The sequence below is a fragment of the Carassius carassius genome, chromosome 32 (assembly GCF_963082965.1).
Source record: "Carassius carassius chromosome 32, fCarCar2.1, whole genome shotgun sequence".
In the NCBI taxonomy this organism is placed as follows: domain Eukaryota; kingdom Metazoa; phylum Chordata; class Actinopteri; order Cypriniformes; family Cyprinidae; genus Carassius; species Carassius carassius.
The window spans coordinates 13,617,079-13,761,257 of record NC_081786.1 but is presented as its reverse complement, the minus strand read 5'-3'; the positions used below and the strand labels follow the sequence as shown (position 1 = coordinate 13,761,257).

The window sequence follows — 144,179 nt, the reverse complement described above, 5'->3', positions numbered from 1 at the left end:
ACATGCAATAGCGAGGGGGGCGTTGATACAGTTCACTATGCAGTGATGTTAGCCAATCATAACAGCGGCCAATTCCTGACAAACCTTGAAGGACAAGCCCCTTAAAAACAGGTCTTTTTAGATAGAAGGTAAGCATGAGGGTTAAAAATAATACTTTTTCCACATTTATTAGTTCGTTTTTTTTTTTGTGCAGTATCATAAGTAAACTGTTTTTAAGAATATTATTTTTACAAAATATTATTAACAAGATATAAATCTGCATGAGATGAACACAAACAGCAGCTAATTAAAATCTTTTATTATTATTATTATTATTTTACATTGAGTGGTTCATCTTATGTAGGCCACCATGTTGCGATCACATGACCAATGACTCATATTTTTGGTGACTTGCCTGTTATTTAACACTTTTGTACAATGAATGATAGCTGGCTTATACAAATGGCACTGTTAATAGAAATCTTTTTTGCGCCTGAATGAGTATACTGTACATCCACACCACTGGGTGTCACTATATATTTATAAAGATATGTCAGAAACAGTAAGAAAAGTATGCTGCTCCAAATGCATCCTTTTGCACTGAAGCCCAAAAGTTCTGAGTGCATCTTTAAAAAAAAAAATAGCATCCTCTCTCTCATACACAAGACAAAATTATTACGAATGAAGCCTCATAATACATTCATTTTCATTAGTTAAACCCCAAAGTAGAGTTAAATCGGAAAAAGTGGCGTTGAAACCACAGTTGTAAATAGCGGTAGCCAGTAGGCCACACGACTCTCCTGGACTGACTCCGCAGGTCTGCAGGTGCACAGCGAGATGGAAAGACATACAGATCACAGGCAGAGAATCTATTTTTTTACCCCTGACCTTGAAAAACATCCGGTGACAAAATACTGGTCTGACATCTTGTAGATGGAAAACTTAGAGGTGAGTGTGTGACCGCACTCAGTGTGAGGTTTTGAGAAGGCATCATGCTGTTTACATACACTCACATGGTATCTCTGTTGTGGTGGGCGCACTAAAGTTTCCATTCCGATGAAAGCATCATTTCCTGGGCAACGACTCTTCTGACCACGTGATCCATTACGTCTGATTGACTAAGAGTTGATTTTTTTGTGTTGTACACCTGTAGCGTTTTCTGGAAGAGTCTTGAGGAGATATGATACAAGCACACATCAGCAAAGTTTTTTTGCTTGCTGATCAGTTTTGAACATCGAACCTTTAATGTATTTGTGTTTGTTTGTGAACATGTGCTTATGTCTGCTTTCTTAACCCCTGCATGATAACTGAATAAGTATGAGCGGTACAGCGCCAATAGTGTGGTAAGCCACAGACAGAAATAGCTGATGTACTTTTTTGGTGTACTCTGGCCTGGGTCTCACCTGTGGGAGAGAGAGCAGGAGGTGGAGGGGCTTTTAAAGATGAAGGAAGGTGACACTTTACATGAAAAGTACCTATTGCACAACTTAATTATAGTGAACTGAAACTAGAACCGTGAAAAATATTTCTGTTACTTGAGATAAAATAAACATTAACAGAAATATAGTCAATGTAAAAATACAAAATGTCTGATGTAAATAAAATAAAAATTAATATATGAAGACATTTAACGAATAAAAACAAATAGTAAGAATGACAAATATACAGCAAAATTAATAAAACTTTAAATAAAATTATTATCCCAATATTAAAATAACACTGTTGCACATCCTTCATCATACATAAACCCTATAATATCTAGAATTTAAAGTAAATAGTCCTATTTTGAAAAAGTTGCATTCACTGAAATTTTGAATTACACAAGTACAATAAAATGTCAAGTAAAACATTGAACTTTATGTTACATTTCGAAGAAGAAAGACTGAAATAGTATTTTCTCATTAAACATGCACCAATAATTTATTTAGAATTTCAAAATCTATACTGAGCATGTAGGCATAAGTAATGGCTGTTTATTTTGCACCATGCTAAAATATTGTTTTCAATTAGAAAAAAGGATGTTTATTTGTTTTTAATATATAGATTTTATGCTCAAATCTGACATGCATGAGAGACACACATGGGAAAGTACACCTGTTAGATTGCTATTACCTCTCTAAAAATATAAGTGTTGCAAATTTGAACAACATCATACATAAAGTAAAGTAAAGTAAAGCATCATGTCAAGTGAGCTTTAAGACCCCAGAAAGATTGCTGAAAACACAGATGATCAGTGGTCAATCTGTGGGTTTTTAGTGACAGATCCTTCAGTCTTCTCCCCCAGTTTTAAAGATTTCTTGCATCTTTAATCCAGAGTCAATATTACATCAATATGTCTGTGTTCAAGTTGTTCATATCTGTCATCTGAAGACGTTCTTCTGAAGGTCTCCAGATACTGATCCCCACAAGGGAACGTGAGCGAGTGCTGCACCCTCTCCTGCTGGCATAGTGGCATCATTCTAAAACTGGTATTAGGCATTTCCTGCTGGGTTCGTTGGCGGGTGGAAGTGTGTGAATGTGTGTGTGTGTGTGTGTGTGTGTTAGAGTAGATAGCACCTGGCTTGCGCAGCTGCGGGTCTCCTAGTAGGGGGGAGCAGGAGGAGGGGAATGAGGTCCTGCACTGTCACAAACTGTGTGTGTGTTGCATCTGCGCATTTCTATATCAGTTGCCAAGGGCTGAGTTAATCTAAATAAAACTAAAGAATCCAACATGCAAAATGTTTTTTGCATCCAGGAAACTTGCTATGTTGCTCTTGACCTTGTTTAGTTAGTTTTCCTGGTTTAGCTCGTTCGCCCCTGCTGGTAGATGCTTGAACTACACACTCTGCAACCAAAAAGCATCTTTCTCTGTTGACAGCCATTCACAAACAGCTGTGTGTAAATGTTTCATATGATATCAAAAATGTCTTATAATTAGTATTTGGTGTTCTCTTAAAGGGATAGTTCCCTGATAGTACCCTCCATCTTGTTCTAAATCAGTAAGAATAGTTTTTCTGTGTCTGTTGGACACATAAGAAGGTATTTTGAAGAAAGTGGGTTAACGGGTAACCATTGACTTCCATTATACAAAACAGAAATACTATGGCTATCTTCAGCGTTTTTTATTTTTATTTTGTGTCCAACAGAAGAAAGAAACATAGTGTATAGGCTGTGCAACATTACTGAGATGAATGGGAATTCTAACAGATAGTTTTCTCCAGCTGTTTGGTTGGTTCCTCTTTAGGACAGAAAAGCCGTTATTTCATCACCAGAGAGTTTGCTAAGTTGTGCACATCTCTAAGGCATTTCCCAAGTGTACTAGGTGGGGATTTAAACGGTTTCTGGTTTGTAGATCCATGTTAGACACTATAAACAGCATGGACAGGGAAAGTGATTTGTTGACTGTTTTGAGTTGAATGCTGGCATGAAGTCACATGAGAACATCTATTTGTTCCCTCACTGTAAAAGTCTGTAGGAGTGCAAAAACCTTGACTGGGAAACTCCACATCTGTTCAATGTCCTTGACTTAGAATGTCTCCCATTAAGAGCCTTGAGCTTTTTACGTTACTCTGAGTGTCTTTCATAGCTGTTTATTTTTGCTTTATCTTCACTCTTATTATTTATAAACTGATTTTAATCATAAAATCTTAGCACCTTTGAATTCCATAAATAATGTTCTAGTGACATGTTTGTTGATACGTCGGCCTGTGTTGATTCGTAATCTGTGTGATTGATAGTTTAACATCACTGCATGTGTGGGACTGCAGATGAAATCCACTAGTGTCCTGTAGGGGGCACTTTGGATCTTGGAAAAGTTCTTTGGAATGCTGTGGAGAGCAGAGAACATGCTTTTTTGTGTGGTATGTGAAAACCAATCAGGATTAAAATATTCTGAAGGATTTGCTGAGTTTATTTAAACTGTTTGTGGAAGGTAAGAACTCCGGTTTTTACTAATATATCTTGCAAGCGGGCAATCAGTTAAGCAGGAAAATCCAAGTGATTCATTATTTGTCATAAATAATTTGGCAAACAGAGATCTCAAAGAGTGTTTCCAAGTGGAAATGACTTTTCAGAGTGATAGCATATCAAATAGTGCTCATTGTCAGGATGGTGCTGTCCTGTTAACTGTCTTCTGTACAGTTTCTGTTTTACAGCTCAGAGGAGCAGCTACAAAAATCCATCAGGGGCAGGTCACTTGGCAGGTTAAAGGTTAGAGGTTGGGTTTGACGGGTAGGGTAAAGAGGTCACACATACATCACGATTGTGTCCTCAGGATATTCTGAAACCTGTGATGGACCTAGCGTGTAAAATGAGCTTACACAAAAACAGAACAACCAGTTAAAGATTAAGACCACTGTGTAAACTATGGGGAATCAGCAATGCTTCCAGTCAAGACACATCTGCAATAACTTTCACAATGCCTCTCAAGAGGTAAACAGTGATTTAGCAATCAGCTTTTGTATCACTTTATCACTCTTTGCAAAAGATGTTGACCCTGGAACATGTCTTACTTGGCAAAATTACTGCAACCTTTTACAAATGGTTTTATTGATGAGAAAACATTAATGGAATTTTTCATTTCATAATTTTTCAAATATCATGGGAACGTTACCTGTTCTTGGAGAGTATACTAAAACAAGTAGTAAGTAGTAACATTTAAAAAATGTTATACAAACATCCAACTAAATGTTTCAGAAAAAAAAAGTCCTGAAAAAAAAGTATAATGATGTATAAATAACATTTTTGTGCTAACGTTTCAAGAACTTTAATAAAGACCAAAAGAACTTTGAACAGTATTTATTAACATAACAGGCAGAAGGTTTGTTTATAACTTTGAGAGCATCTTTTTAAAACTTTAGAAGTTGTTTTGCACTGTTTAAAATCAGCATAGAAAACTACAACCAATAGAGAAAACATGCATTTGTGTAATTAAGCTTTGGACTCAGTCGTCATAATTATTAGCCCAAGACTGCGCAATGCTTAAACCAATCTTCTATTTATGTTGTCTAAAATATCATAGAAGTGGAGAAAGAACTGTGGGCTTATGTGTGAAACACTCAAGCGTTTTTATTGCTAGGCAGTGACTTTTGTAAATTACTGAAAATTAGATTTGGGAGCTTTACTCGCTGTCAAGACTCTTAGTAGATTTACCAATTTTGAACAGAAACACTGATTAATTTGTTGTCTAAAAAAAGTAGCGTAGCGTGTCAGACAAACAAGATAAGGTCTCATCTGACCTAACGAACGACCTGATGGGAGGAGAGAGGGAGGGACAGTTCCTGGACACAAGCGCTGTTTAAGATAAATTGACATTTTAAGAGTTCAAATTCTAGCTTAGTTCAGTGGAGGACAACCTGTCTGTGTGACTGATATAACTTTTAAACTTAAAGGCTTTCTGAAACATTTTTAAACGTTCATGCAAAACCTTCAAGACTTCAAGCCAACATTGAGAATTTGTCATGAACTTTATCACTAGTAGCAGGTTAAATTTGTTTCTTCAGAGAGAAGGAAATGTTGAAATTGAGATGGACTGTATTCCATCCTGAGATTTCGGACAGACACAAGTCTGTTTGAGTTCTCATGGCTGGGTCCGGTATCCCCTCCCACTCCTTCCTTATCAGTAATAAATGCAGAAATCCAACACCTCACAACTCACCAAACACCGTTTGTGACTTAGGTCCAATCATCCATGCCCAAGGGCCAATTTCACGGTGGGCGATCACAACAACCAAATGTCTCCAGTCGTCCTCTGTTGTCTTTGATGGGCAGATGAAGTGAGAAATTAAGGAAGGAAGGACTGTGGGATTACAGTGATTGTTGTGCTATTTTGATTCAGAGAAAGTTAGTGTATACGTGAGTCAATGATTTCTGACCTTTTGTTGAGTCATTGTCAAAAGAACAAACTAAATGTGTCAAGCTCATGTGCCAGTGTATATAGCTTAAAGCATGTACACTTAACCTCAAATTTTTACATCATTTGGCTTATATAAAAAGCACATGTGCTCACGAATGTTTTGAAAACCAGAAAAGGGCACCTACGATAAAGATTATGATAAATGGGATGCAACACCCCTATGGCTACAGTCTGTCTGCTGTTACATCTGGATGTCCCATCAGAAACAGAGAGGGGGAAACGTTCAGTCAAACAAACACTACAAGTCTCATTCTTCTCTCTCACTCACATATCTTGTGAAATAATACAACAAATTCTGTTCATTAACATGAACAAGCACACAGAGGCAGCCGTGGTAGTTTTGGTCCTGGCAGCTCACTTAGTGCAGATAAAACACATGAAAAAAGATTTAGTAATCTTTAATGTGTTAAACACATTAGTCTAATGGTACAGCACTCATTTAGCATGCAGGGAACTCGGGTTCAAATCCAGTGCTAATATAAACCAAAAATAAAACTGAACTTGGCAGCAAGTGATCACAATGCATTTTCCTTGTATGGAAAAAGGCAGCCTGGATTATTTGGTATTTGAATTTATTTTGTGTTCTATTCATTCTCAGTTCAAAAAACAAACAGTATATAGATGATACTTGGATCTGATTGACCAAGTTTAGACTTTAAAGAACGCCAACATCAAATGATCTTGACACATGTTGTAGATCTTATTGTGAACATTTAATATGTGGATATGTTTAGTTTACAAAAAGAGGTGAAAATGAGAACATATGCAGGATGTTATGCAATCATTTAGTCCGCTTTTCCTCACACATTTGAGTGCAGCACACTCAAAATTCAATCAACAACTGTACATAAAAACCAAATCCTCATCCTATTATTTCTTTTTCGATAATCTGTTGCACACATATGTTCATCCCAATATGGAAAAAGAAGAAATCTTCCTTCTGATTTATCACAACTTTAAACTGATGGGCCATGCGACCCCCTCAAATGTCTTGAAATGGCAATATATATATATGATATTGATATGATATTGATAGTATAGAAAAAAAAGTTAAAACGTAAAACATATTGACAAATATATTTTCACACTGAATGGGCTGCTTCTGCCTTCACAATCTTTTATATAGTTACATTTTAGAGCTATTTTTTCTCATTTTGTTCCACTTGTAGTGTGCATAATCACAAAAATGCAGGTAAAAGTCAAAGAACTTTATACTAACCCTGTATAGGAACATATTTGCTTGCATGTGTGCAAGTGTGCGTGTGTGGTGTGACTTTTGGGTAATGCAGTCGCCTGTAGAGCAAGGATGGAAAATCTTAGAGAGACTAAACTTGCAGCTGAGGTTAAAAGAAGTGTGAGTGTGTGCAGATGAGTGTGTTATTAATGCCCTGGGTGCTGCAGTGAGAGCAGATACTGGTTAGCTGCTGTGGTTGCGCTCTTGCAGTGGCAGGAAACAACCCAACCTGTGATCTTTGCAGACTCTAATGGAAAATTCACTCAAACAGAAAAAAAAGATGTGTGTACGTTTGTCTGCATCTGTGACAGAGAATGAGAACATATGCTGCTGTCGCCTAAAAATAAAGGTGTTATTCATTTATTTCTTTGATTATAAAGGATGCTGCTGTCTAGTGCCACTAAACCCCATAAATAACGCTACACAACTTGCAGTTTTGCTTTATTTAAAGGGTCTTGTGATGTTTATATCTGCTTTTAGGGTTCATAGAACTTTGCATTTCATAATCATAGCAATTAGCAGGCAGAAAGAGATCATATATTCAATGGTAATGCATTTATGCAAAACTATGTGCACACACCTGACCTCTGCATTTGTCTTATGTATTTATTTATTCTGATTTAAATTATAATATTTTGTTTTTTTGGGCGTTACCGTGCCTGGGAAGGGTGGAAGATAAGCACGCGTGTGTATGTGTGTGTGAAGTGTGTCTTTAATATGACATCTCCAACAGCTGTGTATAATCTCCCAATACACTCGCTCACACTCTTTTCCTATTCCATCTTCTGCACAATGGAACAAAAGAGCAGGAACTGCCACTCTCTCCCCACCGTCCAATCAAAGCCGTCATTATTTCTCGGCGGAACACTCCCTCAGGAAGTGCCATCTCCAAAACACGCCAGCTGTGCTGCTGTGCTTATTATGGGGCATTGTGAAAGACAGAGACACAGTAATACCACAACATACCGTATCTGGGCTATTGTGCATATATGCCGCATTAAGGTCCCCTGCTGCGCGCAAGTGCTGCTCTATGGTTCCATCGAGAGCAACGCACACGACTCTGAGACAACATCTTGCACCGCTTATGACTTCAGCTCAAATTACGGCACAAAGCCTGGGCCAGGTGATGGATAACATCTTCCAGATGTTAGTTGGATGTCATTTAGAGGTTACGGTAATACAGAAGCTGCAACGAGGCATAAAAATCACAAATCATATGATGGCATCTTATGGGGTGAAAATGGGTCTTATGGTCTTATTCTCTGTCTTTAACCTTAAACAATTTTCTTCTACCACCCACTTTCCCAGAGACTACAGCTGAGTCCCTTACATCTATAACCAACAACTCCTGGGCAGGTGCTGCTGGAGTATGGCATATTCAGTAGATGACCATTCTCACACACGCTGGTGCCGAACTCCATAAAAGTCTGAAATAGATGACTGTTCTCATGCGCTGTATTGTGAATAGTCCTTAAAGACTTTGATGCTTGATTGTGTTTAACTGTTTCAATCATGTCTCTGCAATATCCACCATCTTGTGATGACATTTCTGCAAAACAATATAACGTTGTTTCTTGCACATTTAGATACTGTTTAAGTGAGTGCCACTTAAAGTCTGTTCAGTTTTATCTGACATAGATAGACGTGTCACAATAGTTCATAAATAAAATGTGAAGTTAATGGTGCTAAAAGGTTAATGCTCTTTTGTGGTTTATAAGAACATTTGTGACCATGGACCACAAAACCAGTTTTAAGTGTCAATTTTTCGAAATTGAGATTTATGATCTGGAATCTGAGGGTGCAAAAAAAATAAATCTAGATACTGAGAAAATCGCCTTGAAAACTGTCCAAATGAATTCTAAGAAATGCATATTACTAATCAAAAATTTATATTTGTTAGCGTTAACCAAAGCAAACACAAACTAAAGACACTGGCTAAAGCAACAATGCTTATCTTGCTTCTACAAGAGCTTTTTTATCAGATGATCTACCAAGCATATTTTACTACATTAGAAAATCCATACAAATGAAGGTGGTCATGTGATTCAAATGTCAAAAAATCATGCATTAGAAGTATGTGTAGTGATGTTGCCACTCAGGATTGTTCGCTTGTTTGTTGTCTTGGAAAACAAGCAAACAGAAAAGCATCTGATCATATCCTTCATAACGCGGTCGATTTACATCTCATACAGTATGTAAACACTTGTGTTACCAAGGCAACGACTGATAAGCTCTGTTATCAGCCCCACAGTGGAAAATGAAACCATACTGGCTGGGCTGGCACAGAATACAACTGTTAAACAATGAGAATGGTTAGGCCTGACTGTGGAAAATGTTTACGACCATAATGCAATTCCAAATGCATTGCATCAAACTCAAAATAACATCAAACTCAAAAATAAAATAATAATAGGGATGTTCTTATTATCATGGGGAGATATCAACTTCCACAGCACTTCCATGGAGTAGGCATAACAGCCAACTTTAAAGGTATATTTCACCCCAAAATAAATTAATTACTCACCCTTATGTCGTGACAAACCCCTAAGTCCTTCGTTTATCTTTGGAACACAAATTTAGGTATTTTTCATGAGATCTGAGAGCTTTCTAAACCCTGCATAGACAGCAATGCAACTGACACATTCAATGCACAGAAAGGTAGTAAATACATCATTACAATAGTTTTTTCATTGTGGTACTGCTGTGAACGCATGGCAAAGACTGACATGGAAGAGAAAAAAATTATGAATAAAGTCATATTTTTCATAGTTTTCTCTACACAAGTTTTTTCGTGTCAGTTACATTGTGGTCTATGCAGGGTCAGAAAGATTTCATAATCAATATCTTAATTTGTGTTCCAAAGATGAGTTAACGGCTAACAGGTAAGGAACGGCATGAGGGTGAGTAATTAATGACAGAATTTTCATGTTTGGGTGAACTGTCCCTTTAATCATTTGTGCCTTAATCACATTATATTCTTGACATCATTGAATTTTCTGCCAAAGTTGTACAACAGTCGATACATTTTTGTGGATACCATAGAAATGAATAGGAAATACAATAAACACAAAAGTCAATATTTCTCTTAAAAAGCTATTTTTGCTTCTACCTATGTAGAGCCTTCTAAATCGGTTGCAGTTGACCATAGACTAGTTTTTGTTATAGAGCTTGAGACTTTTTTCTAAACTAATGGACAGATAATTTAGTCTCATATTTTAGCTATGTAAAGTCTTCACAATCACAGCGTTCCCTGCTTATCATCTCTGTCTGTCTCTCCATTATTGCTGATGTTCATTCCTTGGTAGACGTCTGAGAGCTGATAATTAACTCGATCCGTTGACACAGGTGTGCATCTCTGTGGTTATTTAACACCCATTACAAACAACACACACTCAATCCTGCAAGTAAACCTGCCTCTTTATCACACAAACCAAATCCACACAGCCAAACATATGATCACATTTACACCTTCTCATGTCCCAAAACACTCATAATCTCCAATCTAAAACTCATAGTGTAAATGGTTGTTTGTTTATTTAAAGTGTTTCACACTGAGACATAGTGGGACAGTTTGTTTACTGGAGTCATTTCTCACTGTGAATCTTATCTTAATTACTCTGTGCTTCTCACTATATGGCCTCTTCGCAAGTCAAAGGTCATCAGCTCTCTATCTCAAGTACCCCCCCCCCCCAACCCACACACACACACACCAGACAGGGAATGGCTAAACTGATGTAAGCTTAGCTTTAGCACAACCCCCATAATCTCGTTCGGTCAACCTGACATTAGCTAGAACATGACTATATCAAGGCCTGATGACCTCTTGAGCTTTACTGTTGTTTCTGCACTAGCTGCTCTATTGTCTTGCAATTATTAGCTAATTAATGCAATGACCTTGAATAATTATAGAATTTATCTAATGTTGTTTTATGTAAAGCGTTTTATCATACTAAATCAATGGTTTGAAGGTTAAAACTCAGCAGCTTTGTGGATTTGCTGAGAAAGAATTTGAGAGGTTTTGTGTACAGATCTAATAATTTTTTAATGTGTAACTCTAAATATATTTATTTTAGACCATTTTTTTTTTTTGCATGAAATATTCTTGCTTTCTGTTTTTATTTTTTGAGGGCTTGTTCTAATCATTTTTTTTTTTTCAATCATTCTTGCACATTAATGTAGTTTATATTTGATATACACTACCATTTAAAGGTTTGGTGTCATAAGGATTTCTTTTTTATTGTTATTTTTTTTAAAGAAAGAAAGAATATCTTTCATTAAACAATAACACATTAAATTGACCAGAAGTGTCAGTAAAGATATTTATGTAGTAAAAAAAATCCCATTCATCAACAAATCCTTACAAAATGAATCAAACATTTTAGGCAATAAATCTGTTTTCAACATCAATAATAATAAGAAATATTTCTTGAGCATCAACTCAACAGATTGGAATGATTTCTGAAAGATAATGTGACATAAATGACATTTTAAAATATATATTTAAGAAGAAATAGATTTTGAATTCTAATAACATTTCACAATACTATTTACTTACTTATTTTATTAATATTTAAAAAAATCCCTTATGCTTGACATGATGAGTCCATTTTTATCCTTTAAATACTATTCCTTTAAATATGTTTTGTATGTATTACTGTAAATGCAAAATCATGTTTTTCACAAAGCAAAGCCCCTCTTAGCTTTTTTACAGACTGTAATGTAAAGTCGAACGTCATATGAACCTAAAGTGTGTCATTGTGTCTGTTTGGATCGGAGATATGTGTGTAGTGGGACAGGAAGCAAATGGTGACATCTCAGAAGATAAGAGGTTAGTTATTTCTGATTAGTTGAATGTCTATACGCATTGAGTCTTGAAATCAGGTCAGTTATTGTGTGTGTGTGTGTGTGTGTGTGTGTGTGTGTGTGTGTGTGTGTGTGTGTGTGTGTGTGTGTGTGTGTAGCATCTTGAGGAAGGATAAGAAGGGGCAGTGACCTGGATAGGAACAGCAAAAGGAGGGGAGACCATGTGTCAAGAAGTCAGCTGTTTGTTTCTCAGTGGCTCTTTCACATCATCTGTTCATAGAAAGATCTCAAATGAACATGTGAATGTGTACATATATGTGTGTGTACACATACTTTGAAGTTGAAAGACCAAAAACTGTCTGTGATGTCAAAGCATCATTGACCCAGAAAGAAATGTGTGCACACTGGCTCTAATTTACATTCACTCAGTAAAAATGTCTGTATGGACAAGAGCCTGGGTTTATCTCCCTGAGCTCTGTCTTACTGTCTCTTACAATGTCTTGCCCTCTTTTATCCTTCTTTCATCCCTTCTCTTTTTCCCTTGTTCCTGTCATCTAAATCCAACTCCTGTCTCAGTCTGTTTTTATAGTCTGTGCATATGCTGTATAATACTCATGCGTTTGACCCCAGGATAAGTTCCTACTGTGTAGCCTACTTACCCTTCGATCAATGCAAACAAAACCAGTTATGTAATTTAAGCACAAACCTCTGGCACTGGATTTATGGCTCGAAAACTGCCAATGATGTGTTTCTGTTTCTCTTCAAAAGATCTCCATCAAAACTTTTAGATGCAAACTGATCTGGTCTGGCTGCCGTTATTTATTTTTAGTAGATTTAACTAGATTGCTACACATAGATATCCGTACTATATTTACAGTCATGTAGCATGGGTATATTTGTAGCAATAGCCAATAATACATTGTGGATAACAAAAATATATATTTGTATTGTATGCCATTAAGTAAAGATCATGTTCCATGAAGATATTTTGTAAATTTTATTACCGCAAATATATCAAAACTTTATTTTTAATCCGTAATATGCATTTCTAATGACATTTGGACAACTTTAAAGGCGATTTTCTCCATATTTTGCTTTTTTGCACCCTCAGATTCCAGATTTTCAAATGGTTGTATCTCGGACAAATATTTTCCTATCATAACAAACCATACATCAATTGAAAGCTTGTTTAGAAGGTATTGTATAAATATATATATTTATATATATAAATATATAAATATAACTAATTTTGCCTACCCTTATGACTAGTTATGTGGTCCAGGGTCACATAGCCTATTCTTAAACCTTTTTGATCATTTATTTTAGATTTGGCTAATGTCAAACAAAATCTGTTCATTATCATTTCGTTTTGTCACCCTTCTTGCTGTTTTAGACACATCACTCAAAAAAGTTGCTACTCCTTTCTCTGTGGAGAATATTCTGGCGGGTTTCTCGGCGATCCCTTATTGCAAATAGAGAGGCTTTGTCGACAAAGAGGGAACAAACGCCTTGAAAGATTTTCTTCGGGAGTGATGAGGGCGGGAGGGGGTGGGGGGTCGCGCTAATTATGCACGGCGATTGTTGATGGCTTGATTGTGTGCGTCCAGCTGCACAGAGGCGCGGGGGCGAGCAGAGGGCGGGGACGCGGAGCAGGGCAGACTCACTGACGCCAGTCACCACATTCTCCCATGCGCTCAAAAACAGGCTCGATTGTGCCGGCCCTGGTCCACAGACACCGCAGTCACACTGAACTAAACCGAAAGAGAAGAAAATACGCCTCACGTGTCCCCTGTGTTGAATCCATCAGTACTAGCACTTAAAGTAGTTTTCATGTTGTGATCAAACGTCACGTCAGGTCAGTTCACGAGGTATGTGGTGCGTCACGTGATTAGGGAATAATAAGGACGTATTCATTCTAGTTTAATGTGCTTTATTGGCATAATATAGCCTAACTGCAAATTTGCATTGCAAATAGCATTGCAAAATGCGTACATTGAAGTAAAATAATAAGAAATGCCAATGGATTAAACAGTTATTATGAACAAATAAAATTGTGGTGTGAAATTAAATACAATGATATTTCAATGAATAAAAATAGAATGTAACAACCAGCTTATTAAGACAGCAATATCACACTCCTAATCATACAATATCAGTACATCCATGAAACAAAATGTTTTCAAATGTGCCACTGTTTTATAGCTTACATTATACATTTTAGATTTTAAAAAATTGTCAGTTGGTTCATATAATGAGCCATGAAAACAGTTCCAAAAGAAGCCTTTGCAGAAAGTTAGTATGGAACAGTGTATGTGAGTGAATCAGAGATATGCATTACTAAAGTAACATTAATTAAACTAATTATTAATTTAATTAGATAAACATTATGTTAAGCTAATAGTTATAATAAGCCAAATTGCAGGTAGACATTGAAAGGGACACATAGGCCTACTCAAGGCCTATAACTGTCCTTCATGTTAGGCAATGAGATACTTTAGGGCCAACTTATTATTGACTTGGTATAACATAGGCCTAATGTTTGAGACAATACAGTGGCTTCTCAACCAAACATTTAGGGAGTTGCTTGGTTTCAGCAGAGATGATGAAATATTTCCATGATCTGTTTTCAAACATGTTTTGTTTTTTTGGTGATCCTTTCACTTCTCACACCCATGTTCTTCTTGTTTTTATTTATTATTGCTATTTTCGAACCCAACTGGATACCTGCAGAGACCTTCTTCCCATGCTGTTGATCTTTGTAAGAAAGGAAAGGGCTGAATTTCTTGCAGTCGTACAACAAGGCGAACATCAAATATATGGGTGGTTTCTATGCACCCTAAGTAAGTAGCACGGCCTGCAAAGAAGTGCATTCATTCGGTTGCATGCACATAAAATAAAAGGTGTGAACAGACCAGTCTCTAAAAATTCTAATAGGCAGGTTAAACACCATGTTTAATTTTTAACAAATGTAATTATGCTGTGAGAAACAGAATGACAGTTGGTTTAAAGTGCTGTAATGTTATTAGGCCTACATTTGCATTAAGTCATTCAAGTGCAACTTCTAACCTTTTAGGCTACAACCTGAACCCACTAAACCTCCCCTCGGTTTCTTACAGCCTCTTTTTTTTATTCATGAAAAATGTTATATTGTGTCTTCTTTGACTAAAGTGAACTCAATTTAACACCAGTTTGAACATGACAAAATATAGCCTAGCCATTCAAGCAAAACAGGAATGTGTTTTATTTGAGAACTATTATACTATTGCAGTCTGAGAAAACGGAGCTGGTTTTGTATTAGTTTAACTAATCTAGCCAAACTGAAGAGCTTTACATGCGGTAAAACTCTTCACTGAATGTAAGTCCAGGTGTGCGCAAATAAATTGTGTGGGCAAGTCTACGTCTTGCGCGAGAGGTTGGGTTGGTTCTTATAGTTTGATTGACAGCTGTTCTGACCAATCAGAGCGGCTTCACGGCCAAGACTAGTCTTTTGCAGATGGGGTGCGCGCTGGAGCGCGTGAATGGATGACGTCGGGAGCCCGGCGCCAGGCTGTCTGGGACTCGCGCGTTAGATCAACACAGCTGGAGCGGGACAGGACACACAGCTGGCCCGCCAGCGCATTCCTTCACAAAAACAGCACTGTGAGAAAAGAGGGGACACATCTTGATGTAAACTATAAATGTGCTGGGTTAAAACTGGAACGAGAGTCAGGCTATAGTTTGATTGTAACTTGCGAAGCTTCCTCTTCATATAAAAAAATAGTCATGGGAGACAGCTATAGTTATGATCTATTTATAGATAACGAGTAACACTTTTAGAATGCAAGAAAACCGCGCGCACAGTGGTTTGTACAGAAGTTCCTGAGTTGGTTATTAATATTTCTGTGATCGTGAGAATATTAGGAGATGTTTTATTGAAAAAATATCTATTTTTATCCCTCTTGGCATGAGAATAGAGAGGGGTATCAACGTTTCAAGCTTGATTCATTACTTGAGAAAAAAAGTAGGCCTATTGAGCTGGTTAGCCTACTGCATGTTGTGACTTAGGCACTTTGATTTTCCTTACATTTTAGGGGTTTAGTTTTAACAAGCAATTAATTATAATAGCCTATTTACATTTTAGAGGGTTGCTTTTTTCTTTGTGGGCCTTAAAAATGTTGGCTATAGCCTAGATATGTAGGTTATGTGTATGCAATAGTCTCCTAAAGGAATTAATTCCCGACGCCAGTTTGTCTGCAGGTCACGGGAGTAGCAGATTTATGGAATTTATCCATATCATGTGTTAGCTGAGATAGAATAATTAAATTAGAATAATTACTCCCGCTTTTTCCTCTACAAATGTTACAAATCAAAAGTGTTCAATTTTAAATAGATATGGTTAGCGCCGCCTAAATCACAAGTTTATTAAAATAGAATTCTGAAAATAATTCCTAATTACTAGGAATGTTTGCATAGCCTACAATACTGCCAAAGAATCAGTATAGCCTACATAAAATAAAAATAAGACATAGGCTAATAAGAATAAAACGTATCTTAGGGGATAAAACGTGTGAACTTTAAGCAGAGTTTATATTTAATCTACTGCACAAGATGGCCCAGCTCCGTTTAGGTTCACTGACCCCAAATCTTCACTCAAATCCACCACAGAAAAAAAATATCTCTCACTCACTCACTCACTCTCTCTCTCTATCTCTCTCTCTCTCTCTCTCTCTAGTATTCTGACAGCTCTTCCTCATTCCACCATTCTGACTGACATCTCAACGTTTCCAATCACGAGTTATCTATTTGCATAGGGTGGGGCCTATACGCTTATAATCCTTTTACTATTGGCTAAGCAACACATGAGGGTTTGTTTATTTTTGGAGAGGGCGGTTCTACATGAAGCAACGCTTGAAAAGCGGTCGCCTGCTTTCTCGTGCTTCCATCGTTCAATGAGCAAGAGACGTGGAGAGGAACAAACATTGGATATCTATCAAGCTGGAGAGCTAGTTCGTCTCACTTCCCAGACTTCTTCCGCCATCTCTACAGTTGGATTCTCCTAGCAAGTCCGAAGTCAGATCCAGAATGAAGGCGATCAGTCCCGTTCGCTCTGTCAGAAACTGCTATGAAGCTGTGTGCTGCATCTCAGAGCAGAGTCTCGTTATCAGCCGCTGCAAGAGTCCCATTGAGGAGCTGTCCGATATGAATGACTGTTACTCTAAACTCAAAGAGCTGGTGCCCAGCATCCCTCAGAACAAGTCCGTGAGCCAAGTTGAGATTCTTCAGCATGTAATAGATTACATCTTCGATTTACAGATTGCACTGGAAAACGAGACGGACACGCAAAACACGCCTGACATGTTCATGTCAATGAAGGTGAGCGCAACGTTATTTGTTGTCTTAATTCGCCTACTATAATTTATGCGGTAGTCTATATTAATCAATATACAGTTCAGTTGAAAAAAAATAATAAAAATCAAACGTTGTATGTATTTCCCCCCTTTAGAACTCAGAGATGAGTCGTAATTTCTCCAAAGAGGATGAAGCTATGTGCCATTAGGACAGAGGAATGACAACGTTCAATGGTACGTGACTGTTTCTTTATTTTAAACGATTATATTTGTAGATAAGTCCAATTTTGTTAGGTGTTAATCTACACTCCTTTATTAAACTTGAAAAATAACAGTTCTTCAGTCCTCATAGGTTCAGCAAAGAACACTCTTGTAGCTAATCAAGAACCATTCCTGATCTGAAGAACCTACAGAATGAAACATCAAGAACAATTATATGATTCTTTTGAGATTAAACATGGTCTTTGTTTCATTATAGGTTCTTCAGGCCAGCATATTGGTTTTAAGATCTTTTTTGAGCTGATGGTTTTTCCAAAAACAAGAATAAAGGTTCTTTGTGGACCCTAAAAAGTGTTCCCTATGATATTAAGCTGGAAAATGTTTTAAAAGGAATCTTTATTTTAAAAAGCAAGGAAAGCAGTTAGAGTTTTACGTACGACAAGATTACGTATTAAAGTCTGCCCATTGTCCTAATTTTTTTGGTCATTGTGCCAATCAGCAAACAAGCTTGGATTCTCCTATCAGCTCTAGCAAATTAAAGTTTTCCATTTGGTGCCAGACTGTCTGCAGTCCGTCTGAATCCACAGTGTGTGTGTGTGTGTGTGTGCTCTGAGTTAACTTTTCTCCCTCTCATCTATGCTGCAGGTGCGGGATAGAAACTTTTCTCCTCCACTTATGGAAGAAAAGAGAGTGAAGGGGTGAGCTGGGTGAAGGAGTGAGGCTCTATTCAGAGTGTGGGAAAGCAATCTGCACCCCTCTCGGGCTGTCTATTCTTTGGTCACTGGACACTTGAACAAACCAAAGCCGAGGAGTTTTTAAGATCACAAAAAAGAAAAGCCCTCCGATTTTTTTCCCTTAATCATTCCTGTTTTTTGTGGCAACAATCAAGCATTGTATATTTTGTGCTGGCTACATTCCTGACTATTTGGACTAACTAATATCTCTTTACACACCCTTCCTTCCCAGCCAGTCTTGGAGAATACACCCCCTCCCCTTTTTTTTGAAAACATTTCCACATTTCAGCATGGCTGCAGTTTGGTCTCCGTGAGCTTCTCGATCACTGGGATGATGTACATATTGTGCTTGAGGGGAGTTTTTGTGTTATAGGGTGGGAAGGGCCTTGGGCAGTGGGAATACAGACGTGGATTAGAATTTGAACTCTATAATATAGAGTGGATTCATGTATATGTTTGTGGGGATTGTCTATTTCTACAGACTGTCAGATCAACGAGTTTCATAAACTCCTTTAAAAGATTTTTTTTGTTGCTTTGTACTCTTTTTCACAAGAAAATAAATCATACGAAAACAGAAATATGTGGTTCAGTATCATTTCTTAAAGAACTCAATGCAGACTTTTTGCCACCTTTAAATCATCAAATGTGTCTTCTGGATATATACTGAAAATAAAATGTGCTTTCTGTTTAAAAAATAAGGGAAAGGTGATTGCATTCACTCCATCTCCCCCATAACTGTTTGTGTGATTAATATATTATTGATATGAAACATCATTCCTAACATAGGCACTTTCAAGACATTTGATAAAAAAAATGCTGCTTATGAAAGGCTATGTGTAAGTAAATACTGGTTAAAAAAGTAAAAGTACAGTACATCTGCCAAAAATATTTCCAGATTGAGTCATCTTGGACTTTTTTGTGTTTAGCATATGATCTGTTACAGGCCTACACAACAATGTCTAAGTGTGAGTCACTTTATTTAAATAGCACATCTGTCCTATGAGTATCTGTAGTCTCAATCAAAAAAGACCGTTGCCCACAGAACTAGAGTTTAGTGCAAAAGTGGGCTGTGGTCAAACTCTGATAAGCGCAAGCACTCATCTCATCTGGACTCTAAAGGAGGGATTATGGTTTTAAGAGGCTGACCGTGTCCACACACTTAAGGTTTAAGATTTGGGTGTTGAGTAATGTGAAGTGCCCTGAAGGACTTCTTCAAACATAATAGGTATTATAGCGACACCCAGTGTTCAAAGTAATAAACACATACACGTTACCGTTTAAACCACAGATAATCAACAGGCGCCATCGTGTGGCTTGTATATGTAAATAAATAGTTCATTGAACACATGTCTACGTTTTGTGGCAACCCCAATCATAAAGGATGACACGGTAGGCCTATATCGGTTAAACTTCTACATTTAATCTAAATTGTATCTTTATTATAATTGACTCAAATCTGAATATTTCGAACTAGCTATTTGAAAACGAAATACAGCTGGAGAAATATATGCTTGCGTAATTCATCTTTTGACTCTAGTTAGGCTATAATCCTTTGTCACAACTTCTCAGCCTTATTTTAATGTTGAGTAAAATATTCAGTGATGTTTTCCTTTTTAATAATTCCTATTAAGAAAAATTTCTTAAATTACTGGATAAATTAAACAAAGTTAAACTCTACTTGTATTTTGGTAATGCAGTATTCTGTCATTCAGTGTTTTACTTTATTTAAAAAGCCTAAGTAAAATCTGACGATGGACAAAAGTAAACGATTCTTACACATTTTGTCATCCTTTCTTCACAAATGAAGAATAATTGTCTTAATTCAAAACAAAAATGCCAGAAATCCCGTGTATGTCTATGTCTCTACAGAAGAGGGCGGACAAGAGCACACCTTCTCGCAACGTTTCTGTGTACATTGCTAAAAGTAAAGCAAGGAGAAACTTAATTTGTCACTTTAAGAATATGTAATGTTTTGCAGCCATTTTAACAAAATTTTTAATTTGGAACTGAATTTTGAGATGCTCTTTCCGCCCTTTTTTCTTTTATATCATAAACGTCTATGTCATTTGTCAAATGATTGAAATGGTGAATAAACCCAAATAAAAATTCCAGCCTTAATAATTATGTAACCTTTAAAATCAATTACAAATGTAACAATAAATAAAAATGTCATTGCTCTGCAAGAATCATTAACTCAGACGGACAAAAACTCACATTATAGACTTGTCTTACAATTTGTTAGTCTAAAACATGTATTTATTTTCTCAAATAAACCTGCTTCATGTGTTAGATTAGACTACTAAGTCCAAAACTGCTTGCCACGGGGTGGATTTTAATGTGTGTACTGTGCTTTCATAAATGCCTTCTTTTTCTTTTCAAAGCACATATCTGACAGTGTTTGCAGAGGCACTAGACCCATAGCTAGATCTATTATACATCAAAAGTGATTCACTAAAAGTGATTCATTTTCTGCCTCCATATAGTATGTGGTGCATATTTCCCCCAAACCCTGGCTGATTTTAAACAATTTCATCTCTGTGGGCAACTGGATAATTATAATGATTTTGCTATGTGATAAGATGTTTCTAATCAAACAGTTGTGATATCTGCAAGATTTGAATCACCATCTTGTACTTGTTTTTTTTTTTTTTTTTTTTTTTTTGATGCTCCAGTGCAATACTTTATTTGGAAGTGTGTCTATACTAAACACTGTAAAGATATAATCAGGCAAATGGTTGCGTGGGAGAGTCTTAACAATCATCTGAAGCATGGTGGGGGTTCACTCTTTGTGCCAGATAATAAGATCCTTTCAAGTGTAAAGTTTTTTTCTGTGGGGTTGTTTAGGGCTTTAAAGCTCTTTATTTCTCCTTTAAGTCTCATTTGACATAGTCAGGCCATGCCAGAGTCAACTATTTTTCCATTTTGCTGTTGAAAAACATTGACATTTAAGACTAATCTATGACCATGATTAATTTGGAAACCATGGAAACACAATAGGCATGACGTAAAGTACTCTTTCTACTTTGTGATGTATTGTATCTGTGTAAATGCTTTGGTGATTGATTTGGTTTTATATGATATGAGTTCATTTGTGTGAAAAACGTCAGTTTTATTATGAAATATTCTTTTGTGAAATACATCTATATGCTAAATCTACATTTGACTAGGACACGTTTGATAACGCTGTTGTTGTAAAGTCTGAAAAATATATCGCCCTTGTTCACAACAGAGATTAAAAGGCGCTGTGTCTTTAAGAGGATGAACGCTAGGCACCAACTGTTACGTGTAAATATATTCAGAATCCGAACTAGCGCGTCGTGCCAGCAGCCAATCACGAAGCGCATCTGACCGCGGGAGATCCAAATTTCGCGGGACGTAATTTGGCGCTAAAATAGCGCTCCTCTGTTGATCTGATGTCAAAGCAGGGCTTCTCGACCGGAGAGGGATTACAGACACACAGGAACGTTTCTCACAATCGCCGGCTCTACACAAGAACTACAAGAGAAACATTTCCGAGCTTTGTTTACCTTTGAAAGGTACATTAATGAAACTGAATGACCGTGGTACCTTTATTACATCTTTAATTTATTTGCATTATATTGAGACGTAATAGCCTTTTTTGTGCCACTAACAAAGGACCCTAGGAGAGAGTTTACATTTTTTAAGTTTTAACGCATAATTTATCTACAACTTTAACAATATTTATTATACTAAAGTGCAGGTTCTCTATATCATTTGCAGTCTTTTAAGATATACATATTCATTTTGACGGTTGTTTCGTTCTACAGTAAATTGTAGACGCGATTTGCGTAATAAAAGAGTTTCTTTTGCGTGACTTTCGCGGGTTTTCGTGCATTTCGTGTGCAAAATGATGCGGATACCCAGAGGGATTTCTCCAGCTTCTGGAAGAGGCGCAGTATCTGGGCTCTCGTGCCCGCAGAAGAAAATGTTCTCCGCGGTGAGGACGGATTTTTTCAACACGGGACTCTCAAGCCCACCGATGAATTCGGTACCGGCTGGATACTTCACTCAAATCGGGAACACGACAGCTGCGGAGCAGAGACCCAACTGTTTGTACGCGACCCCCCACGGGCCGGAGCCTAAGCCGATGCGGACCTCTTCCGGACGGCTGCCGGTAAGCCTCTTTCCTTCTACCGCTTCTAAGCTATGTATGCGAATACTTGTTTCATGTCTTAGTACAATAATATGGCATTTATTACAACACTGCTACAGTCACATTATATATATCCACGTTGTACAGCAGGAAAGCTTCACGTTTCTGGCTTTGCCACAGGGTTTTATCTGTGCCATCATCTCTGATGTCCTGAAAATCTGTCAGTTCTTCATGAATGAATAAAACAGGCCGGTAATTGGAGAGCATGACCACAACACTTGCATGTATATTTCAGTCATGACATTAACACAGACAGGACCTTCAGGTGAAAGAGTGTGGCAAGCCAGCTGTTTCTTAAACTACTCATCCTTCTAGGCTCAATTATTAAACATTCAAAATAATACTCACTGTTTTGCTAATGTCAAGGACATAGACCATATTCAGGGTAGTGTCATTTAATTTTGCAATGGAATGAAAAGGAGTTTATGAGGGATAGAATTACAGTGTGTTCAAAGGCTTGTGCTGTTACAACATGCCACTTGATACATCTTTTCACAGCAGACTTTAGATAACACCAATAAACGGTTTAAAGTTGTGAGATTTGCTATTGTGTAGACTCAGACTTCAAGTCTAAAGGCGATCACACACCAGACGAAAAGCGCTGCGCCTCACAGCGCCACGTCTAGGACATCTCTAAGTATCGAACACCGGACGCACACATTCTATATGCACAAGCTTAATTGAGCTCATTTAACATAAAACTATGCAGATGGCGCTCTGTGCCGCGGCTGGAATTTGAACAGCATCCTGAGTCGTAGCTGGGTGCCACGGAAAGACGCCGAAATGGTGCCGCCGGTGTGCATACACTCATAGAAAACAATGTGTTCGAATTTTAACGACGTCGCATGACGTGACGTGGCACTGTGATTCTCGTCCGGTGTGCGACCCTCTTAACACTCACAGCCTCATTTCGAATATGGTAAATTCAATTTGGCGTCTATCCTAAAGTCTATGCGGTGGTTACTGTTAACAAATACTAGTATCAGATTAATAGTAAAACTGAATACTGGTTTGTTCCCAGTGGAAACATGACTTTACTGCGAGAAGGACTAGCAAAAAATTACTGGGACCAGTATCTAATGAACAGTTACTAGTGAAATAGAAAAAAACTTACTAATTTATAAAAAATAACAAGACTAATGACATCAAAATAAATAGTTGTACCTAGTTAGTTTTGAATGTTGAAATGGCTTGCCATAAGAATTATTTCAGGGGGGAGGTGGTTGAAGCTGATAGATGGGGGAAGGGTGCTTTACTGCTTCTGAACCGGACATTATATTATATGGGTCTGGCCTAATAGTAAAGTGGGGGAAGGGTCTTCGAAGGTAAATTCATCAAAATACAGAACATTTTTATATTTAACAATCTATAAAGGATGCTATGAATGAATGCTTTGCCTCCCATAAAGCCCCATGATTAAATGACCCAGGTTCATCAACAAACTGGTTATTCCTGTATTTGTATGTTTAAACTCCTGGATTCTACAGCTTTTAGTTTATGTAGCTGCAGTTGTAATAATCACTCCCCTTTTTCCTGTGCCATCTTACACCTGTCTCACAATTCGTCACAAGCTCAACCTCTCAAAAAGGTCAGAAGGTCAAAGTATCTGCTCCAGGAACTGCCTATGTCGAACTTCTCTGTGTGTTGCTTGCTGCCTCCAGCTGATAAACAAAAGTAATGATCACAGACTCATGCTGCAGAATATGGGGCAGGGCTGATAACAGACTGGGCGTCTGAATGGGGGTTTGATGCACATGCGTCCAACTCTAACATAGATTACAACAAAAGCCTACCTCAGAATGCTTTTCTGGGTTTCATACATCAATTGGTCAATTCAAAATGGTTAACAGATCAGATAAGGCCTTGTCATATTGCTTTCCCTGATTCCAAACTCTTTATTTTTTATCATATGTCATTTAGTCTGTAGTATTAAAATGTTTCAAACAACTTCTTTAATATCTTTTTTGGAAGAAAAAAAGTTTCAGATGAAACTTCCAGTTTCCCTTGTTCAGTTTTTCACACCAGTGTTCTAGTCACATCTCCTGCTCTGAAAACTTTTTTTTCTCTGTTCTTGTTGTCTGCCCCTTTTTCAGTTTGACATGAACGACACACCTAAAGTTCACGTTTTCCTTTACAGACCTTTGATCCATTACTCCTTAAAAACTAACCTTGTGAATTACATTCAATTAATTCTGCTGAAACGCTTAGTTCATGTTTCTTCAAAATGTCAAAGTCAATATGATATTCTAATTTCCAATTCAATGTGATATTATATTTTTTGCAATTACCTATAATTGTTATCAATGTTGCATGTTATTTCAAACAACCAAAAAGAAAGGCTTATGTTCATAATCATTAATGTAAAGGACTTTCCTTTTCTGCTGACATCATTCAACTTTCTTTATCCACCTTATTTTTCAATGCAGAAATACAGTGGTTTACATGTGAAAAACTTCCATTTAATTAGTCACTAGATAAAAACTAGAAGAATACAGTGCAGTAGATAGTTTGCTACAAACCAGCGATTTTGTGGTTAATGATAAATGTTTTCTGATTGTGATTAATCATTTGCTGACCTTCTGATTTGTTGCTTCAAAGGTAAATACTGACAGTTGAGGATATTTAATTCAGCTTAAGTTTTCTCAGATCATATTTTCTTAACATAGTTTTGGTTAATATGTTATCAAGTCCAAGTTTATTTATCAAATGCATGAGCATAACAATAGTTGCAGACTACATGCAGTAGTAATTGATGTCAGCATTGCTCTGGTAATCTCCAGTGAAGGAAAATAAAGACTAGAGCGCTGTACAACAGAGCCAAACTTTGAGGATTGAAAGGGTCATGGAGACTGCTAGGTCTGTGGTTCACTCCAAATCTCACGTGTCTGAGATCAAATGATCAACCACTAGTCTTTGATCACTATGTTGTAGAACACATGATTTGGCTTTGTTTCTAGAGACCCTGTTGACACGTCCCGCCCTCCAGCTCCCCCATCCCAGAGTCCCTCGAGTCATTTTACCTCATTTCATTCTCTTAATTTATCTGTTTCCCCCTGTGGGGCCACCAGTAACCAGGTGTTGCATAAACAAGGTGGGTGATGGGTCTCAAGCTGTTTAACTCTGATAGCTCTGCATGGACCCATCTGGCCAAGTTTTGCATAAGTATCATCCCCTTGTGCCCTTTTCATGTGTACTTCCCCATTTCTCTTTTACCTGTGGGTTCTTTTCATTTTGACACCTTGGAATATGTCAATGACACAGAATGGCCTTTCTCACTTTTACACATTGTGAGTGGGATGTATGTGTTCTTTCACATTTGGGAGGGGCACTGTTTGCAGGTCATTCTCTCACGTGTGTCTGTAGGCGTATAGAAACCTGTTCTTTCAAGGCAGATTTTGATTGTTAAAAAACACCTCAGATGATGATTACTTGAAAAGTTACACAATAACACGTATTAAGACCCTCATTCCCCACCCCCAGCTAGGAAATAAGCTCATAGTTATGCCATTAATGTGGGAGAAAACGGGGGAGGTGTGACTTCATGCACAGTACACTTCAAAGAATGAGCCTGTAAATATCTAAAAAGAAATGAAGCATATATTGGAAGTGCCATACCATTTGAAAAGTGCCTCATTTAGTAGGCAAAGCTTAGTAATTTGTCATCAGTTGAATTTAATCATGATACTTTTATAGTACACACTGTATAAAAACCATATGAAACCAATGGTTAAAAATCTTTCTTTTCAGCTTTCACAAGCAGTGTTTTGTGTGAAGACCCAACATTTTACTTCCTTTAAAGCTTTGTTTTCATTAGCACCAAATTACACTGCCGTTCAAATGTGTGAAAGTAGTTCATACTTTTATTCAAAATTAGTTTCTTGACATGTCTTGAAATGTTACTTGAGCACCAAATCGGCATATTAGAATAATCTCATGACGCTAAAGACTGGAGCAATGGCTGCTGAAAGTTTAGCTTTGCCATCACAGGCATTAATATTAAAATAGAAAACGTATTACATTGTAATATTTAACAAATTACAGTTTTTTGCTGTATTTTTTATCTAATGAATGTAGCCTTTATAAGCGTAAAAGACTAATAAAAAATATATATTTCCAACCCCCAATGTTTGAACAATATCGTAAATATACTGTCTATGAATAAATATTGAGTAGGGGTTTTATGATGAAACATCCTCTAGAAGTTATTGGAAATGATCAGGTGTTGTGTAACTCTTGTTGAAGTAGCTATTAGTGAAACATTGCTTGCTATATGAGCATTGTGCCATAGCAGTGTTGAGTATTTCATAGGGTTTCATCATGATCTCTAAAGTCACTTGATCAGGTCTCTTGACTCGCTTTTTATTCTAATGTGAGAAGGGAAATGTTGGACATCCTAAATGTCTTTTGTGGTTATTTAAGTCATATTTTATTAATAATGAGTGGGGTAGTCTTACAGCAAAAGCTGATATAAAGAACCAGTGTCTAATGCTTAGATTTTTACTAGGAAATCTAAAACTAAGAATTATTTATTTAGCAATCATCATAAAGTTTATTTATCCTAACCTGTTGCAAATATTGCCTGTAATGTGTACCGATATCATTGCACACTGTTACCATCGGTGATCGGTGTATGACATCAAAGTATCACGAGCGCGGTTCTAGAGCATATTCGAGCACACACTCTTACCTTCAAAAATAGGTGAAGCGGCATGGGGGGGGGGGGGGGGGGGGGTTCACCCGACCGCCCGATGCCAGCATATAAAGACAGCCTTATGACAATAGATTTACACTTCAAATTAGGTAGTCTGTCATCGATGACAGTAGCTCATCGGGGAAAAAAATGCTGCTGTCTGCCAGCTGCAATCACCAATAATACGTTGTTCCATGTTTAATTATAAGGCTATATTGCCCACCCCTAGCGCAGTGCGTGATCACCCCTTCAATGAACATCTCATGTAACTGCACAATCAGTGTTTCACTCGTGGAAAGATATGATTAAAATGGCTTGTAAACAAAATGTCAGGTAGCATTTAATTTATCTCAGGCTAGTCATCAAGTGTCCACAGCTTGTTATTCAACCAGAGAGATTAAGTTTAGAGAAGAGCATTACGTGAAATATTAAACTATTTAGCTACTCATTTTATTTTACTTTACCTGTTAGTGATGTCCTTAATCATTTAGTGTTTATTTAAAAAAAAAAATCTTTTATGAAACAAGTTATGACAGCCATTGTCTAAATGATTATTTCAACAACAAATAGAAATTGTATAATTTATGAGTTAATTTAAATACTTCACTAAATACAGATAACATGTTTGCATACATTTTTTATTTTTATTTGAGTGTTGATTATTATAGTTTGAAATAAATAGTCATTAAATTTAAGTTTGGGCTCTGTTTTTAATTGTAACCTTATAGTAATGTAAAATGGTTTCCTATTGATACAATGCTGAAATCAATTCAATTTTGCCTAAACATGGGTGTTTTTGCTAGCCACAGCTGTATGTGATGTTCGCTTACTCAATGGATTTGCATATTTTTAGGAAACTCCTAGGCCTGAAGCAGTTCCACCAGTTTCTGATATAAATCTGTTTATTAGCAAACTGGTACAAATAGTAGTAGTTTGGATTTCATTCGGTGAAGCTGCTCCCAGATCGGTGCTTTAGAAGTGAATGTTTCAGCTTCCACCCAATACTTTCTGAGCCAGCATTTCTCAGTTCTCATTTTCCACTGACACAGGAAATGGGCAGAACCAACTGCAAACTCTTACAGTCATGAGATTCTGCTGTTCAGAAAAAAAACGAACCACACAAAGGTCCCCTTCTCACACTCAGGTGGGCGTGTGTGTTCATCTTGAGCTGATCTGCTGTGCTAAAGCATGGTAACAGCTGATGCTAACACAGATTTGATGACAATTCAAAAAGGGAACCCACAAGACTCTACTTCAAACATCTAGTGGTGGCTCCAAAACAGCTCTTACTGAAAACATATTGTTATTTTTTTTTTTTTTACTTGTTGCCAAGGACCCTAAATTGTTTTCCTGTGAGGGGTAACCTTTTATAAAATATAATATAAATGCAGCTACACATTTTCATGTATAAAGATTGTTATACTATGCTATATAAAAATGAAAAAATAAATAAATAAATAACTTAATAGTGCTGTCAAACGATTAATCGCATTCAAAATAAAAGTTTATGTTGACATAACGCATGTGTACTGTGTATATTTGTTATGTACAGTACAGACCAAGTTTGGACACACCTTCTCATTCAAAGAGTTTTCTTTATTTTCATGACTATGAAAATTGTAGATTCACACTGAAGGCATCAAAACTATGAATTAACACATGTGGAATTATATACATATCAAAAAAGTGTGAAACAACTGAAAATATGTCATATTCTAGGTTCTTCAAAGTAGCCACCTTTTGCTTTGATTACTGCTTTGCACACTCTTGGCATTCTCTTGATGAGCTTCAAGAGGTAGTCACCTGAAATGGTCTTCCAACAGTCTTGAAGGAGTTCCCCGAGAGATGCTTAGCACTTGTTGGCCCTTTTGCCTTCAGTCTGCAGTCCAGCTCACCCCTAAACCATCTCGATTGGGTTCAGGTCCGGTGACTGTGGAGGCCAGGTCATCTGGCGCAGCACCCCATCACTCTTTCCAAATGTATGCTGTATGTGTGTATCTTTATTAGGGCTGGGACAACGCGTCGAGGTCATCGATGACGTCGACGCAAAAAATAAGTCGACGCAAAATATGCGCATCGATTCGTCAACCTGTTTTTATTTCTCTAAAAACGTTTGCAAAACATTTACCCTATGTGCTCTGAATATACGCGATGTCCGGATCAACATTCTGTCCAACGTTATATAACCAATCCAGGGGTTTTTCTGCATTGATTTTTTTTTTTTTGGCGGCTGTCAAAGCCTTATTTGATCGGTGAGTGATGTAGAATAGAATGACTGCGGCGCCTGACAGGGCGCGTACGAGAGAGAGCCCCGGCTGTGCGCGCGCACTCACAGTCTTCAAACAACACGAGCGCTTCTTGCTCTCTCTCTCCCTCGTGCATATTAATCAAAATCATTAAACACGATAGAAAAAGGGCAAAACACCCAAGTTTCACGCTCGCTCGCGCACTCACAGTCTTCAAACTACACGAGCGCTGTCTTGCTCTCTCTCTCTCTCTCTCTCTCTCTCTCTCCCTTCCTCCCTCCCTCCCTCGTGCATATTAACCAAAATCATTAGACACGATGGAAAAAGGGCGTAACGCCAAAGGTTCACCTGGAGCATTCTGAGATTTTTTTTTCTCCATGACAGGCTGCTGGCTCCCACTGTTAATTTAAATTTTTTGGAAAAGCACTCTCTGTATTAGCTTAAAGCCCTAAAGTTTACATTGGTTACTGTATTCTTTCAATTGCTCAAAAAGAGGAATTTTGGGTGAACTTTTTTATTAAATGCTAGGCATCAAGTTGTTGTTATTTTCATCTGAAAGAAGAACTTTTTTTCACTAAGCTAGGCCCTATGTGTTCAGTAAGCTTGTTTCAGTAAGCTATGTGTTTTCAAGGCTTCAATGTTTTATTGAATGCTATCTCTATACAAGTGCAAAGTAATGCATTCTTAGTAAGTCTTTTATTTTGTAATTTTAAGAGCAATAAACATATATTGCAATGTTAAGGAATTCATGTTTTTTTCATTCAGATATGTAAATCAACATGTATAAATTGTTAGTAGTCAATTAATGGGGAGATAATCGAAATCGAATCGGTCTGAAAAAAATTAATCGTTAGATTTATCGATGCATCGAAGAAATAATCGCTAGATTAATCATTTAAAAAATAACCATTTATCCCAGCCCTAATCTTTATATATACATAATAAATATACACAGTACACACCCATAAATTATGTAAGCAAACTTTTATTTTGAATGCGATTAATCGTGTGACAGCACTAGAACCTAATAAACTTTTTTTGTTTTTGTTGTTTTTGTACGTTGTTGCGAACATGTAGAAATTATAAAACAGTTTGAAATAATAATAATTTCTAATTTAAAAAGCAGAATGAAATGGTCATTGCTATATTCAGTAAATATTAACAGTTTTTCAGATTTTTTGTGACACACCCCACATACTTTTACATCAAGGTGTTTGCTTCCTTAATAAAGGTCTTGTGTAATATAAAACAAATGGGGGAGGCAAGGTGAAAAGTAAATTGAAAAGGTTGAAAAAAAGAACGGAAGGGGAAACCGAAAAAAAAAGAGATTATGCTCCTCTCCCCCAACCACCTGCTCAGTAGCTCCAGATGTCAGTGACAGGTGTAGATGTTGTTCAGGTCGGGAAATGCAGACGCTTGCGCACACAGGATAAGCGAACTGTTCACAGCAAATGCTCGCTGTCTGTTACAGGAGTATCCTGTCTTGAGTGAACTGCACTCCTGAATGCCATTGGAAAGCAAACAGGCAATGTGTGGGTGTAGATTTCTGTGTCAGTTGGCTTTTGAAACCTTTTTTTGTGGAGTTGGGTTGTTGAAACCGGCCCATCTGCCTGGTGTGGAATGCTAAAGATTTTAGAAATGTGTAAAGGTTCAGGTCATGCCATCCTTAATGGTAAAAAAAAGTTGAATTAATAGAGATAGTCATGTCAGGCTCAGAGATACTTTAAACCCTATAGCATTACTCTATCAGGTTCTCCGTTATTGCGTTTCAGTGTTTGTTAGACTTCTTTTGAATGTGATTTTAGATCCATTTTGTGGGGATTTAATCATAAATGGGTAGTGCTAAATATTTTGTGTGACCTGATCAATCAAGTCAAATGTAGTTGAAAATGTGGTCATTTCCCATTTACAGTGTAAACTGTAATGTGTCCTGAGGTGTTTAAGGCAGTGGGCTGCCTACTCGCCTGTCAATTAAATTTTCCTCCTTCAATAATTTAGGTTGTTTAAACCTTACACCTATCTTCTAATCTACTAGTATTAGTAGCAGTTGAGGTGACCCCCTCAAGGAAAAAAGGGCAAGAACTTGTTTTTCTTTTTTGGATTGAGACTGATTTAAAGTGGCAGTGTATTAGGGCAGTTGAGGAAAGAGGAGTAATTGTTCTTGAACAATGCATTTAAGAATACACTTTCACTCAAGTGTGTCTCACTGTCTGAGCTTTCCAAAACACTCTTTCCTGTCTGAGCAAATGTGAAAAACCATGCAACATTCATAGGAACAAAAGACACAATGCTAAATTGGAGCTATATAAATAGTCCAATAGTTTGCAGGCAATTGAAGGATAGCATAATTAACATTCTCTTGCTGTCTTTCTGTCCCAGGCCAAAAGAAGACTAGATCTAGAAGAGCCGATTTATCTCCCAGAATTCCGCACACCTAAAGGGAAAGGAAACTCTGCATGTGCAAGGGCACCAAGCCCCAAAAGTGAGTACAACACAATGATCTGCAGGAAATGTCAACACAATCACTGTTAGAGAAAATGGACCTTTTGTTAGTGAGAGGTGGAAGTTCATACCTGTTTTAGGGCATCTCATAATTGTTTAAAAAGCAAACACACCTGCCCAAGCCTCACTTACTCCTCTGGTAGGAACTGCAGCTGGTAACACTGGTAATACTATTATTAAAAGAATGCCTCTTTTGTATCTCTCTCTTTCCCTCTCTCTAGCTCCCAAGTCTCCAGGGGAGCGCACACGTTATGACACTTCCCTTGGCCTGCTGACTAAGAAATTTGTGGGCTTGCTGAGTGAATCAGCTGATGGGGTTCTGGATCTGAACTGGGCCACAGAAGTTCTGGAGGTTCAGAAGAGACGGATATATGACATCACAAATGTTTTAGAGGGTGTGCAACTCATCCGCAAGAAATCCAAAAACAACATCCAGTGGCTGTGAGTGTGTTAGATTGGATGTTCTGTAAACCAAAGTGCTAAATGCTCAATTTTGAGTCTACTCTGAAACGCATGACCTGAAGATGCTGTTGTAGTTCATTGTCAATACTCCTCTTCTTGTGTTTGACAACTTCCTGGGAGTCTTTTCCACTCATCAATCCAATTGAATAGAGCTTTTCTTTTACTGGAAGAACATTCTTACCTTTTAGGCCTCATGATATCAAAATGGGCATATTTTTATCTTTGTAATTGGAAAAAAACTTAGCAGCTATCATTTTAATTTTGTGAAATTTTTTTCAGCAATGATGTGTAAAGCCTGGAACACACCAAGCCGACGGTCGGCCGTCGGGCAGTTTTTGTGCGTCGACCGACTTAGTTTCCTCAGTGTGTTCCGCACCGTCGGCTGAAATTGGTCCTCGTCGGCTTTTCTTCTGCCGATTCGACATGTTGAATCGGCGTCGGGCCGTCGGTGAAAGAGGGAACTCTGATTGGCTGTTCAGCTTAGTGAACGAGTGAATAATAGCAAAACAGCGAGCAAAGTCAAAACGGTACAGATAGAGGCTGTTCTAATGATATGTCATCTTACCTGATTGTTCCTTGGCGAATATTTCAATATTAACACGAGAGGAGTGGAATAAAGAAAGTGTTTAGCAGGATTAACATTCAAAACAGTAAGCACGCGCTGCTTTGTTTACGGTTAGTATAACTTCAGCCGGCAGCGTCAGTTTCCCTTTTTGAATGACGTATATAGACGAATATATCTGCAGAAATAGACAGTTGTCTCATTTACACGCAGGCGCAGAACGTGCATTCTACCTAACAGTCGGCAGTAGTTCTCTCATGTGTTCAAGTGCAGCTTTTTACCCCGACGCGAGGCGACAACACAGTTGGCTTTCATCAGCGCTAGTTCGTCGGCATCGGCTTGGTGTGTTCCAGGCTTAAAATGGAACTAAATTGTGCAGTTGAACCAAATTTGTCAAATTTTACAGATGTTATTTCACATTAATGATGTTTTTTTTTTTTGGGGGGGGGGGGGTCACCATCTCTACAAAGATTTTAAATAGCACAATTGTTTTCAATACTGATAAATGTTTGTTGAGCACCAGATCAGCATATTAGAATGATTTCTGAAGAACCGTGTGATGCAGTATTAATATGTACACATACATGCTTACTATATGTAATTAATTATGATGTTAGTTTTAAGCAGTATGTTTTCTGTATCTTTTGTGCTTTAGTGTCAGTGGAGTGTTTGAGGGCTCATCCTCCAATTTAGAGAAGACCAGCGCTCTCAAGAAAGAGCTTTCTGAGCTGGACAGGCAGGAAAAATCTCTGGACGACCTCATTCTATCCAGCTCAACACGGCTACGTGAACTGACAGAGCACAAGGACAACCAAAGATATCCTTTTATTGTGTGAATGATTTGAGTGATTTGTCTCCTAGACTATTGTGAGCTTGTTCAGACATGCTGTTTTCAAACAACACTCACATGGCATAGGGATCCGTTTTGCAATTATCTTAATTGTCTTTCATTTTTAAATGCAGTAAAGTTACCATGTATGTGAACTGTCAGTAATTTTTACTCCGTTTTATTTTAGCTTAATGCAATCTTTTATCAACACTTGAATCTGGCTAAGTTTACTGAAAAAAGCAACCAAAAAATGTTTTGAAATTCGTGTTTTTGTAAATGAAAGATGATCAAAACATAGATGGAACAGATCACTTCCAACAAAACATCCAAAGCTTGCACAGTTCTATACCACTTAGATCAACATATTATTTGGTAACGTTATGTAGGTTTGATTTATATGCTGTTGAATGTGTGATGATTGCACTGTTTTACATATGCATCTGCTTACATATGCGATTGCTTGTTTCATTGCTTATCAGTGGCAGGGAAGAGTCATAAACCGTATTAAATGCAAAAGGAGTTTGTCCTTAACTGAAGCTCACATTAGGATATGTGACCTATCAGGACATTCGTACCATAAGCAGCTTGAAAGATCAGACTGTGATTGCTGTGAAAGCACCATCTGAAACCAAACTGGAAGTTCCAGAAGCATCTGAGGTCAGTATTTGTCTTAGTCCAAACATAACGTTACTGAAAAGATCTGCATAAAATCTGATGCTGCTCTTAGCTTGTTAATGCTGGCTGGTGTTGATCAAGTTTGTGAACCATGCTTATCCAAGCTGATCCACCAGCATTGCTTTTCTAGTGGAGCTTATTGACCAAAGAAATCTTGCTGGTCAATCTAGTTAGGAATCCATGTGGGACATACAATATATGTTGCTCTTTTCAGCTTTTTATATATCTGTAATAAAAGTTCTAACCCAAACTGACTGTAATGTTCAAATTAATCTCCTAAATCTTATAATACGATTTAAAATGTTTAGGAATTTTGTATTAAGTATGTGATTTAGCCTTTCATCATTCTTTGTTTCATTTGGTGTTCTGTAGATATTTAAAGCCACTTTGAAACTTTGTCTCTTTCATATTAGTAACGTAAAATATTCATTTATGAATCAATTGATATTAGACAAAATATGGTTCCCACTGTCTGCAGGTAAATTTCACATCTTCCTTCATTTTCATTAGGGCTCGCTGCAGATTTACTTGAAAAGCAAGAATGGCCCAATTGAGGTGTACTTGTGTCCTGAAGAATGTTTGGAGGATGCTAGTCCCATCAAGAACACCACACCCAGAAAAGATTACCCACAAACCCCCAGCGCCACCACACCCTCTGACTTCCCACCTGCCAAACCCCAGCCAGTCGAAGGTAAGACCGTTGCCATGAGCTTACTACTACTTAGCACTTTCAAAGTAAGCTGTTAGTTGAAGTCGCTAACAAAAGTTTACATTTGAAATGCTTCAGCTGAATAGGTGCTAGCGGTAACATTGTGTGCAAGAGAATAGAGAGCGGTTTGTCTAAGCATTTCATCTACCTATCTCTGCAACAAGCTTTTTCTTAGTTATGATTATCAAAATAATCTAATGACAGACTAAAAGTGTCTATTTCTTTGTACAGGTTTGCCTTTAAAGCCTCAGCCTTCGATGACTGGCACCAGCGGCAGCACCTCCCTGCTCGATGTGGAGGGGATTCTGGATCTTCCTCCCAGCCTTCTCCAGATCACTGAAGACCAGCTGCCTGGGATTGCATTCACATCCGATGCTTCTGGGCCCTTTGTTAACTTTTCTCCTCAGCTCAGCCACGACGACTACCTCTGGGGTCTGGAGGATGGAGAAGGAGTTTCTGACTTCTTTGACACATACGATCTGGGAGATCTGCTTAAAACATGAGGCATCCAGTGTGACGGAAGTGCGATTAATGGTGTGAGATTTCAATTGTAATTAATTTAATTCAGACACAGTTGAATTTTTAAAACACTCCTTCACATAATGACAGATTTAAGTTTGTATAAAATGCACTACTGAATTGGCTTAATCGGTTCTGTTCCTGATAAAGAGAGTAAATTTGGGATGGGACCATGTCTTAATATTTTAACTACTTATAGTGAATAGAATCTGACAATATTGTCAACAAGCGCCTTCTAGAGGAGATCCATGTGTTAGGTTTAGTACACTATGAAGCCATACTTTTTATTTCTGTCAGCCATATTACCTTAAGTAAGGCATTTTGCTTAGTTTAGATATTTTTGTCAAAACAAAAACTGATTTGTCATTATTATTTCAATTTTAAGTTATGATATGTTTTTGGTCATTATTACTTGAATATCGGTGATAAAATCAGGCCTAGGTATTTGCCTTTCATAGATATGAGATAGAACTTACTGTTTATTAGTAAATCTTCAATGAGATATATGGAACTCAGGTAATTTTTAAAGCTTTTCTAGAGCTTTAATTATTGTAGTACTGCCAAACATTGCCAGTAGAGGGCTATGTGACCATTTTTAGCAGTCGGCAAACAAAGGTGCTTTTAAAGATATGTAGAGAAGTGAATCGTTATAGAGTAAAGTTTTGAGAACGTGTTTGAAAGGCATCTTCATAACCAGACTTAACTGAACCAGAGATCTGAACCTCAAGCTCTTTCAGTCTAGACAGTAATAGGTGCTTATCTGTTCATTCTACCTTCATCTCTTAGTTTTAGACACTGCGAGGTAGTACCTTGATCTTGTAAAAGTGGCCTTTCCCACTGCACTGAGTTATGATTGTGTAGTACTACATGGGTCAAGAAACAAGGTTTTACCATTGATGTGTCTGTTTATGAGCAACCTCAGGGAATGTCCAGATTTGGCAGCTGTTTTTTATTTGTATTTTTTTATTCTATTTTACTTTTACATTTCCGAATAATTAATTCAAAGTGATAAATTAGTGAGGGATTTTCTTGTATGTTTAATCCATTTTTCCTGAAATTACAGTAGTGGAGTTCTCAGGGTTCACTACTCCACTCAGAGTAGTTTAGAGACTTTTAATGGCATCTGGAAGAAACCTTTGATACTGTTTGAACACTGAACTGCTGGGAATACAAAGTGAACTTTGTTTCCAGGGTGTTTTTTTTTTCCTATTTGGAGTTGGGATTCTTGCCCCACCTGAATGGTAGGTTTATAGCTGCAGAGGCAAAGCAGAATTTAACTGTTTTTGTCTGGTGTGTGTAGAAATACTCTTACTGAAAACACCCGTCTTAAATGTAGAGCACATATGGGTCTGGATACAATATGGAAAAGCTTGATTTTTACAACTAGTTTCCCACACCAAGTTCTGCAGTGAAAATAATTCTTTTGAAGCAAGCATTTCTCAGTCAGACTGAACAAAGACTTGAATTTAGCAGCATTCGGGAAACCTGATCTGGTTGATTCAGCATTTGTTTATGGGTTGGGGTGGTTTAAGAGCAGTTGTTAATCAGATTTAATAATTGATTAACTTGCCTTTTGAAATATGTACAAATGTTTTACTTGGGGTTTGCTTCATGCAACTGTCCCACATGCGGACAACTGTCCTGTCCTAACAAACTTGAAAAATGTGTGTCTGTATATGCATGAGTGTGCTGAAGTGTGAACTAATTTTTGGCAGTTTTGTGCATTTGATTGTAGTTTATAGTGTGTTTTATTTTTTTATTTTATTTTTATTTTTATTTTTTGGGGGGGATGTTTTTAAATAAGCATTATGATTATTATAATTTTTTTTTTAATTGTACAGAATAATAATTTTGTATTTATAGGTTTTGCATTTGAAGGAAATTGGTGATTGTCTCAGGATGTCATTTTTATAGACCGTCTGTTTAACAGGCAGCACTTAATATTTGATATTGTGGTGTTTAAATGAATAAAGCCCTGGTAATGCTCAAAGTCGTATTTTGTGTACAAAGCATTTTTTTGTTAAAAGTTACAATTTGTGCTTGTATTGTGTAAGCAGACTCCCACATGGATGTATGCAGGTGCAGTAACAATATTTTAGTTTAACTGTATTTTCATACTTGGAGTGAGCTGCAGGGTTTACCTGTACAATGAGGAAATACCATAGAGATGAGTCAGTGAAAATGACAGAAACATTGAGACTTGCACTAAACAGACGGCTAAATCTGACTGATAAACTGCTGCAGTCATTCTTCATTCCAAGTTGTCTGAAAATGTTGCTAACATATAGTTTTTGTCAACCAATGTGATCAAGATTGGTCATTTTTAAAATCCTTGGTTTGGTAGTGAATGTTTTTTTTATTTTTTTTTTATAAACACTACTTTTAAAGAGTTTAAATGCAATAAATTAAATTAAAGAAATTAATACTTTAATTCTTCAAAAAGGCTTTAAATTTGTACAGCGACAGTAAAGCACACTTTAAAAAAAAAGTTGTTCTTTTGAACTTTCAATTCAAAGAATCCTGCAAAAATGTATGACAGTTTCTACAAAAATAGCATTCAGCACTGAAAATAAATCTTTATTAAGCACCAAGTCAGCATATTAGAATTATTTCTGAAGGATCATGTGACACTGAAAACTGGAGTAATGACTGCTGTAAATTCAGGTTTTATTATTAAAGGAATATTGAATTCTAAAATATATTTAAAACAGTCCTTTTAAATCATATAATTTCAAAATATTACTGTTGCATTTTTGATCAAATTAATACTGCCTCGGTGAGCATGGAAGACTTTTTTTTCATATTAAAACATCTTAATGACTTTTAAAAGCTACTGATGGTGATTATTGTATTGTCACATTTAAAAAAAAAAAAAAAATTCTCCATTTTTTTTTTTATCTACATGCAGCGTAGTCTGTCGCTTAAGCACAGTTGAAGTCATTGAATCTGTGTTATAAAGGGTTGACAGTGAAATCTCCAGCAGTTTCATTCAGGCAGGTTCTGACCTGCTCTCTGCTTTTCTAATTCGCTTTAGATGCATCATGGGAGACAACACACACGCACACAGAGATTTCGACCTGAGACTATATTAACACAATTGATTTTTGCGCTTGCTTTTGTGCTTAAATTTTGACCTATTTTTGTGAAGCTTAAAAAAATCCCTAATATCTTAGCTTATCTAAAACAATTGATTTGAACTATCCCTAGTCAAAGAATAGTGTGTTGATAAGACAGATTTTATCACCCAAATGAAACATTTAAATCTAATTTACAATAAAACAGCTACAAATTTTTAACATGTCTAAACTTGTATTTGGCTCCACTTCTCACAGACATCGTAATATTGTGGTTCAAGATATAAGGAAGGACGTTTTAAAAACACAATAAATAGCACCACACAGATGAGTTTCTAGAGGAGGATTTTGAATTTCCTCAGACAGACTGTCACACCCTCATAGAAAACACATTTATAATCATGAAGTAACAACCGTTCACACCAGTCTGTCGTTAAAAACAAGACTTGCTTCTAAACTGGTTTATAAACACTCTGATGACTTCAAGGGAGGTGTCCTATGTCTTATTTTATGACTAGGTTGGGTTGTGATTCTTTGTAGGGAGTGTTATAGTTGTTTTCGTATCTTCATCACATTTCTGTTCCACTGTTTAGTCCCACTCTAGTTATGTATACAATCCCTCAGCCTTCCCTGTGAGATATATTTGCTGTCTTCTCTCTTTTGCAGTGTTTTACAGTAAACGTGGCCTCCCTGGGCTGACAAGACAGGATAAATTATTTTATTCCTGTTCTAGAGCCAACAGATCTTGGCAGTGTGGATGGGAGGGGTTGTCTGCTAGGAATCCTTCTAGTCTGAGCTGTAACCTTTCCTGGAACACGCCTCATTTTTTGTTCAGCAGCCACAGACTCCAGCCCCCATCCAGATCCAGCCCCCAAATGCATGCAATTGGCTGATGTCGAAGAAACATAACAATAGGGGAAGGACAAAAGCCAGTAAGTAGGAACATGCAGCACACTGTGGCCACAGCAGTCTTAAAATATGGTACTGGGGTGGAGAAGACAAGAAAAAAGAGGGATAAATGAAAGGCCAGTTCAAAGGCAAACTAGACTTCACACTCACACTTCCTTTCTCTTCTATATCACCCACTTTCCTTTTTCTCTTCCTTCAGAGTGACGTCCAACCAGTTTCAACATTTCTGCTCAGATCCTTTCAATAAAGCTGCCACACAAAGAGGGGCCACAGCCAGGGAGAGAAAGAGAGTATTGTTTGGCCACAAAACCACCATTACATCAACAATAACTCATGAAGCCAGTACAGAATATGAAGAGAATACTTTGTGTGAGGGAACGCATTGTGTTTGGGGAGGGGGTGTACTTTGGAGAAATTCAGGTCAACGAACCGAGTTAACTTCATTTATTTCGGTTTAGTCATCTTATGAATAGTCATGTTTAGTTTCTTGCATGTTTGAACCATGTTTGACCCAGAGGTAATTTTACAGTATAAATCATTGTTCATTGTATAAATCACTCCATTTTACATATGGAGACATAGATACATGTATTTAACTTTTTAAGTTTGACTTAGTCTTTAAGGAAAAAATAAGAGAGAAAGCCGGAAACAAATAAATAGTGCAGTAGATGTAACAAGCCTTATGACTCTTTAAACAGTCTGAATGTTCTTTTCATGCTTTTATTTCCAACTATGGCGAGAAAATGCTGTCCAAAACTGTCTAATTTATTTATTTAGGCTAATCAAATTATACACCATGCAATACTTGTGCATACCTAGGGATAAAGTCGGAACTGATACCTGTCCAGGACATTGCATCAATGTAACATTATACTGTATTGTTAAAGGATAAGGTAAGGTGTGCAGCTTTTGAAAGAACACATGGAGAACCGGCATACCTCTATGATATCTGCAGGGGAGGTGGATGAGACAATTCACAATATTTGTCTTATAAAAATTCTGTTATTCAGAACACTAGGATAGAAGCACAAAGCACTAAGAGTTTCCGTTGCACTAGTCTGCCTCAAATATAAAGGCTGCAAATGAAAAGGCACCAATTGTGTTAGTGAAGCAAACTGCTTGATATTTTTTTAATCAGGGGTGCGTTTCATTTAAACTTTATACTGATAAGCATGTTCATTCATGCACACGTAGTGCATTTAAGGAAATGGATTATCTGCATTGACACTTGAATAAGGAGAGGAAATGCATGCACAATCCTTTTCAATTGGCACCATTCTCCAATGCTCCACTGAAGGCCCGCATATGTGAACAATGCACTGATTTTTCATCCGTCTATACAACAAATTACAAATAGAAACAAAAGACAAAAATCATAAACAGAAATCATATTAACTTGCTTTATATTTGTTTTCAATTACTTGTTGCTCCCTTTGAACTTGACATTGATTTTATTGATATGTTGTTTTTCTAAACTAATTTAATTTATGGCAGATATTAGGAATATTGTAAGACACACTGACGTTTAAACAAAACCGTCTTCATATTGGCCTACCATATGAATAAGAAAGACAATATCGGCCTATTCAAATGGCTTTAAAAGAAGTGTTACAACAATTTAAAAAAAGTCTCCATGAGTCATTTCAAAAGGCCAAATATTTCACTTTCAAAGAACAAATGGATTCATGTTTCATTCTAAAAAGCAAAAAAATTAATCTGAAGACTTCCATTCTTTCTCCGCGCGCTCTATTCATTTCGTCAGTGAATACAAACATTCCCACGTGATGATGGAATGACTCCCTCCCCTCGCGCACAATCTGGACGCGGCACGCGCTATTGAAAGCTCGCGCGGCACAGAGAAAAGTAGACCAAGTGCGCAGAGACACTTTACCAACTCTTTCACACGGCAGAACACGGAGAAGACAGACACTTTCGCCTTTTGTCGCTGCTATGAAACAACTTTAAATTCCCCTGCTTTGGCAATCACGCTCACTTGTGGATTTAGAGGACTTTATGGAGATGCACTTTGATTGATCTTGAGGTGGTTGTTTTCACTATTGCTAGGATTTTAAGTTCCTCGGTTTGTACAACTGGAAACATGCCGGAGAAAATAAGTATCTCGGATTTCGTTTCTTTGGCGAATGAGGATCTATCGTCCTCGGGAAGCTCTGGATTTCAGTCTAAAATGAGCGACTGTCGCAGCACCGTGGCCGCGCTCGAAGAGGTAAGGGCGCGTGCAAGCGCGGTGTTTAAATGTGCGCAGGTGGACAATACACCACCTGAGTGAATCCTTCAATCTCTGACACAAGAAACATTTTCCTTTCCACTCGTCTCAAGACTTTTTACTATGAGCAGAACAGTATTATTTTGAATTCAGTCTAACTTAATGAAGATTTTGTGGCAGAGTTTATATTTACCCGTTTTATGTGTGCACTTACAGGGTAATAAAATGGTCCATCCTTTTAATTCTTAAATTGTTATCAGCCAGGGTGACATTTTGAATCTAATTTATCTGAAAATAAACTAAGAAAAGTTATCAAGGTTAGTTGAGAATGTCTATAGATAATGTAAATTACTCCTGTTTGTTACTCAGGGAGGACACCTGTGTGAACAACAGAACTGACCTTTTGCCATCTAGTAAACTGTTTCCAATGAATCTTTTTATAAGCAATAGTGGTTTGAATTGCCCATTGTACACTTTATGGGCTCATGTTATGGTTTAGAGTTAGAGGATGGCACAGGAGTCACAATAAGGAAGAGACATAAACTGTTTTCAAGTAGCCAAGTAAACTTGCTCGGGGCACTTGTATGTCGAGCAATTGTTGTCTTCAGTCTTGAACAGCAAGACTGGAATGACAGTGGCACAAACACAGGATCTCTTCACAGCTGCGTCATTTCATTGAAGAATAGTGTTAATATAGTCAATTTCAGAAAAGCAGGACTGATAACAGACTCTGTACTTTTTATGAGGTCTTATAAAACAAATGTGGGTCTTTCGCCAGTTCATCTATAGGCATTTGTGTGGAAATTAATGGAGAATAGAGAAACTCTGCCAGCAAGTGATAACGCTGGGCATGTTAGGACAGTGGAAGTCTTTCATTTGTTTCCGCCTATTCATGGGAAAAGGTTTATGGGTTATTCAGGAATTTCAGTGTTCTAGATTTGTGGTTCTCAACCAGAGGGCCGGGGTCCACTAGGGGGCCTCAACAAACTTTCAAGTGGGCCACAGGATGACCCAAAAGATTAGATTAGATTCAACTTTATTGTCATTATGCAGAGTACAAGTACAGAGCTAATGAAGTGCAGTATTTAAATGAATATTTTTTATTAATATACAAAAATAAGTAAAATTTAATCTAAATCAAAATGCTAAAAAAATACTTTCAATACTCACAGTTTCTAGTAATAAAAAGGTTTTAAAAAAGCAGCAGAAAATATCATACTGTATAATGGTTGTGTGGGAGAAAAGCTGCTCGGACATCCTGACATGACTCCCATTGTGTTTTACACAATAAAGTAAGTCAAACAAATTTGGAATGACACGAGGATGAGTAAACTTTTTATTGTGAATGAAAAAAATGGTTAAAAATGCCTTCAAGCAGCATTTGAGCAACACGAGTTATGGAACAAATACGTACGTTTTTGTGGAAATATTCTTTAGAATTAAGACAGAGATGGAAGTAACTTTAGTTTCCTTGAATGAGTCAGAGATGATTGTGTGGTAGTATTTTTTATCAGGATTCTAAATTTGCTGCTCAGTTCCTGATGTTGTGGATATGCAGTGTATGACCAGATTACTTGTGTAAATATATGAATTTGTGAGTGTGTTACAGTCTTTCAAAACTTCAAAGCAGACGGTTAAGTGTGTTTGATGCCCAGGGGCAACAGGTGTATATAACAGAGTGTGTTTTCATCAAGGTTAGTGTTTGAAGACTTGTTTGGGTTTGAGAGGCAAAGTTTATTTTATGTATCTATTTGCTGAGACTCATGGCAGATAGCTGGCAGCATGATGAATGTTCTGCAGGAAGAGGCCACGAAAATACAGTAACCCCAGGACAGATGAATTTGCAATGCAAACTTTTAATTATTATTGAATTAAAAAATTATGCTTTGTATGTTATGTTAGTATTTGTATGTGTGTGTGTGTGTGTGTGTTTTGTCATCATACATCACTTCACATCTGATGTAAGCACATACCCACTGCAGTCATACCTTGAGTCAGCAGGTTTGATTTGATTAATGCATTTATTTCTGTCCATCCTCACTCCCTTTGTGTGTAGTATAGATGACTCCCCCAGCTGCTAACAGGATCACGTATCCTAGTGTCGTCAGTTCACTGAGGCTTTAGTGACCAGTGTTTGAGAGGTTAGGAGGCAACTTTACTTGAAAACTTGAAAAATGAACTTTTTCATTTTGTGCTACACATGCTAAAGGTTATGTATTTATTGTTCCACTGATGCAGATATACAGATATGCAAGCTATCAAAGTAGATATGCTGAAGTTAAGTAAACATTATCTTTTTACATAAATGTATTATTTATTTTTATTTAGCAGTATTAATTAGGCACAGAAATAAGGATCATGTTTAGAGTTACAGCTTTTAACTTGAACACAAATTTACACAAAATAATGAAAAATATATGGCTGCAAAAATAGTGTTTCACAGGGTATTCAATGAGGCATTTTTGTTCAGACAGTAAGCCTACATTAAAGCTAATTATTTTAGTCTTATGAGCTTTTAAAAACTAATATGTAAAAATAAGGCCTCTACTTTGTTTAACATCCATCATGTGGGGTTTAAATCCCCCCAAAACCACTCTTTTGAAGTCTTGAATATAATGGCGATAAACCATTTTGAGAGAGCTTTTATCCTGAGACGACCACAAACACACTCAATAGACACTTTAAAGTGTGTTTATTATGTACTTGAAATCCATACCTTCTTTTTTTTCTGGCACTAGGTGTTTTTACATTGGAAATGCTTTTTGATGAAGTGGTTTATCTTCCATCTGTTTTAATGTTGAAAAAACGTTTGATAATAGATCTCATTTTTACAAATTTTTAGATTTATGTTAAGGAAATATTCTGATACCGGTGTAAACAAAAGGTCATGTGTGTGCCGTCTCTCTGTCTGTGTGTAAAAACATGAACCTGTCTGGTGTTTAGCGTGTGAGATTCTGAGTTATACCTCACTGGATCCCATAAGTCCATGAGTCTGGGATGTTGCCCAAAAAGCTACAGACAAAAAAATACATAAAACCGATGCAAAAAAAGTTAGTCTTGACACTGATTTATTAACATTGATCAGACTAAACAATCTCTGGCTGACAACAGCAGGCATACATCATTGTGATTTAAGGTCACTCACTCGAGGTGGTTTAAAACCCTTCATTGTGATATTCACATTCAGGTTTCATGTTTTCATTCTTAATCAACACTTTCTGACCAAAGAAGTTAAACAAACTAATGTGATTCAATCCTAATAGACCAAAACATTTAAACCACTGATATTTGAACTCAGGTTAGATTCCCACGGAGGTGTGTCTCTTTCTGTCTAGTGCACTAATTCTTTACTGTAAATGGTGTCACTAAGAGTTGTTGTTGTCTTTCGTAAGGCTTGATTCACCTGTGCTTCACAGCATACCTGTTCTGACATCATCACGGTGACCTGACGTGATAGAACTATTCTGATGTTTGTTCGGTAAAAACAGTCCAGTGTTGCCCCACATGTTTGTGCCAGTCATTACATGAAGTTGAAGAGTGTAGTTGGTGCTGATGCTAGTAATGAATTTCTATTCTAATGTTTTTCTTGTTTCTCTGCTGTCTTCTACCAGTCTCTAGAGCAGGACCAGATGTCTCTACAAAGGATGAAGAAAATTGTAAAAGCCATCCACAACTCTGGACTCAGTGAGTGCAGTCTTATTTTTTTGGAACTTCCTCTTGTTTGCTGAATTATCTAATCTAGTCAGTGCTTCTCAACCTTTTTAACTCCAAGACTATTCATTGTCCACTACAATATGTGAAAGTCCAACACTCCTAGTTTCTATAAATAAAATTTCAGGATTCCAGACTTTTTAGAGTTGAATATTCTTCAGGGATCTCACCTGTTTGAATGAAGATTATGAAGGATAATGAAGAATGTTTTTACGCACAGTTTCTACCAATGAAATATGTTAGAGCTTGGCATAACTAATGTATATTTGTATTTAAAAGGTTTTGTCACACCTTATTTTAAGGTCCAATTCTCACTATTAACAAACCATTAATTATGACTTTTGCCTCAGTAAAGTACTAGGGCCCTATAATTCACCCGGCACAAGTGTGTTTGCTAGTTTCAGTCCAGCGCCGTTCGCCGTTCGTTTTCCCGTCCAGTGCTATGTCGTTTAATTAGTAAATGCATTTGGTCATGGGCATGCTGGTCTAAAAAAGAGGTGTGTTCAGGTGCATTGCTGGCACAATGCTATTTTAAGGAGCTGAAAATAGACTGCGCCATAGACCAACTCAAACCTGGTCTAAACCTGGTCTGCGCCCGGGCGCCAACTGTTTTTCCGTCGTTAAAATAGCAAAAGTGGATTTGGACATGCTCTGAGTGCAACTGCGCCGTGCGCTTTACACTTTGCATTTAGATCGTTAAAACAGGGCCCATAATTTTTAATAGTAAGTAAGGTTGTTGTTAAGTGATGATTACAGTTCATCTATAGATGAACTGTAATCATTGTTATTACATTATATGTGCTATATATATTAATAAACAGCCAATTAGGTTAATAATAGGCCTGTTAATAAGCTAGTTAAAGCTAGTTAATAGTGAGAAATGGTCCCCATACTAAAGGGTTACAAAGATTTAATTGATTTACATTACTTTTTTTAGGTCTAGATGTCACACTTTTAAAATGACTCCCCAGTGGGATCACTGGTTCTTCAAATAAAAAAGTTTTTGAGCAAGTAAAAAAAAAACTTCGTGTAACTAGTCCAACTCTCTAACCATTAGGCCACAGCTGCCCCCTGATAGTGATAGTTAATGTGCCTAGCGTTTTCGACTCGTACATTTCATGTCACATCTTGATGTCACGTGTCTTTACGGGAACTTTACGGGTTGTGTGTGAACGCTCGCACATATTCCGGGTAATTACTGGCAGTGTGAAAAAATCTAGTGACCCAGGAATAATTGCCGGGACACGTTACCCATGTATTTTCCGGAATCGCAGTGTGAAAGGGGCTTTAGTATCACTCATTCAAACATCAGACTGTTACATAAGAGTCAGCTTGTGATGCCATAAAGATGCTTAATTAAATTATGGTAGTCATTAAAATGAAAAAGTAAGATTTGTGAAAAATGTCTTCCAAAAACACATTTCCTAAAAGAATTGCATTGAGGTCATTCTTACTTTTTCTGTCTCACTCTCTCTCTCTCACACAAATGAAGGATGACAGAAATTGGGGCCCAGACTTGCACTGACATCACAACCACTAATCTCTTAAAAACAGAGCAGATTGTGTGTTTTCCTGTTTTTTACACTGAGTGTAGAAAATAACAGCCACTGAAACTTTCTTCACTGTTTTAATGAACCTCAGTTCTTTTAATTACCTTTCGCTGTGTTAAACACACACAATTTCAGTGCCTTATTCTGTTCACCCTGCACAATGCACGTGGTCACTGGTTACACCTCTGTAAGCAGTTTTGCTGCATGTACGCTGAAACTTTATCACATGATCAAATTAATACTTTTTTTAGTACCATCAGCTTCTTTACCGAACTGAACTGTCAGGGGATATCTGTGTTTACATCTGCTCCTCCACTCTGAAATGAGAAATTGCCCCACAGACCTGGCCAATACACTATTTATAATGTTATGTTGTGCTTACAGAAGTCCTGACTGGAATGATCATGATTTCTGGGAAACATGTCTCAGTTCTGCCTGCTTCTCATTTCTGAGGGCGCATGCCCCATTTCTCAATTCTGTGAGTCACAGTTCAGTTAAACGCAAAAGAGACCCTGTGTTTTATCATCTCCCCCCTCGTCGTCACTCGCTCTCTCTTTCTTTTAACTGAAAACAGATGTCTCATTCCGGTAACACTACTATTGAGGGGCCTCAATTTCCTGCCACTGTGTGTTTGTGGTGGAGCTAAACTTGGTTTAGGATTGAGACCAAACCTGAACCTGATAAAATCACCACTCTTTCTGATTCACCCCATCCTTCTCACTGTGGTGGGCCATAGTTGTTTGTATGAAGTTGTGAAAGCTGTTTTGTAGTTCATATTAATGATTCAGAGCTAATGCAGTTATCAGTTCTGTGCAGTGTCAAGCAGGTTTATTAGCCTTTAGAGCTTTTACTCTGTTTTTCTGTTTACTCCTCCTGGTTAGAAACCAGTGTTTGAGTCCAGAGTCCATGATGATTTTTGGGTCAATATATATATATAGATGTCTATTTGTGGTTTTGTTAGTGAATTCAGTAGTCAATTTAGTCATTTTATTTTTATTTCTAATATGTTAGACCTCCCAAAGTTAACGAACTAATCGGTATCATTTAAACATATTTTTGGAATTTGCGTTGGTGGACTTTATTTATGATTAATTAATGGAGTCATGAAAATGAATGTTAGTTTTTTTTTTTTTTTTTCGAAAGTTATGTATGTATTTTCATCTGTCGAGCAATAATAACTCATCTTCAATGAGGGTTGAAAGAGTTTTATGAATGAGTTCACTTCAGGTATGATAGGGAACTCTATGAAGGTTATTTAGAGAGCTGTATATTACTTAGTCAAAATGCGTGTCTGTCTGTAATCTAACAGTGCCACAGTTCAAAACTGTGGACCGTGGACTAAATGTTGCTGAAGACATACAAACACAGATGTGGAAGACACTTTAAAGTGTTGATATAGGGGTCAGTTTTCTAAAAACCCAGGAACAGGATCTACTTCAAGGTTCGTTTGAGCTTTACGTATAGTCTCTGGAACAGATCACGGTCTCAAACGTGTCAAGAAATGAATTAACAATGGAAATTAAAACTGTGTGTCTGAAAGTGCTCACAGATGCCTGTTGAGAAAATAAAACTGTTTCCAGATCAGGGAAGGTAGGTCCTTAGAGTGCTTGGCACCTGCGAGTGAAATGCAGTATTGTTTGAGCTGGACTGACTCACTGGAAAAACACGGTTGATTGAAGTACACAGAAGAGGAAGTGTCAGCAAGACATTCGATTAACTAACTCCAGAAAAAAATTCCCCTATTTTTGTCTTTTTTTTTTTTTTACAGTGATGCTTAATTTGTTTAGCTGTTTGTCATGTCTTGGAAACCGGAACTCAACCCAAAACCAGATAATGCAAGTTTATTTATTAAGGAAGTGATCTTACATTTCCACAATCTTTAGAGTCTAGAACCTGATATCAATATGCTGACATTAGGATTTCTCCTGTTTGTTTAATGCCCTTTTGACACTACAAAGTAATTTATTGAGGTGAAATGGGATCAGGACACAATGCATGTGATGCACCCAAGTAGGATGTGTTCCTCGATGAAGACTTTTTTTGTTTTCTTTTTTTCCTGGAACAGTTTCCTGCCTTAACCCAACCCCTAGAATGAGAGGACAATGATTACTTGATTGAAATGTTGTTTATGAAAAGACAGGGAATTTCAATCCAGGAAAATGTGTAGATCATGTTTAGCTATAGCACTGTATGCTAATTCCAGGGATGTCCCTTGGAAAGTCCACTATGTGCTCCCACAAATACTTGTGATCATCATAAGTGGGGATGGTTTGGCTTTGCTTTGGCTCTTATCTAAGTGTACCAGTTTATTTTATAGCTGAGGAGCTGAAAGCTCTTAGATCTGTAGTGCAGTCTGAGCCTGTGGTGATTTTAGTTTTCTTGCCAGGAGCTCACTGTGCTTCAGCTGGTATCATTTTCACTGCATCACAAAATCCAGTTTTCCTCTATTCGTTTGATCATGCGGTGAGGTTTGCAAGGTCACGCGGTTTCAGAAGATTGATAAAGGTTATCATGTTTAAAAATTACAGCTTTGCAAAAAATGAGTGTTTTAAAGTAATCTATATCTATTTTCTTAATACTCTATTTTTTCCATTCCTGTTCAAGAGTTTGGTGGAAGATTTCGTTTTTTTTATAAATTTAATATTCAGCAAGGATGCATTCAATTGCTAAACTTATAGTAAAGACATTTTATAATGTTAGAAATATTTTATTTTCAAATAAATCCTTTTGAATTTTGAAGTATCCAATTCCTGCTGGATAAAATCAAGTCTCACCCTACATTTGTTTTCATTGAATACCCTGTTTCTCATGGAACTGTGTAACATTACAGGAGAAAAGTGGATTCCAAACACAGTTTTGTATTGATTTCTAGTTTCTGGTTATCTGCAGAAAGGTCTTTGCGGAAAGGTCATGGGATTGTCTTGTTTTTGATTGTGTGATGTTGTGTTTCCAGATCATGTGGAGAGTAAGGAACAGTACACAGAGGTTCTGGAGCATCTGGGGAACAGTCACCTGACGCAGGATAATAACGAGATCTCCACAGGCTTCCTGAACTTGGCTGTGTTCACGCGAGAGATCACTGCACTCTTCAAAAACCTGGTGAGCAGGACACCATTTTACTGACAGCTTAAAAAAAAGTTAAAAGTCAGTAGTGGAAATAAGAATTTTTGCTATCATTAAATTATATATCAACATAACATCTTGTATGTCAATGTTGGCTTTTAAAAAGCACACACTGGTTTACCCCAAAGTTAGCTTCCAGGTGCAGCATAAAGTTCAGTGAAGCGTAAATGTTAATTACCTGTATAATTCAAGGCCAACATGAATATTTTTCCACCATTGAGAGGAAACTATTCAAGTACTGTCTGCCTTGCCAGTATTATTATTCAAAGAGCACCTTTGGGTGTGTGCCTGTGTGGCTTGTCTTCTTGATATATTTCTGAATAAGAAACAGCAGACTTCCAGCTGTACAAAGTACACATGGGGCTGGGAGAGGTAGTTTTGTGTGTGTGTGTCAGCAGGGGTTCAACAGCTGCAGGCGAGGGCCCCTCAAACCAAAGCACCCAGAACCCTCCCACTGATAGTTTCTATGGTGATGCTAATTTATACCAGACCCAAGAGCATGAGTGGATAGCGTCTGACCACTGAGCTGTCAATCAAACGATCACCAGGGACAGGAACCACAGCTTAAAAAATACAACAGAATCTCTGCTAAGAAAATAAACTCCATTAGATTTAGCGTCCTTGTGTGGGGGCTAAACTTTCCCTCAGAGTAAAGCCCATTTTTCATATTCATGAAGACTTATATTTATAATATCCAAGGTTATAAATCAATATTCTGCACCATTACCAGCTGACTCCCATGATTACTTGTAATTTACACTCTTGTGTAGCACAATATGCATGAAATGTTTTGTATGAAAGTGTTTACTTGGGTTTGAGTATCTTTTTATTTGTATTATTTAGTGGTCAAGCAAGGTTTTTTTTTTTACCATTCAGTGCCTGTCTCTACACAGCACAGTGGCTGATATAATAATATATAATATAAGCAACACACTAATAAAAAACAATACTGTCATTACATTTAAAACTGCCATTTAAAGAGGAAATAAATCTGAAAGGCTGTCCTTTGTTTGAAATGATTCGGTCTGAATCTTCTTTCGTCCTGCTTTGGGTTTTTCCTTCCAAATTCTTTCCTAAGTATGATTTATACTTGCTCAGCGCTTTTATGCACTTGGCCGAGGAGAAATCCCAAACAGAGTTTTACCTCTTGCAATTTTATAATGCAGATTTATGGTTGCGAGCATTTATACATCCAGACTCGGCTCTGTTGAGAGGGTTATAAATGTGAGCACTCACTTTTAAAAGTGCGTTAGAGTTTATATTAACATTTGCATTATGATCTGGCTGACTTTCAGAGGTTGTTTTAAGTTTTTTTTTTTGGTTTGTCTCTGTTATATTATTTCTACATACCTGTTTGTTCTCGAGTGTGTGTCTGCCTGAATTTATGTGTTCTCTCTGATGGTTCTTTAGGTGCAAAACCTGAACAACATAATTTCTTTCCCTCTGGAGAACGTGCTAAAGACTGAGCTGAGAGACAGCAGGCTGGTGAGTGAGACAGACACCTGTGTCACATTGTCATCATACTAGACTAAAACGTCACATTAAACCCCAATTGAATTAATAATTGAAATCAATTAAAGAGTTGATAAAGCTAAGAAAGTAAAATGTATCCATTTAAAGAGTCAACAGTGTGTCATGTTGTTTTGTAACAGGATTTGACATCATGTAGCTTGTTTGGGTTATGTTTCAAATGTCAGAAACGCAATAACTGCACCACACCTTTCTTTGAGTTTAACCGGTATGATGAGTGGAGACATATTGCAGGGCTCTGAGATCAAGTTTTGATACACACCCTGATATTATTACTCGCACAATATCAGTTGTCCACACTGAGGTGTCCTTGGTTATTGCATCACGCTTTTAAGGCAACACAGTGTAAACTTTTTTAATGTGTGTTTGTCTGTGTATATAATGTATATGAACAAAATTCTTTATTCTTATATTGTTTTTTTCTTTCTCTCAGGAGCTGAAAAAACAGATGGAGAAAAGCTGGAAGGATTATGATGCTAAAATGTGAGTTTCAGAGTCAAATTGTTCTCCTGGTACACAACTTCCTATAATATTTAATATGAGACCACCACTTGGCTTGTCTAAAAGACAAAAGTCCACCAGCTAAACTAGTGTCTCATTGTGTTCTATTCTCTTTTTCTACATTAATTTTCACTTCGGCTTTTCAGAGGCAAGCTGGAGAAAGAAAGAAGAGAGAAACAGAAACAGCATGGGATGATTCGTTTGGACTCAACAGACACAGCCGAGGACATGGAGAGAGAAAGAAGGAACTTCCAGCTGCAGATGTGTGAGGTATAAGAGGCCGTATGAGGGCGGTCGGTTAACAGACTATGAAACGTGTGCAAAATGAACCTGACCAAGACCACATTGTGTGAGCTTCTCAATGAGAATAAGTGCAGTTAGTGCAGCTGTATGTGTGTGTCGTAGCAAGTCATTCCTGGGTTACCTCAGATTGTTAAACTCTCTGCAGTATTAAGCATATTCTTTGTAAATTCAATAAGTGTGTGACATTGTATGAAGTCACCTAAAACCAAAAGGCTTTGGGGTGTTTTTGAGAGAGGCACACTTGTTTGAGGCCACATTGTGTTCATGTGTGGTTATTGATGTCCTCACTCCACATGTCTGTGGCGATATTTCCAAGTTCCATATACAGTGTGCGTGACTGTTAGCAAGACTAGGGGAAATTTGGGCTATGCTGCTTGAACCCAGCTGAGGTAATAGAAAGAATAAGAAAAGAAGGAGTGAAGTGGAGAAATAATGAAAGAGAGGGGGATTTTCATGTCCTACAGTGCTCCTTTTCCCAACCACAGAGCTCCAGATGTCTCCACTTTTCTCTCTTTTATAGTGGAGACGTGTGTTATTTCTTCCAAACCTGACTGACCATGTGACCATCATTAACTTTGGAAAGTTCCTGTATCCATATATGCATAGAGTACATTTTCATTTATTTGAACAGATTGCTTGGATACAGAATGTTCAGATGTTTAAGCAGCATTTGATCCCCAGTGGCTCCTTTCACCTTTTTTAATCTACATAAAGTCATTTACTCATGCTTATGTATGCCAACTTTTCGAAAACTATATAATTTAGTTTCACCAGATAATGAAGTCTTTTTTTCCGTTCATAAAGCTTGATTACACTGGGAGAAAAGCTAAATAATCGGAGTCTGTTTGAATCATACACTACACAATTATTTGTGAAATCTGAAAGTCTGGTCTGGTTTTGGCAATAAGCATTAGCTCCTCCAGAATGCAAATCATTGTATAGAAATTATGTAGTGCATTTTACCCTTTAATTCATGTTTGTTGTGGATTCATCTGCTTTATCTTTGTGCTGAGTAACAATGTTGGAACACAACAGTGGGATTGACCTTTGACGAATGACTAAACTTTTTTTCTCTCTCTCTGGTTTGGTAGTATTTACTGAAGATTCAGGAGCTGAAAGTTCGTCAAGGTCCAGATCTATTGCAGAGCCTGATTAAGTACTATCAAGCCCAGCTTAAGTACGTATAAACCAAATTAAGATCCTCTAATTGTTTTTAGTACAAAACTATGCTTTTCACATTAGCCTACACTTTAGTCTGGGTTAAGGCCCCTTTAAGACTGGGTTCAGCATATGAGTCTCAAAAGAATCAGAATAAAGTAAGGTGAAGATTTAATCCTGCTAATAATTAAACAACTCTGTCTATATCGATTGAATCTCTGTGGATTTGTGGGTGTGTGTATAGATGTCACTGACATTTGAGATGGCTAAACACTGCGATTTTCTTTTTTTCTCAGTTTTTTCCAGGATGGACTGAAGGCTGCAGAGCATCTGGGTCCATTTGTGGAGAAGTTAGCAGCCTCTGTACATACGGTAATTAATTTGTCAATCGCAGTATCTTTATAGACATAATTACATACATATTGTAGTCTCCACACTTGACAAGGTGTGTTACATAAATAAAAATGTATTTTAATATATTCATACATTCCATACAGTTTTGCTGTGGATTGTAAAGGGCAACTGGATGGTTTGTTTTCTTAGATTTATTAGAGAGATGATAAGCAGACATAATGGCTTATCTTGTTGTTGTTGTTTTTTGTAATGCAGAAAGTCAGACCATCTCGCTTCTCATGTTAGTCATGAACTGGCGTAGTGTTAATATGATAAAGTAAGACTCTTCAAATTCCATTCGAGGAAGATTTATCATTTAACACTTTATCATTGATTTAACTTGTCTGGTCTGGCTGAAACAGTTAGTTTGAAAGACTCTGTTACATACCATACATTTCTTTCTACTGAATATAATGTAAATCTTTTTTGCACGCACATTAGCTTTGTTGAAAAAATCTAGTCAGCAGCCTCCCTTGACAGCATTTCATAGATGGCTTCAAAAAGTCTTATAGCATGTATCTTTTGAAGAGAAAGCAATCCCAAAATGCATTTCAACAAAATTAATGAAAGAATAAAATACTCAAGATGAAGCATGAGTACTGAAAAATATGAAAAAAAAACAGTTTAAAGGGTAAAGAAACCCCCCATTTCAGCACAGGTTAGTTCTCACCACGGTTTCAAAAAATGCTAAAAAAGTGGGCGTGGTGTGCAGCGGACCGGGGGAGGGGGAAGAAAGAGGGGAGACAGACAGCACACACAGCTTTGCGTTCAGAAAGTTTCATTTCGCTCCCATCGAGCTAAAAGCACAAATATATGCACAGCCATTTGTACTCTGCATCGAAAACATATGACACATTCAGTCATTTAGCAGATGCTTTTATTCTAAGCGACTCACAAATGAGACATATATATTATTCTGTGGCGTTTATATAAGCCTTCTGACAGGTTGTGTCACAGAGCTATAAAAACGGTTACACTCACCAAGTGAATGAATCGCGTTTGTGCCGAACTCTTATTACAAAGAAAAAACAAACACACTTCTGCAATCCATGAATGTTTCTCTGTTAATGTGTGCGATGTCATTTCACAGTCTGATGAGTCTTTCATAGCAAATGAACACATGCTGTTGTGAATAATTAAGCGAAGCGTCTTCTCATGGGATAAGCACGCAATCTCATGAATAATTGAATAGACACCGATGCGTCATCAATGTACTATAATCCATTGCCACATCAAAAATCGTGACGTCAACACAATGTAGATTCTAAATCCAGAAGATGAAAATAGAGCAAAAAAGCTTAAAATTAACCAATTTTCTCCAACAGTTAAAATTAGCGGATGCTAACATTGTCTTCTATGATGTGCAACACAAACACCTCTGCTAAAATCTTAGAATAAGTAGTCTGGGGTTTCATGACCCTTTAAAATGTTACATATGTGTTCTAGGAGATTTGAGTGAATGTCACAGAACAATAATAATGGTGTTCATTAAATGATTGTTCTTGTATTAAAGTTTGTCATTTAGTTGATATTATGAGGAGAAGGCAGGATAGGGCATGTGGAATTGGTGTTGAGTTGACCGTGTTTTATAACACAACTGGTTTGGGTAATGTTTCCAAAGTGACATTTCTCCTGTTTCAGCTTGCTCTCTTTCGATTATAACGCATCAGCATTCGGCACATAAATGCAAATTAAACTAAAAAATGAAACAACCACAATCTAGCTTTCCAAAAGGAATAATTTCCTTTTAAAAAGTGCTATGGAAACTGGTTGAAGAAATTGCTGGAATTTTGTACTGGGGGCCAAAGCCATAATATAAACTGAGTACTGCAGTTTGTCTGGCTGTGTTGGTTTGGTCCTGGGCTTGATTATGAAATCGAGGGATGTGTTCCAGTTTAAGCCTGTAAACTGCTAAGCAATCAAATCTATTTTTGTTTATGTGTGAAACTTATGTTAACTATTCACAAGACCAGTCACATTGTGTTTTCACAAAAACAAGCCCCATATCACTTTACTGTGATTGTTCACAGGTTCGTCATGAGCAGGATGAAGAAGTAAAGCAGCTATCTCAATTGCGTGACTCACTCAGAACACAACTACAGGTTGATGGCAAAGAGGTAATATCCAAAATAAACAACTCCCAGAATGCACAACTTCTAGCTCAAAGTAATGCATTTTCTTTATAAGATTAATAACTATATTTCAGCAAGTTTAGTGATGAAGATGATGATGATGACAATAATAATAATAATACATTTGGTTCTGTCTTCACAGGATTTTCTAAACAGGAAGAACTCTGGCCATGGATATAGCATCCACCAACCACAAGGCAATAAGAAATATGGCACAGAGAAATCTGGATTCCTTCTTAAGAAGAGCGATGGGTGAGTTAAACATTACTGTCTACTTCCCCAAGTTGAGAAGGTCACCAGTCCCCCCAAAACAACAACAGACCGTTTATTTATTATTACCTGGGCTTAATTCAAAGTTTTCCAGACATGATGCAGTATTCAGCTCCTGTTTGCTTTCAGTCACACGGGGTGAGTGTGTGTTTCTCAGGAAACACTCTCCACACTGCTCTCAGTGTATGTAATGATATATATGCCCCTCTTCTTAAACTGGAAGCAGAATAAATTAAGTGAGTTATAATAACCTGAGGGTCGTACACCACAGATAGTTAGCAGCATAAAGCATCAGTCTGAGCTTTGTGACTTCAGGCTGTGTGTGTGTGTGTGTGTGTGTGTGTGTATATGTGTGTCTGTCACAGAGTTCCTTTCACACAGATGTTTTCTATTAAATGTGGTTTAGTCTGTTACTGCACTAGAGTCTTGAAAATCTTAAAAATCTCTAAGGCCAACCTACAGCTCATTAAACACACACATGCCCATACAGACACAGGTTTTGGATCAGAATAAACATTTGTCAGTGCCTTTTTTGTTGTCAGTAAATTACTGATTGTAACTTCACCAGAGACATACTGAATCAGTACAGTTAACTATTGGCTACCAGTTATTTCTGCTTATCAAATCAACTACAGTATATAAATCTTGATGACAAGGACCCCTGAACATGATCTTTTTTATCCCTGTGAAAAAATAATAGTTAGAACATCATCTTTTTCTTTTGTTTTGCATTAACCCTGTAGTATGGAGGTATTATGCTAATACTGCTGAATGCTGAATGTGGATTGTTAGGGTTTTTCCATGATCTTTGTTTTTTTAGGATCAGAAAGGTTTGGCAGAAGAGGAAGTGTGGGGTAAAATATGGCTGTCTCACCATTTCACACAGCACGGTGAGATTTGAGAAAGACAAACACCTTCCAGTTACACATAATTTCATTATATTACAGCTTTTGAATCTTTTTTGCTGAAAGGAATTTAAGTACTTAATATTAAATTTTTGTTTACAAACCTTCTGTATAAAATCCTATGGCTGAATCACTATGCTGTAATCAGTACTCTTGCTTGTGTGATTGTTTAATTAACACAAATCGCAAACTGACATTGGTAATTACACACAATAACCGTTTCATGTTCTAGTCTCTAGAGTGAGTACTTGAGCTTCAGAGGCCTCCAATCAAATTTTCCCATGCTGTATGAGAATAAAAAAAGACTCATTGCTCATGTATTAGCGTTTTCCTTTAAAAACCACAGACTAAAGGCCAAAACACAACACAAATGTTTCATCTAGAATCATCCAATTTCACTGCTTTTGCTTGCACCTCCGTGTCCTCCAGCTGCAGTGTTTTAGCAACCATTAACTTTATGTAAGCTTTTGCTCACATTTTTAGCATTAATCCTGCACACAGCATAAATGCAAGTGAGATTTTTTTTTGCATTTGATTTAGTGAGTGACCACATATGTGATTAGAATGCACTTTAAGCATGTTATGACTCTTCTCTATCTCTCAGATCAACAGACCACCCGCAAAGCTCAACCTCCTGACCTGTCAGGTGCGGCCCAACCCTGAGGAAAAGAGAACGTTTGATTTAGTTACACGTATGTTGACCTCTGACCCTTTTTCATCTCTGCTGTGGCATGAATAAAAGGAATGGGAAACTAGCATGCTAATGATTGAATAGTGTGTGGTACACACTGTATACTGCCTACTAATCTTTAGAAATAAGTGAAACTGAAGGCAATGTACGTTATAAGCAGTAGTATGCTACACTGCTGTCACACAATTTTATATAAAGACTTTATAATTCAGTGCTGCTGGTTTAACTGACTGTATGTGATTCATTTACATAAAATCTGATGTGAAATACAGTATGTGAACCAGGTGAGCTGTTTTATGCATGTAGGTGCTCAGAAGTATGTGCATACGGTTGGGAGTAATAAGTATTTAGGTGTACGTGGATCATGAAATACAGATAACTTGAGTGGCTAGTCCTGACCTGTTTTATTTGTTGTTGTTGATTTCCTGTATGTTAGGATGTTTTTTACATATTTCCTTTGCATAGAGGCCCACCAAACGCACACTGCTAATCTCTTTTATCTATTTCTTTCTCTGTGCTTGCAGACAATCGCACATACCATTTCCAGGCTGAGGACGAGCAAGAATGCATGATGTAAGTGCAGAAATTTGTATGCTCACACACACCCGTATACATAGAAATCTTTATCATATACTGCAAAGCCGCATGTACAGACATGATGGAGAGAGCAGGTTCATCACCTGCTTCTAGAGTGGAGAGAGAATAAAAAGGAAAGAGTAAGATAAAGAAGGCATTGAAATGTTAAAGATGCAACGGATGTATTTGAAAGGTCACCTATTGATATGAATGCACGTCTTTGTTTTTGTAATCCCTTCATTTGTCTTCTTGCAGATGGGTTTCTGTCCTGCAGAACAGTAAGGAGGAGGCCTTGAACACGGCTCTCGGAGGAGATCAGCTTCAGTTTCAGGACAGTGGTCTGCAGGAGCTTGTCCGAGCTGTGATCTCAGGCCTGAGAAACCTGCCAGGCAATGAGGCCTGCTGTGACTGTGGAGCTCCAGGTCTCGAAAAGAGGATCCTTATGCATTTAAATACTGTTAGAGGCCGTTCATACAGAATGCATTTTTGCATTCCATGCATTTCCTTTTTATTTTAATGAAAATGTGCTAAACGGACATGTTTGACCACTGTCTTTTTATTTTTAAATGCAAAAATGCATTCTGAGTGAATGGCCTCAAAAACAGAACTCCTATGTGTTATGTTATTCTAAATCAAATTAAAATGATGATTAGAGAGAGACATTTAATTAAAGCCTTAAATAGATTTGAATGTGAATTTCTTACAACTATTTGGGTCAATTAAATATTTAAGCAATGCATAACATTGTCTTATACCAAGACTTATTGTATTATATTTATGAGCTTCTAAAAAACACTTTATTGGTCAGTAAAAGATGTTTAAAGAGTGGCAAAGAAATGTTTGAATGATGTGTGTTGTGCTCTTTAGAACCCACTTGGCTTTCCACTAACCTGGGTATTCTCACCTGTATCGAGTGTTCAGGAATCCATCGTGAGCTTGGAGTACATCACTCACGAATTCAGTCTCTCACTCTTGACGTGCTGAGCACATCTGAGCTCCTGGTAAACACACACACACACACACACACACACACACACACACACACACGTGTGATGTCATAAAATGTAAAAAGATAATTCAGCTCCGTTCATTATACAGTCCATATGTTTTTTTGTGTGTGGTACATATCACATTTATCTTGAACTTTTTACCCATAATCCTCTGGGACTGAGTCAGCATTTACTCACATGTGTCTCTCTCATATCTGTACATGTTTATATGAACTTTTTACCTCTAACAGTAAAGCAGTGCAAGTGCTCCTGCACACATGAGTGTTATTTATTAGTTCGTTACTTGTCAGTTAGATTACAGATAAATTACCTAACGTAAAGCTGGATCCACATGTTCAGTGTTTTACTGCAAACATCTGTTTATCAGTTGGGTTTTTGTTCACAGTTGGCAGTGAGCATTGGAAATGCCAAGTTTAATGACATCATGGAAATGAATATGCTCAGTGATGCAGTCAAGCCCCTTCCAAAAAGTGACATGTGAGTCCTATTGTGCAGTCTTTTTTTTTTGCTTTTAGCTCAGACTTTTTACCTCATTTTGGATTTTATTTGCACATCTCAGGACAGCGAGGAAGGAGTACATTGTAGCAAAATATGCAGAGCGACGCTACGTCCTCCCAAAAGAACACTCTGAAGCCTGTCACGTGTATGACACTGTGAAGAGCAAAGATCTCACGTCACTGCTACAGCTCTATGCAGAGGGAGAGGACCTGTCTAAACCAGTGGCCACACCTGAAGGACAAGTGAGATCCTCAGTCCAAGCATATACACAAACACCACAACCACAATGATGAGAACAAAAACATCAAGGCTTATAAACATGCTGTCTCTCATGCTTTAGACATGTTTAGAGCTTTCAAAGGGATCAATCCATCATATGAGACTTCCTGTGGTTTAGTCAAATAGATGTTTAATTTTTCTTGATCATTTTGAACTGTATACGCAAAAATAAGACATCTATTTGGTTACACGACATTAATCACACATCATTCACACTCTCTCTGTAATTCTGTATTTCCTCTCTTTTTTCCATCTCTAATCAGATTTCCCCTCTCTTCAGCCCACTCAGGAAGTGAACACAAGCTGTGTAATGACTGCTGTACTTGTGTATGAGTTTTTTTGTGTATGTGTGTTATTTGGCCGTAGTCTCTGAAATATAGACTTGAATGATTCAGTGGCTGAATCACCAACATTTTTATTTTAACACACACACATATATACTCACAAGTAGAGATTTGTAGTACTGTATGCTAACTCACAGACTAATTCATTAATCTTCTCCGTCACTCTTCATCCAGTCTGCTGTGATTTATTGGACTGGTGAATAACAGTACGTTTGTTTCACAGAGGCAGTGGATGGTTGGCAGCAGCCAGTAGCTTAACTTGTTCTCTTCTGTGTCTAACAGGACCTGAAGGAGACCGGTCTTCACTTAGCTGTGCGCATGTCTGATAAGACCTCTCTGGCTCTGGTGGATTTTCTAGCTCAGAACTGGTGAGAGAAATCTGCTGTTGTCATGGATCTGGCAGTACATAGTAGGATGTCCATCAGCTGACCACTTTGTGTGTGTGTGTTTCTCAGTGGCTGCCTGGAGAAGAAGACAGCAGAAGGAAACACAGCGCTTCATTACTGTGCATTATACAACAAACCAGAGTGCTTGAAACTTCTGCTCAAAGCAAAGGCTGTTTTACACACAGGTATACAGTATTTACAAGCATGCAAATTCAACTCAAAATGATTATGGATATGGATCGGTGTATGGATGTATAGATGTATAGACTGACTATGACAGACTGAGTTCAACATAGATAGATAGAAAAACAGATAAATGGATCTGTCCTCAGTTTTGACCCTTCCATTGTTCTGATTGTCCTGTAGTGAACTCAGCGGGTGAGACGGCTCTAGACATTGCCAAGAGACTGCAGCACATGCAGTGTGTTGAACTGGTGAGTATCACATAATGCACAAAGCTTTTATTGACTTTGTGTCTATGTGAGCACATGTTTGTAGAGATATTATTCCTAGGTTGACTAGGTTGAACTTTATCCTGTTTAATATCCTGAAGTCTCATATGACAGTGTTTTCATAAGGAGCTTCCCTGATCTTTCCTCTGCATATAATAATATCATATAAAGCAAACCTAGTAGATGTTATAAATACAAATGTCTCCAAATAAACAATGAGAGATCATCAAACCATTGACCCTTTGCAGTATGAAGACAACAAACAAATAAAAAAAAAAAATAGAGCTGGATTTGAATCTCTTATCTAACAGTGTGATATGTCAGTCTGGTCAAAAGTGAGTCAGTGAATAATTGGCTGTGGATTTCTTATATTTTGTTTGTGTGCGTGTATAGCTGGAATTGGCCCACAGTGGGAAGTTCAACTCTCAGATCCATGTTGAATACACATGGGAGATGCCACAGGACATGTATGACAGTGAAGATGATCTGGACGAAAGGGTCTGTTACAAGATTAACTATTTCTTACTACAGTATATGCATTTTCAACATAATATTTAAAGTGCTGTCTGAGTCTGTGACCACTGGTGAAAATGTTTCTCTGTTTTGCGTTTTTCTAATTTAATAATAATACAATTATTTATTTTATGCCATAATGTTTCTTTGTTTTAGAATTTATAGAATCACAATGATAAATCAGTGCACAGGTTCAGTAATATGAAAGTTTTTTTTACACACACACACACACACACACATATATATATATATATATATATATATATATATATATATATATATATATATATATATATATATATATATATATATATATATATATATATATATATATATATATACAGTACAGACCAAAAGTTTGGACACACATTCTCATTCAAAGAGTTTTCTTTATTTTCATGACTGAAAATTGAGGTGACTACCTCTTGAAGCTCATCAAGAGAATGTCAAGAGTGTGCAAAGCAGTAATCAAAGCAAAAGGTGGCTACTTTGAAGAACCTAGAATATGACATATTTTCAGTTGTTTCACATTTTTTTGTTATGTATATAATTCCACATGTGTTAATTCATAGTTTTGATGCCTTCATTGTGAATCTACAATTTTCATAGTCATGAAAATAAAGAAAACTCTTTGAATGAGAAGGTGTGTCCAAACCTTTGGTCTGTACTGTATATATATAAATATATATATATATATATATATATATATATATATATATATATATAATGTATATATATATATAATGTATATATATATATGTGTGTGTGTGTGTATATGTATGGGCATTATGAATATATGACTTTACAAATCTATGGGTGCTCATAAATAATTGTTTTGACTCAAAATGTGAAATATAATGTTCGATAACTATTTGTTTAGGTAAGTTCCCATCCTAAGGGCTCACGGTCTCCGCTTCCCCCTGCTGGCAGCAATGGGCACTGCTCGGCTGCATGGAATTTAAATAAAGGCAGTCCGGCCAGGACCTATGAGAACATTGACTTCCTATATGGAAATCCACCCAACAACAGCGCCCCCACTAATGGCTCCATGCCTCCTCCCCTGCCAGCTAAAGCAATACAAAGAGGTGAGATGCTCTTTGTTAGATTTTAATTGACTGTCTGTAATTTTGTATACCCCAAAAAAAGCTTGTGCAGGTTTGACCTGATAAACAAAAGCTAAGGAATGATCTGACATTTAGATGTTCTCTAAGAAGCTGAATAGAGCTCCTTTGCATATGTGAACTGTGTAGAAACCCTGCAGGTTTCTTCCAGACAAACCACAGCAAGGTCAAAGATAATTTGTGTCCCTGCAGGCCGTTCAGATCCTCAGATCTCGGGTTCCATTCCAGAGACTCACGCCCCCTACCGCCAGAGTTCCCACCCCACAAGCTGCTTTCAGAGAATCAGTACTTCTTCCCCTGGCCCAACACCTTCACGCTCTCATAGCACTGGAGCATCAAAGGGACATAGACAGACGGTGTCCTGGGAGGGCCAACCTTTCTCAGGGGCCGAGGGCAAAAATCACTCCACCTCACCACAGAGTCAGAGAGGGCCTGTCAGGTTAGTCACTGTGGTCCTACTCTGCATGTATCTTCCAAGGCCAGAGGTTTCCTCGTTATTTTACTTAATGATATGTCACAAGACATATTTTTATAGTTTTTGAACTATAAATTCAGTATTACTGTTGTTAACAATAGTAATAGTAAAATGTGAATTTTTGAATGCGTGTTGGTATTGTGAGTTTTTGTCGTAAAAATATTCCTCATGTCTGCAGTTCAGAGAAGACGACCTCATATCGCCGCACAAGCAGCAGCAGTCAAGGAAAGAGTTCGACCCCGTCTCCAGGGTGTGCAGGCAGTCAGGAGGAGCTCTACTGCAGTCCAGTGGGCGGGGCTCCCAGTCCTGCACCTCCCCCAGCGAATGCTAACAACAGTGCCACAGTGCCAGTCATACTGCCACCACCTCGCTCACGCAAAAATGCCATGGTAACATGCCATACTACAATCTTTGTTTTGAGACATGTGTTTTCAAAAGTATTCCTGAAGATTACATATGTTTACTTGTATATTTTTTTGCAGTTTGTTTTTCCTTTATTTGTGAACACGAATTTAAGTGCTGGAATACACTACACAACTTCTGCCCCGATTTTTCTCCAATTTGCAGTCCGGAGAAGTTGACATTTGTTGTCAAAAATCATAGCCAGTCTGCAGATTTTGGACCGTCAGATTTGATTGATTTCACAGAAGATATACGCATAGTGTGTGACAGGCACAGACTTTGATTTTTAGCTTTAGACTCTGATTCCATCCAGTCTTAGAATATCAAGCATATTTTATTTTTATTTTGAACTGATTTTAGAATGCATGTTGTTTTCATTTGTCATGAGTCTCCTAGCAATGGGGCTCATTTCTGCAAGAGTCCGTTGTGTTTAGAACCACTTAAAATCCTCAGTCTTTTAGTGTTTGATTCCCAGTTTCTTTGACGTGTAAGATGCCTGGTAGAGATCTCAGTGCATGGCCAATGATATGATACATTAAAGATAAATATGAAGTAGCTACTGATGCAAACAAAGAGATACAATTCACCCCTATTACGATGCAGTGTGAACCGATTTTGATTCAGTAGAATACGATGCAATAGAAAAAAAAAATGCTATGCAATTCAGTATGGTATAGATAGATAGTTTGTTTTTATTTCCTTGGTACTGACTGACTTATAAGGGGCCGTTCACATATCGCGTCTTTTGCCCGCTCAAGCTCATTATTTCCAATGTAGGCGCGCGGTATGCGCGCTCATAATGGAAGCGACGCGCACGCGGTGCGACGTGCTCGTTTTTTCCAGGCGCGTCCACACCGCATCGAGTTAAAAACATCTCAACTTTTCAGAGAGCCGCAAGCGCACCGCAGGTCATGTGACAAGAACCAACCAATCAGCTTCATCCTTTCCCGTAACAACGTTGAAAGCTCAGCCAAAGTGAAGGAATTTTTAAATAAATTTAGTAGCAGAGCTACTGCAAGCGATTTTTAGTGCTGCAATTTCATTTATCCTTTGCTGAAATTTCCGCGTCTTCATGGAGAGAGCAGGTCATGGTTGCTTAGCAACAGCAGACGCCTCAGGAGCGCAACTGCCCGAGTGCTTTGGAAAGAAGGAGAAAGCGACGGGCCTAGCGTTTTCCACGCGTTTTTAGGCGCGACATGTGAATGGCCCATTAATCTACCTTCTATGTGACACTCGAGACATGCCTCAGTCTCAGTTTAATGAGGAGAAATCAATCTACATATAAAACATTGGTCACTTTCTAAATAAAATATATAGTGCATCTACTAATAATAATATATAAATAAACAATTTACCAATGCAAAAATTAAAAAAAATGATGCATTTTGAATTTGTGATACAAATACTGATGCAAAACTGGCATCCCTAATGCCAGTTTTAAAACCAGATTTTAGAAATCATGCAGTGTGTTCTAGCCTTAACTTCTAAAGTGTTTATTTTTTGTATGTCTCTCAGATCTCATTAAGGGAGAGACCCAAAAAGGTCAGAGCATTAGTTGACTGCAGAGCGGTTGGGGCCAATCAGCTAGCTTTCTTTAAGAATGAGATCATTATTGTGACAGCAACTGATGACCCACACTGGTGGGTAAGTATACTAAATCTCTCACACTGACACACACATCCTGTGTTTCCCAAGCGTGCTTTTAACAAGCTTTGGAGTGTCTTTGAATAAATTTCCTGTAAACAGCTCAAACTTAAACATATTGCGCTCTTTCTCTCCCAAGGTGGGCCATATAGAGGGAGAACCATCTAGAAGTGGCTCTTTTCCAGTCAACTATGTTCATAAATTAGGAGAATGAGAAGAACCTCCATGAACACTCACATTCCACCACATGGAGCTAGTCTAGACTGTTGCTGTTATCTTCAGAGCCGCTAGACCTAGAAGCTGTGGAGGCCTGAAATGCACAAGGAAGATGAAAGACTGGAGACCAGACTCTTCCACAGCATTAGTGTGGATGCTGTAAGATGATCCACTGATTCATTTCAGCACTGCTTATAATGTATCTCAGCTGTTTTACCGGACTGAAGGTTTGGCAGGTACATCATGAATGACTGGACTTGGAACAGGCAGAAAATAGATGAAAACTGACCAGCTTTTGAAACTTCCTGGCTTCTTTGTTTAAACAAACAACATCACTTGTTCTTATTGATATTGGCTTGAGGCACTTGGAGAAACACTTGGAGTTTGAGGTCTCTTAAGGAGATTGTCTGGGCTCATTTACTGACACTCATCCTGTACTGGGTTCAGTTGCTCAGTGCTTTCTGGATTATTTTAATGACATGCCATTAGTTCTGGCTAGACACCAGGTCCTCCAGACAGAGAGTTAAAGGATGATGTATTTGGTTTCATCTGTCTCCTCTGCACCGACGTCTCCTATTGCTGCCGATTCCTGGATATCCAGGCCTGCACTGGGAGATAAAGCAACATTCAGAATGAATCCTTAGAAGAAACAACAGGATGTTATGTGAATGTTCAATAACAAAATGTTTTGATTGCAGAATTTCCCAGAAAGTTTACAATTCAGTATTTCAAGCCATAGCTATTGTCATTTTACTTACAGTACAGACACTATTAGGCCTTACAGAGCACAATAAGCATGCTAAGTCACTGCCACAGACAATTTTCACAGTTTAAGTACTTGTTTTTTGGTAGCCTAATATATTACATATCTTTGCTTTTAAAATCCTGTAGTAAAACATCTCTTTTCAAGTGTTCAAAATGTTTTAAAATCTGTTAGATTTGTCTATGTTCTTTCTGCATTTGCCACCATCACTGAGTTTCTTTTCTATGTCTGTATTGTTATCAGTCAGCATTACGTTTTTATGTTAATGGGTTCTCCCTCCAAACTGAGGTGGTTTATGATGCATTTGGAATGTGTCTTGAACCAGCAGACGCTGTATAAATGTTTGATAAACTGAAAGCACATAACAGATGTTTTTCCTTTCTGCCATTTCATTGACTTCTGTGAAGAATTTTCAGGCAGAGAAGATTGTAGTATGCATGTTGGCAGCAGAGGTCCAAACGGTTCAGCTGACTTTGTGTTTTAAGAAAGCAAAAGGTAACGCTGCCTGTAAATTATGCTTGTGAAAATTAACTGTTTTGCATCACTGTAACTTCTTATAACTGAGAAATGTCTAGTTCAGATCATTTTAATTTTTTCTCCAAGATATTACTTAGCATCTTAACTGCAATTAAATATTTGCAAACTATAACGTGTTTTCTCTGAGATAAACATACAGTAGATTGCAAAACATTTTATCTGTCTGTTGACTGTGATCATAGTCTAGCCAATGCCATTCAAGTGCTTTAGCATTACAGTATTATTTTAAACATGGTTTGAGAAAAAAAAAAATATATATATATATATATAATATAATATATATAAACCCTCTGCAATCGTCAAACACGCTACATTTCCCACCCCACAAATCCTGGATTAAAAATGGATCTTTTTGCAGAAGGATTATGCACACGTGTGATACATGTTTAAATCCATTTTAGTACCTTTTTCCTTTTTTTTTTTTTTCTTTTTTTTTTTGACAGCTGTACATCCAGGATGGGCCTAATGGAGGGTTGCCAGCACTCAACTTAAATTGATCAGATTAAAAATCGCTAGCTCTTAGCCTCTGACCGAGCTGTTGCATAATTGGCAGGTGTTATGTCACTGCTAAGGCGGTCAGTGCAGTGCAGGAAGTTTCAGGTCAGTCTGAAACAGATGTTCACTGTGATGGTCTGCAAATGAGAACCACTGGATTGCAACATGATACAAAAGATCTCCTTGGTTGAATGCCATGTGTAATCCATCATCTAGCCTACTACTGCCTCCAGTATTCAAAATACCTGCTATTAAGGTTTTTCTTCGAAGGTAGCAGTGTTAAAACATTGAAATGTTTCAGATAATATTTTAGGAAAGTGTAGAAGTGTGTATGAAATATTCTGGTAGCATTTCCGCTGTTTCAATGTTGCTTCATGACGTCAGTTACAGTGCTATATAATGTATCTGCACCTCTGAAATAAAGGAAAGTTTGAAAATGGTTAAATTAGATAATTGAAATGACTGCCCAATGGCGTTTAATGAACTATTGTCACAAGATTTCTGTTCCAACCGATTCAATCAGATTTATTGACTAGTGACCGTATCTAATTTGAATACACGTAGGCCTACACTAGCAAAGCACAGGTGTGTGGTACGTACATTCATTTAAAATATTCTTTGCATAATACATTTGCTTTAGGAATGCACCTCAATGAAAATACGACATTTCCAGTCCCTGTGTTTTCTAGTCACAATCAAATTAACATATATTTTTTTTTAAACTACATGGGGCCATAGTATCGTCACTTTACAGTGTCACAAAGACCAGACCGTCTTTATGCAGTAACGCTCCTGTAACGTGATCGATCCACCATATAATTCACCAGTAAAATCCACCATAGCGGCCCTCATCGGTTACTCAGGAAAAAGGTGGATACTTAGATTATTTTAACCAGCTCAACCCCAAGGTATTAACCTGTATGGTACAGAGATTCACCAAGGTAAGCTTTTAATTCATCTAAACCCATTCATCTAAACCCGGGGCTATTATAATGACAGTTTTTTGACATTAGGGGTTAATAACATTACGCAAGGCCTTATGTTATGCTAACAACAACATGAGTGATTTGCTAATCTTTGTAGGCTATAAACTGCAAACGAAGTAACATCTAATGGTTGCCCTTAGTTATTGATGTTGCATGCTCTAGGATTACTTTTGAAATGTAAAAATAGAAAAGCATCCTTAAAATGTTCTGTTGACCATGTTTTAAGGATGTTTTATTATTATTATTAATGAGCATATATAGTTTTACTTTAAAATAAGACAAAAGGTTGATAATTTAATAATAAATTGATGAAAAATTATTCGTTTTGCATTTAACTGCAGTGAGTTTAGTCTCTGAATGTGGTTAGAGTGAGAGAGACATGGTCAGTCTCTAATATAATGCGTTTTTTCCAAGTTTCTTTTCTGCTGTAAGAGACTAGGCAATCAATTTAAAATCAATCTTAATCCAAGTAAGCATTTGACCTTTGCGTATATAATTGTTAAATGTCAGGTGGACTGACATTAGTGGTCTGTGTTTCCTCTAATGTGGATGTCTGTCAGATTGGCAGATGGCTCAGGGAAAGAAAAGAGGGTGTTGGTACTGATTTCAGCAGAAATCGATCAAGTGTTTCTTCCGGTCCTGTTGACCTATCAAATTCTGCTGAGAGACTCGCAGTTTAAAATAGATATAGGCATATTAGTTTCTCTCTTTAGCGAAAGATCAGCATTTCCATAGGCAAAAAGGTTCATTAAAAAGGTCAGTCAAAGCAATTGTGATATTCAGTATATCATCGATAAATGTACAGAAGCATGTGAAATTGATTTATTTCCCACTGTATTTTTTGTTCAGCAAACCACACAAATAATGTAGTAAAAATTCAGTGATTATTTCAGCATAAAGTGGAAATAAAAATACATAATTTTAGTGTTAGACAAGAGACAAAGGTTTTTGAAGGTTGAATCTTGTTCTGTAACACAAATAATGAAATAACAGTAAATACAGAAAATGCCATTTTTAAAGATTGTGAATTAAAACTTTGAAAAGCACATTAAATACATAAAGTCAAAGCATGATACATTCCTATTCAATAGTGTTCAAAAAATACAGTAAAAGGTAAAGTTAAGTTTAAAGAGTTTTTGAAACCCAATAAATATATATATATTTTTATCAGAAAAGCTTCTCTTTACTGTCTCTTAAAATACAAGTTATTGTAAAAAGCTGTTGAGCATTAAGATTACACTAGTTTGGGAAAGTTATTTACAGAAATAATGAATCAGCTTATCTAAATAAAACAGGATATCCAACAAAATTCTTTACATAGATTAGAGTTACCTGATTAAAACCTATAGGATATGGCATCATAACTGTATAGATGGACACAAGGAAAGACTTTACATTCATTCTGCAAGTGGGCCCAGAGAGATCTTTGGGAAAGCTTTTCTTTTAATATCTGCCATCGCAAAACTCATAAAAGGTGCCGTGCAAAAATCAGTGCATGAGAGAGACTCCATCTGAGGTGTCTTTAAACCACACAGCGTAAATGAATTACATATGTACAGTAAAGAGATAAGGCATTTGATGAATGGTTAGCTCTTGATAGCTTTTTAAAAAAAATGGAGCCTACAAATCACGAATGCAACGAGAAACCATCCAAAGGGTCATCTGGTAGCATTGCTGGAATTTCACAACCAAAAAATCCCTTAAAATGTTTACCATGGTACCTTACAGTAGTTATTACCACAGTGAAACCATGGAAATGCTAGTGCACAATAGTCAAGCTCCAGAAGAAAAAATCCCATTAATTTTCTCTGTAGGAGATTCATTTCGAAAGATAAATGATACAACTTTAAAGACTAACCTACAAAAGTCTTAATCAATGGTATTTTACTTTTGTGGAAGACATCAGTCGGCATTTTTTCAGCTTGTTTTTTTTCCATAATCCGGTCCAAAAGTGAAATTTCTGGAGAGAAACTAAATTACCCAAGATTCTGCAAATAAATCTTTAACAATTGCCTGTTTCCATTAAGCACTACAAATGAAGCCAGTTTCTCTACATTCTTAAATATGAAGATCTGAAGATATGAAGCTGTTAAAAATCAGCATCTTTAAGTCAACCAATTCAATTCAAGTATGTATCATTCAATACTTTATGGGACTGTACACAGTTTTGTACCTTTTTCTTTATAATTTAGTTTATAATGTTGTGATTCACATTGTAGCTGATTGGTTTAGTTCATGGCTTATGACTCTTGAACACTTAAAAAAATCCTATGGGGAAAATGAATAGGAATACTTGTGGAACCAAGTCCACTGAAAAAGTGGGTGGACAATGTTACTCTGAAATATTAAAGCACTGAATACCACGACTGACCAATCAGAATCAAGCACTCCAGAGATCTGTGAAACAAATATCATCTTTTGAAACCGTACTACACTTGTTGTTTTGGATTTACAGTAGTAACACTTATTCTACAAATCAAGATATTTAAACAGAAACTGTTGTTACCATGGTAAATGTTTGAAGGGGAACCCAGATGGATTCATCACTTCATTCCAACATTAGTTGCTAAAAACAAGTTCTCACACAAGGGTTTCTTTACAACAACATTTGGTTTGCAGTTAATATGTCGCTGAAGAACACTCCAGCCATGTTCAATCATCTCTCACACTCTACAGCAGCCAATCAATCATGTGTCCTGAATGTAGCATAATCTACAGCTGCCTAAATCAAATCCCTACTAAAATAAGGGAGATCAGCAACCCTTAAAGGACACCGAGATGTTCTGTCATTAAAGAAGTGCAAGTAGCCCTTGAACTGAGATTCAGCAACTTCTATTGTGTTTGTTTTACGCCTGATCAGTATAAAGGAATAAAGACTGGTCTGCAGGCATCCTGCCCCGTCAAGTGATGCAAATCTAACGGCGTCACACACAGATGCGTGGGTGTCACGCAGAGCTGCAGAGACAAAAAGCATGCGTGCAGCAATAGAGTGGATTGCAAAGTGACCCTGTTAAAAGACATCCTATGTGTATGTGATGATTGTAATCACAGCATATCAATTTAATAATTAATGTCACATAAGAGTAAATAGTTGCTTAAAAACTTAAGACTTCTGATCAGAATCTGATAATACAGAGCAAAGCTAATACAAAATATTAGTACTTCTGCTATAATTACCTGTTCTCATTAAATATAATTATTATTATTATAATTTGTATTATTAACAATCTAATTTTAAAAGTATACATTATATATAATGATATATTACGATGCAGTTATTCAGTGTTTTTACGATGCAGTGAGTAGAGCAACTGTCTGCTTAGACAATGAGGCAAGATGCCAGGTGCAGGCTACATTCTCAGTGGTGATGTACGCTCCTGCTGGCTTACCCTGTTGTGCAGCATAAATGTATCTGCCGAAGGAAAGGTTATTCTGCTCACTAAAGACTTGCAAGGATAGCCAGCATCACATAATCTTTCTCTCTCTACCTAGCCCAGAATCTTCCAGAATGAACCGGTTCAAGCCAAGAATAGCAATCTCCTGTGTTTTTGCTGAAGTCCCTAAACGCACTCCTCTCAAACAAGGCTGAGCCAGAGCCATTTGCTCTAAGAGAGAGAGAGGGGAAACTCAGAAGGTAGACAGGAAGTTTCCATGAGAGCAGTTGCACCAAATAGCCAACCAAAAAGATTATGTGATACACTTAATAGCCTGTTTCTACTCAGTATCAAATGAGTGTTATTGGTTGTGCCTGAAACCTGAAAAAAGCAGCGTTTGCAGGTAGCATACGGAGGTAGGAAGGCGTTAGATGTTAGCATAACATCCTTTCTCTCTAACATGCCTTCATCTGATTCGTTTGAAGGATTTTGATCATGTGTTGCCTGTGATTTTCCATTGTTCTCTGCATGTGGTTCAAGATTGAAAATAGTATCTGATGAAGTGGTAAATAATCTATGATTGTACATTCATAATGTATGATTTTCTGGCAAGAACTGAGCATTTGAAGTCATTAAATATTTGTTTGGTTATCTCTCACAAGAATTAGTTCTAGGTCATTTCACAAGACAGTATGATGCTTTAGAAGCCGGTCTGAAAGTCTGTGAGGTCATTAACTGACAGGGACTCACAATGGACATTTGCTTTTAGCCATGTACTTACGTATTTCAATCACATTTTTTGAGGCAATTTCAGTCGTGTACACTCAAACTAACCAGCAGTCTGCAGTGAATGAATGCACACAGGAAGAACCTCAAAACGTCCTTCATGAGCTGTAGTTTTTGATCTGTTAAATACATTCTGAAGGAAATGAAAGTCAGGTCCAGGTTGCTAAGCGACAGGGGGATGAGAGAGGCCCCAGATGGAACATTGATGGAGAGAGATAAATCACCACTTCTCTTCTCCATCCGTACATGCTCAGTGCGTGCCCCAGATGTACTCAAGAGGACCAAAGCGAATGTGCGCACCTCCTCGCAAGCCCCCAGTATATGTATGCAAATCGTACAATCACAATCGCGTACTATTCATCTGTCGTTCACACCATAGATGTTAACTGTAGTGAGAACTATAACTATAAAGTTCACACTAGTCCGCACAACAACTATGACAATACCGAGTATTGCTGGAATCACTTTCAGAACCAATTTTCCCAGCTGATGTATGATAAAATCTCAATCAGAATCCACCTGACATTAAAGAGTTGAGCATTCAGAGTGGCAGACTACATAACTGCATCGCATGCTTATAACAACCAGAATCCTCCATTGGTGGCGAGGCTGATATATAGTTATTGTTATAGTCAATGTTCTTGGTGTGAAAGGCCTAAATCTGTTTCTGCAGAAGAAAGCCTTTTGTTTTGGAATAATCACAGGAAACCTGAGTGACTACTTCTGGAAGATTAGCTCCTGACATTCACACCTTTCACACACACAAAGCAACCCCAGGTAAATGAAGTGTAACACATGCACAGAGCTCTAAACATCAGCAAAGTTCACACGCATTACAGAAAATGCCCAGTGTCTTGGGTTGTTCAAGCAGCAAATATGAGGCCTGCGCCATTTCAATGGGCTCAAATGAAGCACCATTTAAGATCTCAGGTAACGATATATACAATCAAAGCAAAGGTTTCAGCATTTCCTGACTAAAAGCGAGTAGAAAATGAGCCTCGGACAATCTTGGATGATGCTGTGACGTGTGACAGCGGTGAAAGACCATCTTGCAGTGGATGTTTGGCTATTTGAGTTTAACAGGCCAAGGGAGGCACGTTCTCAGCCCCAGCATGGAGGAGAAGACAATGGTGGGCCTGTGCCGTTTGAACCGCAATCCCTTTTTCAGCCGCTGTCCGTTTTCCGCCACATATAGTTCACCCTGCTGGGCGGCAGAGGTGATGCGGCCCACCAGCTCCCCATGTTCCACCACCTCCTGTTCGGAGCGCACAAACACCTCCCTTAGCTCCTCCAGTCGTCTCTCCATCTCCCTGATGACACGCTGGCGCTCCTCCACCTCCAGGAGGCGTCGACGAGCTGCTTCGAACTCCATACTTGAGCTGGGGGTGACCAGCTTGGATGAGGGTGCTGTGGCGGATGCAGAGGGTGGCTCGGAGCCCACCTTTCCAGCGGGGACTCTACGAAAGTCTCCCATGGAGATGGATCTCCGCTGAGAAGAGGAGGGAAGGAGGACGTTGGAAGAGGAAGCAGAAGGACGGACATTCGCCGTAAAAGGAACAGAAGATTCCTGCTCTGCATCACTGTCAGAGTTTTCATCCTCCTGTTGGTGCTTCTTCATGTTTGCGCACGGCTGCTGCATTTGTTTTCTGTCCAGGTGCGAAGCACTAGTAAAATTCTGTTTGTGCTGCCTTTTCTGTTGAGGGAGAGAGAGCTCAAGAACCGTTTCGCTGCGCGTGAGATGCTCCATTCATTAATAAGACAGCAGCAGCACTGTTAGCTCACACTGGAGGAGACTCGTCATACTCTATTGGACAAAAGGACGCTGACTTTGCTGCAGCTGATTGGATGCTCGCCGTCTGTTTTCCTGCCCACTCAGCATCCCCTCTCTTTCTCTCGTTTTCACTCTCTGCTGTCCTCACTGTTATCTACGTCAACGCATGCAATAAAAATAAAAAAAAGCCAAAAAGTGGTTATTTTTCACCATCTCTGCTTGATCATACCCTGTTCCCTCCCTCTGTGTGTTGCCCATAGCAACACAGCTTAATATCACATTTTGTAGGAAAGCAGAATTGACCGCCCACCCCACACACACTCATACACATTTCCCTCTCTTGTTCTCTTTGAAGTTATTCTATCTTTCTGCATCCCTATCACTTGTTTCCTCCCCCGCTGAGGTCATAAATAGCCAGAGATGTAAGATCATTTGCAAATCCAACATTCCACGATCTCCTGTTGCCAAGCAACTGATCTTGGCATTCATAAAAACATACGTTTTATGTATATTCTCGTATTGAAATAATACATAGCAATAAATGTGCTATTTGTTAGGGAATTATTTTGTGTTCAAGCTAAAGCTAAAAAAACACCAGCAAAACATGAAGCAGTGTTTGCTTAATGAAGCAAAATGGAATACAAATTATGTAATACGGTATACAGTCAAACTGTAATATTTTTTACTGTCATATTGTACCCTCTGATTTTAGACCAATTATTAATTGTTTGTTCTAGAATTAATAATTATATAATATAATTAATATTTCATTAATTCAAGGGGCAGATGGAATATAATAAATGCCAGAGCATTCATATAAATTCTAGTAAGAATGGGTATTAAAAAATAGTTATGTTTAAATTGGCTTGGGGACCAAATAGGTAAATCAAGATTTACACATGGTAATTTTTTTATTTATTTAGTGGTAGTATTTTTTCAAATTAGAATTATGTCTGTTGCCTTGTTGGATCTTTCCTTTATATTTGCACTATATGTTTTGTGAGCCCGGTCATGTAAATGCATATAAATTGTACGCCAAATAAAAACAAAAATTGAGTTCAGTTTTTGTGTTCATATGATACAAAAATTGTTGGTGTGCATATGATATACAGTTTTCATGTATATGTGACACACATCTACCCCACAACCCTATCATATACATGCCAAAGTCAATTTTTGAGCATCAATGCCACAAGTTTTTGTTTTTACTTGGTATACTATTTATACGCACTTTCATGAGATCGGGTTGGTTTTGTCGTGTTTTCTATGTTTGAAAATATTTTTTTTTTTTTAAATAAGCTGATGACTATTAAACACAATTGACGGGAATGAGATGCTTGTAAATCGAAAATGGGATTACTCAGAGATATGGTTTACTGACATTTTTGTCTTGCACAGTTTCTATCCTAAACAGTTTACAACATTCATTTAAGAAAAACAGACAATTAGCTGAAGCTAATTAATAAATATAAATATATAATGTATATATTTGTAAACATATATGCAAATAAAGCAATTTGGAATCAAATTATGTGATACAGTATACCGTCAAATTGTAATTGTTGAAACTGTTAACTTGAAACGTATGTGTGTTCTTTTTTTTTTTGGTTTAATTATGTTTTAGCCGTGATTCCCATCCACAGACTGCATTGGTTTCAGTTAAAAATCTCAGTTTGTGTTCTACTGAAGAAATAAAGTCACCTACATCTTGGATGCCCTGGGGGTAAGCAGATAAATTCATTTTCGGGTTGAACTATCCCTTTAATGTGAAACCAGCCCCTAATATTACAGTGATGCTGGGAAGAGACTGCAATGGAAGTTTGGTCAAACCTCAAGAACACTATAGATAATGGGAAAATCCAACATCTCTGGCTCAGTACTGCTTCAAAACAACTGTAAATGAATAATTAAAAAATGTCAAGCAAATTGTGCATTTGAACTCCACTTTGATACTTTGCATGCTCTCATTTCAAAGACAAGAGAAAATCACAAAGTTATTAGTGTTATCTGAACAGGCAATAAAAAAACGGACTATCCTGGAGAAGATATAACGCATGTAAAGCAGCAATAGTAACGTGATGAGCCACATTTGTGTGGTTTGGCCAGTGAAAATAAGATGGGACAGTACGAAGTGAGAATCACTTTAAATAACCTTTTAAAAGCCCCTTCCATCCGAGATTAGAGCAGTTATTGGTAAGAGAGGGAGGGAAGGGTGCTCTCAATGTTGGATTAATGATGGATTTATTTCAGGCATTCCATCATCAGTAATGTTCAGAGAGGTGCTGCAGATGTTACTTTAGCGATTACATAAAATGAGAGGACAAAGTGAGAGAGAGACAGCATGAAATTCTATTAAAGATGATGCTTAGTTCTGGAAAGAATTAAGCTTGTCTTGTTACATATAAGCCATCGGTTTGAAACTGAAATGACTGAAGTGAATGAGTTTAAAAGAAATATTTAACTTTCTATAAATCTTAAAAGTTATTTTATATATTATTTTTTACATCCATTTTTGCAAGGAAATCATATTTTTCTATCTCAAATCTATTTGAAAAGATTTTTAAAATGTAATTTATTTCTGTGATTTCAAAGCTGGATTTTTAGGGACAGTAGGGAGAGTAGAGGAGATTTCTAGGAGGAACAGGCAAAACAGTTGGAGAGGAGAGAAATTAGTTGGAGAGAGTGAGAAAGTGAGGACAGGATTAAAAACAGACAGAGATACTGTATATACAAGAGCTTTGTCAATCATTCATTATGGATTTAGACTCTCAAATAATCCCACCACATCATGGCCTAAATTCTGATGTACAAAGCTCTCATTTTTCTGACTTTTAGTATATTATTCCAATGAGCAGATTAAAAATATAATATGCCCCAAGACTGCCAAATACACTGAGATGGAGACCTCACATGGGCCAAATTATGATTCAGTGACTGAAAAAAAGAAAGACTGAGCAAGGCAATACAGGACAAGTCATACTTTTTTCTTTTCTTTTAATAGAAAGTCATCAAGATGAAGGTTCTTTAATTCAGCCCCTTTACTGTAAAAGCAAAGGACGTTAATTTGCATCCCTTTACCACAAACAACCCAGCCCACCCACCCACCCACCCCAACATCAGGCAGGAGAAACAAACACATTTACACAGTAATATGACCGAATGCTGCGACTCCCAGTAAATAAAGCATTTTTTTCTTCAAGGAAAGACAAATAATTCACTTTTTTTTTTTTAAGATTAAGCAAGAATAACCCCAGATAGCACACAAAGAGCAAATAAGGTTTGGGAGAAACAGAATGCAGAACTACAGAGAAAGGCTATGTTTTTTACACTTTGGACATGGTTCCAAATTCTGTTCCAGTTACTGTTTTTAAAGTGACTGAACGATTTTCACCCTCATGTCATTCCAAACCTGTTTCTAGCTGAATGACCATGATATTCTTTTCAATAGGATGGAACTTAATTCCTGGTCCTTAAATATAGCTTGGACACTCCACTTAATATCTTATTTTGTGGAATATAAAAAGTCATACAATATAGTTTCGGAAAGACGTGAGGGTTAGTAAATTGTTACAGTTTTCATTTTGGAGCAAGCTATTCCTAGTAAAACTATTATTTTTAATCATCAAAACAATGAGAACTAGGTGCTTTTTTAATTGTTTATGTCCGAGCAAAGACATTTTCAGAATTCTTAATAATTCAGGAATTGTGGGAAAGGGAATGCAAAGCAATACTTGTAAGACGTGTTTGACTGGTAAAGGGTGCAAAACTTGAGCAAGACAAGGCTTCATGAATTTGCAAGGCATCGCTAAGAACAGCCTGAGCACAACACAGTTGATAGTTCCACCACAGTAGGCATCTGAACGCACGGAGAACAAGGAATAGGACAGACAAGGTAAAAATATACACAATTATTAAATCATTTCCTTAGCTGTCATATTTATACAATTTTGTGCTGAATGTGCATTTATAAAATAACTTCTCTGTAAGCAAAACAACAACAACAAAATCAAAACACAGGAGACAGCATTCAATATCCAGAAAAAGCACTGGTCTAACAAGAGCAACATTTTTCCATGCCACAAGTTTCAGATGTCATCTCACATACACACTTTGTTTCATTCTTTACTTTAATAAACACAAGATGACATTTTCTGAACTGTCTTCACCAATGCTGACAGGTTCACCAAGCAAAGGTGCCGGGTCGGGAAAACAAGAAAGAAACAAGACAGCATTGTACAAATCCATGCAGAAACACTCCCATTCTCCACTATGTTAAGGTTGATAGTCATGTGATCATGCTCGCCGGATCATTATGGAAGATATATTTAACCTTTACTTGTCCATGTGGGTGAAATATTATACCGGAACATCTCTGCTTCTCCTAAAGGCCACTTTGAGCTTTTAGGAAGAGACTGATTAAGAGAAATCTACTGGACAATTGGAAAGCATAGCAACTGAAAAGCTTCTAGAAAGAGACAGATCTAACATGAAATCCATTTGAACAAACTATAGAGGTAAAAAAAAACAACAATAGACAAAAATCAAAACCAACAAAAACAGAAATAAAAAAGAAACTCAGCAGTGTTGATATTTGGGTATTACAGTACCAAGACAAATGCATTGGGAATATCATCTATTTTATAACAGTATCCTTTACCCGTTTTTTTTTAATTCTCTCTCATACACACACATAAACACACACCCCTACTTCTAAGGGAGAACGGAACCCTCACTGGCCATGCCCCTCAAACTTCATCAGCCAATCACCTCCCTTGCCTAGCGTGCTTGACAGCTCCACTGCAGCGCTGATGTCATGGGCAGGTTCAAGAGACCGTCTTTAGTCTTTAGAGATTCAGTGTGGTGCTTTCATCCATCCATCCATCCATCCTTTCCACAACTGCATTCAGTCTGGAGTACTTCTCCATGTCTCCTTCCCTCGTTCTCTACAGAGATGTGGAAGGAAGCTTTTTCACCCGTCTCTGCGCCAGGAATGAGGACTCGATGGGCTTCAGCTCAGGGGGTGGTTGGGAACTCTTCAGTGCTGAGTATGTGGCGGCCATCGCACCCTGTGAGAAGAAAGTTGGTGAAGTAATAGACCACCATTTACGTTCTTTATAATAAATGTAAGAGCCTCATGACTGTGATACCTTGACAAGCTTGGCATCTTGATGTTGTAACTGGCTGTTGGGAAGTTTGTCTCTCTGAATGATCCAAGGATGCTTCAGGACCTGCTTGGCTGTGAGTCGCTGGTGAGGATCCACATGGAGCATCTTAGAGACCAGATCCTGCATTGAAAATCATGCGCGTGAGAAAATAAAAACTCTGTCGGAGCGGTTTGAATGGCTGTGTGGATGGGGGTCATGGCCTACTTTGGCAGCATCAGACACCGCGTCCCAGTTGCCTCCCTTCAGAGTAAAGCGTCCACTCCCTATCCGACTCAGAATCTCTTCTGGAGTGTCTTCTGGTCCGTTGGCAAATGGTGTAAAACTGGGACAATTAAAAACCAGAGGAAAAATTAGTGTGGGTGTGTTTTCAGATTTTGTGTGTGTGCAGTGTTTATTAATAATGGGAGTGAATGTTTGTGTGTGTTCTTACCCAGCAAGCATAGTGTATAGTAATACTCCAAGACTCCAAATGTCACAGCCCTCATCATAGCCCTGTCTTTTCAGTACCTGCAACACAAAATGATAACTTTCAGCACAGTTATTGAGAATAATTCTCAAAACTGCACCACAAAGACATCAAACTGATCCCAGAAAATTTAAAGCCACATAGAACAAACTGTCCTTTCATACAAATAACTCCACACAAAGTCCCAGCAAATGTGTTTTCACTGTAGTTCAAAACATTTGGAATTTAATATGTTTACTGGTCTACACAGAATACCTTAGTCTGCTGTGAGAAAAAACACTCACCTCGGGTGCTACAAAGTTGGCAGTATAGCAGGGTGTCATGAGGAGGCCATTGTCTGCCCGGAGCTGCTTGGCAAAACCGAAATCACAGATGCGCAGAGATTCTGGATTTCCAGACTCATCAACATACAGAATATTACTTGGCTTCAGGTCCCTGTGCACAACCTTGGAGAGAAAAAAAATCATTTTTTAAATCATTTAAATTTTCTTGCATATTTCACAGACAGCTACAAATATACCTGCCATCTTTATGTGCCAAAAGTATTTATATGTGCCAACTTGTAACTGTACCATTGATAGTGCAGCAGATATATAAAAAAGCCGTTATAATAAATTTCAAGTTGAGTGTTAAAATTGGCCTCATTGTAGGCAATTGTACTACTTGAATAATCAATTTTATTAACCCATCTCAAATAAGATGATACTCTAAGTAACAATATTATTGTTTTAATATTACTTAATAGTTTATATGGCACTTTCTTTTGGGAACGTGTTTAAGTCAAAGATCTATTATATTGTGATAAAATATTTGTAGTGTTACAATTGCCCTCAATCCCTATTTACTATTATACTGGGGTTAGCTTTCAAGGAAGAGTGGTTTAATTTAATTGATTGGAGTAATTTTTCATTGTTCAAGTGTTACAATTGCCCCTAATGCCAGTTTACCATTATATCAGGGTAAGATTTCAAGGAAGAGTGGTTTAATGGAATTGATTTGAGCCCATTTTTCATTTTTCAAGCTCTGCTTTATTATGTGCTATAAAAGGCTACAGGATGATATTAGGCCTCAGAAGCATATCTATTGTGGTTCTTCTGGGAAAGATGTCAACATAAAAACTATTTAATCACAATAACGGTTGCAAACAGAGGATAGGGAACAGAGGCGACTAGAACAGAAGAGGGTCTAGGGAAGAACCTTGGGGAACACCCTTAGAGAGGAGGGGGGAAGAAAGTCTGTCATAAGCTGTGAATCATAAAAACATATTTTGTGCCAGGGGCAGGTTATTATCTACAAGACAAATGTAATTGTGTTTGTCCATGCATGTTTTCTCACCCCTTGACAGTGCAAGTATTCCACAGTCTTTGTGATAGTGTGCAGCACAGCACTAGCCTCTCTTTCTGAGAAAAACTTCTGCTTGAGGATTCTGTCCAGCAGTTCACCTCCTCGCATCAGCTCTGTGACCAGGTACACCTGCTTCCCATTATCATACACCTGCACCACAAGTTTTTTTTTTATTATTATTATTATTATTAAATATGGAGTGGTAGTATATTTAGCTCTGTAATGTGTGAATATATTACATTTTAATAATGCAGATGATTTCTGTGGACCAGTTAATTGTGAAATGATATGCTTTTGTACTTACATCTTTGAGAGTGATGATGTTAGGGTGCTGACCGTATCTCAGCAGGATCTCAATCTCTTCTGATGGGTCGGTGCTTGTTTTATCAATTACCTATCAGAATTATACAATAAATCATGTACAGCATTAGTTACTTGAAGATCACGTTTATCTAACTATTTTAGTGAACATAGCCTTTTTTTGGTGATGTTCAGTTAAAAGAGCATTCAACAGCATATATATATAGTATACAGTATACAGCAATATTTCTTTTTTATTTAAATTATATATATATATATATATATATATATATATATATATATATATAGAATTTAAATAAAAAAGAAATATTGCTTTATACTGTCTGAAACAGCAGTTTCATTAAAAACAGCATCACAGATGATTAGGTAGCCAATAATGCTGATGCCAAAGAAAGAAAAGCTAATTCAAAGCCACGTCAGTACAAAATTTTGAGAGGTTAACGGTGTGAGGCTCTAACCTTTACTGCATACTCTGTGTTGGTTGCTTTGTGTATGCAGCGTTTGCAGACAGAGAAAGAGCCCATGCCGATGTCCTCCTTGAGTATGTAACCGTCACTGAACAAGAGGTTCTTACCGTGAAGCTGCTGCTTGGAGACAGATACACAAGAGAGAGAGAAAATATTAGAACAGCCACACACACACACACACACACACACACACACACACACCGGCACCAATAGTAAAATCTAATAATTATAATGAACACTGTACACACTGATTACATTCTTTTAAACAAGGCACAAACACTACATATTATTATTACAGTTTGAACTCAACACAGCGAATGCTGGAAAGTACAGAATGATGATATCACTAATACTGAGTAAAGCAATTCACTTTCCGCATTACTAAATTTTCACTAATATCTTCCTCCATTAACATTTAACCACTATCATTATCTACATTGAAGTGCATTACACCCACTCTTAAATTAATCAAAGTGAAAAGAAAGAAATACTGCTTTCTAGTGGTCAACCATTTCAAGCTCACTCAAGCTCATAAATCACAGGATGACAAAAAGTATGTTCAGGGTTCAAAACAAGTTAAAGTTTAACCTCAAGAAATTAAATGGTTTCATAAGTGAACACCACTGAAAGTCTTTGCAGGTGTTAAGGTCAGATATCCTTATTACTTTCATCATTGCATAAAAATGATAGAATTAATCATATTTAAACAGCCTTGACAGAAAAACTGGACACTGTAACTAGGCACAATTAATGACATTCCCCTGGTAAACTTAAAGGGATACTCCACCCCAAAATAAAAATGTTGTCATTGATCACTTACCCCCATGACATTCCAAACCCGTAAAATCATTGTCTTCGGAACACAATTTAAGATATTTTGGATGAAAACCGGGAGGCTTGTGACTGCCCCATTAACTGCCAAGTAAAATACACTGTTTCAAGGTCCAGAGAAGTATGAAAGACATCATCAGAATAGTCCATCTGCCATCAGTGGTTCAACCGTAACATTATGAAGCGAGCAGAATACTTTTTGTACGCAAACAATAATGACTTTATTCAACAATTTTTCTCCTCTGTTTCTCTCTATTTTTGTTTTCTTCACATACAAAAAGTTTTCTTGTCACTTCCTAACGTTGCGCTTGAACCACTGATGGCAGATGGACTATTCAGATGATGTCTTTCATACTTTTCTGGACCTTGACAGTGTATTTTACTTGGCAGTTAAAGGGACAGTCACAAGCCTCCCGGTTTTCATCCAAAATATCTTATTGTGTGCTGAAGACAAACAAAGCTTTTACGGGATTGGAAACAACATGGGGGCCAGTGATTAATGACAAAATTTTCATTTTGGGCTGGAGCATCCCTTTAAGTTTAACCTGAGCCCTGTAATAATCTTGTACACTGTCATAAAAGCTGACAAGGTATGTCTCATTAACCACAGCTAAATACAAAGTGTTATTTTCAGATGTATTTTGACATATAATAGATCATTAACCTGCACCACAGGGTGTGGAGGGGGCCGAGAGGGCTCTTCTTTGCCCTCCTCCTCTAGCATCGCTGTAGCAACAAAGCTGAAGCCACGGAAGAGCTGATGAGCCCCTGCGCTGGGGGGAACACCTGGGGAATCTGAGAAAGGCCAAGAAGCAGAGAAACCATGAAGCCCACACTCATATCCCACATTACTCATGCTGATGACATTTCAAAAAAACTGCCAAAGCTCCAAATTTACTGCAGTGAGCTCAGCTTGTAGATCAAGATGAAACTACAGCCATCTGTTGTATGGCTACCCTATTCATGAAGAGACCACAGAAACTAACAAAGAGACAGTTCACCCAAAAATTAATATTTTGATCATGTCATTCAATTCTTTATTATTTTTTTATTTTATCCTTCCTTCCTTCCTTATTTTATTTATTAAGCACTTTTATGTGACATAGAAGGATATACTGAGCAGAATTTTCATGCTACTCTTTTCCATGAAATGAAATTGAATAGAGACCATCATTAGATGTAACAAATCTTACAAGATTTAGTGAATATTTAAAATCAAGTCTGCCCCTCAATCAGAGATATCCTACAGTTTCAGAAGACTTGTTATAGCGTATGGTGATGTAATTATAATTTTTACTCTTTTTGGAGCCTCTGGTCTCCATCTACATTTATTATATGTATAAGAGCAACTTTCTAATAACATTCTGCTAAACAACTCCTTTAGTTTTTAACAGAACAAAGGCAATCATTTAGGTTTCAAACTAAGTGAGGGTGGGTAAATGACAGAATTTCCATTTATAGGTGAACTATCTCTTTAAATTCTCCAGTAGTTTGTTTTTAATGTAAAAAATAAAATCCTGAGCACCCGACTAGTCACAGATCCCTCACCTTTAGGGGTACGAGAAGTGAACTCTGAATCAAAGTAAAAGGTGTCATCAGGTCTGGCCACAGCTGGCTTGAATGGAGGTTTTATTTCTCGTCTAAAGAGTTTCTGAAAATAGATATAAAATAAATTTTTCGCACTGAAGCCTTTAATAGAAAATGTTCCAATAGATCTGAAGGATTCTGAAGAACTTACATTCCAATCAATTGTCATGAAGAATGAATGGCGTTTGATTTCCTCAGCTCCATCTGCTCCAGATCCTGGTAACAGTTAGTGTATGAATAAAACACTTCATTTGAAAATACAGCACATTAAATGGAATTCTCCTAACTACTAATAACTACTTTTATCTAATCTGCCAAATATAATTTTAATATAATATAATTGACTTAACTGGAAAAGGAAGCTTATAGCATGATTACATTTTAAAACATTAAATTTGAAAAAGAGTACACAAAACAATCAGATTGTGTATTCTTTACCCAGTCTGTTGGTAGGGTTCCTCTTGAAAAGAGCTCTCAGTAAGCTTTGAGCCTCGGCGCTCAGGAACTGAGGCATCCCTAACCTGGCTCTGAAGAGAAAACCAAACAATTATCATGACTCAAAAACTGATCAATGTTCACAACATATTTGCTCCTATACAAAAGAAATTCCAATAGAACTGCATTCATTCAAAATTGAATTTTCATAACATTATAAATTACTAGCTGTCATTTTTGATCAGTTGAATGTCTCTTTGCTGAATAATAGTATTAAGGTAGTGTAGACAACGTCAATATTAATACACAATAGAGATCAATTGTTGTTTAACAGCTTATATTGTTTTTCTTCCAACAGCTTGCTAGTAACAAATTAGGCAAACCAATGAAATGGAAAATAATGCACTGAGGACTATTTCCTAGGACAAAAAATGAGCCTAATCATAATGTAAAACTCATTTATTCTTAATGCTTCATTTAAAAACTAATTTGAGAACATTATTTAAAGACTCTATAAAAAAGAACAAGACTAAATAGACCCTCACTTCAGAATAAGATTCATTGTTTCTTTTCTGTCTTTTCCCTGGAATGGCAGTGAACCTGTAAGCATCTCAAACTGTAAAGAGGAGAAACAGAAAACAACTATTAAAGCAATATATATTAGACAAAAAAATAACTGACAGGCAAGCAGGTTTTCTCCACTTCTGCATGAATCTGTTCATACCATTAGTACCCCAAACGACCACCAGTCAGCGCTGTGCGTGTGTCCCTGCCGGTTAACCACCTCTGGGGCCATGTACTCCACCGTCCCACAGAAGGAGTAAGCCTTCTTCTCATGGTCGATAGCCTCCTTACACAGCCCAAAATCTGTGAGTAAAAACAAAACCAAATACACTAATTAACATTATGACTAAAGAATGTCTAAATTCTTTGGTAAACCAGCGTTTTTATTGTACCTGTGAGTTTGATATGTCCCTCTTCGTCCAGGAGGATACTAGAAAATAGAACACAGAAAATGTATTAGTAGAGTTCATGGTGTGTACATGTGTTTACAATGTCAAGCATCTCCTCAGTGAGTTTATGTTTTGTGTGTGTGTGTGTGTGTGTGTGTGTGTGTGTGTGTGTGTAAGTACTTCTCAGGTTTGAGATCTCTGTAGATGATGCCGAGGCCGTGCAGGTGATCTAGACCCAGTGCCAGTTCAGCCAGATAAAACTTCACATCTTCTTCTGTGAACATCACCTGAACACCAAAGAGATGCTCTGAATACAGTGTAGACAAAGAATAGGATATTGCGCTCATTGATATGAGTATTATATACCTCTTTTGACAGCCTGGTGAATAGATCCCCTCCTCTGAGGAAGTCCAGAATCAGATAGAGTTTACCCTCAGTCTGAAAAGCTGAACACACACACACATATACACACACACACACACAAAGAAGTGCGCTTGAAGTGAATCTGATCTGTTGGTCATTAATGATAAGCTTCTACAGCTTCCTTTACAATTGAAGGCCTCCGTCCAGCAGGTCAAATGCAAGATTACGATGTTCAGTTACTCAAATTAATGTAATGACCCGGCAAACATGGACTCTGTACTGTAAATAAATCTTTTTACTCTTTCTGTTAATTTTAGGACCATTTAATAATTCCTTCTTAATAAAATCACATGCAGCACAGCAGTCAATAAAAGACATTTAAAAATGACATTTAAAAAGATCATCATAATTTACTCACCATCGTGTCATTGAAGCATCAAAAAGGATGCAAATGCCAAAAGACCAAAATTTAAGTTGTTATTCACTAATTATCTTCCCATCCAGGAGCTGTTGAATCTGATATTCAGAGTAGGCTGATTTAATTGTGACTAATCATTAAATCAATGAATCAACTAATTCATTTAAATGATCCAACTCAATCTGACTTCAATACTTTACAGTCAATAAATGGATGGCAAGATTTTTGGCCATTTCACGTGACAATTAAAATATGATGACGTCATTTTAATTTTTGTGTAAGCTGTTCCTTTAGGGAAAGGGAAATGGCATGAGCACATATTATTGGTAATGAATCATAGACATCACACTAACTCACCATAATGGAGTTTAACCACAAACGGATGGTTGACGTCTGCCAGGATGTCTCTCTCCATTTTAGTTCTCACACGATCCCTCACTGTGACGAGAACAATTTCACATGGGTTTTAAGGAAATATCTGGCCACAGCTAACAAAGTCAAATTGAGCATGAATACGTTTTTTTTTCTGCAAGCGAATGGGTTAGCAGCAGATTCAAATTAGCGGAAGTCTCAAGCAGAAGTTCATCAGATAGCATGTGTTTGTAAGAAGTGTTGTTATAAGCTCTCATTAGATATGTGAAGGCTCTCTTTTTAGGAACGGAGAGAAAGGAGGAGGAGAGAAGTAGAGATAGCTTCTGAAATTTCAGTGAACTGACACCTGAACCTAAAACCTCAGGTTTGTAAGCATGGTGGGATTTTCTGTCATTGGGGTGCAGAGTAAAAAAAACAGGAAGTAAGTGTACCCGCAGAGGAGTTACCGTTAATCTGTGACCTCGCTGACACTGAAACAAATTCAGATTCAGAGTTGTAGGAATATGCCAAAAAAAAAAAAAAGACAAAATATTGTGTATAGTGACACTGCAAATCCCATCTGATACTATGGGTCTGACAATAATATATGAAAATCTGGTCAATTCAAATGGTAAATTCATGATTTGTGTAATCCTCAGGGTTGGTATCTGTGGTTACACAAAAACTGGGAGTGACACAAGAGTAAATAAAGAAAAACAGGCCAGGAGAACAATTTGAAATGAAAGCAGCTGTTGTTGCAGGGCTGTATTTGTTCGCAAAGGAAGCTTGTGTGGTTTGTGGTGTGTGTGTTTACACTGATGCTGTACCTTTGAGTGTGGCCTTTCTCAAGACCTTCATGGCGTAGAGCTGATTACTGTCAGGAGGGGTTACCTTTCGTACCAAAAAAACCTGTGCACACACACACAAAAAAACATGTTTTCATTCTACAGAGTAATTAAAATGTTGTGCTGAACGTTACTCAAAGCAATTTTGGTTAAGTCCAATTTAAAAGTGGTAGTACACCAAAATATACTGTCATTAATTACTTGCCCTCATGTCATTCTAAACACACAAGATCTTTGTTCATCATCAGAACACAAATTAGCAGAGGTGGAAAGAGTACAAAAATATTCTACTCAAGTAAAAGTACCATTACATTAATGAAATTTTACTTAAGTACAAGTAAAAGTACCAGTCTAAAAATCAACTCAAGTAAAAGTAAAAAGTAGCTCATTTAAAATTTACTCAGAGTAAAAATTACTTAGTTACATTTTAACAGTGGGAGGGAGTCAAAAATGGGACAGGCCAAGAGTGTCAAACTCAGTTCCTGGAGGGCCACAGTCCTGCACAGTTCAGATTTAACCCTAATTAAACACACCTGATCCAGCTAATCTAATCATTTAGGTTTATTTGAAAACTACATGATATCTGTGCTGGAGCAGGGTTAGAACTAAACTCTGCAGGGCTACGGCCCTCCAGGAACTGAGTTTGACACCCCTGGTATAGGTCTATTAATCTCAAACTAGTTGTTTTTAATTAAAGGAATCAGTTATTTAGAATAATAAAACATTTGGGCTGTTACCAGGCAAATCAGTATCAACAAACTCATCTTTTAATGCAGAGGAAATGCAGAAGATTCATTGGAAGTGGCATTTAGATGTATTACACTGTTTAGTGCAGGACAAGAATGCATTTAACCTGCAGTTACAAATGCATAAATAATTTTTTGATATACAAGACATAAAATGTTGAATAATCATTTGAAATGATAAGAAATTAATTATTAAAAAAAAATCAAAAGATACTTTAAATGTGAAATTAAAATGGCCAGTATGTGTCAGCAAGTCACTGTTAATAAGTGAGTCATTGCGATTGAACCGAATCATTTAAACGGTTGCTTCATTCAGGAACTAAACACTGTCACGTTGCTCAGAGATGCAAAACTGTGCTTTGGTGGCTGTGTTTGGAATTATTTTCTGTTGTAGAAATAGAGCTAAAAAAGGCAATATGGTGTCTAAAACGCAAGTCTCTTAATTAACTTGTTTATTGAACTGTTATATATATATGTATGTATGTATATATTCATGATGATTTTTGGAGGAAAAGACGGCATTCTTTGTGTGATTTTGATTTAATGTATGAAATTATATAAATATGTGAATTTTCTGCCCCTATATCTTCAATTTTGTGATCATTCTAAATGCATTTTAGGAGACTGAATCACACAGTGAAAGAACGCACTATAAGCGCGCACATCATTAAAACAAAAAATATGATATTATCGCAGATGATATATATAGCACACTCCTCACCACTGTCTTTTTGGCTAATTTGTGCAAAACCTCTTGCTAAAATGTCAAAGCTTCATTTTAACCACCAATGCAACGATGCAATTATTTAGCTTACCTCTACATTCTTGCGAAGGGTTGATGTCTTGTCGAGATTTTATAAGCTGCTAGTTTGGTCTTCCTAAGCAAGTACAGCTTACACTGCATAATAGAGCATACATATGGCCAGGGGTTCACTTCATTTCCATCGAGTTCAACTTCAGAATATGACGGGGTTTCGTTTTCAGCGGTGTCTGCACCACTAACGCCTGTTTTGACCGTCTGCATCTTTCTTGTGATTTTAGCGCCAGTTTGCCCTCCTGCCCATTATTTACTGACGTAGTTTCCAGGGAGCGATTTTTTTTTTTTTTTTTTTTTTACTCAGTAATTAATGTGTTTTAAAATGTAGCGAAGTACAATACTTTAAACAAAATATACTTAAGTAAAAGTAAAATTACAGATTTAAAAAATTACTTTAAAAAGTATTAGTACACAAAAAAGCTACTCAATTACAGTAACGCGAGTAAATGTAATTCGTTACTTTCCACCTCTGCAAATTAGTATATTCTTGATGAAATCTGATGGCTTTCTGACCCTGCATAGGCATCAACGCAACTGACATGTTCAAGGCCTAGAAGGGAAGTAAGGAGTAAGACATCGGTAAAATAGTGGTTCAACAGTAATTTAGTGATGTGAAGTAATGAGAATACTTTTGTTCAAAGAAAACATAAATAATGACTTTATTCAACAATTTCTTATCTTCCTTGTCAGTCTCCATTGCATGTTCATGAGAGTACCATGACTTCATGCGTGTAGTGCTGCTGATGCAGGAGCCAGCGTTCTGATTTTTTTTGCCCAGCTTTACTTATTTGAACCAGAATATACAGAAAATGCACTAAGATAGATGGATGTCTATGTCAGAACACTGGCTCCTGTGTCGCATGAAGTCGTGGTACTCACATGAATGCACATTGAAGACTGGTACAGAAGAGAAGCAATTGTTAATTGAAGTCCTTTTTTTTTAATTTTTTTTTGTGCATAAGTATTCTTGTAGCTTTATATAGTTAAGGTTGAACCATTCATTGCATTGCTGTCTATGGTGGTTCAGAAAGCTCTTGGATTTCATCAAAAGTATCTTGATTTGTGTTCTGAAGATTAATGTAGGTCTTATGGGTTTGGTTTGGGTGAACTATACGTTTACATTTATGCAATTAGCAGATGCTTTTATCCAAAGCAACTTGCAACAGTGCATTCAGGTTATACATTTTTTTTAACCGGTATCTTTAAGGGCACTGGGATGTTTACTGGTATTAAAAGAATGTAAAAACCTATAAAAAACTAAATTCACCCACAACAAAGGAACTGGTTAATTTTTATTTTATGAGACAAACTTCCATCAGGAAGTTGTATTGAATTGAATGACAGGAAGAGAACTTGTCTGAATTGTAATACAAAGACATTCATTGCCCATAAGTGTAAATATTCACATGTTGTCAAACTTAATAAGCAAAAAATTCCTCAAATGTCTTGCCATTAAGATTAAGTATTGTTCAGAATGGAATATCTTTCCAGTAACATATTATGAAATATTAGTAAATATTATTACAATTTAATACAACTGTTTTATTTGTAATGTTTATTTGTAGTCTTCGATTTCACTTTAATTTATCCTTGCTGAATAAAAATAAATATTTTTTTTCAAATCTTACTGACCCGAAACCTTCAATCAGTAGTGAATATAAATCAACTGTGCATACAAATCAATTAAAATTGGACAAATTTCAACATAAATTATAATAAATATGTTTTTTTGGAAGATTTATTAAAGAATGGTTTGATTAGAAACATTGGTTATTAAATCAAAATACAAAACACAATTCTACATCCCAAAATTAACATTTGATATTGTCTGCTACATTGAAGTAAAAGGAATTTTCTATTTAATTCTGAATGATTATACGGGCAAGTGATGTGCTGGTGGACTGCAGACTCATTCACGTTTGCTCTGGTTCAGAGCAGTAAAACCCTCTGAACAGCATCACTAAATCACCATTAACTAGTTTTTGCTTAACAGTTCTCACGGTTTCTTATATATCTATATATCTTATATACAAACACGTCTATGAATTTTTAAAGTTGCATATGAGACTCTCTTTACCTTTCCAAAGGAGCCTTGCCCCAGCACTTTGAGCAGCTCGAACTGTGAGGGGTCTGCTTTCTCCGCACCCTCCTTAACAACATGTGTGATGTTGATCTCCTTGATGTCACCATCTTCCTACAACACAAGACACAGAGACGGATATCAGCCACAACTTCCATCAGGTTATTTGGTATAAAACATATACAGAGCAGACAGCCGACTGGTCAGGAAGACGAGCTTGATTATTAAAGCTCAAAGCTGGCTTAAGTGGACATAATCTCCAATGCTGGGGGTCAATGAGCGATAAGCCATTTTCTTTAATCATTTCACAGTAACTGCTTATCTTGTCTCATAGAGCAGATTATTATCTATACGTCACTGACTGGTCTTCACTATTTCAAGATTGAATCAATACTGTCAATGACAAATATCTCCTGGGACCTAAACAACATTATGAAATCTGAATTAGGTTCAGAGAGGGATTTGGTTTACAAAGGGCCACCTATATAATAGCTATATTATTATATGAAGGATTCTGTTAGGGATCAGTTGCATGTGTAACTTGAATTGAACCTGCAACTTCTGTGTTACCATCCAAGACCATTAAGGCTCCACCGCCACCACCACTTGTTATTCAATAGCTATTTTGCAAGTTTCAGCAGCAAGGGTGCAGTTAAGATGAGTGAGGAAAAGTTCCCGAGAAGCTCAAGAGTGTGATTTAAAGACACATAGAAAAACACTTTAAACCTATCAGATCAGAGAGTGTGATGACTAGCAGTTTATCCTTCATTAAAGCTGACAGTAAGCATGTAGGCTTTGCTGAAAGTTGTAAATATGTTTAAGAGGAAATGGTTAATGGTCAAAATTAAACTGAATTCTGAGAACATGGTTAGTACATGTAGTAAAAGCACACAAACACTTGTCACTAATGAGCACTACCATATCAAACCCAGTTAGACTATTATCAGATCTACTTAGAAATACAATTCTGACTAACTGACCAACAAAATTATCACTGGGATGGAAAAACGACCAATACGTCATTAAATAAATCATTTAAAGGGATTTTCAAGCTAAAAGTAGAAGTCTGTCATTGTTTACTCCTCCTGAAGTTGTTCCAAACTTGTATGGCTTTATTCAATGGAACACAAAAGATATTTGAAGAAATATTTTTTTCATACAGTGGAAGACAATGGTCATCGAAACTTCCCAAGTTCCCAACATAATTCAAAACAACTTATACTCTACAGAAGAAGTCACACAAGTTTGAATGACGTGTGTGTGTGTGTGTGTGTATATATAATAGTATATATATAATTGTATATATATATATATATATATATATATATATATACAAGTGTATATATATATATATATATATATATAAAAGTGTATATATATATATATATATATATACACACACACACACACACACACACACACACACACACACATATATATATATACATATATATATATATACACACACATATATATATAGATCTCTGAAGACAATCAGAAAAGAAAAGTCTACAGCAAATTCTAGATGGATGTTAGAAATTCAGTTTGTTCACCAACTTCTCTGCACATGAATCAATTAGGCCCTAAACTCAGATTAATTAATTGATTTCTTTAAAGACATTTACAAATTATGATGACACATTCATCTCATTACTTTGTAATATCAATTTCAAAAGAGTAAATTGCAATTTAAAGAGCAATTTGCGAGCACAAGTCAGCTGAAGTTCAGAAAAGGAGGATTTCAGCATTTGAAAGGCATTAGGGTGTTGCTTACACTTGTATCTCTGAAGCACATATCATAACTGTTTTCCTGCAGATATACCACAACAAAGATGCATTTGATGTCTTGTTTCAAAGACGACCAAATTTAAGCGGCAAACATCTGACAAAATCAAAAGTGTCTGACTTGTAAAATGACAACTAATTAAAGTTAGTTTACATATACATACAACCAGTGTGGCCCTATTCAACAAAACAAATGTAACGTATAGTCTTGCAATCAACCATCCTAGCAACAAACAACAAACTACAACTCCTCTACAAAGCAATGCCACTATACTGTGTGTGTGTGTTTGTGTGCACTGACCGTCCACGTCGTATGTTCATCGTTTAAAGCTGCACTAGACTGAGCCGAGTTTGTGGTGCTGTTGGTCTCCTCTCTGGACTGAGTGGCATTCGCTAAAGCCTTACTGTGCTGCCTCTTGAACAGGTAGAGCCTCAATAACTGACTGACTTTAAACTTCCTCTTCTCTTTCTCCATCTCTTCATCCCCCCTCTAGCCAGGGTATTCCACTGTTACCCCCATCCACCTGCTGTCGGTGCAGCCATGGACAACAAAACTCATCCCAGAGAAGGAGTGAGCTGAGTCTGGCAGTGTGTGTGTGTGTGTGGAGTCAGGGTGTGTGCTCTGCCCTACTTGACAACTACAGTGAGGCACGCAGGAAGAGGAAGGAAGAGGCCGAGACTGAGACCTGAAAACAGAACTGGTGAAAGAGAAAAAACAAGCGAGAGAGAGAGAGAGAGAGAGAGAGAGAGGGAGGGAGGATGTAACATAGTAATGTGTGACAGATGTGCTAATAAAGATAGAAGAAAAAAAACTATATATTAGGAGAACTTAAAAAAATATTTTCAAGTTATTTTAATTAACATTACTGACAAGAAAGAAAAAAATACACAGATATAGAAAAAGAAAGACAGTGAAAAAAAATAGTTGCCCAAGATGTAGCTCAATGACTGTTTCCCTCGGGGTGGACACTTAAATGCCCATTCTGTCCCATAATGCCTTGCTGATTTGCCCTCTCACTCCCAACAGAGCTAAAAATACGGTGGTGCTTTAAAACAGGTTTCCCTCTGACCCTGACCAGTCCAGCCTGATACTACAAGTGGAAGTCATAATCAAAGAAACAACAGACACTAAGGAAAGCTATCAAAGGTCAGTTTTAGGCATGTCCCAGTGCTCCTCTTCCTCTACTGTAAATCCTGTTAGAAGCCAAGCTGACAGACAGTGTGACAGAGCTCAAAGACGAAAGAGGCGGGAGCAGAAAGCTCAGAAATCTTACCTTCACATTGATACCAGCAAACTCTTTCTCTACCCAGGTGATCTGTGACTTGTACTGCTAATGAGGGGTTGGGGAGGAAGAAGCGAACAAAGAAAGAATCAAACTAAGAACAAAATTAAGGTTTTCTTTACACTTTCACTCCTGTGAACTGATGGAGCACCTAAGAATTCAAGAAATTGAAAGTCTATTCTAAAGTCAGTAAAAGCTTTGGGTGAAATTGACATTGCTATGTAATGATAATCTTCCTCTTCAGTGGGTAGAACATTCACTTTGGTCTGAACCGAGGACTTAAAGGCCCAGGAATAGGACATAGTTCAATTAGGACATTCAAGTAATTTGTATAAACATGCCTTAGAAAAAAGCATTACTGGTGTGCATTAAGACAAAACAAAGGCACTGACATGTTTTAAGATCTGTCGGTGCAAGTTTCTTTAAGATGAAACAGCTCAGATTTACATTTTAGTCTAGGACTAGACTTAAGCTTTGTCTGTGAAACCGGAAGTATATGTATACAATTCAATTGGACCAAGACTGCATTGTTCAGACAATCTCAAATCGATTGTTTTAGTGCAGATCTGGGCATGACTGCTTTGCTCATATATTCCTGCAGGAAACAAACTAAAGGAGAAACATGCCTCTGGTTCTGAAATAATAAATTCTCAATCTTGATGGTAAATAAATGATAGCATTTTCATTTTTCATATGAACTATCACTTTAATTGCTGTAGTAAAGAACTTAATTTAGTTGTTCATTGTTGAAACGAAAACACTTCCTGTTACAGCTGAGGTTGAGAGAAGGAGAGAAACTTCTCTAATATTTCTGCTGTCACTTTTTACCCATGCCCTTTAAACACTCAACACTGTGTAACTATATATATATATATATATATATATATATATATATATATATATATATATATATATATATATATATATATATATATATATATATATATATATATATATATATATATATATAAAAGGACTTATTTTATCTGTCACTTTACTTTCACTCTGCCTCAAAATGACTAATATCACAACACACAAGCCAAGAGGGAAAACATATGCAAAAAAATAGCACTTCCGCTGTCATTATTTTGTGATGAGCACATCTATCCATGTAAGCTCTCCATTACGTACAGTTGAACTAAAATGAATCGTGTTTCTGACAGAAATTCTAACTGGACAATTAATAACCGATATATAAACTAAATGAGAAAACGGAGGATTTAATACCAAATATATTTTTTGCAATGCTGAACAACCCACAAAGCTACAGGCTGCAGCTTTCTGCATTGTAAACCAGACGTTTCCTGTTTCAGAAATTTTCAAACCAGTTCGGTCACACAGAAAAGTCATAGCGAAACAGCTTACAAACGAGGGACGTGCCCACAAAAAACTTGATGAAAAATGTTAAACAAGAAAAACATTAAGGGCAAATCAACAGAAGTCACAACATAGAAGATAACGTCCCATCTGGACCTCTCGTTTCTAACCACATAAGAACAGAGCGTGTTTCCTGTAGCTCTCATCTCTCATCCTAAACAAACCCCTCTACCCCTCTACTCTTGATTACCTCTGGTGAAGGACAAGTACACTTGCCTGTTGCATGCGTGGCTTGGTGCGGAAGATATGCCTCCACATCTCCACCCTGATCCATGTCACTAAGGACAGAGGCTTCAGCGAGGGCTGTCCGTCACAGGGCTCTCTGTCTCTCTCACACGCACACAGACCTCTTGAGTCATTAGAAATGGGGAAATGTCGAAAAATGCAAGGGACAGATGGGTGATGTGTATTTATGTGAGGAAATGGCGAAAACTTTTGATTAAAAACCACATGAGTCACTCAATTCCTTCCTTGGTATTGACACAGATGTGTTTTCACACTGGCTTTAGCTTCGGAAGAACAAGCTCAAGCAAATAGGTGTCATTTACCATGCGGATATGCGCCTACCGATTTTTGTTCACCACTTGCGTAATCTACTTGCATCTTCAACAGTTGAGGGGTTATAATGTTGTTTCAGTTAGAGTTAGAAGAAGCTAATTTTTTAATGGTGCTGTTGTCATCAGTGGTGGAAAGTAAAAGCAATGACCTAATATTCCCAGCAAAATATTTTATACACCAATTAGTAATATTTAGTATTTATTAGCTTATCTATTTGGATTCCTAGACATATTGGCCTGGAAAATCACAACTTTTAATTTTCCGTCTGTCTTAGACCACGATGTAACTACAGAAGAGTCAAGTTTTAAATAGGAAAAATATAGAAACTCTTAAGGTCATTTTTGAGCGAGAAGCTAACGGTCTAATCAGATTCAATGAACTACGCTAAGCTAAGCTAAACGTCCTACCGCCAAACCCTAAGATCGGCTGAATGGATTCGAAAATGGTAAAACTCAACTGTTTAACTCTAGGGGAGATGGAAATTAGCTTATTTTAAAAAAAGTGGAGTGTTCCTTGAAATGTGTCTTTAAACACAAGAGAAAATTTTTTCAAACTTTTAAACAACGGTGTAGATTATGTAAAAAATGTTGCATGTTAGTTTATGATACATAATGCAGTAATGTAAAAAAAAAAATTGATAGCCTGAATGCGCTGTAAGTCGTTTTGGATAAAAACGTCTGCTAAATGCATAAATTTAATTAAATTTTTAATTTAGTAATTCATTACAATGAATTTGTAATTTGAAACATACTGTACAAATTTGAATAAAAACAAGAACTTTTTAAAATACGTGCTCAAATTTAATTCATATTTATGACCCTTTACCAGCACACTGAACGCTTCGTGACTTCCCAAGAAGTTCTACACCTTCCCCACTTATGGAAGCGTATGGGTAGCAATATTCAATATGGGATATAATATGCAAAATGACAATGCAATATGTAAAATGACAATGCATTTCTGTATTTACATTTACATTTTCCAGTACATTTGTGCAACGTTTGGTGCAAAATGAAAATTTAATTACATAATTTTCATTTGCCATTTCATACACCAGTTTTAATATGTAAAATGAAAACTAATTTTAATGCTTTATAAGTTGCAAAATTAAAATGAAAATGTATTACAGAAATGATTAGATATGTATAACATGTTCAAGCAAAAACGGTGGCAAAATTATCATTTAAATGCTATTTTTCTTAAATCCATTAACACTTACGATTGCATTTTCATTCAGTGTCCCGCAATGAATGTAGCAAAATTCAATGTGCACATTGAAAATGCATTCCGAGCCGATCACGTGTCCGCCCCCTCGCGCCATGTCAATCACTGCGTGAACAAGGTGGGGCTTGCAGAAGGTCAAGAGACTCAAATCTCAAGAAGAGGATTCAAGTGAGAGAACATGGACAAGACAGTTGGTCCGTGTACGTTTTGATTATTTCAGTTTATGGCTTTAATATTTCATTCGCACTGGTGGGCGGTGCTGAAACGCTCCTTTCATCTGATTGGTCGAATCGCTCCACCTTCAACTCTGTCTTTTCATTCTTTCAGGCAGAATAAGAGTCAGTGCGAGTGAAGCACTGTAATGTCTGAAACCACCGCTCACTGTTAATTAGCATAATATTTGAATCAGATGTAGCTGGGCACATAATTCATGCTGCTGAGACCTGCAAATTATTTCTAGGTTGTAGTATTGTATGAATATTGTCCCACTGATAAATACAGTGCAAATAGTTCTGTCTCTTTGGAAAAAAGTGAAGTGGAAATAAAAATCAATAATAGACTGTCTGTAAAGTGAAAGTGACGTGACATTCAGCCAAGTATGGTGACCCATACTCAGAATTTGTGCTCTGCATTTAACCCATCCGAAATGCACACACACAGAGCAGTGAACACACACACACACACACACACACTGTGAACACACACCCAGAGCAGTGGGCAGCCATTTATGCTGCGGCGCCCGGGGAGCAGTTGGGGGTTCGATGCCTTGCTCAAGGGCACCTAAGTCATGGTATTGAAGGTGGAGAGAGAACTGTACATGCACTTCCCCCACCCACAATTCCTGCCGGCCCGGGACTCGAACTCACAACCTTTCGATTGGGAGTCCGACTCTCTAACCATTAGGCCACGACTTCCCCAGTGGTAACATTAATAAATAATTGTAAAAATTTATATTGTTACATTTCTGAAATAAAAATAGTAAAATTAGCTCTATGCTACTCAGTGCTCCTGTAGCCTACCCCAGAGCGCCCTCTCGCGGCTGTAGACGGTAATGTTTTCTCTTGGTTCTGAATAAATGCGACTTATATATGTTTTTTTCCTCGTCATGACGTATTTTTGGACTGATGCAACTTATACCGAAAAATACGGGTAACATTATTATTATTATTATTTATTATGAGAGTAATTGACACAGACTAGAACTTTAATGTTTCACCAAATTCAGCTCAGATCTTCAGACTCGTCTGACTCGTGTTGCTGTATAACTGGCCAGACTTACCTTCCCCAAAAATCCTATTTAATTTTATTTAATAAATTTAACTATATTTATTTCCACTTCACTGTTATCCAAGGAGACAGAACTATTTGCACTGTTTTTATCAGTGGGACAAGATTTATACAATACTATAACCTAGAAATAATTTAACGCAGCAGCACGAATAATGTGGCCAGCATTATCTGATTCAAATATTATGCTAATTAACAGTGAGCGGTGGTTTCAGACATTACAGTGCTTCACTCGCACTGACTCTTATTCTGCCTGAAAGAATGAAAAGACCGAGCTGAAGGTGGAGCGATTCGACCAATCAGATGAAAGGAGCGCTTCAGCGCCGCCCACAAGTGTGAATGAAATATTAAAGCCATAAACTGAAATAATCAAAACGTACACAGTCCAACTGTCTTCTCCATGTTCTCTCACTTGAATCCTCTTCTTGAGATTTGAGTCTCTTGACCTTCTGCAAGCCCCGCCTTGTTCACGCAGTGATTGACATGGTGGGAGGGGTCAGACACGTGATCGGCTCGGAATGCATTTTCAATGTGCACATTGAATTTTGCTACATTCATTGCGGGACATCGAATGAAAATGCAATCGAAGTGTCTTGACAGTGAGTGTTAATGCATTTAAGAAAAATAGCATTTAAATTATAATTTTGCCACAGTTTTTGCTTGAACATGTTACACATATGTAATCATTTCTGTAATACATTTTCATTTTAATTTTGCAACTTATAAAGCGTTAAAATTAGTATTCATTTTACATATTAAAACCGGTGTATGAAATGGCAAATGAAAATTATGTAATTTAGTTTTCATTTTGCACCAAACGTTGCACAAATGTATTGGAAAATGTAAATGTAAATACAGAAATGCATTGCCATTTTACATATTGCATTGTCATTTTGCATATTACATTCCAAATTGAATATCGCTACCCATATGCTTCCATACCCACTCACCCACCAGTTAAAATAAAAACATGATGCTCGTAGTCAAGCTGACCCCACAGCTTCAGTCCAACAACACACTCTGACACCTTCACAACTCAGCCTCCAAAACCATCTGAATGCAAGTTGCAACAGTCACAGCTCTGCGTGTGTTGCTAAGCAGCGAGCGCTAGGGATTCTGCCGCGTGTCTTTGTGTGGCCACCTGTTGCACTGGATTTACAGAACTGCTCATTCGGAACAAAGACGCGCGTGCGGCTGCTGTGTGAGTGGAAGCGATGTGCATCGGTCGCGCCAATCAGCTGGTAAAGTGCTGGAAGAGGCTTAAGAAGTGATTCACAAACATGAAGTGGGGGGAAAACAGTTCGAGTCTCTTTGATCAGTGAAAGGGGTTTATGAATATGTATGCAAACCTCTTTAACTGAGCGAATACACATGAGATTCTAATGAGCAGAGAATAGTCTGGTTGGGCTGGTGGTAAGTAGCTGAGCACTTCATAGTTTAAGAGTCTCTGAGAGGGACGCATTGTTTTGGAAGCAGCGAATGGGTGCCGATGCAGCGCTGTAACCGACCACTAGAGGGCAGCGTAGGTCTGTGTAGAACAGAACAGTATATTTCAAAACGATGGGGCCACTATTGCTTTTATATGGATATATTTACAATTCAATAAACCTTATCCTCACAGAAACCTTTCTGCATTTATATTTTCAGATGAACACAATTTTGTATTTTTAATAAATAATTTTCCTCATAGGGACAGCTGGCTGGTCCCCACAAGGTTAAAAATGTCAGGTTATCCTTGTGGGAACATTTGGCTCCCACAATACAGGCAAATGTTGACCACACACAAATACTGTCCAAACACAAATAACATTAGTTTACTTATTTCAGAAAGCCTTAAAAGTAACATTGCCAAGTCTTTATTAGAGCAAATTATTTCCTATCAGGGGAATGGTTATTATCGGATCCAGACCTCAGTCTTGAGCAAATTCAGTCTGAACAAGCACCTGTAACCTGACGAGCAACTCATTCAGTAAATCTTATTACTGTCAGAGACTAATTGAACGCTAGACTTTGAGGCAGAGATCAGAATGTACCTTTAGAGCTTCAGATATACACAAGTGAGGTTCTGCATATAAAATGTACACACGCACCGACACATTTTCTTAAAAATCATTAAAAATGAATATTATTTATTGTTAATGTCCACTGAAAAACCTTGTTCCACCAAAAGTGTAAAGTGCTGAAAATCCCAAGCCGTATAGTTGCTCTAAGTCTAAACACACTGGGGAGGTTCCTGTTCGATTCCTGTTTCCTGTTATTCTGTGATTCCGGTTGCTTTTCTACACGAACACCGGTGCTTGCGGTACAAGGCTGTTGCATCACATTATTAAACTACATTAATCACAGTAACTGCATTTTTAACCTCTGAGTTACGGCATTGATGAATACTCCCCTGTCTGATTTTGATTCTCTCTTGACTTCGGTTTCTGTATTGTTTATTGTAAAATCTCACTGGTTCAGATTCCCATCGCATGTAACCGTACATTAAACATCTTCTGCCTGGCTGTGATTATATGACATCATACCTTAGTTTTATTTTCAGTGTGGACAGAGAAATTGCTTGTCGCACTGCGCCTGGTTAGGACACAGCGTGACAATTCACCAGCTGTACAGAGCAGAAAAAAACATGTCTCATTTCATCTGGGCTTGCAGATGAAATAGACTCCAAGTCAAACAAATCACCAATACAAAATGTAATTCAAGACAATAAAACTCAATATAATAACTGCGAAGCAAAAACTTAATTTCGATTGATGTAAAAAAAAAAAAAAAAGTATTTTATCATATATACCTTAGTGATGTTCATATTTCTTCATAGTGGCATGAGATCTGTCTCTCACACACACACACACACACATCGAATGGCAGGATCAATGCAAATTAGATGAATGTGATAACTGGAAAGCACAGATGAACCTAACCTTGCTGCTTAAGTGAACAGCCTGTCTGACACAGAATACTGAAACATAATAGGTTGTTAAAATGCAAATAAATTCAGGGAGTTTGGAGTGACTCGCGTCATGTCTGGACGGGCTACATATATGTTGTTTCTAACAGAAGAAGAAAAGAGGAGAAAATGATTACTCAATTAGGTTCTCTTCCTCCAAATATTTTTTCGCTTTTTATGAACCTGTGTACCAAAAAAAAAAAAAAAAAAGTATCAAATATTCAAATGGTAAATGGACTGGATTTATATATTTATATATTTCAACAGACCACATGGCCATCCAAAGCGCTTTACAATTTGCCTCACATTCACCCATTCACACACTCATTCATACACCGACTGCTTCTTAAGCCTCTTCAAGATTGGAGGGAGACTAAATATGCTATGGAATAATCATATTGGTAAACCGCTGATGTATATATTGGTGGGGACCAGTGCCCTTAATGGTTACATGATACATGATCTGTAACACTGGTTACAACATATGTATCATTCTGCTCTGTCTAAGTGCTCTGTAAATGTGCAGTTATTCATAATGGGGAAAAATGAGTAATTATCTAATTAGAATGATATTTGAACGAATCCATAATTGGGTATAATATAATTAACTATAATATAATGATAATATTTATGATTTTAGTTTGAATGTGAATCATTCACATTAATGATATTTAAATGATAGCGAATATGAGATAAAATACTTAAAAAAAAAAAAAAAAAAGAAACATGCTAGACACTGCTTTTATATAAAATTTAAATAACTGGATTTAGCAAATTAAGGTGACCAACCCTTAAGGCTAATTTCAAGTACATGTAGATACAGCCTTTCACAATAGAAAAACAAAGAAAAAGAAAAGGGGCAGAAATTGAAAGCAGGCTTTTTTTTCACTATTCCTTCAAACTACAAATTCCAGAATTTTATTTTATTTTTTTCACTTCGAGACGGTTCAGAGGGTTTCAATCAGTGTTTAATTAGGAAAGCAGTAATTGCATCACTTCTGGCCATGACAGAAAGCCATCTTTAGAATCTAGTGTCTGAGATTTGTGAATGAATTATACTGGTCAGGTGTAAATGGAAGATTAGGGTTGTGGGGGGTGTCAGAAAATAATGGGAGTCAATGTAGCGATGAGGACGAGCACAGTAACCATGGAAACTGCTGTCAGGATGGAGACAGGTTTTGAGACGAGAGCCATGGGAGTGTCAGAAGGCTCTATAAACCATATGCATGTATAGTAATTTACATGAATTATGCATGTACACATGCAGTATGTTTCAAACAGATAACCTATTGGATTAGGACAATGTGGACCTAGTTAAACTAATTTTATAAGAATACAAAAAGCTAGTGTCCGTTATACCTGTGCAAGATGAAAAACCAGATGACCTTAATACTTGCGTCACACGCTTACTCTGGACAGAAATATTCAAAGCGGTGACGTTTGCTTGCGCTCATACACAAACACAGACAGAACTGATTAATGTGAACACACACACACACTCGCTCTGAGATTAATGTTGTCCCCCAGCACAAGAAAGCACAGCTCATTAATTCATAAAGCATGTTCTGTGGAGGCCTGTTCAACCCAGGACACCTTAAACCACATGCACAGACCCAAAACACACCAGCACTTCCCCCCCAGGCTCTCCCATAGATACAAAAACTACCGCTACATATCCCAGCTAGCTGAAAAATTAAACAAAACAAGACAAGGGTTGCGAATCATCCCCTGTGCATGCCTCTGAGGGAAGTAAGGGGGCTAGGGCTCTCCTTTAACATAAAACCCAAATCAGCCTCTGTTCACCACAATAGAAAAAGCAGAAATTCACTGAATGATATTGAATTTTTACTTTATTACATTTATGTGTACTGTTTATTTATTATGTACACACACACACACACACACACACACACAAATTCAGTATATATTTTGAAAATATTTACATGTATATACATTTATATATTTATATTATTATATCTTATATTATATATAAATATTATTCTTAGATATATACATGCATGTGTTTACATCTATATCAATATACACAGTACACATTCATATATTATGTAAACACTTATTTTGAATGCGATTAATCATTTGACAGCACTAAAATTAATATATCATAATATCATAATGCACAGTATGAAGTAAGGTTCAAGCAGGGGACCAGAGACCAGAGCTCGAGGGGGGTTGTAAATGAAACACACTTTAAAATAAGCTTTAACAACTAGCCTAAATAACAAGATGTTTCTTGTTTTAATTTACTCCCTTTTTTCTGTTGAAGAATTACGATTCCCATGGTCTTGGAAACCTTTGATATATAGTAAAGATAGCCTGATTAAGTAATGTGTGATTTCTAAACTTGGAAGATTCTAGTAGTAGTTAAATCTTACAAAAAAATGATTCCCACTTTACATTAGGTGGCCTTAATTTCTATTTACTACATATATCAAAAGGTAAGTATTATGTACTTATTGTGTCCATAATGTATTGTAAAACACTTTTGCTGCTATTGAGGTGGGATACGGGTTAAGGCGTAAGGGATGGGTCAACAGTGTAACTAAATGTAATTACTGAAATTAATTACATATGTAATTACATGCATTTTTTTAAATATTAGTATAATGTAAAACATATGTACATAATAACTGTATATCTAGAATCATGAAATTGAATTACTTTATGAAAATCATGAATTATTTAATTTTTGTCATCATTTACTCACCCTCAAGTCACTTCAAACATGCATGACTATATTTCTTCAGTGGAACACAAAATAATAAAAAAATGTAAAAAAAAAAAAAAAAAAAAGTTCATTCATACAAAAAAAGTAAGTGGGGGCTAATATTTTTTTGGTCCCACTGACTTTCATTGTATGGTTGACTTTCATTTCTGGTTCCCACAACCCTAGAAATGTGGATCCCTTCTTGCTTGAATGGTTAAATGTGGCTAAGAACTGCACTTGGCTCTCCACATTCTTTGATTATGGTTGGGAGTACAGGGCATTCAGGGTGATCAGGCACAGGCGCGGGGAGTAGCATTCAGAGTCTGCAAAGAGTTTTGGTTCAATACCATCATTCTGCTAAAAGTCATTTATGTTTTGCGTGAAGTGAATGAGATTTACAGCGTCGATTCGGTGACTCACTGCAATATTGACTTTAGCTGAGTCAACACAGCAAATCATTGCTAACCAAAACACAACCTTACAATAACGACCAATAATTCAAACAATATCTGGCATAATTATGTTTCTAGCAGGTCGAACACACCTTGGGACAGAAAGCGGCAATAAAGGGTAATAATGATTAATCCACTCAAAACCTTTGGCTTTGTCCAGGGTGATGTGGGAGTAGATAAACAGAGGAGAAGAGCAGATGAATCAGACTTTGTAAAGCAGGGTGCCGTGTCTGCACAGAGGGCAGTAGTTTAAGAGCTCAGGTGGAGATAAATCGTGATATGCTCACACCTGAAACGAGTGTCTGAAGGTCAGCAGTATCCTGAGCAGTTAAACAATTGATGGATGTGAAGCAGAGACGGGCATCTTCAAGCCTGGCTGACTTTTCTCATTTCTACAGGCCTGTTGATAAATGGAACGGATGTATGTGTAATTTAATTTTAACACTGCCGCAGTACAGTGTGTTTGTCACATCAACATGACAAGAGTGAGTGAGAGACAGAGCCTGAGAGGGAGCCTTAAAAGAACAGTTCACCCCAATTTCTCTCATCATTTACTTACCCTTATAATGACATTTTGTGTTTTACAGGTTTAGAACAAGATTAGGGTGAGTAGATGGAAGAACTTTCATTTTTGTGAGGAATATGCCTTTAAACTCCACACTGCACTAAATAAACTTTAGCAACTAGTGATAAAAAAATAAAAACATTAATAAAAAACACAATTGGGAGTTCAAATTTGTAAATGCATTTTCTATAGATAACCACCTAGACTAGTCAAGCAAAAGCATGCTGCATATCTAAATGAAGTTATTATTTTAAAAAAACACTTTAAAAATATTTGTGATTTTTGCAGGAAAATTTAAATAAAAAATATCATATCACTCCATATCACAAGCTTCTTTGCATCTGCAGCTAATAGAATACTTTTGTAAAAAATCTAAATTGGTTAAATATCTAGTTTAGTCATGGCACTGGCTGATTGATCTCTTTTGCATCTGCAGCTAAATAAGCTTGTTTGCTTGCACAGTTTTTAAATAGTCTGGTTCAGAGTATTCTTTAAGCAGGTTTTGCAGCTCACTATCAGAAACCCTCCACCTCCCCCAGCACCACCTGTATATATCTGCTAGTGGGTAATTTTATGTATGCTATTTGTGCAGCAACAGTATATCTTACATGCTTATAGAAACTTGCCAGTAAATTTAAATGGCAGTAGCAAGTCTCGTCAAAACCAAATCCATTAACATTTCCATATTCATTACATGCTAAACTATACCAAGAGTTTTCACGATTGAATTATAAGTTACTTTACCATATACATCTGTAAACTGTGTAAACAGTAAAAATATGAAATTTTACTGTAAAATACTGTCAAATTTTTTTTTTTTTTAGAAATGCCACAAAGTGGTTTGTCACATTCTCTATTATTTTTGTAAATGTGTGTTACACTGATGGTGTTTGTCTTTTATATGACCCTGTGCAATATCAATGTATAAGTACAGACCACTTACAATGAACTGATTCATTATGTAACTTTTAAATGTACAATCAGTATTACTTTGACAATTCCAAGCAACTTAAGGCAAAATGCATCAATTAAGGAAATACATGGTTCAATATACAGTCATCACATAAAAACGGAGACATGGCCAGGTTTAATTTTTTTTTTTTACTGTAAATCTAAGGGGATTTATTTTACAGTGTATTGTTTTTAGTGTTAAATAAGTGATAGCTAGTAAAACTAACAAAATAAACCAATTAAAAAGCATTTATTTATCTAAAAAACAGGCAACTCAAACTACATGCTGTTTTACTGGTAATGAACAAGATCACTCCTGATTGGTCAGTGACATGGTGCAACCCTGAAACGGACACATTTTATTATATCGCTAGCAGTCATAAACTAAAACACCAGGTTTTTTCTGCACGAGCTTGGCAAACAGTGCCACTTTCAGCAGAGGTGGAAAGAGTACAAAAATATTCTACTCAAGTAAAAGTACCATTACATTAATGAAATTTTACTTAAGTACAAGTAAAAGTACCAGTCTAAAAAATCAACTCAAGTAAAAGTAAAAAGTAGCTCATTTAAAATTTACTCGGAGTAAAAATTACTTAGTTACATTTTAACAGTGGGAGGGAGTCAAAATGGGACAGGCCAAGGGTGTCAAACTCAGTTCCTGGAGGGCCACAGTCCTGCACAGTTTAGATTTAACCCTAATTAAACACACCTGATCCAGCTCATCTAATCATTTAGGTTTATTTGAAAACTACATGATATGTGTGCTGGAGCAGGGTTAGAACTAAACTCTGCAGGGCTACGGCCCTCCAGGAACTGAGTTTGACACCCCTGGGATAGGTATATTAACCTCAAACTAGTTGTTTTTAATTAAAGGAATCAGTTATTTAGAATAATAAAACATTTGGGCTGTTACCAGGCAAATCATTATCAACAAACTCATCTTTTCAATACAGAGGAAATGCAAAAGCTTCATCGGACGTGGCATTTAGATGTATTTACACACTGTTTAGTGCAGGACAAGAATGCATTTAACCTGCAGTTACCAATGCATGAATAATGTTTTGATATGCCAGACATAAAATGTTGAATACTCATTTGAAATTATAAAAACTTAATTATAAAAAAAAAAAAAAATCAAAAGATACTTTAAATGTGAAATTAAAATGGCCAGTATGTGTCAGCAAGTCACTGTTAATAAGTGAGTCATTGCGATTGAACCAAATCATTTAAACGGTTGATTCATTCAGAAACGAAACACTGTCATGTTGCTCAGAGATGCAAAATTTTGCTTTGGTGGCTGTGTTTGGAATAAATTTTTGTTGTAGAAATAGAGCAAAAACCGGCAATATGGTGTCTAAAACGCAAGTCTCTTAGTTTGCTGTCCTGTTGTAAAAAAAAAAAAATATATATATATATATATATATATATAAATATATATATATAAATATAAATATATATTTAATAAATATAAATATAAATATAAATATATATATATATATATCATTGGCGGCTGCTGGTCTTTCAAAGAGGGGAAGCTCATTTTCGGCCTACATTATAACCCTCTGATGGTCTTCATTTGTAATGACACTCGGGGTCTTTTTGACCTCAGACAATAACATTTCATTTTGTAATAGTAAAATATTTAAATTTTTTACAAATATAATTTTACTCTGTTCAATTATGTTTTTACTAAACTTTGTACAGTTTTTGGAGGATTTAAATCTTTTACATTTCTATAAATAAATAAATATTTATTTAAATAGGCTTTTTTTTTTTTACAAAAAAAGAAAAAAGCATTTCAGGTAAAATTCACTTCATAAAAGACCCAGATTTCTAACTTTCATACATGGGGATACCATGGATAATTTTATAAGGTTTAATGTAAGATTTTTGCCCATTTTTGGGGAAATTCAGTTTAAAAATGGTAATAAATCACTTTAACCACTAGATGGCTATAGTGTGTGTGTGTGTGTGTGTGTGTGTGTGTGTGTGTGTGTGTGTGTGTGTGTGTGTGTGTGTGTGTGTGTGTGTGTGTGTGCGTGCGCGCGCACATTTTCAATCTTAGTTACCAATTCAATTTTGTGGTGGTTCTGCATTTTACAAATATCAAGAAATATTGCCGCAGTTTGTCTTTCGAATACACTTGAGAAATCCGCGATCATGGGACTGAGCGTGAAACAGCTTCACCGACTTCTTATGGTGCAGACCGCTGTCAGTCAAAAGGAGATCGACAGATCCTCCAATCATCACGCGGAAGCCCAGTCTTCATTCACCTCCAGAGACGCTGAGCGTCCGTGGGCGGGACATAATCGCAGCATTTATCCAATGACCGTCTAGCTTCGGAGCACTGAAAAAAACTGTTCAAAGAAAGCCCCATTGAAGTCGCTCGGCTTCTTTAGGGAAATGCACTGTGACGCTGCGGGAATGTATGAGAAGAAAATCGAGTCAGCCGACTTGTAGCTGATTAACACAATACATAATACACAATAGTACATATTTGACCGTTGTTTTTTTTTTTTACATTACGTGGGGTTGATGTCTTGTCGAGATTTTATAAACTGCTAGTTTGGTCTCCCTAGGCAAGCACAGCATACACAGCATAATAGAGTATAAATATGGGCAGGGGTTCACTTCATTTCCTTCAAGTTCAACTTCAGAATATGACGGGGTTTCGTTTTCAGCGGTGTCTGCACCACTAACGCCTGTTTTGTCCGTCTGCATCTGTCTTGTGATTTAAGCGCCAGTTTGCCCTCCTGCCCATTATTTACTGACATAGCTTCCAGGGAGCGATTTTTTTTTACTCAGTAATTAATGTGTTTTAAAATGTAGCGAAGTACAATACTTCAAACTAAATATACTTAAGTAAAAGTAAAATTACAGATTAAAAAAAATACTTAAAAAAGTAGAAGTACACAAAAAAGCTACTCAATTACAGTAACGCGAGTAAATGTAATTCGTTACTTTCCACCTCTGACTTTCAGTACCATATCAGTTCTGCCTCTGCCCTCTTTTCCATTAAAAATCAACTGGAAACTCGCAGAAACCATGAACAGTGTAAAATGGCCCTAAGTCTCAGTATCATGTTGACTGAACTGAACCTCTGCAAGGCCAAGACGCACAGCAGGAAACCTTGAGCCTCTGAGCAGAGAGCTGTTTGCCGTTTTTGTCCGACAGTGACAGCAGGGTCATGAGGAGCTTCATGCTTTGGGCCAGACAGCTGTGGAAAAAAAAATCTAGCTTCAACACCTTCAGACATGTGAATCTATTTCTGCCTCCACACACCATCTGTCCTGTATGAATCTGTTCACATGGAGCTCTGCAGCCAAAAGCAAATATAAACAGTCATCTAACATCTAACAGCAAAACCTAATGAACAAAACAAACCTCCTGCATTAAAAATGTGCATGTATTACTGGAACAGAATAGATGAAAACAAAAGAATAACAGTTGTTAATAAAGTCATGTGAGGAGCCAACTGAGATTACAACAAAATACCATTAAATTGAAAGATTAACAAAAATCTTGTAATGAATAATATATAACTCAACACAATACATAAATGAAGCATCTCACCTTTGGGGACATTTAAGACAAGTTGGAGGTTAAATTCAAAGAAAACATTTGCTTTAGACTGAAATTATTTCTTATTAAAGGGACAGTTCACTTGCAGACTGTGAAAGAGCATGCTATTTGTTTTAGGAAAATTAGTGATATTGATCTTGGCCATCTTAGTCTTAATATTGGTGACTTACCAGTTGTGGCCTCGGTTGACCAATATAGCGCTGCATTTGCATCTATTCTGGATGAGGTTGCCCCTCTGAAAAAACGTGTTGTTTCTTTGAAGAGATCATCTCCATGGTATACATCTGAGTTACATTGTAATACAAAAAAAAAACGGTCTAACAGTTCATAAATCAATGTTTGATCACCATCAGACTGAATACAATAATGCTCTTAAAGCTGCAAAAATAGCATATTATTCTACAATTATTAGCAGGCACATCTCTAATCCCAGAGTTCTGTTTATAACAGTTAATAACATTATCTGTTCCATGACTGAGCAGTGTAATGAGTTTCTCAATTACTTTTCATCTAAAATTGAGAATATCTATAATTTTATTGCCGGTGATCTTGCTTCTGAATTTGTTGAGCTGCATTCTCCAAATCTCTCTGACTATGTCTTCAACTTTCAATGTTGTTGTTTCTGATTTTATTTCTAAACTTGTCTTGTCGATGAATTCCACTACTTGTATAATGGATCCTTTCCCTACTACTTTATTGAAAAACTGTTTGTCTGTTATTGTACCCCACCTTACTGCCATTGTCAATGTCTCACTTAGTGAAGGGATTGTTTCTCCTGCTTTAAAACTGGCAGCAGTTACACCGGTTCTAAAAAAAGCCTTGGAGTGATATTGCTGAGATGTCCAATTATCAGCCAATTTTTAATTTACCATTCCTGGCAAAAGTCCTTGAGCGGGTGGTTGTTAGTCAACTCCTAACTCATCTTTACACAAATAGCCTATTAGAGACTTTTCAATCTGGGTTTAGGTCTGGACATGGCATGGAGGCTGCTGTAGTTAGCTGATTCTGGGGCTTGTGGCATTTTGGTTCTGTTAGATCTTAGTGCTGCATTTGATACGATATATCATAGCATATTACTGGACAGACTACATAGATGGATTGGTCTATCTGGAACGGTGTTGAACAGGTTTAAATCTTATCTTTCAGAAAGTTCTGTTTGTCTCAATGTGAAGCTGACTGAGTGCCAGTCATCCTCACAATGAAATAATGTGCGTGCTCATGATTATTAGGGAAATCTGCAGGAAGCGCAAAAAGATAAAGTGTGAGTTTATCAGTGCGACATGTATTCACTCAGATAACGACACTTATTTTCTTCTTAAGAAAATAATTAAGATGTTCTTCAGAATATATTTGAGAACTTAAGAATTTGCACTTAAGAACACTCATACGAACTTCTTGGAATCTATCTTAAGAAATTTCTTAATTTATTTCTCAAGAAGATTGTAGTGAATCCGGCCCCAGGTCCACAGTCAATTTCCTGAAGCCATATGATAATTTCATATGAGGAAAATGCTGAAATTTAAGATTATTTGTTAAAAAATCTTCCTCTAATTCAACCTTTAGTCTTGTGTGGAAAAGAGTAACCTGGACATTCTGCCTAATCTCTCATTTTGTGTTTTACAAAGACAGAAATCAAAAACAAATTTAGTAGACTCAAATAAAAGATTACGATTTAAATTTTGGCTGAAGTTACAAAACTACTCCTCTAAGGGGAGTCATAGATCACGACCTGATGGATTCAATCACAGGCCTGCAAATTTGACCAGACCATCAGCAGTTAAGGCAGACCACACAGATTAAGTGGATAATCAACATGAAATCTATTTAAGGTCTGTTAGTCTAAAACCACTACAGGCTGAGCCATCATTACCTGACGGTGCTGCAAGTGTTTTTTCCCCGCAGCAGTCAAGTCAAAGCCAAATTTATACAAGAAATCTCAGCATAAACATATCAATGTTTTATTAAGACGCCACCCTAGCTGTGACAGTGAGTCATGTAATAAACTAATATCACAAAATAACTCTGAAAGAGAATATTTAAACAGTGCAAGAGGCTGTGTGTAAAAAAGAAGAGATAACTAGGCTACTGGAGAGAGCGAGAGAGGAAGTGATCAAGGAAGAGGGTGTTTCCTTTGCTTTGTGGCTTTGTGGACACCAACAGGCGGATGATTCTCTTTATTGACTCTACACTGTCTGTGTGAATCACAACGAATGGTGAAGAATATTATGTGCACACAGGAAGTGAACAAACACAGACACTTTTAATCACTGTTCTCATCATCACACATTTGGAAGGGATGGAATTACCTAATTTTAATCGATGTGTTAAATAATATAGTATGAAATGCTAGTAAATGAATGATTGAACAGTGGAGGTTTTCTGTTAGTGATCTCAAGTTTAGGTTACATTCATTCACTTATATTAAATACATTTTAATTGAATTGAAGAATTTCATTTTGAAAAATTGCTTTTTATCAGCATTATTTTAGACAATTATCCAAAAATTTATACATATAATTGATCTAGTAGGCCTAATTGTTATATATATATACTATATATATAGTATTATTTATTTTCTTTTTTGCAATAGCCTGTTAAGCAAGCTATTGTGAATGTGAAGATTTTTTTTAAAGCACTATATTTTGTTTTATTGATTTCATTTTGTATTTATTTTGTAATTATATCTAGCATATTTTCAAAGTTATCTGTGTATATTTAATGGTAAAGTTATTTCCTAGTTAATCGTTTGGTGCATGTATGCAGTTAGGCCTAGCCTAAGCCTAAAAAAAAAAAATCCCAATGTTTTTGTCATGTGTGGTGCTTTGGTTTAGAGCATGGCTTACTTCATATTATTTAAATGCAATTTAAAATCAGTTATTCTGGATGTTAACTTGAACAAATATTTAGTCTGAGTACCTATTTGTGTACATTTTTCACAAGCTCTGAGATAAAGTCTTGCAGGAGCGGGTGGCAAATCAGCATATTAGAATGATTTCTGAAAGATCATATGACACTAAAGGCTGGAGTCATGACTGCTTAAAAGTCAGCTTTGCTTTCACAGAAATAAAGTACATTTTAAATTACATTAAATCTGAAATTTTCAATTGTAGTATTACTTCACAATATTGTTGTTTTACTGAATTTATAATCAAATAAATGCAACCCGGGTGAGTATAAGAAATTTCTTTCAAAACCATTAAAAAATATATATTTTGAACAGTAGTGTAGATTGCATGTAAAGTATATATATTGCATCACTGTGTGTGTTCTCTGGGAATCAAAACCATAATACTGGAGTTTGTTAGCACTCTAACACTGAGCTACAGGAGATACCAATTAGATTTATGAATTCAATAAAAACAATATAAATTATTAATGAGGTCCCTTAAATATCTACATTGTATCAAGAGCCAAACAAACAAAAGCAGATGGCTAAATATTAATATTCAATTCGAACTTGCTCAAATTACAAGCAAATATCAACATTTATGTGAATACACAGCCAACAATCATAACAAACCAATATTTATGACTGCACTAATCTTTTTTCCCCTTCTATTTATTTGCCTCCAACTCCTTCCCTGTCTAAATCAACTAAATCCCCCCGAAAAAAACATGCTAGAATGAGAAAAGTGATCGTAGGAGTGAGAAATGTGTTTGATTAGTTCACTCAAGTATTCTGCACTGCAGTCAGACAGATTAACCCGAAGCGCACACAGCACAGAACACACTGCCGTGATGTCACACGACATGATGTCATCCTGCTGGGAGAGAGGGAGAAATCCTCGCTCCACGCTGATGATATGGGTAAAATGTGCCAGCAATTTTGCCGCAGTGCATAAGAGGGGAAAAGACGCCAGTCTATTAAAAGAACCCACTTCAAAGACTGAGACACAACACAAACGGTTCAAATAACCTGACAGATAGAGAGGGGGGAAAAAACATGTAAGAGTAGAAAGAAAGAGATCATATTTTTCCGTGTTCACAGAGCTGAGTAAGAGTACAGAAATCCCTCATGCCAAAACACGTCTTAAATGACTCACTTCGACAGAAGAGCGTGTGCAGGTGTCAGCACATCACTGCTGGCATCCTGAATCAGCAACAATATGAATGGACACCGAGCCAAGCAGTGCAACACAAGAAAACATGTTAACGCAAGCTAGTGCAAACACATTGCCAGGGATTTCTTCAACTGAAGGCCCTTTTAGCATGTGCACTAGAAGATTATTTCCCACCTTTCATACTAGTTCATTCAATTTGTCTACTAATCTAAAAATGTATATACATAGCGTGAGTGCTTTCCATTTTTTCCGCTTTTTGGCAGTGAAACCTCAAAAAAATGGGTTTGTGTCTAGGGAAAAGGCACATTTTCTACAGATTCCTGCATTACTGGGAAGTAATGAAAATGCCTCCAATTGGCCATTGCACATACATGCAACAGAAATGAGTGAGACTGGTTATAAAACATTTTTAATGCAGTGAGCAGATCTAAAATGCAATGGACACTTTTCCATTTTAATTTATCACAGAAGTTATACAGGATTTTAATTTAATAGTTCCGGGGGGATTTTTGGCCCTGTATCTTTAATTCTGGGTGCATTTATGCTCTTATTCACCAAAAATTTCTGATTCTGATCTGCACTGATCTCATACATGGCCTCTCTGCAATTCAACTGACAGAAATCCGTTGTAGCAACAAAGTAGTTTAATACTTAAGAAAGGCAATCGCTGTGGGCTTATTTGATTTCAGGTATCTTATGATTGTGTAAAGCCTCAATCAAATAGAAAGCAATATACACAACAAGCACTGCTGGGTTAAAGATGCTCTAAAATTCATTTAACACATCACTCTCAGCATGCATGTGCGTGAGAGCCTGAGAAATGTATAGATGAAGGAGCATAATTCAGAGTGAGAGTGAAAGACTCATGAGAGACATAAAAAGAACAGTGTTCAAGTGTTGCAGTCGGATCTTCCACAGATGAAATGCACTGAACTCAACACGTCTGTGCCGATAAAAGATTTCCCACAACACTCTACAAATAAGAACTGTACAACGTAATTCATTTCATATTTTGGATTAAAACAGGCTGACTGTGGAGTCAGAAGATTATGGGACATTTTCTACCACTTAAAAAAATAATTAACTTGAGGATGATCACCGTCTTACATGGCTCTGTGAAAGGTAGCTCTGATTTTACTTTGTTTCTGTGCAAATGAAACCATTACAATTTCTTTATCAATTATTTTATTCAGCAAGGACACATTCAATTGATCAAAAACAATAGTAAAGACATTTGTGTCACAAAAGATTTCTATTTCAGATACATTTTGAACTTTTAGAATTGAAGATGCTCATTTCTTTAAACTAATAATTTTTCACAATATTATTGTCTTAATATTTTTATTATTGTTTTTCATAAGAGGGTTCTTACAAAATGTAAAAATCTTAACAACCCCAACAATTTGAAGGGTAGTGTACTATGAATCTTTTTTTTTTTCATATTTTTTTCTTTAATCATTTCTGGTTCTATATTGATAATTGCATATTCGTTTTGCAGCAGTAACTCTGGTCTAATTGTATTTAATGTAACAGTGCCACCTTCCTGCACTTTTAAGGGGTCCGTGTACATTTTATTTCTACTTTTTTATTTAAAAATGTCTACACTCTCACTGAGTTCTACAACACTCTTTCCTCCACTTGTTATGATAGTTACTGCCCTTCCCTGAAGGCTGAAGATATGTACCTGATGACATCTGACTACTGTTAAAATCCTCTTTTTTTCTTCCTTTAATCCCATTAAAGAACAATCCCTCCATCTGTTCATGTCTCAGGTTGTCTTTCAGAGCAGGACCTGTGTGTTTGCTCTCCTTGGAGGCAGCTTTTGATGCTGGAATGTAAAACATCTCCTCCCAAAAGCAAGTCCGAGCAGATTCTGTTAAACAGAGCATGATCACATACACACACAGACTGTCCTGGAGTCACTGCACAGGATATGAACACAGACCGCTTGGAGGGTCTTTCAAAGTGGATCATAATTGCAACAGAAACACACACACAGTGTGAGGATGGCAGGCAATTTGTTATTTTCAAGGGAGCGATTACTCAGACTGAGTGAGCAAGTGTGACCTGTACTCACAGTGAACGTACAAACACACACACACACACACACACACACACACACACACAGCATTAACTTACTCTACTCAACCCCGGCTTGCCTGCAGTGTCACCATGGTTACAAATCACCATGGTTACACAACATATACATACACGGTTATAGATCCAAACCAAAAAAAAACTAAATGCTCTGCAACAATCCAGCTTGACTCCAGTATGCAAGGTCTATTGTTCTGCTATATACTGAAACATGTTCCTGTAGTGCTTCTTGGGTGTTTGAGAAAAGACAGAATTATTTAATGATGACTGTAATACCATGAAAATACACTATGCTACATGATATTATTCACATGATACTCCAACGTATTACCATGCAGGAGCATTTCCTCCAAGGAGGCAAGGCTCTCATCCAAAATATATAACCACTCTGTTACGTCAAAATAAGACTTAAAATGAGTAATCAGCTTGGTGAAATATAACACTAACTTAATAAGATTCATACTTGCCTTATATTGATTACATTGTTAATGTAAAAAAATTAAATTATATATTTTTTTCTTTTTTCTGACAGAGTAAGTCATGTTTATTAAACCAAGAAAATTCGACTGGGACATGAATTTACATTTGAGGAAAAATTTTTTAACTTCACACACCGTTACGGTGGCACAAGAAAGAACTCAACGCTTCACTCACAATATCCTTGTACTATGTTAAAAACATGTTTTTATGATGATTCCTGATGCCCCAGATTCTAGAATATTAAATGCAGCTATCCATTTTTCATGTATGAATAATGAACCATTGATGCTGTGAAATATAAAACAAATATAAATGTGAAAAATATGAATATATGGGAATATTATTGTAATATACATGTATAAACATAAAAACCAAAAAAAAAAACTATTTGGTTGCCTTTAGATTGCAGAACATATATCTTCATATTCATATCTTCAAGGTAATTGGCTGTGATATTGTATCACACGTACTGTACTTGATTCAGTTTGAGTTTATGTGTCTAATTGTAATATCAAATCAATTAATTCAATGCTCAGAGGAGGCTACTTTAAACATGGCACATTTTCCCATTGAGTGCACTGACCTCACCTCCAAAGCTGTCTTAATGCTCTACTGTAAGCTAGTAGGGTCATTCTCAGTGAATACAGACTAGTTACTGAGCTAGTGGTCTTCAGCGCAAACACACACACACACATACACACACACAGACATGCGGTTACTGAAGGATCATATGGAGAGGGCTGGAGGTCAGGGAGCAAAGCTGTATAATCATCACCTGCAATTGTGTGAAGGACTCAAATAAATGCAGGATTACAAGAGATGAGGACAGCAAGAACATATCATGACAACAAATAACAGAAAGGACTATGCATACATACATACATACATACATACATACATGCATACATACATACATACATGCATACAGGACCAAAACCCCTAATATCCAGATGAATGGTTGACCAATACATGGGTCCCAATGTGTCCTGTTTTTACCTTCTCGAAAACATATCTGTTCACAGTGACCTGTTTTGGTGCATGTCTCTTTAAATGATAATGGGTTACTGCTCCCCCACCTCTCTCGTTTTTTGTGTATATCCGATATGCTAATTTTAGGACAGTCTGTCAGTTGTTGTGGGTGGGGCCAATCAAAATAGCTTAAAAAATGTATTAAAAAGTACTGCGGCATAGCCAGGTTTTTTGTACATGCACCAGGATAAAACAGGGTAATATCATAGTATTTTCTGAAGCAATCATTAAATACCATGACTACGGTACAGATAATTTTACATCTTTAACACTATACTATGAATCACAGGGTGCTGACGGCAAATCTCAACGGACGATTTCCAGAATAACTTTCACTATTGATGAGAGGTAGCCCTCGATGTCCACTTAAGTCTGGCTGTGATTTGCTAGTCGGTGCAGCAGCATCCCAAACAGAAGCTTTAATTACACAGATCATGAGAGAAACACTCTCATCCACAGACCAGGGTTCAAACACACTACAGGCTAAGGGCATCAGATAACATTAGTGTCGGGGAGCGCCACAAAACGGGCAGGACTGCTGAAAAATTGATGAGCAAGCAGAAGAGTTCCTCTTCAGGGAGGATGACCTCAAAGAGATTTCACTCAGATGCTGAAAGTGATATCAAATACTATCTTTAAAAAGACACACACCCACACCACAAAAACACACATGCAGACTTCTATAACACACACACACACACACACACACACACACACACACTGTGTGCAAGGCTTAAACACAGACATGTACACACTCACACTATGGTGTGTAACGCACCCTAGCTGTGCCGATCGAACCTAAAAGGCCATTATATAACACAAGAGTGCATACTAATCAAATTCACACCAATGGAACAGACATTATTGTTCACCCCCCACCCACTTCCATTGGGAGCACACGCACACACACACACACACACAAACACACGCAGAGTCAGTTTCACTCTGAAATATTTTCCCCTGATTTCACACAGCAGTGTCACATTTAAAAGGTCCATAAGTTGAATACCACCAACATCACGAATTTCACAGCACTGGAGGACAGTTCACCCAAAAATGAAGATTCTGTCATCATTTACTTCAAACCTGCATGACTTTCTTCCGCTGAACACAAAATGAGATGTTTAGTAGAAATGTCCAAGTTACATATAAAATCATATAGAAAGCAGTTGCCAAAAATTATGAAAAAAAAACATGATTTAAATATTATATTCTAATTGTTACATGTTGAATGGTAAAACCATGTACAAAGAAAACTGATTCCAAGTTTTAAAAAAGTAAATTATTCCATACAACTAGATTATTTACTGACTGCAAAAAAATCTTCCCCTTTTATATATTAAATAATGCTGCTCAAGTTTATGATCAATCTTTTTTTTTTTAAGAAATACATTTTATTCAGCAATGTTGCATTAAATTAATCAGAAGTGACAGAAGATAATTATGTAATGTTACAAAAATATATATTTTAAATAAATGCTGTTCTTTTTTGTTTATCAAAGATTAAAATTAATCCTGAACCTTTGTGGTGCAGGATTAATTTTAATCTTTGATAAACAAAAAAGAACAGCATTTATTTAAAATATATATTTTTGTAACATTACATAATTATCTTCTGTCACTTCTCACTATTTAAAGCAACACAACTGTTTTCAATATGTTGAAAATCAGCAAATCAGCATATTAGAATACTTTCTGAAGGATCATGTCACACTGAAGACCATTAAAATTATACTTTTCCATCACAGTAATAAATTATGATTTAAAATAGAAAACAAATACTAAAATAAGAATATTTAACAATATCATTTTATAACAGAATTTTGATCACATAAATGCAGCCTTGGTGAGCATTAGAGAGTTATTTCAAAAATACAGAAATATCTTTCCAACCCCAATCTTTTGAACAATAGTGCACACATAAACATGGACAAATAAAGAACTGATTTATTGACATTGACTAAAGACCTGCATACAGTATGTGTGTGAGTGTAGGTGAAGGACCATAGTTAGTCGTGTGTAATTAAGAGCCCAAAGTCTCTTCTGATGTAGAAGCATAAGTGCTTTTTATCAAATATTAAAGAGTCTTAATAGAGACACACAGTGTTTAAACTCAGGTCAGGAAAGGTTCAGCACAAAAAGAAATCTAGAGAGACCATATATAGTTTCAACAAACACAAACAAGTCTGTGCCCACAGCCATATTCTGCTAGACAAACGATTTCACTTCATGGAGGCTGCTTTGATTTACATTGTATTTTTTGCCTTTAGCTGGCAAACATATCGTAAGAGTCTGAAAATGATTAAACTGTGGTTGTTTATATCATTGTGCACATTGAGCATGTTTATATCAGCAAAGAGCTTCTATATCCATCAATCTCTATTATGTTGACACAAACACCTCTCTCTCTCTCTCTCTCTCTCTCTCACACACACACACACACACACACACACACACACACACACAAGCAATTTTGATAGCAAGACTCCATTCGCTCTCATTAGTGCCAAGAGTCAGCATTTATGAACATGCGTTCATTAAAAACCTTTTACTCCAACTCTGACAACTGACAATGAGCCACAAATTTTCGATGAACACGCTTGCTTCCCTCTCCCTCTCTTTTTAATGCATCGATATCTCATGCTGTTGCCATGCCGATTATGAAACACCATGACAACAAGGTCAATATAGTCATCAAAGCGGCACACAGCAAACACACAACAGGGGCAAAATTCATCAATTTAACATTTTCCAACAAACAGGACAACACATCATGTAAACATCAATTATGGAGGAAGCAAACACAACCACATGACTATATCAAGGGACTCTAAAATTCAGCAAAATAGCAGAACTAGGACAATATGTGAAGGCATTCAAGAAAGACTTAACATAGATTCAAGTACCTTAAAAGACTTTTCCTATGTGAGCCAATGCTGATTTCATTGGCCAATCTATTCATTTATGCAAAAAAGGAATACAAATGCAATTCACACATACAATTACAGGTTTGTGAACTTTTTGGCGGGTAAAAATGGAAAGTTAAAAATGTCAGCTTTTTGGATGAACATCCCCTCCAAATTTCCTGATTTTGTGCATCAAACAACATTTGTGATAATATTGGTTTCTTTTTCACTTGCCTCTTTAGAAATGAGTGGCAGTTCTGACAGCACTTTATAGACAAAACAAATGATTGAAAACTCTCAGAAGGGCGTTCCCGCTCTTACAAACTGAGAAACACAACAGAAGACAGAACAGCTTGGACTTTTTAAAACAAACTTCAGCAAATCCATTCACAGACAGAGCAGCCAAGAGGACTGAACGCTTACTACAAGGCCAGATGAGAAGCTTAACACATCCATCAGATGGAACGGACTCGTAGTTTAGTACTTCTCTAGAGCTGCACTGTCTCATACAGGACCAATTTCTCACTTTCAATTTTCACACGAGCCTTTGATTCTGTTCCAGTCTATAAGGCAGCTTTGGAAATGACTCCTTAAATTGGCAAACGACACTAGCAGAAATGTTCAAAACCTGAGTGAGAACTGAGCAGTGGTCTGTCTTTCATCACTGGAGTGGCGAAGACGAAAAAAGAAAAATTAGATACACTGCACCTCGCAAAATGAATAGCCTTCTGATAAGATGACCAGAAAAAAAATTTAATTAAAAGAATTCATAATGTTGTCAGGTTTTGGAGGGCATGGAAGATATTTCGTGCTATCAGCGTGATTATTTTGGCCGGGAATAGAGAAAAACAGGGGAGAACATGATGCACTTAATCCAGGCATGAGGAACCACCCTTAATCAAAATGATCACAGGAGCTGGAGCATGTTTTGACTAGAGAGCACAAGCCATGGAAAATATTTTCTAATTACAAGAAATAAGTTAAAGATTCTTCACATTAGCTGACTGTAAAATCCTCTTTTCCACATGAAAAATCCACATGTTCTGCTCAAATAAGAACACCTTTACCCAGTACACTATATAATGGTCACAGTCATTACTATTAATTGTCCATTATAAAGCTAATGGGAGAGGATGACTAGATTTAATGGAGCCAATACGTACAGCATGTGCTTGAGAAAATTATGAAGCAAAAACCTTAATTTATTGAAATGACTCATCCTTGTTTACATGCACTTTTTTTCTGTCAGTCTGTTCAATTCCATTTGATTTTTAATACAGTTTATTTATTTATTTATTTTCAAACTATATTCTCAGATCAGGTATATTTTTCTTTAGGTCAAGGCTTTCATTCGGTTACAAAAATTCTAAAGTGAAGTTAAATTGCATTTAAAAGAACTTCCGTATAATAGAATTGCTTAGAATTTACTCACAAAAGTAAAAATTAACCATGGAACTCATTGAACTATTGCAATACAAGTTCAGTAAGTCTAAGAATAGCATGATACTGCCTAACTTGCCACAAAAACCCTTGAGGCAGATGAGGCTCACCTTATGTGAAGATGGGATCTGACAGTCACCACAGCCAATTTGTGCCAAAGCTCACACTGGAAAGTGATGCAAGGTTTCAAGCTCTATGTGCATTTGGTTCAGAAGACACTTATGTTTCACTAAAATGGCAAACCTAAAATTCCTAAAGTGGAATAGCTAGAATTAAAAATTCCTAAAATGGAATAATACATAACAGAACAGTCTATAGTAATACAATTCGAATAAAAAATGAGTGCATCTTTAATTTTTAATACTGTAGAAACACATGAACAAAAAAAAATGGGACAGTTAAAGACAAGAGGAAGCCAGAGCTGATGAGAAGCTAGAAAAGCAAGGAAGTGAGAAGAAAGTGAAAAGTTGAACAAACTACATGAAATAGAGATGATAAGGTCTCATTAAATTCTCTGATCTTATCATACAAGACTTGTGGCTCTGACATGTCATGCTTCACTCCGCTCAACTAAAGACCCAAGCTGACGGAGATTCCTGGACAAGCGGTTATTTATTCCTGCTTGCTCTCGCTGGGGAGGATGGAGGAGAGCGGAGGTATTATTAGCAACATTCATCCACAATATCGATCCTGAAGCTCAGGTCCTACAGCTGAAGACAAGCAAAAAAGGGCTTTAGATCTACATCAAGATGGGCATCTTGAAAAACTCAAGCTGAACAAATTCATTACTCATTACAATTATAAAACCACTTTGCCACTGAGAAACGAAGGTAGCTTATACGCTGCAACACTACTATCCCTGAATAATTATGTCTTTAAACAGGTTTCCACAAAAAAGGAAGTTGTGGCCTTATGTTTAGAGAGTTTGACTCCTAATCTTTCATCTGAATGTGCATAGCCTGACAAATAAAATGGATTCCCTAAGAATTTGGGCAGATACAACTGATGCAGACATAATAGTCTTCACTTTGACATGGTTAAAAGCATCTGTCACAAATAATATGATTAACATCAATGCTTATAATGTTTGATCTGATTGTGCAACAAAAGGAGGGGGAGTTGCAATATATGTGAAGTCTAATCTGAGTTGTTCCTGCATTCAGTCATTTATCAAAGTAAATGGCTTGGAATTGCTGGTGCTTAGACTACATTTGGTTTCTGGCTCTGACATTATTGTGGCTGGTTGTTATCGCCCACCTTCATCTTCTTCAAGTGAAGTATATACTTTACTTGCAGAATTTCTTAATGATTGGACAAAATCTGAATTGATTTTACTTGGCGATTTGAATTGGGACTGGTTATCGTCATGTTTCGATTAATTTAAGGAGGTTTGTGACTCTCTGCGTTTGGTACAGCTGATCAATTCAACAACTTGGCTGAATCAAAAGGATTTGAGCAAATCAACTTTATTGGACTTAATTTTAACTAACGCTCCTCACAGGTATTCTTTATTCTTTATTCCATTTTTAAAAGTGGGAGATTCTGCAGACCCAAATAACTAATCACCCTATTTCTAAATTGGCAGTCTTAGCAAAAGTCTTTGAATCACTGATAAACGATCAATTAAAAAAAAATTTGTCAGCCAATAATATTCTTAAGGATAATCAGTCAAGATTCAGAATGGGACATAGCACCATTACTGCAACTACATTAGCCTGACATTAATATTATAACTTCTCTAGATATTAAAAAGTCTTGTGACGCTTTTTTTTATTGATCTGTCTAAAGCTTTTGATTCAGTTGATCACAAATTTATGTTACAGAGACTTAGGTATATAGGTCTCAGGTATAGGTTTTAGAATGCACTATATGTGTGTCTGTTGAAAATTACAATACACCTTTACTTCATGTAAATACTGGAGTTCCTCAAGGATCTGTTTTAGCCCCTTTGTTATTTTCTATTTATATTAATGATTTAGGTCATGGAATAGAATAGCTAAAATACATTTGTATGCGGATTATACAATTATTTATACGGCAGCATCTTCTTTAAAACAAGCTCTACAGCAATTGCAGCACTCTTGTTGCAGTTAAAATTGGTTTTAAACTCAAATAAGACAAAGTATATGATATTTAGTCGCTGTCGCACTATGGTAACATATTTGACAATTACAACCTTGAATGGTTCACTTATAGAAAGAGTTAGTTCTTATAAATATCTAGGTATTTGGATGGAAAGATTAGCTTTTAATATTCATATTGATAAGTTGTTAAAAAAGATTAGACCAAAACTAGGCTTCTTTGTATTTTGTATGAATCTTTAGGTTGGTTATCTTTACATCAAAGGAGAAAGTTACATATGTACTTATTTATTTAGAGTAAAGGCTCTATTAGGTAAATTACCATCTTATATTTCTTTGTTAATATTACATATAAATAGTCGTTGCACTAGATCAGGTTCGTGTATTTGGTTAATAGTTCCAAGGGAAAAGGTAAATGAATTGCAAAATTTAATTAATCTTGACACACTTCCAACATTGAGTATTTTTTAAGGTCTTTTGTATAATGTTTTAACGGAACCTTATAATTTCTTTTCTTGATCTGATTTTATTAATGAATTGTGATTGTGTAATCCGTGGTACTGTCTCTGTGATTCTTTTTCTATGAAACTTTATGTGCTGCCGTCTTGACCAGGTCTCAGTGGAAGAAGAGACAGCAATATCTCAATATGATTTCCTGGTTAAATAAAGAAATAATAATAACCCTAAGGTTATGGGTTCAAATCTCGGGCCGGCAATACCATGACTGAGGTGCCCTTGAGCAAGGAACCGAACCCCCAACTGCTCCCCGGGCGCTGCAGCATAAATGACTGCCCACTGCTCTGGGTGTGTGTTCATGGTGTGTGTTTTTTTTACTGCTGTGTGTGTGCACTTTGGATGGGTTAAATGCAGAGCACGAATTCTGAGTATGGGTCACCATACTTGGCTGTATGCCATGTCACTTCACTTCAAACACTCCAGATAGTCCTGCCCCCAAACACGTTATTGGTTCAGCTGCTGTTGCTGTGCCAGGCTGGTCAGGTTGTTCATACAGAGCAAGTGTTTATACACTTCATTGTTTGATACGCTGTACATCTACATTGCATTTTAAACTGGGAGAGGAAAGTATTTTAACACTGAAAAATAGACACTTAAGCTTTAACAAGGGCAAATAATATCAACACACTGGGGAGAAAAAACATACAGAGTGAGAGTGAAATAAAGGGCAACAGGCTTCACCTCATTAGCCATTTCTGTTCTTTTTTCATAATTGATCGCATCTATCTATCCCTTCAACACTTGTTCCCACTCACAAGCCATTTTATTAAACCTAGTCATGGCATTCCCCTATAATGAAGAAAGGCATGCTTTAAAATAGCTTAATGAAGAGACTAAAGACAAAGCAAGGAGACAGACATCCATCTATTTATCCACACGTCCCAGTTCAAAATTAGAGAACAGGGACAATTGATATAAGCTGAGGGCTTCTGAAATGTTCACAGTAAATCTGCCATAATGTCTAATTTTGCTTGCGTTTTGACTCAGCTCCAATAGCTGGATAGTCTTGCTGGCCCTTTCTTTTCAAACAGATTGACTTCGCTGTATTTATAGCGACCATAGATCACATCTAAGTTCATCACCAGTTAAATGACCCTCACAAACGACCCTTTGCTGACGTACAATGAAATAAAAACTTGTGTGATTTATGTTAAGTGTTCCCACAACAACAACAACCAATCAGCATATATCAAGGGAACCAGTGAAAGATTGTGAGCTGGTGAATCGGCCAGCTGTAATGGACTCAGCCTGTTATCAGTGTGTCTACTGCTATGTGCTGCTATATGCTGCGTTAATTCTCACAAAAAATATCCAGATCAAATGTCATACCTAATTAAAAGAAATACGTATATTTTCACAATTAAAAACCTACTTTTAGGACCTTTAAAAAGACAGTATCTATAAAGATACCATTCAAAAATCTAATTTTCATTCTCATTTTCTCTCATTTTATTGTAAAAAAAAAAAACTAATTTGCTATACAAATAAACTGTGTATTATAATGAAATATTGTTTTATGACAAATATGAAACATCCTTATTTGTTCTTCACAAAACATCCACAGGTGTGGGAAATAATTGATTTTGTACTATGTTTAAACATCATAGTAATTTGTATTTGTTCTATTGTGACATTGTAAGTATGTTTGAAGGTAAAAAAATGCATTCATTAAGGCCTGATAGGACAAATGGTCAGCTAGGTCAGCTGCCCCCAACTTTCTCACACTGGCCATGGGGACATTCTTGATGTTGAGACATTGAGTTGTACCGCTTCATTAGATTTGATTTGTGAATTCATGTTTGAGCCAATATTGCGAGTGCTGTGTCTAAGAGACCTTAGAGTCGCTTCTGTCTCACTGGAGCATCTGGGGTATATTGTCAGCTTTCTGAAACAATCAATGGAACCGGTTCTAAGTAGAATTCAGTCTAGAGCTCTGGCTCAGAGACTCTGAGGCCTCTTTGTGTGTCAAAAAGGGTCGGATTACTCATAGCCTCTCTGTTCCAGGATTCATCTCGACTTTTTGCAGCCTGTCTATCTAACTGTGTGGGGAAAGCCTCTCTCTCCCTCATGAATCCCTGCATTTGTTGTCTTTTTATGTGTAATATGAGCCTGAAGTGATGGACAGAGAGACAGCCTGTCTCCTCCTACAGCATGCGCTTTACTCCATCTTTCTGAACAGTGAGCTCACCTCAAAACTGCAGTGCAATTCAGTTAAGGTCCTGTAATGCTTTAGACCCCAGAGACTCCGGCCGGATATTTTTGGGCGTTTAATTTAGTCCGTCCAAAGACAAAATTACCACACTTGAGCAATAGTTTAATGAGTTTTTGTTATCGGAGACTGATTAAATATTATGCAAATATTACTTTGATTATTATGCATAGCATTCAATATAGCCAATCAACTGTTGACTAATTATTAATCATGTGGATAATCTGCATTTGGTTGAATATGACACTGTAGTACCTAAAAGTGTTGTACTTCCTGATGTTTTTTGACCTTAAATGGTAATTTATGTTTGTTGGATTTTCATGACCATTTTCATGGTTTAAAATGTAAGCCTGTTTTAGGACCATTTCAATTTTGTACATTGTGACATTTACATGTTATCTGCATGTCTCTGTATGTCTATGTTACAGTGTGTCCAGACACTGCTTTTGAATATTTTATAACAATTATTCTCAGTGGTGATTGCCATTACTGTTATACATTGATTTAATACAAAAAAAAGAACCAGTTAAAGATAGATTTAGATATAGATATAGTTGCAAACCGTGATGAATTAAATATATCACCAAAATGAAGTTACCCTTGGGACAGAGATTGCGAGAAATTGTGAGAATGGAGCACACGACCAGCAGAAAAAGATAAATCTGTCCTGCAAATTACCCATGAATTCAGAAAGATGGATTAACAAGAGTAACGTGAAAGCAGCATGTTTTACAATTTGCTGGAAAATACGTTTTTCTAGATGTAAAAAAAAAATTATTACTGTCCCGAACATCTGGAAGTGTGTTTGCAAGTGTGGTCAGTTGGGTCCTACCTTAACAGCTGAAGTGACCCCATCCTCAGTGGTGCTCTGCCCATTCTGAAAGAGAAGCAGAAAGAAATTCAAGCATATATGTATATAGTTTAACTTCTTGCTCTTTACTACTTTCCATTTTAATAATAAGTCATCAAAACTAGTTAATATGACAACTAGCCACAAAACTTCATAAGGTGCCATGTGGGAATGGTTTTAAACCGGTTCATTTTTATTCACCATCGAGTAACTCATTAATTTGAAGCAAAATAATTGTAGACGCTTAGCCTTCAAAGTAGTGTACATAAACATAGTTCAGGCATGTTTACAGCTGGATCCTCTGGCTTATTATCGTGAGAACTGCCACAGCATGTGTGCATGCATGTACCTGAAGGCTCACAGCTGTGGTGTCAAAATCATAAAAGTGTGTTATGCCTAGATGACATAATCAACATCTTCCGGGGCATTTCAACAGGCTTTGCTCCTTATTCTTTTCTGTGAATGTGCTTGAGCAACTGTTCTGCCAACAAGCTAGGTCTTCAAATGTAATTCTACTGTATAACAGATTTCACTGCACGTTCAAACACATTTACAATTATTCAATGTTTATATTTTACTTTTACTAGATTAGTATTTAATTAAGGTTTAATCATACTTGAAATTGCAAACTTTAAACCCTTGTGTAAAAGTCACAATCTTATAATAATTCTGTTTTGATGGTCTTAAAAAGTCTGAAATATACAACAAAGGTTATTTTGGTTGAAGTTTTTCAGAAACCAAACACATCAATCTGAAAGTAAAGACAAAGTGACTTTACTAAGTGCATTAATATTTACAGAGGTATTATTGGTTTAACTGTTGCAAACAACCGCATTGTTTGATCTGCACACATTTAGCCAAAACTAACTTTAATCAGAGGTTTAAGTGTAAAAAGCGTTACAGAACACAAAAATTGCATTTAGGAACTGTATGTGATGATGGCCTGAGGATGAGTGCAAACCACAACCACCCAGAATCTAAATACATGTAAAATACATGTAAATTCTATAAAAACATGTAGACAGAACTTCCTCATGCTATTTCACCTTCCTTTTTCCATTAGAAGAACTCATTTATCAGAACTCAACATTTATTTCTTAACACACAACGAAGTTGTATCGGTCTCTTTCTCACAAACAATTAAACATGTGAAGACACAGAGAGAATTTGTGTACCGTTTATTCATTTTCTGAATTTGTAGATTACCAGCATGACTGACTGATTTCTGCAGTTCAAACAGTGAATTCTCTCATGACCCGGCAGAAAAACAAGAATCACATCCTTCACAGGCTATCGCTTTCAATTTCATTCAATACAGAACCTTGAGCCAGAAGAGACGGAAATGAAAGAGACAAAAATAAAAAGAATAGGAGGAAGGAAGAAAACACTTCTGGCTGCTCAGGGAAAAATGTAAAGCAGACAGAGATCAAGGATTCATTCATTACTGCTGACTTCAGATCGATTCACTCAAGTGCTCTGGATGTTGAAATTGCTCAGAAAATCCATCTTAGAAAAGCTCTGGTTTACAGTCAATGTCACTTTTGACGACAATAAGCACAAGAGGTCTGGTATAAAAGTTTCCTTGGTAACTGGAAAGACCAGACATTGTCTCCAAAAAAGTGACAAGTGAGACTTCTGGCCATTCACAAACACCATCTCCAACTGTGATGCACAACAAACAAACAAACAAAAAGGGTATAAATTGCTATAACTGGAGACTCAATATATCATCAGGAGTCATGGGTATTAATTTTGTGTTTCCTCATTGCCTGTATATGTTTTTTTGACATATGGTTTTAGCTAAATAAATCAAGTAATATTAAATAAAACATTAATCTCAATAAATCTACAACTTATACTAAATCATTTATAAGGGTTTCTCATAAAAAACATCTTTAAAAAATGTTTTGCGAACAATGCCATAAGTTTGGCATTCTACCAAACAATGAAAAAATATATATATTTTTACGACACTAGCAGCACAGAAATTACACACTTCAGACTCCCACTTTAAAATATAAGCTGAATTACATAAGAATTGATATGCGGTTACATAAATCATTAACAGACTGTGTCAAAGTGAGCTGTGAACATCAGCTATCTGTAAAGAAACTGATAAGGAAATATTAGTGGTGCTTAATTAACACTGCACTCGTTTAATGTCTACAACACTTTAATGAATCCAGGTTATTGAAATCTTTATACAAAATGTACAACATGATATAATGTGCTTTTTGTAGGGTCTCTAAGAGAATTAAACAGATTTGTTTACCTACATTTTGTGAAAGGTCAGAGACATAAAAATATAAAGTATAAAAATAAAACAAATTGATGGCATTAAAAAAAACAAAAAAAACAAACAGAAAGCCATAAAATAGCATGTGTACTAGGGCTGGACGATATGGAGCAAAAAATATATCTCGATATATTTTGCTATATCTCGATATACGATATAGATCTCGATATCTTTACAGGAAAAATAACCCCCCAAAAACTACTGCAACTAAATATTACGTTTAGGGCCCTATGAAACGTTTTATTTTTTTCTTCACCATATGTTTTATTGTTACCTAATTCTGTGTTTTAGCATGTGTAATTATTTAAATGCATAAAAACAACTTAATTCGTTTTTTTTTTTTAAATCTTAAAATAGCCTTATGTGAAATGTTTTTTCCCTTCAGAAATTCTGTGTATTTACATTTTTCCGGTTATCAAATGAAGGCATAAAACATTCATTTAATTTATCTTTTAATTATTTAAAATTAAGCAAACTTTATTTTTTGGTAAACAAAGGGGATTTACTATTAAAAATAAAACATGGAGGAAATGTTGTGTGGTTATTCCTTAAAAAATTATGTTAGTTTCATTTTAATAGTAGTAGTAGTGGGCTATGTACATTCTGCTGAACAATAGTAATAGATTTCTGGCAAATACTTTTATTTTGACGGGTTTACCGTTACAGTTCGGTGTATGTGATACTACAGTCTATGATGTGATATATGACGCTAGTTTTACTCAAATCAAACAGTCAAATGCTCATGAAGTGACTCTCATTGCAGTTCTAGAGATGTTCTTCATGTGTTTACGTCCTCATTTAGTGAGAGGAAAGACGCTGAAATCAAGCGTGCTTCAGTGTGTGTAACGTTAATGAAAGAAGCCGCACTTCTGTGCCATTCATTAACACAGACACGCAGAACATGCAGGATTCATATTTAAATAGACTTTTCCGCCTTAATATTTACAGATATTAGTCCATATCGCGATTTGATGCAAGTGCAATGACCTACTTTTGATTCATTCATTCAAAATTTGACAAATTCCGTGACATACCACATTAAACTGTAAATTCCATTTTTATGACTGCATTCCGCGATTCCGTCCGCGTTTTCTGCATTGCGGAAATCATAGGGCCCTACAGTAGACATCTGCCTGCTGTTCGCCCGACGATTTAAAACCGAAGTATCTCCATATAATGGAGCCAGTTGTCCTTTTTTTTTTTTTTTACTTTTTTTAGACTAGTTCTGAACACGCGAGGGGAGGGGGGGCAAAATCAAGGAGGCGGGGGGCGAGCGAGCGGGGGCGAGCACCGCACAGAGAAGGCAAGCAAGCAAAGTGGCGGAATCAGAATTAAATATAAACAATATATCGATATATGCGATATTTCAAAATCCATATCGTGTTTAAAAAATATCTCGATATATTTTAAATATCAAGATATCACCCACCCCTAATGTGTACATGTCTAAAGTATGTGTGTGCTTTCAGGAGGTTAAAAGGACAAAAAGAATACAACTGAGACTTCAGCACAACTTCTGGCTTTCTAGAAAGACAAACTCACCTCAGTACATCTCAGAACTCCTGCATATTTACACCCTGTCAAGGTCACTGAGGTCTGGTGATCAGCTGCGGCTGAATGTGCCCAGGACCAGGCTAAAGACCAGAGGCAACCGCTCTTTTTCAGCAGTTGTTCCCAAATTGTGGAATGATTTACCACTGCATATTAAAGTTGCGCCCACCCTCCACATTTTTAAATCTCGTTTAAAAACACATTTTTATTCCCTGGCTTTTGACTCCCCATAAGACCTGTCGTGGTCTTCTTTGTCGCTGTTATTGTTGATGCTATTTTATTTATGTTGTGTGTTTTTGTGTTAGATTTTTATCTCTGTAAAGCACTTTGGTGCTATATAAATAAAGTGGATTGGATTGGATTGAAACACAAACTATTGAAGAAAACAGGTAACGAAAAAAACACACATACAAAGATCCAGAAGCTGGAATGTACTGTACATAAAATGCATGAACAAACTAAAGCAAAAACACAACAGAACAGATTATGGCCACTGGTCACATGTGACCCTGAAACTCTTTTCCTGACAATGCAATGCAAATGAAAGCACTAAAAGAGTTGTCTGCAAAAAATTAACAACTTCTCTCTCATAATGTGACCCGGTTACAGAAATAGAATGCAAGTAATTGGGACCAAAATGTTTCTCAGAGAGGTGAGATGAAGTGTGTGTGTGTGTGTGTGTGTGTGTGTGTGTGTGTGTGTGTGTGTGTGTGTGTGTGTGTGTGTGTGTGTGTGTGTGTGTGTGTGTGTGTGTGAGTGAGTGAGTGAGTGAGAAAAGAGAAGTGAATGGAATTAAAAGCATTGTATTTTGGACTTGGCCATTAATGAAACAAGTGCATGACAGGAGAGAATAGACAGGGTTGCTACAAAACAAAAAGAAGCACAAATAATAAAACGCATAGCAAAATACATAGATGTATCTTTTAAGAGGAAAGGGAAAGGATTGTTGAGGTAAAAAAGACAAATCAGACACACGCTAACATGGACATTTTGTGTGTCATGTTCATCTTCATAAAGCATGAACAAAACAAAATAAATTAAATAAAAACTCCCTTGGCAAGGCTACATCTGGTTTGTGATGACCACAATGTGTTTTGTGGTTTGAATAAATGGCTTTCATAAGCATGAAATGCCAATTTCCCTATTCAGAATGTGTCATGTTAACGGCTCATGATGCTATTAATGGATTTCAATGTTTTATTGTAAAGACATTTTTCTTTTGACCTTGGTTTGATATTCAGGTGCCGAATTGGGTCACCACTTGATGTCCAATGAAAATCTGATCCCTCAAGTAAAACTAACTGAGAATTTAAGTTTTACAGTCATTTTTTTTCTTTTTTCTTTTAGTAAGTATTTGGCTTTTCTTGGATATAGAATATTTTTAACATAACCACTAATTTAAAAACAAAAACAAATTGCAGGTACATACTTTCCGTATTTGCTCCAAAATGCTGGATTTTTTGTATGATGTAATATTAGTCCAGTCAAACATCAACTCTGCAGCTCCCTTAGACTGAGAAAAACTCATATGGACTATAGGTGAAGAGAAGAAACTCATTTTTTCAAGCCCTGAAGAAACCAATATCAAAAGTCAGGCCTGTCCCTATGTGTGACTCACGTCTTCAGAATGTAACTGACTGACAGATAAAGTAGGAGTTGAGTTTCTAGATGCTTCTGAAGTCCCTGAATAGGTCATACTGTTCCTTAGAGGGATAGGAGCATGCAACTAGGCCATTATGTAATCTCACCTTTAACCTACAGATCAGGTGATGCTGTTGAAGGGGATAGACACCAATGATATCAGAAGAGAGAGCGGTAAGGGGCAATGTAAAAGAAAGACAAATTAAAAGGAAATAAATATATAAAAGGAAGGAAATACAGTGGTGGCCAAAATTATTTCACCAGCTGGTTTTAAGTTAGCTATTTCTATTTTATGCTGTATTTCCAAACATTTGTTTTGCCATTAATTGTAATAATTTACAATTTTGCTTTAACCAAGTGCAGTTTTGAACAAGCAGAGCTCATATTTCCTTATTAATTTTTTTTTTTTTTTTTTTTACAGATAGCTGATGTTTAAAGCTCACTTTGACAATGAAAAAAAAAATGTGTTCTAATAATTTTGGCCACCACTGTATAAGAAAATTAAAGAATGAATTAAAGAATGAATGAATGAATGAATGAATGAAAATAAATACATTTCAATAAATAAAAAATAAAAAAACTGTATGAGTCAGAAATGTCAGCTTGCTGATGATTCAGGCATTTGACATGCACACAAAACATTTGTGTCTATTTCAATGTCAAACCTGACAAGTGTGTAAGGCTGCATAGTGAGAAGTTATACAAGCCTGAACGAATAGAAATGTGACACACCAAAGATGAAGGTCTGACAGAATATGTGAGCCCTGGTTAAAAGAAAGGAAACAGACAGCAGGAGAAAGATGAAGGGAAAGTAAGACAAAGAAATCACAGAAGAATGGAATCATTAAAACTCTGTGATGAATTAAAGATAAATGTTTAATACTCTCAAAGAGTGAGACTCTGACTGGTGTTCACAGGTGGCAGGGATTTAAAAAGAGATGACAGGAAGAAATTCGGCTTTTAGTTCAGAGTTCCCGATCTCATCATCTCCATATTCTCGACCGTCATGCGCTGCTATGCCTTCTCACATTTCAAACCGCTGCACGAATCGACAGCTGAGACCGGAAACACAGTTTAAAAATCTGATATTCCCAAGGAACATATGCTGGAAGCATGTGGCAGTGTATGTATGGTATTTACAAAGGAAATGCAAGAGCAAGAAAGCGAGTGGGAGAAATCGGACTTAATTTGATTAATATTCTTTTAAAATATACTTTTAGAACTCATGAAGGAAACTGAAAGCATCTAGAGCAGGGATCAGCAACCTTTTCGGCATGACGTGCCATTTTTTATTTTTATGGTTAACCACTGTGCCAACACAGCCCCCCCCCCCCCCCCCACACACCCCGATATAATTCTGTATTTAAACGGTACATACACAATTTTTTATTATACGATAAAAAAACGTTTTTTTTAACGTTTAATCAACGTAAATGCACTGCTTTAATTGATGAACGTGCACACACAGACACACACACACCACTCTCACACAGAGATCTGAGATCGTGTTGTGCAAAAAGTAGCATTCAGAGTGTTGTCACGCTACTTTTATTAATCGATACTGAATCGCTACATTATATTTCTCAATAACAAAGGGGCAAAATCGCTTCATTGTCTGCAGAGAGAGACAATTTACACCCCCCCCCCCCCACACACTTTCTTTCTCTCTAAATGGCCATATTTCAGAAAATTTTTCATCACTGGATATAGCTTTAGGTCATTTAACATTTCTATGGTAAAACGTATTATTAAAAGTTGACTAATGTTAATTGATTTGCAGCTTCATCTTACCTCACTCTCTTTAACGTTAAACTGACGCTTCGCGCTCTGCTTCTGTGAACAGTGAACCCCGCCTACTTTGATCTGATTGGCCATCTCAGTCATTTTGACATTGACGAGTGCTGTTAGACCGAGGCTTTGATCTGAAGCACCTAGTATGTGCAGTGTTTGCACGTGCATCCATGCAAGTTAATTCTCACACTTTAATAGTATTTGTAGCTCCTAACAGGCTGTGTGACTATGAGAAGTTATTACATCAAACTGTACGTCATTATACAGTTTTCCTTATTGCTTGCGTGCCAGCGATTATCCCTCTGCGTGCCACTGTTGGCACGCGTGCCGTAGGTTGCCAACCCCTGATCTAGAGCAAAGAACATCTGATCAACGTACATGAATCCACCAAAACTAATGTCTGAATTCTGTTTTTATGGCTCCATCTCAGTTCAAAGCTCACAGCTTGGCTCGTAGGACATGGTTAAACTGGCTCTTCTGAGTGAAACATAACCCCTCCCTGTGGAACAGACCGGGCCTCATACACTGTGATATACCGTCAACACACTTCCAGCAAATCGGGGAAGCTCCCGGGTTCACAGGATGGAGCGAGAACAGAACTGGTGACTCCTAGAGCTCACAGAACGCCTGTCCTTTAATAGAAAAATACAGCCTCAAATGCTATCCTTTGTTCTCCAAAGGGTTAAAGGCCCTTGTTGAACAAGCTCCAGGTTCCATGTAACTACAGGCTTTTGAAATAATGATACAAATCATCTTTGTGCTGCATGTATGATTACAAACACAAATCACTGCTGAACCCAGAGAGCATGGCAGCCAACAAAAAGCTAAACAGCAGGTGCTCTGAATAAAACCCAAAAAGAAATAACTCGCATATAACAAAAGGTTTTTTTAAGAGCAATAAGTGTTCTAGTTGCCAACCAGTAACTACATGAGGAACTGCAATATAGCTTAATATTGTAGATGTCTAAAACTGAACTGCAACATTGTGCATGAAAATGCACTTTTTTCCCAGTTTGTGGATTATACAGATTTTTTTTCTCCGTAACTTTATATGGCAGCACACAGACTGTGGCGACAGTTTTCCATGCATCTTTCCACATAATGTGTGTTTGGAGGCCTTTTAAGCATTGGGAATATGTAAATACTGCCAGTGAGCAAGAAGCAGAAATTAATTTGTTATACAATTCAGGTGGTTTGTACCTAGTTGTATCCTTTTCCTATAGTACTTACTTGGCCTAGACTACATCAGAAAGCACTTTACAGTCCTGTGGTACTTGCTGAAATGCTGTAGCAAGATTCTAATCAGCACAGTTATTCTGCAAAATGTATGAATCTAGATTCATTTCTGCTCAGTTCTGCCTCTCTTCCTCATCTCCAGAAAGAATTTCACTCAAAGGACTGAGAAGAACAGCAAGTGTTTCTGGAGGGAACCTGCTGTCGCCTCATTGGTGAACCCATTAAAGGGGTGAGCGACCAGAAGGCAAGGGAGAAGGAAAGATCATTTAAGCTTAAAATTGAACAGATTACAATGACGGGAACAAAAGACTATAAAACATGTCTCTTGCAGAGATTAGTCTGACAGCAAGAAAATAAATTAAATCGTCTTTCTTCTATTCTCATTAATCATGGACCTCACAGGCGATATTGTCTCAGCTTGCCCTGTAGTTATAAACTTGACCGCCAGCCAAAGTTGCTGGAGCAAATTCCAGTGCTGTGCAATGCTAACGGCTGAAAGTTTACTGTAGTAAAACACTGAAATGAAGCATGAGTTTAGCTCTCAGAGCAGTTAGCACTGTGGTCTGTGCATGTGATCAAAAGATAAGATTCCTCAAACCAGCATGTCTGAAAATATCTTTGCAAATCAAAAGGAAATGTAAACCTTTTGAAGAAAAATAAACCCATCTCACTGTATAAATGCTAAATGTGACTGAAGTTTATCTTATACTACAGATGCAGGTGAATTATTACAAACATGTGGCTGTTATTGAGATTGTTATGATGTTTTTAAAGCAAAAAAGTACCACACACCACAAAAAGTCTGGCTACACAAATTCAAGAGTGCACAATAATTCAGAATGTACTATTTGCAAGAGTTTCTTATGACCTTAGACTTCTGTATTATTTATTAGATTTTTTGACATTTCACATGTACCTCGGAGAAGACAAAATGCACACAGAGAAACGTCGGAAAACAGCTGGTTCACTGAGCACAACATAAGAAAATCAATATCCTTCCACTAGAGTTCAAAGATGAGAAAAGCTGCAGAGTCATTCCACAAAACTGGTGCCTTTTTAAATGTTTTTTTTAAATGTAATTTTCTTTCTGATTTTGAAAAATGTCCTTAAACGTTAATATGTTTCAATATGTAACCTCATGAAAATGTGTAAAAAGAAAAAAAAAGCATGGATGCTTTAAAGCTATGACTTACGTATTAACAGTGTTGACAGTTTAGCAGTTAATTTATTCATTTCTAGCCTTGTTCCCAAGACCATGACACTGTAAGGTGTACAGTAGAAAATAATTATTGTTGATATTTCTAAACATATTGTGTGGTCTACTGTGCAAAATCATAGCAGCAGAGTTGAGTATTTAAAATCATCCATTACTGACAAATCTAACAAAATTTTAAGGTAAAATTACTTTAAAAAGACATATGTGCTTTACGTTTTCAATTGAATTGTTAATAACAGGAGTCTGGATGATAACATTGCTGATAAATAATCTGGTTGGAAACATGTACTCCACATTAAGAAAGTTTCTGGATTTGTGTTGGTGTAAAATAAAATGCCCTGCAACAAGTTATAGTAAAAGTTAGTGATGGCTTCACATCGTTAAAGTCATTGTTTACACATGGTTACGTGGGACACCTTTCTGTGGAATGACCCTCCAGTGTTACAAAACATCTCACCTGCGCTACTTCACGCGGCGCGTCATGCTCGCGCTCCAAAAGAGCATCGAGTAAAGACAGCCATACCTGCAGAACTCTGCACCAGTGTTTAGTGATCTACAAATATTTGAAAGTATCACATTTCTTTATGATTGCCGTTTCTCTCATGAATTCCCCACGACAAACACGTGGACCTCTGGCAAGGATAGAGTAGCTCTGATGACACATTAAATAAGTTTATTATAGTGCTGTGATTTCACCACCTCTCACCTCCGTCTCCAACTGCACCAGCTCCATTTTGGGCCATGGTTCTGCCAGTTGAGCAAGTGGCATCGTGTAGGCTACGCTCCTTCTTATCTCTCTCAAGAACTCAAAATCGGACGGGGATTTCTTCCGATCCCGTGTATTCCCTTGTGGAACTACCTGGTGTGTCCCTTTGGATCAGAAGCAAACGGGAGACTTTTCTCTCTCACAATCTGCACAGGGCGCACATAGTCACTCCGTAGAAAAATCGAAGCAGTTATTCCTGATTAAATGACGTTGACGGATTCTCCTCTCGGTCTGGTGATGAAGAGGAGCTGCACAACCCCGTTCCTAGAAATGAACAAATCTCTCCCAGTCAGTCAGTCAGTCATTCAAACACACACGCACAGGTGGACTTGGGTTTAAGAGGAACATGCGCCGTGCGTCTGCGGCGATGAAACGCGTCTCCTCCGAGGAAATTAAATAAAAGATGTTACTGTCATACGATGGTTTCTCAACTGACACTTACTATCGGTGTGCACGCAGACAGGAAAAGAGGATCTGATGCTGTCAGTGTGTTCCGCTCTGAACCGAATCCACAGTGTAAAAGCGCATGAGCTTCAGCCGATCATTGGTTTGAAGACAGTTCTCGGCCAGCCCCTTTCTACTACACTCCTCCACTGACGCCCCTCGCTGGCCACTTACTGATACTGCAAGGTCAAAGCCAGTTACACACAAACGTAAATTGCAGCATTTAAAGGGTTAGTTCACACAAAAACAAAAAAACAAATCTCAACTCTACTCAAATTTATTTCTAAAGCAATTTCAAAAACCACAATGGGCACCAAATTGTTGTACATGAAAAAAAATAAAAAAAATACATACAATCCAAATACTTAGAATTGACAACACATTACTAAAAGCCATAGAAAATAAATACGTTTTTAACATCCTCTAAAATTACCCTAGATTAGGAGATTGTTTTAAGGACAGCGGAAGCTCACGGCAAAAGCTCTATCTCCTTTACATTTCAAGCACGATCGAGGAACTGTCAGACACAGTTGATTCTTGGAGCGAAGATCTCAAAGGGTGATGTAGACTAATCAAATCAGAAACATACTCTGGTGCCAAGAGTAAACAGCACTTTATACTGGATTCTGTATCGAATCGGTAGCCATTGCAATGAAACCAATACAGGGGTAATGTGGTCTCTTTTTTTGGTACCAGTTAAAAGCCTAGCAGCTGAGTTCTGAGGCAGATGCAGGCGAGAGAGGGATCCTAGATGTATATGACTTCCTTCTTTCAGATGAATCCAGTTGGAATTATATTCAAAATTGTCTTTGATCTTTTAAGCTGTTTGATGGCACTCAGATGGTGTTGCAGTGTATCAGTACAAAAGAAGTTAAATACAAAGCACCCATCCATTAAAAAAAAGTGTCTCATACAGTTCTAGGGGGTGAACAAAGGCCTCCTGTAGCAAATCAATGCCTTTTTGTAAGAAAAATATCCATATTCAAAATGTAATAATCACTTTAATCTAGTTTGTGCCAACAATTTTACACAGAAGCAGTTCTGGGAGCATGACGTATGAGGTGAGTCTTGTGAAAACCAACTTTTGTTTACAGGAACAAAGGAAGCAAAGTCTCCTCTTGGCTTATATCGAAATCTGTCGACATTCTTCTTTACAAATACTCATTTTGTACTTCTAATTAGTGATCATAGTTTTGTTTTGATCTCAGAATAAGATTAAAGATAGATTAAATTGATTATTGTGTTTTATTTTTCTTGCAAAAATGCATTGAATCACTAAAGGAGGACTTAATTCATCCCCCGGAGCTGTGTGAGACACTTTTTATTAAGGATAGGTGCTTTTTATTTAACTTCTTTTGGACTGATGCACTGCAACAACTGCTGAGTGCCATTAAACAGCTTGAAAGATCAAAGGCAATTTTTTATTATAACTCAGACTGGACTCGTCTGAAAGAAGAAAGTCATATACACCTAGGATTACTTGAGCGTGAGTAATTTATGGGCTAATTTTCATTTTCAGGTGAATTAACCCTTTAACGCTACACTCATAATTTTGTAAAATAAAAAATAACAAAATGTTAGAGCGCAAAGGAAAAAAATTCATCTTCCAAACCATGTCCGTACTTTACTAAAACATTAATAAACTATTAGCCTATTAACGATTTGTATTAAAGCTGTCGGGACCAATTCCAGGGAAAATGGCATACATAGGTCTATGTCATCCGTAGCAAAGAGGAGTAGAGCCGAAGCACAACCAATACAATGTTCTTCCGCAAAACACATGCTGCTAGTGGGGCAAAAGTTACATTGGAAATAATTTATATATTGTAATTTCTGTAATCTAATACATTTATAAGTAAAGTAAAACTTTTCATTAGAATTAATTGGCAAACTTTATTGCAGTTATTTGTTCATATAACAAATATTTGCAGCTTCAACCTTTCAAAAAAAAAAAAAACTATCCTGTTATGACGGTTTTAACTTTGATAGCTACATAAATATAGTATACAATATTGCTAATGGTATTTACATGGTACTTCAAAGAATATTGAAGTACCATGAAGTACCATGAACATTGAAGTACCCCCCCCCCCCCCCCCCCAAAAAAAAAAAAAAACTTATGGTAGGTAATCAAATGCAATGGTTGCATGACTTCCTAAACTTGACCATCAGTTAGGCACAAGCTGATTATAAAGAAACATTACATTTAAAAGTTGCATTTGACTGGACTCAAGAAAGCAAACCATTGCATTGCATACCAAGCATGTTTTACTAAAATACTACCAACAGTAGTAGAGATCGATGTAACAGAGTATCCCCAGTGCTGGCACAAGTAGCCTATCCCCTTTTCCATCATGCCATGATTGCTTTTTTATGTTGTCAATTGTAATTGACTTGTAGGCTTGCCCATTTGTGACAAGGCAGCGAAATGCCAATACCTCTTGACTCTTTATTCTCTCAAAGGGAGCAGAGAAGAGCAACTGTTGGCTCTGGCTGAGAATGGTTACCACTGGCAACCACAGACCTGCCAGCGTGCCAGTGAATCTGTTTCCAGAGTAAAACAGAGTATGAATGGTCGTTTTCATGAGACGGTAGTGGGTGGATATGGAGTGTGCATGGTAGAGGACCATGTTTCATTGAGTAAAATGATGGCACAAAGCGCAAAATGCTTTTAATGGCACTCAAATACACTAATGATAATGTAGGGCTATGTCAGGCTAAACTGTGACATTTTTAAAAGGCATTAAGACTCAGGCCTTAATGACAGACGTGCAACATTTCTTAGTGTGGACATAAAGTCAATTATGTATGAATCTTTTTCACAAAAATAAACCATAGGCAATACAAACACCCATTACCCTCTGTTGAGTATATGTGTGGCTTCGATTCTCTTGCTCTTTACTGCTAGCTTGGCCTATTTCAGAAAGAACCTGGCAATCTGCCTGCCAGCCCGTCTCTACAATTACTGTACTCAAAGTCTATTTGAATCAAAAGCATCCGCTAGAACAGTAAATACTCGGCTTTAGAGTGTGAACACCATGACTTTCCGTGCAACATGACTCTCTACATTATTTAGTCTAGAGAGCTTGCAAGAGACTCTTAATACAACAGCAGATATCCAAAAAATCCTGAAACCTGAAGATGTAATGAAAGATGTTGTACTTTTTATTTGGCCGGTTTGGTATTCCTTGTTCCATACCAAAGCAGTTTCTCGTGTTTTACAGCGTTGAGGCTTTAGAAATTAATCTAGTTTGACCTTGAAAAGAATGAAGTGAAAAGGGAATGTTTAAAACACATTCTGAACATTACTGAAATATTACAGTAGATGCATACAGGCAGTAGGAGCTGAATGAATTCAGACTGAGCAATATGTAACACCTATAAAATAGGGTACATTACATAACAATTATATAAAACATATATTTTTCATAGTAGAAAAAGTCATAGGACATATAAGAGACATTTGAATCATGAACATTAAAACATATTTTTTATGTATTTATTAGCTCTCCGTGGGTTTTTTATTTTTATTACTAATGGCATTAGTGTATAAGTGCTCAATAATGCCACCTAGAGGACGGTGATAGATAACAGTGCGGATCTTTAGTAGTTTACACTATTTGGCTATAAATCGGTGAGATTGTTTCTCTGTTTGTATAGAGCTGTGCATGAAATCTATTGGCCGTTTGCCTGTTTTTCCTTCAGACTCTTTTGGTGGACTATTTAACACAACTCATGTGTCATTTCTTCCCACAGTACACAGATATACTTAGATGTGTTCAGACAGGAAGTCTTGTATATATGTAATTGATGTCGATGCAAAGGCCTGCAAGAAATAATGGCCAGCCAGAACACTCTTGATGATTTCCCCTCTTGTTGATTGTTGTTGTTTTTTTCCCTGCTCAAATAATCAAATTTGTTGCTCAGGAATTAATCAACTTTCAACTTGTTAATTATCAAGCTAAAAACAATCTAAAACACAGCTCAGCTTTTTAAATATGCAACATGTCTAATCATGTCTTTCTTTACTATGTTCTTAGTTTATTTATTTGAATCTGATTGTATTTTTTATTTGTTCATTTAATTTAAGTGTATATTAATCTTAATTTGTACTACCTTATATATGTAAGTATAAACACACACACACACACACACACACACACATACACACACACACACACACACACACACACACACACACACACACCAAATCTTTAACACTATTTGCAGCAGGGATTTATATGCCCACACTGCTGTTATGCAGCATTTATTTGACCTAAAAAAAGGCTGCCTAGGAATAACCTGCACTTCCTTTGTGAGTAATTGTGTGTGTACTTGGTGTTGTGAGAAAGAACTACATAATTTAATCCCCAGCTACCCCAGGGAGTCCATGCCTGGATTACGCTCTAGCATCATGGGAAGATGACTCATACGTAACACATTACATTGCAGAGGTGCACATTACATTAAGACATGCCAAAACCCCTCACCCAACATGCACACATACATACAATAGATTTGCATGTGCTCGCTATTATTTCTTGAATAACTACAACAATGTGCTTCCTTCCGAAAACCCAACACACACACAGACTATTCAGCAGGATGTCCGCCCGCCTGCCCGCCTCCCACCCACACTACATCACACACACCCATATATGCATGTAAATTGTTGTAAATCAGTAGGAGGTGTGTGTGGGTGAGAAATGAAGCATGAAGCAGACTGCAGGAGCCACGGAGCTGCTTTGGGCAGAATAATCACTGGACTGCATGAAAATCTTAATGGCAGTTCTGAATGGTATAATGCCAGTGAACATGCACACTTTAACTCACACCACTTCATTCGAAAGAAAATCAGCATTTGGTGTTTTAGCTTGTAAATAATCTGTATGCATTAATACCCAATATTTGCATTATATAGACATTTCATTAGCTAGCATGCTATTTCCCCAATGCAGGCAGTATACAGTACTAGTATGCAACAT

At 36.9% G+C, this 144,179-nt stretch overlaps 5 protein-coding genes and 1 long non-coding RNA gene across 14 annotated transcripts; 3 read left to right on the top strand and 3 right to left on the bottom strand.

The window, feature by feature from the left end:
* Positions 1–16,842: 16,842 nt before the first annotated feature.
* Positions 16,843–18,756, top strand: LOC132112774 (DNA-binding protein inhibitor ID-3-like). The gene is made up of 3 exons (XM_059520432.1): positions 16,843–17,261; positions 17,392–17,470; positions 18,101–18,756. The coding sequence occupies exons 1-2, from the start codon at positions 16,971–16,973 to the stop codon at positions 17,443–17,445; spliced, it is 345 nt and encodes a 114-aa protein (XP_059376415.1). The 5' UTR covers positions 16,843–16,970; the 3' UTR covers positions 17,446–17,470; positions 18,101–18,756.
* Positions 18,757–21,523: 2,767 nt separating this feature from the next.
* On the top strand, positions 21,524–37,547 carry LOC132112773 (transcription factor E2F2-like). 2 transcript variants are annotated; one of them, XM_059520431.1, is made up of 8 exons: positions 21,524–21,725; positions 22,075–22,324; positions 31,679–31,781; positions 32,023–32,242; positions 33,481–33,644; positions 34,199–34,311; positions 34,840–35,020; positions 35,270–37,547. In XM_059520431.1, exons 2-8 carry the CDS (start codon positions 22,136–22,138, stop codon positions 35,539–35,541), a joined length of 1,242 nt encoding a protein of 413 aa, XP_059376414.1. In that variant the 5' UTR covers positions 21,524–21,725; positions 22,075–22,135; the 3' UTR covers positions 35,542–37,547. The 2 variants fall into 2 exon arrangements, with proteins under 2 accessions (XP_059376414.1, XP_059376413.1); XM_059520430.1 differs by lacking the exon at positions 21,524–21,725 and having other exon boundaries at positions 21,846–22,324.
* A 3,811-nt stretch (positions 37,548–41,358) lies between these two features.
* LOC132112772 (arf-GAP with SH3 domain, ANK repeat and PH domain-containing protein 2-like) lies at positions 41,359–66,895 on the top strand. Its single transcript, XM_059520429.1, has 26 exons — positions 41,359–41,764; positions 45,376–45,448; positions 49,979–50,124; positions 51,559–51,633; positions 52,112–52,161; positions 52,326–52,449; positions 53,574–53,659; positions 53,937–54,012; positions 56,064–56,150; positions 56,308–56,417; positions 57,256–57,325; positions 57,945–58,032; positions 58,556–58,604; positions 58,863–59,029; positions 59,475–59,608; positions 60,003–60,094; positions 60,177–60,357; positions 61,021–61,106; positions 61,194–61,309; positions 61,491–61,558; positions 61,970–62,074; positions 62,970–63,174; positions 63,403–63,649; positions 63,864–64,074; positions 65,603–65,731; positions 65,871–66,895. Exons 1-26 carry the CDS (start codon positions 41,639–41,641, stop codon positions 65,943–65,945), a joined length of 2,976 nt encoding a protein of 991 aa, XP_059376412.1. The 5' UTR covers positions 41,359–41,638; the 3' UTR covers positions 65,946–66,895.
* A 2,641-nt stretch (positions 66,896–69,536) lies between these two features.
* On the bottom strand, positions 69,537–73,291 carry LOC132113242 (uncharacterized). Its single transcript, XR_009425124.1, has 2 exons — positions 72,884–73,291; positions 69,537–69,695 (listed from the first exon to the last, which is right to left on the bottom strand). It is a non-coding gene; the product is annotated as an uncharacterized LOC132113242 (long non-coding RNA).
* A 49-nt stretch (positions 73,292–73,340) lies between these two features.
* LOC132113241 (syntaxin-4-like) lies at positions 73,341–74,827 on the bottom strand. The gene has a single exon (XM_059521054.1). It carries the CDS (start codon positions 74,633–74,635, stop codon positions 73,955–73,957), a length of 681 nt encoding a protein of 226 aa, XP_059377037.1. The 5' UTR covers positions 74,636–74,827; the 3' UTR covers positions 73,341–73,954.
* A 3,693-nt stretch (positions 74,828–78,520) lies between these two features.
* On the bottom strand, positions 78,521–139,287 carry LOC132112770 (ribosomal protein S6 kinase 2 alpha). 8 transcript variants are annotated; one of them, XM_059520423.1, is made up of 24 exons: positions 139,193–139,287; positions 138,691–139,014; positions 128,236–128,280; positions 94,908–94,964; positions 91,846–91,962; positions 88,188–88,269; positions 87,367–87,447; positions 86,595–86,674; positions 86,409–86,515; positions 86,232–86,269; positions 86,000–86,142; positions 85,821–85,891; positions 85,279–85,367; positions 84,992–85,056; positions 84,802–84,904; positions 83,918–84,048; positions 82,414–82,539; positions 81,939–82,028; positions 81,626–81,784; positions 80,575–80,736; positions 80,255–80,331; positions 80,029–80,146; positions 79,807–79,944; positions 78,521–79,725 (listed from the first exon to the last, which is right to left on the bottom strand). In XM_059520423.1, exons 2-24 carry the CDS (start codon positions 138,751–138,753, stop codon positions 79,603–79,605), a joined length of 2,265 nt encoding a protein of 754 aa, XP_059376406.1. In that variant the 5' UTR covers positions 138,754–139,014; positions 139,193–139,287; the 3' UTR covers positions 78,521–79,602. The 8 variants fall into 8 exon arrangements, with proteins under 8 accessions (XP_059376406.1, XP_059376405.1, XP_059376407.1 ...); XM_059520422.1 differs by having other exon boundaries at positions 138,691–139,273; XM_059520424.1 differs by having other exon boundaries at positions 94,908–94,961; positions 138,691–139,273.
* Positions 139,288–144,179: the final 4,892 nt, after the last annotated feature.

Coding starts and splice junctions, on each gene's coding strand:
- LOC132112774 (XM_059520432.1), top strand. CDS start 16,971: ATGAAGGCGATCAGTCCCGTTCGCTCTGTCAGAAACTGCTATGAAGCT. Junction 17,262..17,391: donor ACATGTTCATGTCAATGAAG/GTGAGCGCAACG, acceptor TCCCCCCTTTAG/AACTCAGAGATGAGTCGTAA.
- LOC132113241 (XM_059521054.1), bottom strand. CDS start 74,635: ATGGAGCATCTCACGCGCAGCGAAACGGTTCTTGAGCTCTCTCTCCCT.
- LOC132112772 (XM_059520429.1), top strand. CDS start 41,639: ATGCCGGAGAAAATAAGTATCTCGGATTTCGTTTCTTTGGCGAATGAG. Junction 50,125..51,558: donor CTGCACTCTTCAAAAACCTG/GTGAGCAGGACA, acceptor ATGGTTCTTTAG/GTGCAAAACCTGAACAACAT. Junction 52,162..52,325: donor AAGGATTATGATGCTAAAAT/GTGAGTTTCAGA, acceptor TCGGCTTTTCAG/AGGCAAGCTGGAGAAAGAAA.
- LOC132112770 (XM_059520421.1), bottom strand. CDS start 94,108: ATGGAGAAAGAGAAGAGGAAGTTTAAAGTCAGTCAGTTATTGAGGCTC. Junction 85,368..85,820: donor ACAATGAATCTTATTCTGAA/GTGAGGGTCTAT, acceptor TTTTCTCTTCAG/AGCCAGGTTAGGGATGCCTC. Junction 80,147..80,254: donor CTATACACTATGCTTGCTGG/GTAAGAACACAC, acceptor TAATTGTCCCAG/TTTTACACCATTTGCCAACG.
- LOC132112773 (XM_059520430.1), top strand. CDS start 22,058: ATGATGCGGATACCCAGAGGGATTTCTCCAGCTTCTGGAAGAGGCGCA. Junction 31,782..32,022: donor AAGGGCACCAAGCCCCAAAA/GTGAGTACAACA, acceptor CCCTCTCTCTAG/CTCCCAAGTCTCCAGGGGAG. Junction 35,021..35,269: donor CAAACCCCAGCCAGTCGAAG/GTAAGACCGTTG, acceptor TTCTTTGTACAG/GTTTGCCTTTAAAGCCTCAG.